This window comes from Chionomys nivalis, chromosome 17, assembly GCF_950005125.1.
Source record: "Chionomys nivalis chromosome 17, mChiNiv1.1, whole genome shotgun sequence".
Classification (NCBI taxonomy): domain Eukaryota; kingdom Metazoa; phylum Chordata; class Mammalia; order Rodentia; family Cricetidae; genus Chionomys; species Chionomys nivalis.
This window is the reverse complement of record NC_080102.1, coordinates 33,421,845-33,557,959: the sequence shown is the minus strand read 5'-3', so window position 1 is coordinate 33,557,959 and position 136,115 is coordinate 33,421,845. Positions and strand designations below refer to the sequence as shown.

Sequence of the window (136,115 nt, the reverse complement as noted above, 5' to 3'; positions counted from 1 at the left end):
CTGGTTTGGGGCCCCTAACAATGTAGCTGCTTGGGTCTTCGACCACAGCTGTTCAACTGGTCACTTCCAGTCTTCCGTGGTCTTACCCCTGCCATCTGTGTCTTATATACTTTTTCCATGCCCCACTCTGTGCCCTAAAATCACCTCCCACCTGTATAGAGCTGTATGGTGGCCCTGAAGCTGGCGCATGGGCCCTGGACGCTCTGCTGCAGGCTGGTGGTGGGCACTGCTGACCCTGTCCAGGTGCCTGCCTGCTTGTAGGCCAGAGGCCTGAGACTCTGAGCAGCAGGTCAGCAGTAGGATACCCCAGAAGACTCAGGACCAGCCCGAGGGAGGGAATAAAGAGTGACATTTTTATCAAAGCTATGGCCGGAATGCCATCTCAGCAGTAACCCTAAGGGCCATGGCTTTATAGCCTGTAGAGTCTCCCCCCAATCATGTCAAGGGGCTGAACCTGGCGCAGGCCCTCAGATAGGGCAATTCTGGAAGGAATCAGTGGGACCACCTGCCCGTTACCCTCCCTAAGTTGGTCAGGTCTATTCTACTCAATCATGTGATATCAAAGGCTCTTATCATCCACAGGATAGGCTATGCACCTGCCTTGGGCATGCTGCCCAGCCAGCCAACTTCACTCCCATTTCCCTGCCTTCCACCTTCCATACGTGGTGTAGGCATTGGTGAGGAGCCTTGAGGTAGCTGATGAGAGCACGGAGGGCTCCTGTGCACATGGGGCAGAAACCTGGGCCTACAGGAGCGGGAAATCTGGCTGAGAACTGATGGGTTGAGCTTCGAGATTGCCATGGCAAAGCCATGAAGTCTTAGATGAGTGGGAGGTGGACCAGCGGGCAGCCAGCATGCCGCTGGGCCCGTTGAAGCATCTTTAAGAACAGAGTAGAAGTGGGATCTTGATGTGTAAGGGCATGAGGTGATCTGTATCCAGAAGTACACAGAGCGGGTTGTGACTTCAGGACTGGCTGGCTCAAGCTGCAGGTATAGAGAGCCGAGAACAGCCCGGGAATCTCTCGATTCATTGGACACAGACGGTCAGAGCAGAATCCTGGTACAGGAGGATCCTGTCTTCAGTGACCAGATTCAAAGTCTGTCTGCTAAATTCCTCAATACAAATGTGTGTTGGGGAGGGGTAGGCAGGCTCCTCCCAAAGTTCATGCGAAGACCAGCCTGGATGAACTTCTGAGCAGAGAGAATGTTCCGGAAATACTGAGGCTGTGAACTAAGAAAGGACATGGTGTGCAGGCTCAGTCTGCAGGGTGGTTGGTTGTCTTCTCCCTGAGCAAGTCTGCCATCTTCTAGAGATGCCAGGTGCACTGGATTGGAGCCAGAAGGCCTCCAGGATGATCTCATCTTAGTTACGTTCGCAGAGATCCTGCTTCCAAATAAGGTTACAGTCGTGTCCTGCAGGTTAGGACTTTGAGTTGCCTTTCTGGGCAATCAATTCAGCCCAACTCCAAAGCTCCAAGTCTTGGCAGAAGCTTAGAGACCTGGAGCCAAGTGACCCAGGACACATGCAGGCATAAAGACCCAACATACGTCTTCTGAGTCTAGGGCAGGACTGGGGAGGAGGCCCCAAGTCCTATGCACTAGAAGCCTGGAGGCTTGGAGTAGAGGCCAGATGATCCACAGGGAATCCTGAGAGTAGCTGGCCTCAGGTCCCTGTGTGTTATGAGTATGGTATGCCAGAAATGTGGACAAGCATGTCTGTGTCTTTCTACAGTGTCAGAATTTATTGAATGACAGCAAGCTCACAAGGTTCAGCAGTTTCAAATGCAAAGAATTTGCCAGGTAATCCCACCGACTCCAGTAATCTGGCCAAGGTGGAGGTAGTCAAGATGCTGTGCTCTTAATTACTAAAGCAACCTCTCACCCAGCACACAGTAAACGTCTTTATACATTTCTATGTATGTGTGTGGCTTAGAGAATGAACACAACTCAAAGAGGCTGCAGCTGGATTCAAGGAGAGTCCTCGAAGTTCTGAGAGTCTATTGATAAGACGCCAAACAAGATCAGGAGGGAGCTGCTGCTGTCGGGATTTGAGAACAAAGCCATAGAGTCTGTGTGGGGAACAACCAAAGCAGGGTTCAAAACCAGGAAATGGTGGGTTCAGGTCTAAGTCCAGAGAGACAAAATGATAGAGGAGCCTGGAGTCAAGTAGGGCACATCAACAACAGAGGACAGAGTCAAGCTAAAGCTGCGACGACATTTGCGAGGTCCTCTGCTTGCCAGTTCTCGATGCACCACCAGGTGCCGGGTGGATGCAAGGCCAGGCCATCGCAGCGTTAGGCGTCCGTGACTTTATAGGATCTGGGTGAGGGAATTGTATGCTTTTCTCAGATGGGTATGTCTGATAAGTTCTCCGGCCTGGTTTTCCCTGGTAATGGCTTTAATACGCCCATGTGTACCTAGAGTCGCAGTTCACGCTGATAAATTTTTTACGGTGCCTTCCTTTCTACTCCTGGGAATAAGTCCTTTCAGCCTGTGTGGAAGTTGGTGCCTGACAGACGGCTCTGTTTGTGGACCCGCCCAGGGCCTGCAACCTACTTCCCTCAAAATGGCAAAAGCCAAATTGTAGAATGGCGTCTCCCAGGGCGAGGCGCAGCCTGGAAAGACACTGTTTCGTATAGTATGGTGTAATTTAAAGTAGGGTGCAGTCTGATTTCAAAACTGACCATACTGACTCTTGCATTGTCTGAGTTCTTTGGGCAGCTTGTCTTTGTCTTAATCCCGCTTGAAGGGACTTGCAGGTTGGGCCCTTCTCCCCCAAACAATGAGATTTGTTCATGCCCTTGGAGGTCCTTGATTATCATGAACCTCTGAGGCTGCTCAGGGGTCATCCTATCCTTACATCTGGCTGTGGATTCGGGACTCTCTCAGCTTAGATGAACCTGTATCTGACCCCATGATCCTATTTTTCCCACCTGCCAGGTCACTCAGGGTCCCTGACTGAATCTTTCTATCCCTACAGGTCACACGTGAACCTTAAGCAAGTTCTGGGCTACCAGTTGTCCGTGATGAACGGCCAACCCCCTCCTCTTGATGTCGTGGTTGCCAATGGCATTGAGCAACCCATTGTCCCTAAGATCATGAAGCACCAATTGGGACCCAGCACCAGTTCTGGGCCCCAAGCGGAGGCTGTGCCACCTACCACAGCCAGAAGTATTGCTGGAGTGTATGTGGAAGCTTCAGGGCAGACCTGGAGCTTCTACGCTGCCATGAAGCAGGGCCTCCTGCCTACTGGGCTTGGGCTGACATTGCTTGAGGCCCAGGCAGCCACTGGAGGCCTTGTTGATCTTGCCCAGGGTCAGCTTCTTCCTGTGTCTGAGGCACTAAGGCGGGATCTGGTGGGATTGGAGCTAAAGGAAAAATTGTTGGCTGCGGAGCGTGCAGTTACTGGCTATCCTGACCCCTATGGAGGAGGAAAGCTGGCCCTCTTCCAGGCCATCAGGAAGGAAGTTGTGGACAGGACCTCGGGGATGAGATGGCTGGAGGCTCAATTAGCTACTGGGGGCCTGGTAGACCCAACTCAAGGAGTGCGAGTGGCCCCAGAGGTAGCCTGCCAGCAGGGCCTTTTAGACAAGGAGACATGGCTCAGTCTGGTGGAGTCAGAGCCCGGCATGGGTGCCCCAAGTTTTTTTGACCCCAACACACTAGAACAGCTGCCATACTGCATGTTGTTGAGTAGGTGTGTGCAAGACCCCAGCTCAGGGCTGCCCCTGTTGCCCTTGAAGCCCACCTTTCGCACCCTGGGTGGTGCAGCCAGTGCGTCAGCGCTGCTGGAGGCAGGAGTACTAGATGAGGAGACAGCTCGAGGCCTGCAGGAGGGCACACTGGTGGTGTCGGACGTGGCCACACGCCCTGAGGTGCAGCGCTATCTGGAGGGCACTGGAGGGTTGGCGGGGGTTGTCCTATTGCCTGGAGGCCACAAGAAGAGCTTCTTCCAAGCTACAGTTGAACACTTGCTCTCAAAGGGCATTGCAGTGCAACTCTTAGAGGCTCAGGCAGGCACTCACACCCTCGTGCACCCAGCCACGGGCCAGCCTCTGTGGGTAGAGGAGGCGGTCAGGGAGGGTGTGGTGGGCCCAGAACTCCACGAGCAGCTCCTGGTTGCAGAGCAGGCAGTGACCGGATATCATGACCCTTTTAGCGGCTCCCGCATACCCCTTTTCCAGGCAATGAAGAAGGAGCTTGTGGACAAGCCACTGGCTCTGCGCCTCCTGGATGCCCAGCTGGCCACAGGTGGGCTTATATGCCCAGTTCGCAGGTTCCGGCTGCCCTTGGAGGCTGCCCTGCGCTTTGGCTGCCTGGATGAAGAGACTCAGCAGCATCTCTCTCAGGCTATGAGCTTTTCAGATCCCACCACACATGAGAGTCTTCACTACGAACAGCTGCTGGCCCTCTCTGTCACCGACCCAGAGACAGGGCTTGCTTTCCTGCCTCTCCCGGGAGAAGCCCATGCAAATGAGCCCCAGGGACCCGCATTTATTGATCATTGCACTCGGCAGGCCTTGAGCAAGGCCACAACCTCCATCTCTGTAGGGAGGTTCCAGGGCCGGCCGGTATCCCTCTGGGAACTGCTCTTTTCTGAGGCAGTGCCCATTAAACAGAGGGCAGTGTTTGCCCAACAGCACCAGAAGGGGGCCCTGTCAACGGAGGAGCTGGCAGCTGAGCTGAAGGCCATTGTCGAGAAGGCTGCAGCCACTGCCAAAGTCACCTTTGCTGGGTTGAGAGACACTGTGACACCGGGAGAACTGTTGAAGGCAGAAATAATCAACCAGGACCTGTTTGAGCAGCTAGAACGTGGACAGACCTCAGCCCAGGATGTGGGCAGCCTGGACTCAGTGCAGAGGTACCTGCAGGGCACAGGTTGCATTGCAGGCCTGCTGCTGCCTGACTCCCAGGAACGCCTCCGTATCTATGAGGCCCGCAGCAAGGGGCTCCTCAGGCCTGGTACTGCCCTGATTTTGCTTGAGGCCCAGGCTGCCACAGGCTTTATCATTGACCCCAAAGAGAACAAGAGATACTCTGTGGAAGAGGCACTGAGAGCTGGCGTCATTGGGCCTGATGTATATGCAAAACTGCTGTCTGCAGAACGTGCGGTCACTGGCTACACGGACCCCTACTCTGGGGAGCAGATCTCCCTCTTCCAGGCCATGCAGAGGGACCTCATTGTCAGGGACCATGGCATCCGCCTGCTGGAGGCCCAGATTGCCACTGGTGGTATCATCGATCCTGTGCACAGCCACCGTGTACCTGTGGACGTGGCCTACCAGCTTGGCTACTTTGACCAGATGCTGAACTCTATCCTGTTGGACCCATCTGATGACACCAAGGGCTTCTTTGACCCCAACACACATGAAAATCTCACCTACCTGCAGCTTCTAGAGCGCTGTGTACATGAGTCAGAGACAGGCCTGCACCTCCTGCCCCTTAGTGGTACACGACCCCAGCTGGTAGACAGCGCCACTCAGCAGGCCTTCCAGAGTCTACTGCTATCCGTGAGATATGGACGGTTTCGGGGGCAGAGAGTTTCTGCATGGGAGCTCATTAATTCAGAATACTTCAAAGAGGACCGGAGGAGGCAGCTACTGCAGCGCTTTCGGCAGCGCAAGGTCACACTGGAGCAGGTCACTCAGCTGCTGGAGAAAGAGATGATGAGGTGGGCAGACATCACAGTGCCTGCACTACAGGGCCAGGTCAGTGTCTACCAGCTCTTAGAGGCCCACATCATCAACCAGGAACTCCTAGACCAGGTGCTGACAGGGGCGGTCAGCCCAGAGTCCCTCCTTCACATGGGTGACATTCGCAGGTACCTTCGGGGCTCAGGCACCGTGGGCGGTGTGCTGTTACAGCCCTCCAATCGGCGAATCAGTCTCTACCAGGCCATGAAGCAGAAGCTGCTGGCTCCTGGTGTGGCCCTGGCCTTGCTGGAGGCCCAGGCAGCCACTGGAGCCATCACAGACCCTGACAGTACGGAGAGCCTGACAGTAGATGAGGCTGTGTGCAGGGGAGTGGTGGGAGCAGACGTGTATGGCAAGCTGAAACGAGCTGAGCACTCTGTCACTGGCTACAGAGACCCCTTTTCTGGAGAAAAGGTGTCCCTGTTCAGGGCCATGAAGAAGGGCCTTGTCCCGAAGGAGCAAGCAACCCGCCTATTAGAGGCCCAGGTGTCCACAGGAGGAGTTGTTGATCCCACAACCCACCTCCACCTCCCCATGCCCGTGGCAGTCCAGCGGGGCTGCATTGATCAAGAGATGAAGGTGGCCTTGTCCAGCTCTCCTGAGACCTTTCCCACACCTGATGGCCGGGGACACACCAGCTATGCCCAGCTTCTGGAACAATGTCTCCAGGACAAAGCCTCTGGGATTCACCTCCTGCCCCTGACAGAAGATGCTCCTGCTATCCCCACTGACACCCAGATCCAGGAGACCCTACAGGCATCAGCTGGCACTGAGGATGGCTTGTCCCTCTGGGATCTGCTCACCTCTTGTCATTTTACTGAGGAGCAGCGCAGGGGCTTCCTTGAGGAGGTGAGGGTTGGGAAGACTTCCGTGCCACAGCTACAGGACACCGTGCGCAGCTGGGTGCACGCAGCAAAGCTCCTGGCCCGGGCCCGCATCACCGTGCCAGGCCCACGGGGTGAGGTTCCTGCCATTTGGCTACGAGATGCTGGTATTATTACCCAAGAGACACTGGAAGCCTTAGCCCAGGGCGTACAATCACTGGCTGAAGTAGCCGAAGAGCCTGCTGTAAAGGCCTGTCTCTGGGGCACAGGTTGTGTGGCCGGTGTGCTTTTGCAGCCCTCGGGGACCAAGCTGAGCATTGCCCAGGCTGTAAAGGATGGCCTTCTGCCCACAGGCTTGGGCCAGCAGCTGCTGGAGGCCCAGGTGGCATCTGGATTCCTCGTCAACCCGATAACCAACCAGAGACTGTCAGTGGAGGGGGCGGTGAAGGCCGGCCTGGTGGGCAGGGAGCTGAGTGAACGGCTTCAGCAGGTGGAGAAGGCCATCACGGGGTATTCAGACCCTTACTCGGGCGGCTCCCTTTCTGTCTGGCAAGCCATGGAGAAGGGGCTTGTGCCCAAGAGTGAAGCTTTTCCTCTCCTCCAAGTCCAGCTGGCCACAGGAGGTGTTGTGGACCCTGCCCATGGAGTGCACCTGCCCCAGGCGGTGGCCTGCAAGCTTGGCCTCCTGGACGAGCAGACAAGCCAGCTGCTGACTGCCACTGAGAACGAAAACAAGCTCTTTTTTGACCCCAACTCCCGCGAAAAGGTGACATACCAGCAGCTCAAAGAACTCTGCGTGCTGGATGCCGACACTGGCCTGTGGCTGCTACCACTGCCCCAGGATACCGTGCTTGAGGTGGATGACCACACTGCGGTGGCACTGAGGGCTATGAAGGTACCCATCAGCATGGGGAGGTACAAAGGACACAGTGTGTCACTCTGGGACCTGCTACACTCTGAATACGTTGGAACTGAAAAGCGGCGGGAGCTGGTAGCACTTTGTTGTTCTGGGCGGGCTGCTGCCCTGCGGCAGGTCATCAATATGGTCACCACCTTGGTGGAGGCTGCAGAGAAGCAGCCCCCCCAGGCCACCTTCAAAGGGCTCCGGAAGCAGGTATCAGCTGGGGACTTGTTTAGGTCCCAGCTGATCAACAAGCAGACACTGGATGAACTCAATCAGGGGAAGAGGACAGTCCAGGAAGTGACAGAGATGGACAGTGTAAGGAGGTCCCTGGAAGGAGGCAACTTCATTGCTGGGGTCTTTATTCAGGGTACAAAAGAGAAGATGAGTATCCCAGAGGCCTTGAGAAGGCACATTCTGAGGCCAGGCACAGCGCTGGTGCTGATGGAGGCTCAGGCAGCAACCGGTTTCATCATTGACCCTGTGGAGAACCGGAAGCTAACTGTAGAGCAGGCCTTCCAGGCTGGGATGTTTGGCAAGGAAACCTATATGAAGCTGTTATCAGCTGAGCGTGCTGTCACCGGTTACACGGACCCCTACACTGGGGAGCAGATCTCCCTCTTTCAGGCCATGCAGAGAGACCTCATTGTCCGGGACCATGGCATCCGCCTGCTGGAGGCTCAGATTGCCACGGGGGGCATCATCGACCCTGTACACAGCCATCGCGTGCCTGTGGACGTGGCCTACCAGCGTGGCTACTTCAATGAAGAGATGAACCGCATCTTGGCTGACCCGAGTGATGACACCAAGGGTTTTTTTGACCCCAATACGCATGAGAACCTCACCTACCTGCAGCTGCTGGAACGCTGTGTGGAGGACCCTGAGACAGGCCTGTACATGCTGGAAATTGTCAAGAAGGGAGAAACCTACACGTACATTGATGAGGCCATAAGGCAAGCTCTGAGATCCAGAACTATGCAGATGTCCGTAGGCAAGTTTGCAGGCCAGACGGTGTCTGTGTGGGACCTGCTGTCTTCTCAGTACTTTACGGAAGGAAGGAAAAGAAAGCTCTTGCGGGAGTACAGAGCCCAGAACATAGGCCTAGATAAACTGCTGGAGGCCATCATCTCCACCGTGGAAGAAACAGAGAAGCAAAACCAAAACTTCAAGGTGGCAGGCATCCACGGTGACGTGACTGCAGCAGAACTGTTCAACTCTGGGATCCTTGATAAGAAGACCCTGGATGCGCTTCACAGTGGGGAGAGAGGGTGCCAGGATCTCCGCCAGCTGGAGCATGTCAACACCTACCTGGAAGGCAGCAGTTGCATTGCTGGAGTGACCGCACCCCTCACCCAGGAGGTGATGAGCTTCTACGAGGCCAGCAAAGAAGAGCTCATCCCAGCAGGGTTTGCAGCTCAGTTGCTGGAGGCACAGGCTGCTACTGGGTACCTGATGGATCCCCGTACCCATCAGAGGCTGTGTGTGGATGAGGCCGTAGCAGCTGGCCTGGTGGGTGAAGATCTGCGAGAAAGGCTTGTGAATGCAGAGAAGGCAGCAAAGGGCTACAAAGACCCAGCCACAGGCGAGACTATCCCACTGTTCCAGGCCATGGAGAAGAAGTTAGTTAGGCGGGAGGAGGCCCTGAGGCTGTTGGAGGTGCAGGTAGCCACAGGCGGGGTCATCGACCCACGGCACCACCACCGAGTTCCCTTGGAAACAGCCTGCAAGTGTGGCTGTCTGAGCGATGACACTGTTGTACTGATTGCTGATCAGAGGCACATGAGGAAAAGGTTTGTGGATCCCAATACACAAGAAAAGGTCACGTACCAGGAGCTGCAGGACAGGTGCCAGAGGGAGGAAAAGTCAGGCTGGGCACTGTTCCCAGTGGTTAAGGACAAAAAGGACATGGAGTATGTTGATGAGGCCACTAAAAGGGCCCTGGAGGCAGAGCAGGTAGAAGTGACTGTGGGGAGGTACAGAGGCCAGAGGAGGTCTGTGTGGGAACTGCTAAACTCAGAGTATGTGTCAGAGGAGAAAAAGATGGAACTGGTCAGGATATACAAAGGCGACACAGCCCGGGCACTGCAGAGAGTGGTAGAAGTTATTCTACAAATGATTGCAGACAAAGAAGGAAAAAGCAGGCAACTCTGGTTCCGAGGACTTCGAACTCAGGTCACAGCGGAGGAATTGCTCAGCTCAGCCGTCATCACCAGACAGACTCTGAAGGACCTGGAAGAAGGCAGAACCACAGTAGACCAGATAGAAAGAAACGAAGGTGTGAAAAGATACCTCAAGGGCACCAGCTGCATTGCGGGAGTCCTGGTGCCCGTCCAGGGAGAGCCTGGCCGTCAGGAGAAGATGAGCATCTATCAGGCCATGTGGAAGGGCATGCTGAGGCCCGGCACAGCCCTGGTACTGCTGGAGGCCCAGGCAGCAACAGGCTTCATCATTGACCCGGTGCACAACCGCAGACTGTCTGTGGAGGAGGCCGTGGCAGCAGGCGTGGTGGGTGGCGAGGTCCAAGAGAAGCTACTGTCCGCCGAGCGTGCGGTCACCGGCTACACGGACCCCTACACTGGGGAGCAGATCTCCCTCTTCCAGGCCATGCAGAGAGACCTCATTGTCAAGGACCATGGCATCCGCCTGCTGGAGGCCCAGATTGCTACTGGTGGCGTAATTGACCCTGTTCACAGCCACCGTGTGCCCGTGGATGTGGCCTACCAACGTGGCTACTTTGATGAGGAGATGAACAGCATCTTGGCAGACCCTGGGGATGACACGAAGGGCTTCTTTGACCCCAACACACACGAGAACCTCACTTACCTGCAGCTGCTTCGTCGCTGTGTGCGGGACCCAGAGACTGGGTTCTACATGCTGCAGCTGGCGGGAAAGGGCTCCAGTGTGCACCACCTGAGCGAGGAACTGAGACGTGCCCTCCGTGAGGCCAGAGTGACGCCAGGCACGGGCGACTACCAGGGCCAGAGCATCTCTGTCTGGGAGCTACTCTTCTACCGTGAGGTGCCCGAGAGCCTGCGCCAGGATCTGCTGCATAGGTACCAAGCTGGCGGGCTGACCGTTCAGGACGTGAGCACCACCCTCCTCTCACTGCTGGCTCAGACTGATGACAGTACTCCATATGTGAATCTAGAGAGAGTCTTGGGCAAGGCTACCATGAAAATAAAGGTTGGCCATCTCCGGGGAAACCAGGTGCCTTTGTTGGATGTAATGTTGTCCAGCTATGTTAGTGGCAGTACCAGAAAGGAGCTGATGGGTCAGTTAAGCAGTGGGACACTAACTCTGCCCAAACTGACCCAAAGACTCACCACTATTATTGAGGAGGCAGAACACACACAGGAGGCTGAACAACTGAAAGACAGTGTGTCACACCAAAGGGAAACTGAAACAGAAAGATCAGGGACCTTCCCAGACAAGAGCAAGAAGAAAGACAAGGCTGAGACAGCCAGGCAGAACCAGGAACAGGTCCTGCAAGCTGCGACCATGCGCGTACACTGTGGAAAGTTCCAGGGTCAGCCAGTTTCAGTGTGGCAAGTCCTATTCTCTTCGTACTTAAGTGAGACCCGCAGAGAGGAGCTCCTTGCCCAGCACCTGGCTGGTTCCCTGGCTCTGCAGGACCTCATCACCATTCTCACCAAGATCATAGAAGACACTGAAGAGCAACTCAGCAAGGTGTCCTTCCCTGGCCTGAGACAAACGGTGTCTGCATCTGAGCTGCACACATCTGGAATATTGGACAAAAACACCCTACAGGAACTGGCACAAGGCACGAAGACCCTGCAGGAGGTGACGGAGATGGACTCTGTCAAACGCTACCTGGAGGGCACCAGCTGCATTGCGGGAGTCCTGGTGCCCGTCCAGGGAGAGCCTGGCCGTCAGGAGAAGATGAGCATCTATCAGGCCATGTGGAAGGGCGTGCTGAGGCCCGGAACAGCCCTGGTACTGCTGGAGGCCCAGGCAGCCACGGGCTTCATCATCGATCCGGTGGGCAACCGCAGACTGTCTGTGGAGGAGGCCGTGGCAGCAGGCGTGGTGGGTGGCGAGGTCCAAGAGAAGCTGCTGTCTGCTGAGCGTGCGGTCACCGGCTACACGGACCCCTACACTGGGGAGCAGATCTCCCTCTTCCAGGCCATGCAGAAGGACCTCATTGTAAAGAATCATGGAATTCGCCTGCTGGAGGCCCAGATTGCCACGGGTGGGGTGATTGACCCAGTACACAGTCACCGTGTGCCCGTGAACGTGGCTTATCAACGTGGCTACTTTGACGAGGAGATGAACAGCATCTTGGCAGACCCTGGGGATGACACGAAGGGCTTCTTTGACCCCAACACACACGAGAACCTCACTTACCTGCAGCTGCTTCGTCGCTGTGTGCGGGACCCAGAGACTGGGTTCTACATGCTGCAGCTGGCGGGAAAGGGCTCCAGTGTGCACCACCTGAGCGAGGAACTGAGACGTGCCCTCCGTGAGGCCAGAGTGACGCCAGGCACGGGCGACTACCAGGGCCAGAGCATCTCTGTCTGGGAGCTACTCTTCTACCGTGAGGTGCCCGAGAGCCTGCGCCAGGATCTGCTGCGCAGGTACCAAGCTGGCGGGCTGACCGTTCAGGACGTGAGCACCACCCTCCTCTCAATGCTGGCCCGAGCCAAGGATGGGAGCCCACGTGGAGATCCCCAAGGAACCCTGGGTAAGGCCACCATGGAAGTCAAAGTGGGTCGTCTCCGGGGCCCAGAGGTGCCGGTTTGGGACGTTCTGTCCTCCAGCTATGTGAGCAGGGACACCCGGAAGGAGCTGCTGGCCCAGTTCAGCTCTGGCACGCTGACTCTGCCCATGCTGACCCGAAGGCTGACCACCATCATTGAGGAAGCCGAGGAGACTCAGGAGTCCAATTCAAAGCCGACTGTGGCCTCGCTTGACCGACAGGAGACCAGGGCCAGAAGCTCAGGGACCTTCCCAGACGAGGAGACAGTTGAGAACAAGGCTGACACTGCCAGGCAGAACCAGGAGCAGGCTCTGCGTGCTGTCACCATGAGCGTCCACCGTGGGCAGTTCCGGGGTGGACCGGTTTCCGTGTGGCGAGTCCTGTTCTCCTCGTACCTAAGTGAGACCCGACGGGAGGAGCTCCTCGCCCAGCACCTGGCTGGCACCCTGGTTCTGCAGGACCTCATCGCCATCCTCACCCAGATCATCGAGGAGACAGAAGAACGGCTCAGCAAGGTGTCTTTCCGTGGCCTGAGGCACCAGGTATCTGCATCTGAGCTGCACACATCTGGCATCATAGACCAAGAGACCCTGCGGGAACTGGCACAAGGGACCAAGACCCTGCAGGAGGTGACAGAGATGGACTCTGTCAAGCGCTACCTGGAGGGCACCAGCTGCATTGCGGGAGTCCTGGTGCCCGTCCAGGGAGAGCCTGGCCGTCAGGAGAAGATGAGCATCTATCAGGCCATGTGGAAGGGCGTGCTGAGGCCCGGCACAGCCCTGGTACTGCTGGAGGCCCAGGCGGCCACGGGCTTCATCATCGATCCGGTGGGCAACCGCAGACTGTCTGTGGAGGAGGCCGTGGCAGCAGGCGTGGTGGGTGGCGAGGTCCAAGAGAAGCTGCTGTCTGCTGAGCGTGCGGTCACCGGCTACACGGACCCCTACACTGGGGAGCAGATCTCCCTCTTCCAGGCCATGCAGAGAGACCTCATTGTCAAGGACCATGGCATCCGCCTGCTGGAGGCCCAGATTGCCACGGGCGGGGTCATCGATCCCACTCACAGCCACCGTGTGCCCGTGAACGTGGCTTATCAACGTGGCTACTTTGACGAGGAGATGAACAGCATCTTGGCAGACCCTGGGGATGACACGAAGGGCTTCTTTGACCCCAACACACACGAGAACCTCACTTACCTGCAGCTGCTTCGTCGCTGTGTGCGGGACCCAGAGACTGGGTTCTACATGCTGCAGCTGGCGGGAAAGGGCTCCAGTGTGCACCACCTGAGCGAGGAACTGAGACGTGCCCTCCGTGAGGCCAGAGTGACGCCAGGCACGGGCGACTACCAGGGCCAGAGCATCTCTGTCTGGGAGCTACTCTTCTACCGTGAGGTGCCCGAGAGCCTGCGCCAGGATCTGCTGCGCAGGTACCAAGCTGGCGGGCTGACCGTTCAGGACGTGAGCACCACCCTCCTCTCAATGCTGGCCCGAGCCAAGGATGGGAGCCCACGTGGAGATCCCCAAGGAACCCTGGGTAAGGCCACCATGGAAGTCAAAGTGGGTCGTCTCCGGGGCCCAGAGGTGCCGGTTTGGGACGTTCTGTCCTCCAGCTATGTGAGCAGGGACACCCGGAAGGAGCTGCTGGCCCAGTTCAGCTCTGGCACGCTGACTCTGCCCATGCTGACCCGAAGGCTGACCACCATCATTGAGGAAGCCGAGGAGACTCAGGAGTCCAATTCAAAGCCGACTGTGGCCTCGCTTGACCGACAGGAGACCAGGGCCAGAAGCTCAGGGACCTTCCCAGACGAGGAGACAGTTGAGAACAAGGCCGACACTGCCAGGCAGAACCAGGAGCAGGCTCTGCGTGCTGTCACCATGAGCGTCCACCGTGGGCAGTTCCGGGGTGGACCGGTTTCCGTGTGGCGAGTCCTGTTCTCCTCGTACCTAAGTGAGACCCGACGGGAGGAGCTCCTCGCCCAGCACCTGGCTGGCACCCTGGTTCTGCAGGACCTCATCGCCATCCTCACCCAGATCATCGAGGAGACAGAAGAACGGCTCAGCAAGGTGTCTTTCCGTGGCCTGAGGCACCAGGTATCTGCATCTGAGCTGCACACATCTGGCATCATAGACCAAGAGACCCTGCGGGAACTGGCACAAGGGACCAAGACCCTGCAGGAGGTGACAGAGATGGACTCTGTCAAGCGCTACCTGGAGGGCACCAGCTGCATTGCGGGAGTCCTGGTGCCCGTCCAGGGAGAGCCTGGCCGTCAGGAGAAGATGAGCATCTATCAGGCCATGTGGAAGGGCGTGCTGAGGCCCGGCACAGCCCTGGTACTGCTGGAGGCCCAGGCGGCCACGGGCTTCATCATCGATCCGGTGGGCAACCGCAGACTGTCTGTGGAGGAGGCCGTGGCAGCAGGCGTGGTGGGTGGCGAGGTCCAAGAGAAGCTGCTGTCTGCTGAGCGTGCGGTCACCGGCTACACGGACCCCTACACTGGGGAGCAGATCTCCCTCTTCCAGGCCATGCAGAGAGACCTCATTGTCAAGGACCATGGCATCCGCCTGCTGGAGGCCCAGATTGCCACGGGCGGGGTCATCGATCCCACTCACAGCCACCGTGTGCCCGTGAACGTGGCTTATCAACGTGGCTACTTTGACGAGGAGATGAACAGCATCTTGGCAGACCCTGGGGATGACACGAAGGGCTTCTTTGACCCCAACACACACGAGAACCTCACTTACCTGCAGCTGCTTCGTCGCTGTGTGCGGGACCCAGAGACTGGGTTCTACATGCTGCAGCTGGCGGGAAAGGGCTCCAGTGTGCACCACCTGAGCGAGGAACTGAGACGTGCCCTCCGTGAGGCCAGAGTGACGCCAGGCACGGGCGACTACCAGGGCCAGAGCATCTCTGTCTGGGAGCTACTCTTCTACCGTGAGGTGCCCGAGAGCCTGCGCCAGGATCTGCTGCGCAGGTACCAAGCTGGCGGGCTGACCGTTCAGGACGTGAGCACCACCCTCCTCTCAATGCTGGCCCGAGCCAAGGATGGGAGCCCACGTGGAGATCCCCAAGGAACCCTGGGTAAGGCCACCATGGAAGTCAAAGTGGGTCGTCTCCGGGGCCCAGAGGTGCCGGTTTGGGACGTTCTGTCCTCCAGCTATGTGAGCAGGGACACCCGGAAGGAGCTGCTGGCCCAGTTCAGCTCTGGCACGCTGACTCTGCCCATGCTGACCCGAAGGCTGACCACCATCATTGAGGAAGCCGAGGAGACTCAGGAGTCCAATTCAAAGCCGACTGTGGCCTCGCTTGACCGACAGGAGACCAGGGCCAGAAGCTCAGGGACCTTCCCAGACGAGGAGACAGTTGAGAACAAGGCCGACACTGCCAGGCAGAACCAGGAGCAGGCTCTGCGTGCTGTCACCATGAGCGTCCACCGTGGGCAGTTCCGGGGTGGACCGGTTTCCGTGTGGCGAGTCCTGTTCTCCTCGTACCTAAGTGAGACCCGACGGGAGGAGCTCCTCGCCCAGCACCTGGCTGGCACCCTGGTTCTGCAGGACCTCATCGCCATCCTCACCCAGATCATCGAGGAGACAGAAGAACGGCTCAGCAAGGTGTCTTTCCGTGGCCTGAGGCACCAGGTATCTGCATCTGAGCTGCACACATCTGGCATCATAGACCAAGAGACCCTGCGGGAACTGGCACAAGGGACCAAGACCCTGCAGGAGGTGACAGAGATGGACTCTGTCAAGCGCTACCTGGAGGGCACCAGCTGCATTGCGGGAGTCCTGGTGCCCGTCCAGGGAGAGCCTGGCCGTCAGGAGAAGATGAGCATCTATCAGGCCATGTGGAAGGGCGTGCTGAGGCCCGGCACAGCCCTGGTACTGCTGGAGGCCCAGGCGGCCACGGGCTTCATCATCGATCCGGTGGGCAACCGCAGACTGTCTGTGGAGGAGGCCGTGGCAGCAGGCGTGGTGGGTGGCGAGGTCCAAGAGAAGCTGCTGTCTGCTGAGCGTGCGGTCACCGGCTACACGGACCCCTACACTGGGGAGCAGATCTCCCTCTTTCAGGCCATGCAGAAGGAACTCATTGTCAAGAATCATGGCATCCGCCTGCTGGAGGCCCAGATTGCTACTGGTGGTGTAATTGACCCTGTTCACAGCCACCGTGTGCCCGTGGACGTGGCCTACCAACGTGGCTACTTTGACGAGGAGATGAACAGCATCCTGGCAGATCCCGGTGATGATACCAAGGGCTTCTTTGACCCCAACACACACGAGAACCTCACATACCTTCAGCTTTTGCAGAGAGCTATTCCTGACCCTGAAACTGGATTATTGTTTCTCTCCCTCTCTAAGTACTGAATGTTTCTGATTTTTTTCTCAAAAATACTGCAGTGTTTGCATAGTTCTTGGTTTGGATTGTTACTGTCTTTGTATACTTTTTTACTCTTCTGAATCATGATTTAATTTCAGGTTATTCTCATCTTTCTAGCCTCCCTGCCCCTGTTTTTGTTTGTTTGTTTGTTTTCTCATGTATGTCCTTTTTGTTTCTGTTGTTTTACCTCCACAAATTTTTTTGCTCTTTTTTTGACTCTTTCTGTTTTTGTATTGGTGGGATCATGGACTTGGGAGGAGTGGTCTAATACAGTCTCCCTGTATTCTAGGCAGTCCCGTGATCACCCACCATATCATCCACACTGCTCTCAACCCACCTGCGATCTCTTTCTTTTATCTCCTAAACTGTGGGAGTGGAGGTGGGATTGTAGGTGTAAGCCACCATGTTTGTCAAAACTCTTTCATATTTTTAATATGGGCACATAGCAAGTTACGTGTCCTGGTTTGCCTCTGTATTTAGCCCAACATTGCTTATCTCCTCTCCATGCGCCTCTGAATCATCTCAGTACTTCATTGTATTTCAGTTTTTAGTGCATACATGTCTTTTGATAATAAATGAATTTCTGACAATAAAATGTATTTTGCAGGGACTCATTTCCCCTGAGCTAAAGTCTCTCTTTCAATAGCATTGGCTGCACTACTGTCACCTGTATCTCTCCCCCATTGGGTGCTAAGTTTGTTATGCTCTTCTGCGCACGGCTCAGTCTGTGGGTCACCCCCGCCCCTGTAGTGACTAGCTAAGCAACTGCCCTGGCAGATAATTTGCCAGATATATTTATATATGACCGGAATTCTCATTATCTGGAATGATTTGAGGCTTTGATTTTGCTTTATGGAGAAAATGGTTTATTTTGACTCCAAATTTGGAAGAGTCTAAGGCAAGGTTTTCCTCTGTTCATGACTTTTCTGCTGGCAGAGTCTCAGCATGGTGCAGGATAGCCCAACAAATCGATAAGGGCTGCAGAGAAGGCTCTGAGATTGAGAGAACTTGGCTGTTCTTTCAGAGGACCTGGGTTTGGTTCACCACATGGTGACTCATAACCATCCATAGCTCCAGTTCAAATGGGTTCAATGCCCTCTTCTGACTTCCAAGGACACCAGGCTCACAGGTAGCACACATACAATCATGTAGGCAAAAGACTCATAGACATAAAGTGAGGTAAATCAGAAAAAAAGCTCTTTTTTTCTTTTAATTTTATTTATTATCATCTTTAAATTGTATGTCTTTACTTGCTTTTATTGTATGGCTATTTTGCCTTGCATTTATGTCTGTTTGCCACATGTGTCCCTGTGGTGATCAGAAGAGGATATCAGATCACCCAGAACAGGAGCTGATGGCTGTGAACCACTGTGTGGGTGCTGGGAATTGAACCTGGGTCCTCCAGTACTCTTTGCTATAGAGCCATCTCTCCAAACCCCCTCCCCCAACAAGCTCTTATTTTTATCTTAGATATTTAAGGCTTCGTTCATAAAACTTTAATCCTTAATACAGAGATTAAACAAGGGAGCCAGAAAAACTGAAATTTGACTGAGCTCTGTAGGCTGAGTTTGCTAGGACTGCCTCAGAATGCACCGTGAGTCAGGTGGTGAGGGCAGAGGTTGTACTCTGGTCCGGTCACTCATTTGGTAGTGTGGGTGCTGCAGTGACCTTGAGTGCCTCCTGTTCTGCAGAACCTCTACAGGCTGCCTGCAATGGTGTCCTCTGAGCTGATCCTATCCGAAGTGTGATGAAGTCCCTCATACCAGAAATTTATAGATTTCGTCATATTTAGGACATTTTCGGGCATTGTTGTTTCAAAGTGCTTTTCTTGTAGGCCTTTCTTCCTGCTTTCAGATCTCCAGAGCCGTGATCTTAGCTCTCTTGATGCTGTTTCACTGGGCTCTGAAGCTTTGTTTGTCTCTCTGAAGTTCTTTTCCACATCTGAGATTTGAGATTTGTGCATGTGTCCGCATGAGTGTGATCTATAAATAATATAAATTTATATCATCCTATAAATATAATAGCTTGTCTGGCAGTTGACCGGCTTTTTTTTTTTCTTGGTGACACTGAGCAATAAACCTGACCTGCTATTTTGGACTCTCTCCTGATAATTCTAGTTTCTGAACTTTCATTGCTGCCATTTGTCAGTCAGCTTCTCTCTGCGGACCCACCCACTCGTTTCAGCACTTAGAATGCAGAGCCATTTTTGTTGTTGTTTATCTTGTATATTTTCATGACCACCTGTGTCCTGTGTCCTGTGTCCATGTTGGCCTTTTGTGCAGCTGGCCCTCCTTCTGGTTAGGTTTGGTCCAGGGGTGATGTCCACCTACTGAGCTGGTGGTCTCAGTACCCATTCTCTTTTGAAGCTTTTGCTGTACTGTGGGGACACTTTCTTCATGGGTGCCCCTCAGTTTGGAAGTGATTCTGAGGCTTGGGTGAACTGTGTGAAGAGCAGAGGGCCCCTCTGCTAGCTCCAGCTAGGTTGCTTGGACCCCCAACATACTCTGGTCACCAGAGGTACTCTTGTGACCCTCCATTTAGAAGCCCACTTTTTAATTCCCTGTGCTGCCCAGCAAGTCCATATAACCATGCTCAGAGCAAAACAGCCAGAGGAAAGAAGGGCCCTGCCGCACTGCTACGGCCTACCAGGACTTGGTGCCTGAATCCCCTGTCCACAAAGGTAAAGGTTTTGGAGGCTCTTAGGTCCTTATAACGACACCCATGCCAACACCTCAGGGTGGAGAAAAATGAAGAAAATGGGGATTCCTGTTATACTCTAGATATAGTGGTTCTCAACGTTCCTAATGCTGCCCCACCATAAGATAGTTCTATCGCTGTGTTACAACTGCCATTTTGCGACTGTTATGAACCGTAATGTAAAAATGTGATGTGTGACCCCAAAGGGGTTGTGACCCCAGGTTGAGAACCTCTGGGTAAGTGCTTACAGAAGAATGAGTATGTTTCTCGTGGGACTTTAACTTGCCATTCCCACTGCCATGCTGAGACTCTACCATCCTACCATCAAGGCCGTAGAAACAACCGAAGAGTAACCGAGCAGACTCGCCACCGTACCAACTGTTCCTTGATTTGATGTTCCCATCCAGGCACCACTGTGAACATTCCAGTCCCCCAGTTCCCCCAAAGAGGTAGCTAGCTGTTCATGTTCTACCCAGAGAGATTAGCTGTGGGAGATCTGGGCTGAGGCCCATTCCTCTGTCTTGGTCAGGCATGGGGAACTCAGTGATTACTATTCTGACTTGGAAAGTAATGGCCTGCCAGGTCCAGTGACTGGCTGCAAACCTGCGAGCATCCAGTACAGGCTACATCCTCACCCAGCAAGCTCTTATCCGCCACTGCAAGGCTGTCTCTTGTTATATCCTGTTCTAGCAAATTTGTGGTCCTGAGAGGCAATCAAGCTTTGGACAGTGCATGCTAGTAGCCCACCTCTGCTGTCTGTGCCCAGTAGCTTCTGACTGTGCTAACAAGTAGGCACGAGGTGCTCTGGAACAGTCAGCGGACAGCATGCTGTGTGTCTGAAAGGGAGGAGGGGTGACTGGGGTCAGAATTCAAGAGGCGCAGCGGCCCCTCTGTGCACCTGTTAGTCTCTGCGCTTGCCTCTCTCCAAAGCAAATCTAATTCTGAGATCCCTTAAAATGTCTCCCAGCGGTAGACACCTGTGTCACAAACTAACTGTGGCTTCCAGAAACAGTGAATCCAGGCTCCACACTTCCGCTGCTGCCTTCAACTCCCAGGGCCACCTCCGACCACCACCCACCTGCTCTTTGGCCAGTTACTGATTTCTCGACATTCCAGTTTCCTTTTCCCCCTTTTTGGTTGAAGGAGAATAATAACAACACTTGGCTCCAAAGTGGCCATGTGTACAAGTCCAGGGTATCCTTGAAGGGATCCCAAAGCGTCTGCAATGATAGCGCCAAAGAACAGCTTTTAAACATGCTTGTAGCTCTTCCTGTCTTAATTTAATAGAAGGCCCCCCCAAAAAGTCAGCCCAAGGCATCCTTCTAGCTAAAAAAAAAATCAAGTTGTTGTGGAAACTATCCAAAGGCACGAATTAGTTAATAGCTTGTGTTCAAAACTGACTTTATAGTGGGCATACCTGTCATCTCAGCACCAAAAGTTGAGGTAGGAAGACCATGAGTTTGAGTACAAAACAACAATAAAACACCACACACACACACACACACACACACACACACGGGCACACAAAGAGAGGGAGGGAGGAAGGGAGGGAGGAAGATGGAGAGAGGGAAAGAGAGGAAAGGAGAAAGGGGGGAGGGGGAGAGAGATTTTCACAGAAGGCTGAAGACTGAATGCCAGGTATTCAGCGGGTTCTGCTTGCTTTATTCCCTGTAGGTCAGACGTGACTTCTTGTCCAGCTGCCAACATACCATCACACTACTTATTCATTTATTCCTTTTTCCTGGTGACATGAAGGACAGATTGGGGCAGTCCAATGCCTGGCCTCTTTCCCTCGCTCCACCCAGACCAAGCAGAGCATACCTGGGGCAAGGAGGATGTGAGAAAGAGGAGTATGCTCTCTGCTGGGTAAAGCCCTCCAGGTTCCCTTGTGTGGCGGAGGTTGGGGTAGGAGCTGATTCATCTGATGCAGGGCCTAGATGGGGACCGATGGCTTCACAGCAAAACACACGGATGACCTTCCTCCCACACCAGGGCTGAGACACTGGGGCTCAGGAGACACCTAATTCCTATGTCCCAGGGACCTCCCACAAGTCACATTTACAACAATTTTAACTGTAATGGACCCAGAAGAAGCTGGGCTTCTTAGGTATCCGATTATCTTGGAATAAGAGACCCTCCCCCATCATCTCTTTAAACCTGAGGGCTGTAAGTGGTGGCTCACACTAATAATCTCAGGACCCAGGAAGTAGAACAGGAAGTAGAAATAGGTATACCAACTCCCCCACTTAAACATACTCCCGCCACTAGTGGTCTTTAGAAAATAAGGTTTTGAGTTTAGCTCATGTGGCTCCAGACATTCCAAGTTACAAACATGTCAAGTGGTGGTGGCACGCACCTTTAATCCCAGCACTCAGGAAGCAGAGGCAGACGGATCTCTGTGAGTTCTGGCCAGCCTTGTCTACAAGAGCAAGTTCCAGGACAGGTTCCAAAGCTATAGAGAAACATGTCTCAAAAAAGCAAAACAAAACAAAACAAAAAAGTTACAAACAACTTTCTCTGGAACCCATATAGAGACAACTCCATAACCCCACACCCTCTTCTGACCTCCCTGAACACCCCATGCACACAACACATGCAGACATGCATTCAAAACCCTCTCACAACACAGTGAAATAAATACAACTTTCTCAAAAAAGAAAAAAAGTTAAGACACAGTCGCGTACAGACAGATGCATTCAAGGACACGGGGAGGAGTTTTGGCCCACATTATCAAGGGAAGAGCTTCGGGAGGGACAAGCCCTGCCCCACTGTGATCTTGGATTTCTAGCCCTGGGATATGAGAAAATTAATTTCTGCTGTTCAAGTCACCAGGTCTGTGGAATCTGTTAGGACAGCTCAAATAAACAATATAACTTCTCTCTCGCTCAAAGAAAAGGAAAATGCTACATTGTGTCACTTGTTATACAAGTTAAAATAAATAGAACTTTCCTGTGGCATCTAGTAAGTCATCTCAAGAAGAGAAATAACTTGTATCTTCCCATCAGTCTCCCTCCGTCTTCTTTAAATGCAGCTGAACGGCACTGAGCGTCTTCACTGAGCGTCTTCTGCGCTCGGAATGCTGGGACTGCCGACATTCCACAAAGAGTTCAAAGCTCCATCCACTGAGAGGTGTGCCCACCACGCGCCTTCATATTTATTTGCTTCTACTGTTCTATCAATCAAGTGCAATTTGATCTTTTCGGTAATTTTGTTTAATAAATATGCAAGCGTCCGAGTCATTCTTGAAGGCAAGTTGATGGGTATGGTGGGGTTCCATCACTGAGGGCTTTGAGACGCACTTGGCCGTAGCATCCACGGCTTCCGTTTAACACTGCTGCCTCTATTTCTTAGTAGTAATTAATGATTCAATAGATGCTTATTGTCCTGAAATCCCTTAAGACAGCTGATCATTTTTTTTCTTAGCTGGCTGCTTTCAAACACTCACTAGGAACCTTTTCCAAACTTGAGAAGTCGCAGGGAAAGTGGTTTGTCCTCACTGACCGTTATCAGGAAGTTTCCTGCCACATGGAGCTCCCCAGAGGCGCTCAGAAGATCATTGTCGGCTTCCTTGGGGCAAGAACTGAAGCCACAGTCTCACCACCCATCCCAAAGAAGACAGTCTCTCGCCACCGCTTTTTCCCTGGTCTTAGAGGCAAGTTTCCAAACTCAGTTTGGTCTTCTGGAGGATATTACCTAAGAGAACAAAGCCAGGAGGCAGGGTAAGGCAAGGAGCCTCCAGGCCTCCTCTCTGTCTACCCAGAATGCTTGGCTTCTGGGAAGACCTGTCCAAGCCCTGAGAGCCACCTGGCAGGGGGAAAGGAGCAGCCAGGAATTCTGAAACTAGATCATCTGCTTACCCTACAGTTGGGAGAGGCTCAGAGAGACCCTGCAGGGACCCATGGAGTCATAGCAGATACACAAGAGGCAGGAAAAAAAGAACTAGGCGCTAAAGCACTGGGCAAGATGTCAAGGGGTAGAGGATTTCTGAGAAGGGGTGTAAGCAGAGGTTCTCTGTCCTGATGCCTACTCCCAAATAACCAGCAGCCGTTTTCCAATAAGTGACTTGGAGACTTAATATAAAATACAAATGCTCAGCCAATAGCTCAGGCTTCTTACTAATTAGTTCTTAGAACTCAACCCATTTCTATTAATCTATGTGCTGCCCCAAGGCTCATGGCTTTTACCTCTATCCCATTTTGTGTGTCCGGCTTGTTCTCCATCTGGCTGATGGCTCCTCTGACTGCGCCGTTCTTCATCCCAGCATCCTCTTAGTCTGGTTTTCCTGCCTAACCTTCTCCTGTTCACCTATAGGCCAGTGAACTCTTTCTTAGCCAATGAGAGTAATACATATTCATAATGTACAAAGATTATTCCACAGCAAAGGGATAAACCCAGAGGACATCTGATAAATAGCAAGGACTTGGCAGAATGTGAAGAAGGACAGGAGTGGAGGCAGGGACTGGAAGGCAACTGGATCTGGGCCAGCAGTTGAGGAAGGTGACCAAGAACATACCTCCGGTTTCGGCTCCATGCCCAATGTTGGATTCCAGAGCCCTCCCTAAATCCAATGAGAGTTGTCTCAAATAATGTCACTTGCCAGGCACTAGGTTGGGTTGCACACATCTGTTTGATCTGGGACAGGTTAGAGGGCATAAAGGGGAAAGAATGTGCACTACGGTGCAGCTCAAATGTTGCCACTTCGAGGGTCTCTTGGAACCACCCACCTAACCCTTCATTCATCCTCACATTGTAGTATCCATGAGGGCCTAGGGTGTGCTGAACACTGTCCTTGGCGCCAAGAGCAGAGATTCTACCACGTTCAGATGAAGCAGGCAAACACATGCAGGTCAAGTGTCAAAGGTCATGGGGAAAGTTGTGAGGCTAGGGAGGAAAGCGGGTGTGCAAGAATGGAGCTCAGGAAAGTCTTGTCTGAGATGTGACCCCAGAGTCAAGACCGGAAGGAGGCAGACTCAGAGGATGAATAAGACACAGTCAGAGCAAGGAGCCCACAGGGATGAGCCTGCCAAGTCCTGCAAACAGTCAGAGCCCAGGGTGGGTTTGACCACCACAGAGGTAGCGAATGAAAACCAGTGGTGAAGCTGGGCATGGTGGGGCACACTTTTAATCCCAGTCCTTGGGAGGCAGAGGCAGAGGCAGGCAGATCTCTGTGAATTCAAGAGTGAGTTTTACGACAATCAGAGCTGTTACACAGAGAGACCCTGTCTCGAAAAACCAAACCAACCAAAAAAAAAAACAAAACAAACCAACCAACCAACCAACCAAACAAACAAACAAAAAACACATTGGCAGAGGTCATGTAGGAAGGAGCCTAGGGGAAGCCTGTGAGGGAATTCAGATTCCCTCTCCCCAATGGTTCTTAGACAACATGCATTTCTGCCAGCAGTGATGTATAAATGCCACTAGTCTTGGTGCTGTGGCATGTTAAGATTTATTTTATATGTATGTAATAGTGAGTGACTGCATACATGTACGTGTATCACTGTGTGTGCTTGGTATCATGGAAACCAGAAGAGGGCATCAGATCCCCTGGAGTAACAGGTAGGTCTTGTAGGTGGTAGGAATTGAACTTGGGTCCTCTGTTGGAGCAGAAGTACTCTTAACTGACGAACCTTCAATGTCGTGGGTTTTTCATTGGATCCTGTCTGCAGTCTCTGAACCCTCAAGAGACTCTGCTAACACTGTGGTACAGGACTCCTCATCATTTTCTTTCTTAGTTCAGACTCTCCGGGGTAGCTATGGCACTGGCTAATAAGATCTAAGTAGGGGAATCTAGGGATTTGGGAATTGTCTTCCAAGTGTTGGCCCTACTCTGGTTTCTGTGGCCAGCCCTGCTCAGGTTAGGCTGGGTAGGCCACCAGGGTAAGCTGTAGCATTCTGTGCAGGCGATGACAGAAGTCAGGAGCAGAGGGAGCAGAGCTGGTCAGGATCCAGCTGGAGTTTAAATCGGAGGGCAGGCAGGCTATGGTCTCCCTATGGCAAGGGGCGGTGAAGGTGGGTGGGAGGGGCTTGTGAGGGAGGAGAGGATGGATAAAGGTTTCTAGGGAATTTTGCTAGGTGTAGCAAGTGAGAAATGCTCCCTCTTCGTGGTTCCACTGCTTCAAGGGAGCCCATAGTGGAAAGGAGAGGGTCACATCTGGGGAGAGAAGAGGAACTCGCCATTATGCAAAGTGGACTTATTCACTGACAGAGAAGGCTGGAATTCTGGGCCAGGGGGGAGACAGGTGGTCAGGATTTGAAATGCATCCTGTCAGTTTTCCAGTGTGCTGATGTGCTCATCCGCCGCCTTTAGTGGTGCTCTCCTTGTGTTCCCCTGGCTACCGGAGGGGAGAGCTGTCACCGTTTCTGAAACCATATGGCCTCCTGCCACTTAAGTCCCTGCCCCCAGATGCCCTTGACCCCTGCAGCTCCATTCAGGCTCTCTACGTCGGGCCGAGTTCGGACATGTGTGATAGGAGCAGGATCGGGATTCAGTGCAAGAACTGGCTCCAACAGTTGGCCAGAGTGGTTCCGGAGGAGGCCAGCCAAGGCGCGGTGCGCATGGAGAGCACAGCTGCCTGGGGTAGCCTAGGAGAGGCCTCCGCAGGAATAGGCGGTGCCTTTGAGGGGCGCGTCTCTTCGGGGCGGAGCTTTTGGAGGAGCAGGAGTGGTCTGGGTGGATGGGGCGTGTCCGGGGCGGGGCTCTGCCGCCCTTGGTCGAGCTACACTCCAGCACCGGCCCGCAGAGGCGGCTCCGAAGGGGCGGGGTCGCTCCTCCCTCGGGTCCGCTGCGAGCCCGCACCTCCCAATTCCCGGAGCCGAGGAGGGCTAGCGGCGGCTGCCTCCGCTGGGCTCCAGGTTGGGCTGCCGGGCGCTGGGCCAGGGCGGGCGGGAGCGGGGCGACGGCTTGAGCGGAGGGCGGCGGCCTGGGCCCGCCGAGCCATGGCGGCCCCGGAGCCGGCGCCAAGGCGAGGCCGGGAGCGCGAGCGGGAGCGGGAGGACGAGAGCGAGGACGAGAGCGACATCCTGGAGGAGAGCCCGTGTGGCCGCTGGCAGAAGCGGCGGGAGCAGGTGGGCACGGGTGCGGGTGACGCCGCCGTCCCGAAGCCTAAGGCTGGAGGCCACGGGGCCCTTGGGGTCCGGGCAGCCTGACGGTCTCCCCTGACACCCTGGCCTCTGGAGGCCCTCGGAGCCCTTTGGCCCCACGCCCTGGTGAGAAACCCCCTTTCCTTGAACACCACTGTCATCCTGGGACCACCTCCACGTGCCTCTTGGATCCTCCGCTACCCCTTCGGGGATCGTCCTCAACCTTCACATCCTGGTCTACCTCTGGACACCACCCCTATCCTCCTAGAGGGTAGATCCCGAGCCTCACCCACCCGCAGCTCTCCCTCTGAGCGGGCAGGGCTGGCAGCACATTCATGGTTGGGGGAAGGTGGCAGGGACCACGTCCACACCCTGACTCTATTTGTATTGGGACACACATCCTTCCCACCTAGGTGAACCAAGGGAACATGCCGGGGATTCAGAGCACCTTTCTGGCCATGGACACCGAAGAGGGGGTAGAAGTGGTGTGGAACGAACTCCACTTCGGGGATAGGAAGGCCTTTTCGGCCCATGAGGTGAGGCCTGTTCATACCCCCTTTGCTCCATATCGTGATTGCCCCCACGACCATCCTCCTTCCCTAGGAGAAGATCCAGACCATGTTTGAGCAGCTGGCGCTGGTGGACCACCCCAACATCGTCAAGCTGCACAAGTATTGGCTGGACGCCTCTGAGACCCGCGCGAGGGTGAGCTAGGGGCGGGTGTAGGGCGGAGTGAAGCCACAGGCTGGGTGGGGCAGCATGGGGACCCACCCGCAACGGCGGAGCCCGCCTGCCCGCAGGTCATCTTCATCACAGAATACGTGTCGTCTGGCAGCCTCAAGCAGTTCCTCAAAAAGACCAAGAAGAATCACAAGGCCATGAACGCCCGGGTATGGGGAGTGGGCTAGGGACTGAAGGGAGTCCAAAAGAACTTAGGGACAGTAGTGGGGTGGGGGGTTCAGAGTGACCTCGGGACAGGAGCGGGGTAGCGGGCGGGCTCCGCAGGCTCAGCAGCCTTTCGGTGCCCACCCGACGGAGTCGTGCGTCCGCTGCCAGGCCTGGAAGCGCTGGTGTACGCAGATCCTGTCGGCACTCAGGTGAGAACCCGGACTTGCCCACGCGCGTGCCTCCTGCTCCGCACCTTTCAGGTGCCCTCTGACCCGGTTCTTCCTGCCTCCCTTCCTCTATGCTTGCAGTTTTTTGCACGCCTGCAGTCCCCCCATCATCCACGGGAATCTGACCAGCGACACCATCTTCATTCAGCACAATGGCCTCATCAAGATTGGCTCAGGTGCTGGCGAGGCTGGGCGGGACAGGGGGCAGGGTTGGGGAACCTGCGGGAACCCAGGGCAGAGATTGCCTATTGTACCAGCCTTCTGACGCCTGCTCTTTCTCTCCGTGTTGGCCATTGCAGTGTGGTACCGCATCTTCTCCAATGGTGCGTGGGGCCTCTGGGGTGTGGGGATCTTGGAGAAACTGATCTGCTCAGCCCCGCGCTCTTCCTTAGCACTTCCTGATGATCTCCGGAGCCCCATCCGCGCTGAGCGGGAGGAACTTCGAAACCTGCACTTTTTCCCACCGGAGTATGGCGGTGAGTCCTTATGGGACTCTAGGGCACCTGACCTGCTGGCTCATCAGACTGACCAACCCTGCCTTGTTCTTCCCATTTCAGAGGTCAATGATGGGACTGCAGTGGACATCTTCTCCTTTGGGATGTGTGCACTGGAGGTACTGGCCACTCTGGACATAGCCTCTTCTCCTCTGGGCTCCAACCCATCTCACCATGTTCCATCTGTCCCTCTACCCAGATGGCTGTACTGGAGATCCAAGCCAATGGGGATACCAGGGTCACCGAGGAGGCTATTGCTCGAGCCAGGCACTCACTGAGTGACCCCAACATGCGGGTGAGGAGCTTACCTTGCTCTTCTGGGATGGGCTGCAGGTGCCTCAGCTTGCCCTTGAAGTGCTCTAGACAGCTAGACATCTAGCCTAATCAGTGCGTTTGAAAGTATACCAGCTGCTGCACTAAGGCCTACCTGGAAGAAAGACTCCTGGGACTCAGATTTCACAAGGGAGACTGGAAGTAGAACATGGGTATTCGGGGCCCAAGTTTACAGCATCAGATCCTGAACTGCTAATGGGAAGCCTTCCTCTTCTCTGCATCCATACAGGAAGGCTTTGCAGCACCACTGAGGAGGGAGGATGTGGTGATTGGACCCGTGGGGTCTAGGGTCTTCAGGGACCTCTCTAGAGCAAGGATCTTCCATCCACCTCCCACCTTTCCTCTCAACCACCTAGGAATTCATCCTCTCCTGCCTGGCCCGGGACCCTGCCCGCCGGCCCTCTGCCCACAACCTCCTCTTCCACCGAGTGCTCTTCGAGGTGCATTCGCTGAAGCTGCTGGCAGCCCACTGCTTCATCCAGCATCAGTGTGAGGGGCAGAAGGGCTAGGGTGGTCCAGGAGCCTGGGGTCAGAACGTGGCAGGGTCTTTGCAGGACGCTTGGCTTGGGTCTGTCTCCCTGAGCGTTGTTTTTTTTTTTTTTTTTTTTTTTTTTTTTTTTTTGTGATTCGCAGACCTTATGCCGGAAAATGTGGTAGAGGAAAAGACCAAGGCAATGGACCTGCATGCCGTCCTGGCTGAGATGCCCCAGCCCCATGGACCCCCAATGCAGTGGCGGTGAGCAGTGACCACATAAGGCTTTCCCTACTAGCTGCCTGGCTAGCCTTTAGCCTGACACCGCTCATGTACCACCCTCTCCATTCTAGGTACTCAGAGGTCTCCTTCTTGGAGCTGGACAAATTCCTAGAGGATGTCAGGTGAGAGCTGACATGAGACATGAGACTGAGGAAAATCACTGTCAGGCCTGAGCCCCCAGCTATATACCCCCTGGTATATCTCCAGGAATGGGATCTACCCACTGATGAATTTTGCGGCTGCCCGGCCCCTGGGACTTCCCCGCGTGTTAGCTCCACCCCCGGAGGAGGCCCAGAAGGTCAAAACCCCAACGCCAGAACCCTTTGACTCAGAGACCAGGAAGGTGAGTCCTGACTTCTGTTGAACTGTGCTGTCTTTCAGAACTGTCCACAGCCAGATAATGGGTGCCTTTCTCTGGGTGGGGTGGGGGGCTCTGTCTCCCTATCCCAGTTCTCCTCCAGACTGCCAGAGACCAAACCCAAGCTGACCGCTTTATGGACACTGTAATCAAGCTGGGACACCCATTTCCCCAAGGCTTCTTGCTTTTGCAGCCCTTTCACCGTCCTGTTGCACACCCCATTCCGGAGGCTTTGGCCATGTTCATTCCTCATCGGGATCCAGAGCCATCACCCTCCTAGCTTCCTTCCTTCCACAGTGCACCCTAAGTTCAAATGCCAGTAGTCAAAGTGTCCTGGATTCTGGCTGCCCAGAGAGTGACTAGAAGGCAGTGTGAGCCCCAGCCTCCTGGCCTGCTGGCATCTTGCTTTTCTGTGCAGTCACATCCTGGGACACAGCATTTCCCCTCCCCCACCCTTTTGAAGGCATTCTGTTCACCACTCAGAACTCAAACCCAAGACCTCATCTTGGAAGCCTTCGTTGACACCTCAGTGCTGGTGCAATGAGATGAGCTTTCTGGGCGTCCCTTGGAGATGCTTAGCGGTTTTGAATCTCTGCTGATCTTTCTGGGCTCGAGTGGCTAACGTAACTTCCCTGCCCTCAGGTGGTCCAGATGCAGTGCAACTTGGAGAGAAGCGAGGACAAGGCTCGGTGGCACGTGAGCAAGGGCGCTGGGCAGGGCTATGGGGGTGGGGAGGGATCAGTGGTGGTGTGCTGGGACCACGCTGACCATGCCATGGGGGGGATGGGGAGGGACCAGTGGTGGTGTGCTGGGACCACGCTGACCGTGCCATCGCATCCACAGCTCACTCTGCTTTTGGTGCTGGAGGACCGCCTGCATAGACAGCTGACCTATGACCTGCTCCCAAGTAGGCTGACAGGGGACCAGATGGTGGCCTGGGGCTCGGGCGGGCGCTGGCTGGTGCCGCCACTCACTTGTCCTCTCTTCAGCCGACAGTGCCCAGGACCTCGCTGCTGAACTAGTGCATTACGGCTTCCTGCACGAGGTAGGCGGAGTGCACTGCAGGTTTGGAAAGGTGCAGGGTGGCACGAGCTGCCCACGACTCCCATGTCCCCCACCCATCCACTGCAGGACGACCGGACGAAGCTAGCAGCCTTCCTGGAGACCACCTTTCTCAAGTACCGTGGGACACAGGCTTGACCTTCCCAGTCCTGGCAGCCCAGCAGGGATACCAGGGCTCAGGGTTGTCCACTTGGCAAAGAGCGCCATACTGCTCAGAGCTGCCTTCTGCCTGTGTTTCCTGGAGCCAATGAACACAGGCCCTGCTAGTGAAGACACCCCCCCCCCCAGCTTTCTGCAGCAGTGTGGGTCCTGGGGTGGTGATGGAGTCCCAAGCCTAAATGGGAGTAGAGGATACAGGTCATTTAGGGGAACTTCCCCATCTGGTATTGGACAACAGCCATGCCTTCAGGTGACATAGAAACCTAGGGAAGGAGCCTGAACTCAAAAGTAATAGAGCCCCTTCAGGTGTCAAATGCAATACTGGGCATCAGGCAGACCAGACTTGGCTGGAGACTCAGAGGCTAGAGAACTTGGAGTTGGATCCTTGGTCCCACCCAGAGCAATCCCAATCCCATGCATACCTGTCCTGAGCTCCCTCTCACTGATCTTCCACACACTTGAGACCAGGACCTGTGTCCTCCCCAGAGTCCTCCAGCAGGATCAGCAGGATCTTTCTGTTCTTCATTCTTGAACTGCCTGTCTTCCAACTTCAAGTTTAAAGTCTTAAATGTTTTTTAAATGTATGTATAAATTTAATGCACTCAAGTTCCTTCTTAAACAGTTCTTCATATACGAAACCAGGAAAGATCACTACTGTATTACTAATAGTTCCACATTGCTGCTGTCACGTTTGTCACAAACCTAGTGGCTTGAGACAACACTAATACAGTTCTGTACATCAGAAGTTTGATACAGGCTCCCACTAGATTAAAACCCAGTCATCTGTGACTGAAGTCCTTTCTGGAAAAGGGGGGTAGAGTGGGGATGGGGCTCACCTCCTGCTCCTTCAAGCTATTGGTAGAATTTACTTCCTTGCCGTGGTAAGGCAGAAATTCCTACTTTTTTACAGCTTCCAACTAAGAACCCTTCTCAGCTTCTAGAAGCCACCAACTTTTCTTAATTCTCCTTCCACCTTCAAGACCAGCAGCGTCAGGTTGAATGTGTGTCATGGACTAGCTGTCTGGTTTTCCACTGCCTGGAAGGTTGGGGCCTTTTGTGAGTAGGTTGGACCCACCTAGATAATCTAGGATGATACCCCCTCAGGGCCTGTAGCTGAATCACACCTACAGAGCACCTTTTGCTACGGAGACTAATTATCCTGGGGTTTGGTGCTTAAGAGAATGGACGTGGGCACACGCAGGGTGGGGGTGTTGCTGTGTTGCCTACCATACCATCTTAACCAAAACCAAAACCTAAAATAAAGCAAATTTGTCATGGGACAGCTAATAAACTGAAAGAACACTGATTATGCATGGTCTGACATAGTTTATTTGGAAAATCCGTAACAGATTGTACACGTGATTAAATTGAACTCAAAGGCATCTGTGCTGTACTTTATCTTGTCTCTGTTCAGCTTATCTCTATCTCTAGAGATAAGATACAGTTTTGCTGCGTTGCCTGGCTTGCCTGGAACTCAGTATCCAGACCTGGCCTGTGCAGTGTTTATAGGTGTGAGCCACCGTGCCTTACTGCATATTGTTTTAGAAGTCGAATTATTGGGGACACAGGGTCAATAGTAAAAAGCAAGTACGATCTTCTGCCCTGATTTTCCACAAATTTCAGTCTCTTAGCCTCAGCCTGGAGCTCACTCCATAGACCAAGCCTGCCTCAAACTCAGAGATTCTACCTGTCTCAGACTCTCCAGTGCTGGGATTTAAAGTGTGTGCCACCATGCTATGCCACTAGCATGCTTTGGGTCCTGTTTATTGCTTTTTATATGTTAGGTGTTCCCACATGGCAACTTGTCAGGCTAGTCACCTGCCCACCCTCTGAGCCAGCATCCTAAGAGTCTGATGGGCATCAGAGCTGTCTGAGTATCAGTCTAATTAGTGCCGGTCTCAGCAAGGAACAAGGTGTCCCAAGTTAGTTTCTTTCTTGCACAACTTTTTGTTTTCTCTGAAGTTAATAATTTTCTTTTTTTTGCTTCGTTTTTTTTTAAAGCATTCATTTGGCTCTCTCTCTCTCTCTCTCTCTCTCTCTCTCTCTCTCTCTCTCTCTGTGTGTGTGTGTGTGTGTGTGTGTGTGTGTGTGTGTGTGTACCATAGCACAGAAGAAGGTCAGAGGGCAATCTGTGGGAGTTTGTTTTCTTTCCACCATGTGGGTTCAATTGAACCCACTTTATCAGGCTTGGTGCCCAGCCCCTTGCCTGCTGAACCTCTCACCAGCTCTTCCCCTTAGCCTTAGCTATGTGTTTGCCATTAATTCATCACTGGGGTCCTCTCAATATTTAGGACCAAGTACGACCAGCCAATGTTTCTCCTTTTACGGGCTCTCTGCTGTTCTCTTGTTCTGTATTGTAGTTCAGGTAGCAGCATGTGTTGCCCTGCACCAGGATTCTATGGCATGGCTCTTCTCTCTGGGCCCATGCGTTTTTCTTCCTTCATTTATAGTACCTGAAAAGAAACAGCCTTCAAATTGCCCGAGAAAAATATATGGGAAATTATGGAACCTTTGTCTGTTTGTCTTTATTCTAGTCTTATACATGACTGAAAATGTACCAGGGTACAAGAAGTTTGCTTAGCTGAAAATCCTTTCTTCTCAAGATTCAAGGGTGTCAGGTTACATTCTTCTAGTTCCAGGAATTGCGAGGCTTCTGAGTTCTGACCTTTTCTGTAAGAGCTCTTCTGTCTCTCCTGCCCTTTCTTTGCCCAGTGTTTTGGAAATTATCAGGAATTCACCACTGTAAACAAAAAAAAGAAAAAAGAAAAATGACATTTTAGCAAATTGTTTATTGATTTCTCTATTTCCTAGATAAATTATTGAGGTGTATATTTATATTCCCTATTGTTTTACATTTATTTATCATGTGTTTATGTATATACACACGGATGCATGAGCTGATCATGAAAGGGCTTAAGGGCAGAAGTGAAGACTTTTTTTTTTCAATATATCCTAACCACTGTTTCCTTTTCCCTCCTTCTAATCTCCCCAGCCCTCCAGATCCACCACTCCTCCGTTTCCCTTCAGAAAAGAGCAGGCCTCTGGGGATATCTCTGGAACACTGCATAACAAGATACAGTAAGACTAGGTACAAACCCTCATATAAGGGCTAGGCAAGGCAACCCAGTAAGAGAAAAAAGGTCCCAAGAACAGGCAAAAAGTGTCAGAGACACCCCTATTCCCACTGTTATATGAGTCCCACAAAAACACCAAGCTAATAACCATAACATATATGCAGAGGACCTAGTGCAGACCCATGCAGGTTCCGTGATGGATGCTTCAGTCTCCTTGAGCCCTTAGGAGTCCTACTTAGTTGATTCTGTGGGCCATGTTCTCCTGGTGTCCTCCACCTCCTCTGGTTCCTTCTTCTCCCTCTTCCTCAGGCATTTCCCAGATTCCAAGGGGAGGAGCCTGATGGAGATCTCCAGTCTGGGTGCTCTTTCTGTTGAGTGTCTTTGGGTTTCGGCATTGCCTCCCATCAGCTGCTAAGGAAAGCCTCTCTAATGACAATTGGAACAGGCACTGATCTGGGCTTCCGCCTGCCAGGGTGGCTTCTGGTAGAGCAGAGAGACAAGACTTATTTTCAAAAGCAATTCTGTGAAATTGTGAGGTTCAGGTATTTTACATGCGTAGGACTCAGGAGAGGGACATTCCCCATTGGCAACTCTAAGAACCTGGTCCAAGCTGGACAGTGGTTGTACACACCTTTAATCTCGGGACTTGGGAAGCAGAGGCAGGAAGAAAAGAGAGGCCAGCCTGGTCTATGGTCTATGGTCTAGTTCCATGACAGCCTGGGACGCACAGAGAAACCCAGTCTGGGAAAAAAAAAAAACAGAAAACCTAATTCAGCTACCTCTGAAACAATGGTGTTTACAGGCTGGACCACGCCATTATAAGTGAATACAGGCTCTTTGGAGTGAAAGTAAAGCAAGGACAGGAAAATCAGAGTGGGGGCAACCAGATGCTGGGCCATGTGTGGAGCAGGCATTCAGAAGCTGTTTTTGCTAAATCATTAACTCTTTGCTGACTCATAAGATAGCTGAAGCCATCAAATGCTGTCACCATGCAGTCTCCTCTGGCTAATTCTTCTAAAGAAGACAAATTCAACATCTCAGTGAATTTAGAGGTTTTAGCAGCTTGCGAAAGACCTTTTTGAAAAGTGTTGTACGTTAGTATCAATGGAAGCTACCACAAGAAGGTGGTGCCTGAGGTTCCCCCTGGTGGAACCTGGTGGAACCCCTGGTGGTTCCCTGGTGGTAAGATCCAGCCTACTCAACACCCTGGGCTGGGGGTTGCACCATTTTCAGAGGTTCTGGTAGGCCCATCTTGTTTTAAATCTTGGAAAATATTGACCAATGTGATTACAACTTTATTTTATTTTGTTTTCTTTTCTTTTCCTTTTTTTTTTTTTTTCAAGACAGGGTTTCTCTGTAGCTTTGGTGCCTGTCCCGGAACTAGCTCTTGTAGACCAGGCTGGCCTCGAACTCCCAGAGATCTGCCTGCCTCTGCCTCCCAAGTGCTGGTTTCTTTTCTTTTTCTTTTCTTTTTTTTTTTTTTTTGGTTTTTCGAGACAGTGTTTCTCTGGAGCCTGTCCTGGAACTAGCTCTTGTAGACCAGGCTGGCCTCAAACTCACAGAGATCTACCGCCTCTGCCTCCCGAGTGCTGAGATTGGAGGTGTGCGCCACCACTACCCGGCTTTATTTTGGTTTTTCAAGACAGGGTTTCTCTGTGTAAATAACCTTGGCTGTACTGGAACTAGCTCTTATAAACTAGGCTGGCCTCAAACTCACAGAGTTCCACCTGCCTCTGCATCCTAAATGCTGGAATTAAAGAGGTATGCATGCAACCACTGCCCTCACCTGGCTGAGATAGGATCTATTTAATATCTGGCTATCAGAGCTAAACAACTTGGAAAGGTAGACTAGGATGTCTAGCAGTTTACAGAGATCCGCCTTGCCCCTGCCCCGAGTCTGAGCGTTGGGACAAAGGTATGTGCCACCACATTCAGGTCAACTTTATTTTCCAATCTATTAACTTGCTTGTTTTCATATTTGCTTTTAGTTTTTCAAGACAGGGTTTCTTGACTGCCCTGAAACTCACTCTGTAGACCAGAGTGGCCTTGAATTTAGAGACCTACCTGTTTCTGCCTCCCGAGTACTGGGATTAATGTGTGTGTTGCCATCACCATTGGGCCATTTTCTTTGGAAGAAATTTCAGTCGGTGGTCTCTTTTTTGAGACTGGGTTTCTCTGTATAGCTTTGGAGCCTGTCCTGGAACTCACTCTGCAGAGTAGGAATTAAGGCATGTGACACCACCGCCCGGCTCAGTTGGTGGTCTTTATATTCTTGTTTTTAGGGATGCAACATCTTTTGGGTATCTTTGATTATACTGCTTTCTCAGGGTTTTGTTTTGTTTTGTTTTTTGTTTTTCAAGACAAGGTTTCTCTGTAACATTCCTAGCTGTCCTGGAACTAGCTCTTGTAGACCAGCAACTCAGAGATTGGCTTACCTCTGCCTCCCTCCCAAGTGCTATCATTAAAGGCGTGCACTACTACCAACTGATTTCAATTACTGTTCTTATTCTTTTGCTTCCTTTATTGCCTTGGTTCCTTCTGAGTCTTATTTCCTCACCCTTCCTTGCTTGGTGATTCTGGTTGGCTGGTTGTGCTTAAGAATGAGATGCTAAACCAGGCAGTGGTGACGCATGCCTTTAATCCCAGCACTCGGGAGGCAGAGGCAGGCGGATCTTGGAGAGTTCAAGGCTAGCCTGGTCTACAAGAGCTAGTTCCAGGACAGGATCTAAAACTAGAGCGAAACCCTGTCTTGAAGAAACCAAAAAAATAAATAAAATAAAAATAAATAAATAAATAAATAAATAATGAGATAGTAAGCTGGGTCTCAGTGCTTCTTTTCCAGAGTGAAGCTAATTTGCAGCCACTGTTGGCAGAACCAGACCTTCTGGCACCATGTGGTAGGGGCAGAAGTCTTGAGGCAACTATGTTTTTGTTTTGTTTTTTCCTATCTGCGCTTTTCCCGGAAATTCCAGACACAACCGTCATAAACCAGTCTGCAAAGGCAGCGCCCACCCTTCCCCAACTCTCCAGCAGTTCATTTCTCTGCCCTCTTAGGCTTTGTTTTCAATATAGCTCCTGTGCTATTAAAGGGACTCCGTAAGGGGAGGAAAACATTCTGCCTTATTTTGCTAGAGATCTCTATATTAAATTCTAAAATTTTCCGGGGTGGAAAGCAGAATAATGGCTATCGGGGGCAGCTAAAGGTGCTTGAGCTTATTTGGTGATGTTTTGCAGGCAGCTTTGGGACTCGGTGAAACTCAAGACAAACGTCAGAGCAGCTCCTCCGCACACAGCACAGATGAACATACAGGTTTAAACATACACAACTTAGGACTTGGGGACCAGCGTGCCCACAGGACTGTGCACACAACTGGCTGGGGAACCATCTCTTGGGTCCACCGGCATGTCATCCGTTTTAAAAGGCTACTCGTTCACAAGGAAAGAGATTGTGTTTCCAAATAAATGCAGACTCCTGACTTCAGAGACGAACAAAACAAAGATGCATCAGTTCTTTGTCTCTTGTCTCAGATATCAACGGACGGAGTCGAGAAGGGATCAGCCGCACTTTTCCGCTGCTTTCTGCGAGTGGGTTTAACCAAAATAACGGTGCTGGTAAAATAGGCAGAACTGATTCAAGAACGCTACAGGCCGAACTCCGAAGGCCTCTCCGGGCCGCCACTCCCACACTCCCGCCCGCCCCGGCCCCGCCCCGCTCCGTTCAGTTTCAGTCGGGTGCGTTAACTGCCTGCTCCGCCCCGGAAATGCGTTCCGGTCTCCGTCCACGTAGCTAGGGAAAGGTCTATCGCGAGAATTCCGCGTCCGGCGCCCAGATCGCGCGAGACTGCGGAGGGAGCTGGGGCTTGTGGCGCGCGCGGCGGCCGCGACGGACGCAAGATGGCGACGGCAACTATAGCTCTTGTAAGTGAGTCCCTCGCGGCCGGGGGCGGCAGTCAGCTGGTGGGAATGAGTCGTAGGCCGGGCCAGGACGCGGAGGCCCCCTGGGTGCGTAGCCGCTTGACCGGGCCTCACACGGACCCTCTTGTGGCCCCCGGCACGCGGGGCGGGGGCGGAGCGGGCGCGCGCCGCCGCTGCCGCGACTGTAGCTGTAGCTTCCGGCTCGAGGATTCCAGTTTCCGGCGGCTGGGCGGGGTGGGCCGACCGCAGGCGGCCCAGCTGGGTCCCCCGCAGGGCGGTCCTCGCTCTGCTGAGGTTGGGCGAAAGCTGTCTAGGCGGCCGGCGGCGTCAGGGAGCCGTGGCGCCTGCTCTGGGCCTCCGCGACTGCGCCTGTGTTGGGGACGCGGAAGGGGCGGACCCATGACATTTGCTCTGCGCCGTGGTGCCCAGAGAAGCGGGTTTCCCATTTTGTTACCCCACAATCCTCCCACATCTTTCGAGCAATCATTCTTCCCCTGGCTCTGTTGGAGAACCCGAGAGTCAGTGCCTGCCTTGGTCGCAGGTCTTGTGGGCGTCCTAAGACTCTGCTCACCCCGTGTCTTGTGCTGGCGAGCCTCCGCCTGCTCCGCTCAGCTTGCTCCCTGGTCGGTCAGGAATATTCCGGGAGTGTCTGCCACAGGTCTTCCCACTTCAACCTTAGGAACCATGTATCTCTTGGACCTAACCCCACTGCAGCCCAGCTTTTTATTCACTGCCACCCTCACCAAGAAGGATGGAGCAAGGTCTGGGAAGGGCTGCCATTGCTCGGCCCTAGCTGGGAGCTGCACCCTCATACTTGGGAAGGGGCTCTTGCCCCAGTTTGTGAGGGATAGATCTAGTGTGTGCCACTCACATCGTGGCTAACTTTAAAAAAAAAACAAAACCATACTCTACTGCTTGAAGCTACAGGAGCAAATGGGCTTTGTGGAGAGACAGATTGTTGAGTACTAGGTGACAGTCCTGTCAGATGATAGAAAGGAGAGAGACAAGGTATAAGATACTCTGAACAGCACTGGAGGAAAGTGGAGGCCTCGTTTCTGAGTAACCGCTGGCATTCATGCAGACTGAAAGGTTAGCTGGGGGGTCAGCTCTACCATAGGGCGGTGCCAGACAGGTAGTGTCATTGTCGAGATGGGCTCGAGATGGGCATGGGCAGTAAGTCTCACCATTGAAGCAGTTTGAATAGTCTTTGCCATCAGTTGACTATGAGGCCCCTGGAGTTGTCTCTCTCTCTTCCTTGTTTTGCTGCATCCACAGTGCTCAGTACAAGCCTGGCTACCCAGGAAGCAGCACTGCACCTTGTGAAGGGACCTGGACAGATGGAAGACAGCATCCTGCAGCCAGTCCCATTCTAGGGGCCTGGCACTGCTATCAATGGTACTAATAACTGCTAGAACCTATGGCTTACTTCCCAGACACTAAGGGACTTCATGAAAGGTGATTCTGTAAAATCTTCGCTGATGCCTGAGAGATAGGCCATCCCCCTGCACAAGAGGAGCTTGAGGCCTAGATTTTTAGGTGATTTGCCTCAGGTTATTTAATGTGTTTTATAATGGAAGTAATTCTTTGTTCTAAGCTGGTGAAGGGCAGAGCTTGGCTTGTGCACCAGAGACGCTCAGCAGCACTGTCCCTCGGGGGGGGGGCTCCCCCTCTCTTGATGCACCACTGCCTGGGTTGGGGAGCATTGTGACTACAAGGCCTGCTGGTTTTCCTGGGACAATTGGCTGAGATGCATATTAGTGACTAGCTGAGTTAACAAATGATAGTTTTCTCTAGGTGCTTCCGGTGACTGGTTAAAACAGAATTCTAGACTCTTGGAGAACTCTCTCCTGGGGTAAATGGGCTAAACTGGGTGGTTTTCTTTTGTAGCGTCCATAGGTAAGCTTTCCCTGGAATGCTCATATGCATTGTCTGTGGCTTTCAGCACCATCTATCCTTTTCCTGGAGAGGCAGGAAGTTATACATAGCCCCATATTCAACCTTCTCACTGGTGTCTGGCTAGTACCTGAAGCATGCTTTCTCTGTGGGTGTTGAGAAGCAGCTTCTGTTCTATGGGTGTCTGTGCCAAGGAGTCGCCCTTCCATTAGTTTTCTCTGGAATATCATTTCTAAGTCACAGTGGAGCTGAGCTAGGCAGTAGTGCACATTCATATTGGTAGCACCGGGAGCAGCTCTAGGTACAGGCTGGGTCAACCATAGTCTTTGCAGTATACTAGGCTGCCCCTTCTTTAGTAGTCTGATGACCTGAAAGGCCCATCTTGTCCAAGTTGGCCAGCCTCTGGCTTTGTCTCCAAGATTGGGCACAACCATCTCTCTGTCTTTTGATATATGAGGAACATGTTCTTGAGCTCATGGTAGTGAAAGCACTTTCTGACTTCTGTTCACACTGCAATCCCTGAGAACCTGGGGTAGCTTTTAGGGCTCTTCCATCACATCATTCTACTCCTTACCATATTGCCCACCTCTGCCAAGGTCTGTCGGGTGGCAGAGGCCACTCTTCTAGGCCATATTAAGAGTTCTATCTTCTGAGCACTGCCTTTGGATACCAGTGTTCTCTATGTCTCCTAGGGTGGGTCTTAACCAGTGTAGAGAACTAAGTTCTCAGCTGTCTTCTTAGGGCAGTTTTGCACTTCGGCTGCTGAATGAGGGAAGCCTACATTGGAGCAGAGCTTGTGGAATTACTGGAATAAAGGTTGAGCTTAGAGGCCTGGCCCAAGTGTGTATAAAGTTTGATGGAAGCAGTGCTCCTGCTGCCTGGGGAAGGATGAGAGAATACAGCCAGCTGGTCACCCTGTCATCTAATCTGGCTCAATCTGTCAGCAGAAAAGGTGGCTTTCCTTGGCCTTGGGCTGGAACACTGCTTGCTCTCTGTCCTTTTCTTTTTGTCCCTTCCCGGGAGACTGTCAATTTGGGCCTGCTCCAGCTGCTGCTCTGCTTTCTGTCAGTACCTTGGGTGGCTGCATATGTGCTGGAAAGGTAGAAGGTATAAGGGCAGTACAAGGTGTGATTGATGCTGGAAATAAACTCAGCTGACCTTAAGCCCTTGCCCAGCCTCCCTTGTTCTAGGTGGGGAAGGCAGCCTTTAGCTTTGGAAAATGAGAGGGTCTGGGTGATGGGTGTGCTTGACTCTTGGTTACATTTCCTTCCTGTCTGCAGCAGGTCAATGGCCAACAAGGAGGGGGGTCCGAGCCAGCGGCAGCAGCCGCAGCAGCAGCGGCGGCAGTGGTGGCAGCAGGAGACAAATGGAAACCTCCACAGGTATTAACCTTAAACATCGTTTCCCTCAGGCCTGCCTGACTGCCTGTGCATCCTTGGGCCTAGAGAGACCCAACTGGGGCAAATTGGACTTGTGGTGGGGGACTCCAGTGACCAGCCTCTGCCTTCTGGGCAGACAGTGTCCACAGGACTGGGGCCTTGGCCTGCTTCTGTTTTGTCTCTTGCCTGTGAGAGTCCATCTAGCCTAGGCCTGGCAGGGCCTGGCAGTTGGCTAGCCAGGCAGCAGGGGGAGGAGATGGAGATGATGGGAATAACTACAGCCCAGCCCTCAGTGATTCTGGCTTTGAGCCATTAGCATTGTGCAGAAGGATGGGTCCTCTGTTTCAGAATGGCAGTGTTGTGTCTAGAGCCAGAAATAGGGATTTTCATTTTAGCTCTTTGTTTTCATGTAAGTAAAACAACAAAATAACATGTAAGTCAAAGCACACGAGTCTTGGGGAACCCCCATCCCCCGCTTCTTTGAGCTTATGGGTGGGTGTGGATGGATTTTGTTCTCTAGTCACTGGCCCATGGGAGTAAGTCTTCTGGGATGTGAAGCTGGGCTCTGTTGTTGCTAGGTGATAGATTCTTTATTCCCACCTTTACAGAGTCCCCCAAGGTTTCAACAAGATAGTGTGGTGGCCTTTGACTAGGCCTTCCAGGCACTGGTGTTTGTGTCGGGGGGCCAGAAAGAGATGTTGGTATGCAGCCTGGATCTTGGGACGTTGTGGGGGCTGAAGCTCTCTGTCCTGACTGGCTGGCCAGTATGCCATTGGTTGGTGGGAGAAGGGCCTTTTGTTCACCAAGACAAAGACGAGATTGAAAAGTTTCTAGGGGGCCCAAGAAGAAATGGCATTTATTTCCATGGCGACAGCCTACTCTAGTGTCACAGCCTCATAGGCCTGGGGCCAGCTGAGAGGGCAGAGGACACATCTAGTATGAGCCAGACTGCAGTCCTTGGTTCCATCTCTTGAGAGACTTTGGGATCTTCTTGGGACTCTGCCCCGGGGAGGGGGGGGGGTCTTATAAGTTCCCTGCCTTTTGACCCTTGACCAGAAACTCAGCACTCTGGCATCCATGATGGGGTTCATGGGGTTTGACTCAGCCAGATCCTGCCTGCCTCTTTTGTACTTCAGTCCTTGCCTGTTACTCCTATGCTATACTGAGGGCCTTCCTCTCTGCTGTTGCTCTCAAAGGTTGTGTCTGAAAGCCTAAAAGAGTCCCCAGAGGTATTTTAAACTGGTTGGAAATGTGTGCTGGCTCTGTTTGTTACTCCCAGGGTTTGCTGGCTCTGACATTGGGCTTTCCCTGTTTACATGGTTCTTTCCCTCTCCTGCAAACAGCTTGAAAATGGCTTTGATAGGAGTAATATAAACAATTCTCGTAGCATTCGATCATGTCTACAGCAAGTCTCAAGCCCTCCCCTAGCTAGTGTCATGTGTTCTACATTCATTTGGCTAGAGTGCTGCTCTGTACCTGACTTCTGGTGTGCTGAACACATGCCATACAGTACTGTTAATGTACTGAAGTGGACTGTAGCTCCTTGTAGGGCTCATGAACTGAGGAGTAACACTCACCCTTTCTGAGAGGCCTGAAATGGGCATTATTGGAGGGAGGCCCCTTGCCTTGTTCTGGGGTGGCCTGAGGACCTGACAAGGGCTGTTGAGGAAACCAAGAGGTTAGAGTGCTAGGTAGCCTGTAAGTAATGAATCTTTGATCCTGGTTCTGCTCTCTGGGCTCTGGAGCACAGCAGAAGTCGGCTGTTCTACAGGACTTGGGACAGAGACTCTAGGGTCTCTGTCAACAAGGGGTAGGCACACTGATCTCCTGTGTTAGTTGCATAAGAAGTCCATTGTGCTGCTGGTCTTACAGGGTACCTGCCTGATTTAATGTGTCCCACCCATGAGTCATGACTGTGACAGAAGCCTAAATGGGAATAGCAGTGTCTGAAGGGAAGACCTACATCCTAACCAGGCAGGAGGTAGCTTGTACTGGGGCTTAGATCCTACATTGGCTTAAGAATCTAGGGCTAGAGGGCCTGTGGGGCTTCTAGGACATGAGAAATTTTTGGTTTACTGCTGAACAGATCCTTTGTTTCCTATTCCAGGGCGCAGATTCTATCAAGATGGAGAATGGGCAAAGCACAGGCACCAAGCTGGGGCTGCCTCCCCTGACGCCCGAGCAGCAGGAGGCCCTCCAGAAGGTGAGAGTGCACCTCTTGGGCACAACTGCTCAGCCAAGATTGGTGAGGCAGGCCATCCCCCTTCAGGCTGGACTCCCCAGTGCTCCTCACTACCATCTCTTGCAGGCCAAGAAATATGCAATGGAGCAGAGCATCAAGAGTGTACTGGTGAAACAGACCATCGCGCACCAGCAGCAGCAGCTCACCAACCTGCAGGTGAGCCCCTCCACCCTCCTGCACGCCACTGCCACTATCTTGGGGCTGGCTCTGCTGGAGGCCCTCCTGCTCAGCCTGGGCCAGGAAGTCTCCACTGCCCCTTCCCACTACCTCCACCATCTCCTCCTCTTCTCTGCCTCCTCCTGTGCCTGTGGCCGACTGCCCCCAGAAGGCGTTATCACTCTCAGACTCTCAAGATTCATTCTCTGGACCACCAGGGTCCTCTCTGAGGCATGAGTGGCCTGGCCTTTCCTCCTGTTGCTTGATAAGGCCCCTTCACCCCCTTCCCACTCCTTCTCTGTAGCTCTGCCCAGTTCTCCTTCTTGGTCTTCCCACTGGTGCCTCTGGGTCTCCATCACACCCTTGTCACCCAGGCTGTGCACAGCCATGGTGGCAGCATGTAGGTTGTGATCCTCCCTGCCCCTATGGTCAGGCCTTTATCCCTGGGCCCTCGACTGAAGGGGCAGTCTAGGGGTATGCTCCACTGGGCCCTACTCTAGGCTGGAGGCTGTGATATCTGTGGGAAGAAGCCTATGTGAAGCTGACAGGTTCCTGGGCCTTGAGCCTTCCCCACCCCCAGGTCCAGCCCTCAAATATTCATACTGGCTGTTCACTGTGCTCTGTCCATCCCTCTCCTCCCTTCCTTCTGCCCTCGCCGGTCTTGCTGCAAAGGCTGTGGGGCGGGGCACCTGGGGCTCTGAAGCCCCCCCTGGGCAGGTGCCAGTGACCAGCCAGAGTGACCAGCAGTGTGGGAAGGCAGGCGGGCCTCCCTGGCAGGGCGGGGACTCCGCGCCTTGCTGCTGTCTGCGTGAGGTGTTGACGAGAGCGGGAGACTGCTCGGCTCCAACAGACTGAACTCTGTCTTTACTGTCTTTCAGATGGCAGCAGTGACAATGGGCTTTGGAGATCCTCTCTCACCTTTGCAATCGGTCAATAGAAATGCTCACTTCTTCTGGGGCTCATGTCCTTAGTCAGGGCTAGAGGGGGGCAGTGAAGCCCACTGCTGGGGACCTTGCTCCCCTGGCCGGCCCTGCCCGCCAGCTCTGGACGAGCACAGCAGAGCGCCAGGCATGGTGGGGCCAGTGGTGTGGGCACTCACCCCGGGACCGCCCCTGGGGAGGCCTCCATCTGCTCTGAGGGCCCACCTTAAAACTAACCGGCCAGGTAACTGCGGAGGGCAGCCGCGGCAGCCAGCCAGGGAGGGTAGCTGCCAATGCCAGGCTCATATGTGCCTTGTCACCCCATGTGGGGGATGTACCTGTGGGCCTCCAGCTCCGACAGTCTCCAGGCTGCCCGGGCTCTTGGGTTGGGGTCAGGCCCCTGATAAGAGAGGGGTCCTAACTGTGGCCCCATCATACTCTGGAGGGAGGATGGATGGATGGGGTGTGGGCTGGGGACCTGAGTGAGCAAGAGAGGGAAGGACATATAACAACTTGGGTCACAGACCTAGCTCTCAGCAAGGGGTAGATGTCATGTGGCCATGGCTGCAGTAAGCAGAGAGTCTGGGAAGGAGATGGCTCTTCCTTGCCCAGAGGCAAGTTGAAGTGGCCAGGCCCTATCCTGGGGAGATCCTGTGGGAAAGACATGGCCCATTCTCTGGGGTATTCACTTGGAGGGCCATCCCTGGATGAGTTGCCCTCATATTTGAGACATACTCTGGGAAGCACCTGTCTGATAGGGAGCTGTTGACCCTCTGAGGAGTCCTGGGAGATGTGGTCAGAGAGACCTGTAGTCGGTCAGTCTCACCCTGAAGGGAAGACTTAGACTCTCTTGTCAACTGTGGCCTGAAGGACAGTTGTAGCTTCATGTCTTTGTGGGGCTTAGAGAAGGGGTGGCTCTACCCTTGCGGCCCTTCATCTGGGCAAGAGCCTGAGGTTTGTCAGGAGCCAGTTTGAGGGACTGGCCCCCAATTCAGGGAACTCCTAATGTGAGGAAAGATAGGCCCCACCTGGGTGAGTCCTGTGTTTGTGGACCTTTTAGTCCTCTCTCTCAGGAAGACTGGACTATCCTAGGCCCACTAATGTCTGAAGAAGTAAACTGGTCTCTTGCCACTGGGACCTTTGTTAGGGTGAGAGGAGCCCTTGTTTGTGTTAAGGAATAAGGCCCTGCCAGGCCTGTGGGGCCCTACTTGTGGCTCTAGAACCCCTTGCCTGGCACATCTATAAAGTGTTGGAGGGAGCCTTTCCCAGGGCACGGGGAGGTCCCTCATTACAGTGGCCCAACTCACTGCTAGTCCTGCCAGCTTCCCAGCCCCAAGGATCCCTGAGGCTTCTTCATTGGGTTCTCTGCTGCCTTGTGATGCTCTTACCTGGGCCAGCTCTTGTGGCTACAGTCATGTGCTCCAAGCAGCTCTTTTTTGTGGGAGGTGTTGGGATGGGAGAGTGTAGAGCATACTGAGTCCTCACCTATGTTTCCCTGCATGAGCAGCTTGCTCCTTGTTCTCTCCAGAGCACCCCTGTCTGAGCTCCCAAATTCCTTCCCTGGGATCTCTTCTGGGCAATGGCTGCCCTGTCTTCTGCCACCCTCTCTTCTGGCCTCCATGCCAGTAGGTGTCTCTGGCTTGGACAGCTCCTCCTTCCCTCTTCTGTCCCAATACTTGGCTGGACTAGTGGGAGGATCTCCCAACCTAGCCCAGGTACCAGGCCCCCAGACTGGAGAAATGGGCTGAATTACAGAGCTTTCAGCCTTGGCTTCTGACCACCTGTCAGCTCTGCTGCCACAGTCTGTCTGGGACCTGGGTGGGTTGGGTACTTCCATGTCCTGCTGTTGGGCCTGGCCTTCCTTGGGGTGGGGTCCTGTTGACCCCTAAACCCTGGCTGCAAGAGCCCAGCCTGCACTTCACTGCTGCGTGGGGAGCCCTTCCCACAGCAGAGCTGGGCGGGTGGGCCAGGATGGGAGAGGGCTGCTGAGTCTCCTGCCTTCCTGACAAGCCAGTGGCTCTCTCCTTCTGTCCTGCTGCAGATGGCAGCTCAGCGGCAGCGGGCACTGGCTATCATGTGCCGGGTCTATGTGGGTTCCATCTACTACGAGCTGGGGGAAGACACCATTCGCCAGGCCTTTGCTCCCTTTGGCCCCATCAAGAGCATTGATATGTCCTGGGACTCTGTTACGATGAAGCACAAGGTAAGCAGATTGGAGTTACCCCAGTGCCCTAGCTTGCCCTCCTATCTGATTTCCTGGCCTGATGGCAACTCCCTGTGTTTAGGGCTTTGCCTTTGTGGAGTATGAAGTCCCAGAAGCTGCACAGCTGGCCTTGGAGCAGATGAACTCAGTGATGCTTGGGGGCAGGAACATCAAGGTAACGACATGGTTTGGTCTTGGGCCTAGAGCTGAGAATAAATGAGTACTTGTGTGCTCACATACGACAGACCGTCACCACAGGCCTAGGCCGATGCTAGACTTTGTTCTTAACCTCTTCTATAGGTGGGCAGACCCAGCAACATAGGACAGGCTCAACCCATCATAGACCAGCTGGCTGAGGAGGCTAGGGCTTTCAATCGCATCTATGTGGCCTCTGTACATCAAGACCTCTCTGATGATGACATCAAGAGTGTATTTGAAGCCTTTGGCAAGATCAAGTCTTGTACACTGGCCCGAGACCCTACAACTGGCAAGCACAAGGGCTATGGTTTTATTGGTAAGTTTGGGGAGAGACAAGGAGAAGAGGGAGCCCACCTGGTACTGGGGCTGGCCTTCCTCACTGCTCATCCTGCCCTGCAGAATATGAGAAGGCCCAGTCGTCCCAGGATGCTGTGTCCTCCATGAACCTCTTTGATCTGGGTGGCCAGTACTTGAGGGTGGGCAAGGCCGTCACACCCCCCATGCCCCTGCTAACACCTGCCACGCCTGGAGGTCTCCCGCCTGCTGCTGCTGTGGCCGCAGCTGCAGCCACAGCCAAGATTACAGCTCAGGTGAGAGCTGGTGCAGTGATGTGGGTTTGACAGTGGGTGGATAGGCCCACTGATCCTTTGGGAACTGGCTCTTTAAATGGTTTTGGGTAGAGATAGCCAGACTAAAAAGTGACTGGTTGCCTTTTGGTTGCAGGAAGCAGTGGCTGGAGCAGCAGTGCTGGGTACTTTAGCTACACCAGGACTAGTGTCTCCAGCACTGACACTGGCCCAGCCCTTAGGGGCTCTTCCCCAGGCTGTCATGGCTGCCCAGGCTCCTGGAGTCATTACAGGTGAGTATGAGTTTCTCCACCATTCCTTACGCCTCACCTTGAGGCTGTCTTCAGCTTCCCAACTCATACTTATTTCAGTATAACCCTTTGAACCCAGGGCAGGCTGGCTATAGCTATAGCCAGCCAGGGAGGGTGTATGTGTGACTGTTGAACCTGGTTGGTTTTGCTGCAGGTGTGACCCCAGCCCGCCCACCCATTCCAGTCACCATCCCCTCTGTGGGCGTGGTGAACCCCATCCTAGCCAGCCCGCCAACGCTGGGGCTGTTAGAGCCCAAGAAGGAGAAGGAAGAGGAGGAACTGTTTCCTGAGTCGGAGCGGCCAGAGATGCTGAGTGAGCAGGAGCACATGAGCATCTCTGGCAGCAGTGCTCGCCACATGGTCATGCAGAAGCTTCTCAGAAAACAGGAGGTAGGCGGTGCAGTGCCAGTGCCTCTTTAGGGAGAGTGGGTCGAGTGTGGTCCATAGGCCACAGCATTCACTTCCCTTTCTCACAGTCCACAGTGATGGTTCTGCGCAACATGGTGGACCCCAAGGACATCGACGATGACCTGGAGGGAGAGGTGACGGAAGAATGTGGCAAATTTGGTGCTGTGAACCGGGTCATTATCTACCAAGAAAAGCAGGGCGAGGAGGAGGATGCAGAGATCATCGTCAAGATTTTTGTGGAATTTTCCATGGCCTCAGAGACTCACAAGGCCATCCAGGCCCTCAATGGGCGCTGGTTTGCTGGCCGTAAGGTGGTGGCTGAAGTGTATGACCAGGAGCGTTTTGATAACAGCGACCTCTCCGCGTGACTTTGGCCCCCTTTCCTGGACTTGCACTTCCCCCTTATTTCCTTTGGGTTCTGTAGAGTGTTAACAGTGGTGTCCTTGGGACCAGGCACTCTTCCCAGCCCACGCTGTAGTGTACATAAAGGTGCAGATATTGCTGGCCCTGAATCCCTGTCTGAAGTTGGTCCCTTGACCCAAGTCGGCTGCGTGTGGGTTGTCTATATTCACAGGGCACCAGTGACCAGGAAGGTGTTAAGCATACTGCGCAGGCGTGAACGGAAGGGCAGCGGGGGGGGGAGGGGGCTTGCTTTAGTTCCACTTGTAGGCGGTGTTGGCTTACAGTTCTCGCTCATATGAGTAGTGCTGAGAGAGGTTTAAATTGAGAGCCTTTGGATCTAGGACCAAGGGAGTTCGTGGTACGCTATCGGCCGGGATCTACGTTATTGCGGCTCTTGTGTCACGCCGGAGCGGAGCCGGAAGTCCCGACATGCTCTGCGCGGGGCGGCTACGGGTCGTCGGAGGCGCCATACCGCGGGGTCTATTGGGAATTGCAGTTTTGAGCAGTGAGGGCGGGCCTGGGCTTCCCGGCGGGCTGCGCGGCTGGGCGGTTGTCGCGGGCAGCGGCGGCGGTTCCGGCTGCGGTGTTGCGGGCGGACGAGCTGCTAGGTGAGCGGGCCGGGCGGGATGCGGAGCCGCCGCCGCGCCCCCAGCACCTGAGAAAGCGCTGACTGCTCAGGCTGCGCTGCCAGCTGGGCGCCACCGCCCGAGACTACAGCTTGTACTGAACGCGGGCCGAGCCTGGTGCCGACCCCGGCCGCAGTCCGGGTCCGGGCGTCCCGCCCCACCCCCGCGCGGGCCGTGCCGCTCTGCCTGCGCTCGGCGCTCATGCGGGCCGAGCCCCGCCCCCCGGCCCGAGCCCGCCGAGCGTCTCCCGAGCCCGCGCTCACTGCCCGCCCGCATCATGCTCAAGTGCATCCCGCTCTGGCGTTGCAACCGGCACGTGGAGTCGGTGGATAAGAGGCACTGCTCGCTGCAGTCTGTGCCGGAGGAGATCTACCGCTACAGCCGCAGCCTCGAGGAGCTGTTGCTCGACGCCAACCAGCTGCGCGAGCTACCTAAGGTGAGCGGCCGCCGCAGCACCTGCTGCCCCGTCCGCGGTCCCGCGCTCAGTTTTATGGGCAGTGTGTGACTTCTAGGGCGGCCGGCTGGAGCTAGACCTCAGCAGGCGCTGCCCGGGCTTGGTCGGTACCGCAACCTCCAGCCGGCCCTGCTGGTTCCTACTGGCCAGAGCCCCGCCCCAGCCAGCCCCACCCTCCCCCAGTCGCCTGTGTTGGCACCTGGTGGCAGCCTGTCTGGGAAACGGGTGGATACTGAGCCTAAAAGGGGAGCCAACAGAGAAACCCGTGAGAACACAGGAGGTGGATGGGACCAGGGTGCGAGGTCGACCTGGGCTAGCAACAGCTTGCTGGCCTGCTTTAGAGGTAGGGGCTTGATTTTCTTGCACCGTGTTCTGCCCCCCCCCCTTTTCCCCCTTTGGGTTCAAAGCTGAGTGGAATCTTCCTAAGATACGTGCAGTGTCGGATCTGTTCTGTCATCTCTCAGCGGTGGGCCCACTTCTCACTGCCTGTGTTCCTTCCTGTCGGTTTGTTGTTGGTTTTGTTGTTCTTAGGCCACTCCAGAAAGAAGACCAGAGGAAGCAGGTTATGAAAGGTTTACTTTTTTGAGATGGGGGACCGAGTGGTCTGATATTGTTGAGGGCTGGGTGGCATGGGGTGTGGCCCCAGCGTAGGTATATTTGTGATAGCTCTTGTTATTCACGGATCTTTATGGTATCTATGTGTGAATCCTGAAGTTTTTGTGCGTGTGTCTCTCCCAGGTGTTTTTACTACAGTTCTTTTGGTGGTCTTTGTCGAGCTCTTGCTGCTCGTTGCTGGGGTCCCTGAAGAGTTTATCTGTGGTGGAAGAAGCAGTTTAGGTAGTGGGTAGAATCCTAAGACTGACCCGCGCCCCCCCCCCAGGGCAGAGGGCAGGAGCTATCCAGTCAGGAGCTGGTGATGCTTCCGCTGGGGCATGCTGTCTGGGCAGCAGAACAGTGGTGGCGCATATGACAGATGAGCCCAGGGAGCCCAGGCGTCTAGTGGGCAGGGGTGTGTTCTGCATGTTTCTTTGCCTGGTTTTCCAGTACACTAGGTGTCACGACTAGACCTCCAGAACCTGTGTGACCTGGCACGTGCAGAAGTCCGGGGACCTGGGGGCATGATCTTCCTGGTCTAGAGACTCCTCTCCACCCTTAGAGCTGTTGCTTTGGAGCTTGTTCACCTTATCACGTCTTCTGCTATCCACAGCCCTTCTTCCGGCTACTGAACCTGCGAAAACTGGGCCTCAGTGACAACGAGATCCAGCGCCTGCCTCCTGAAGTGGCTAACTTCATGCAGCTAGTGGAGCTGGATGTGTCCCGGAACGGTGGGCAGGCAGGAGGGGGTGGTACTCTTGCTGTGTGGATGTGGGGTGAGATGGGGAGCACTCCTGGGATCTCCTGGGGCTGTAACATCCTCATGGCAACACCTCTCCACACACAGACATTCCCGAGATACCCGAGAGCATAAAGTTCTGTAAGGCTCTGGAGATTGCAGACTTCAGTGGGAACCCCCTGTCCAGGTAAGCGTCACCACATAGTGGGGCTTGGCTTTGGACTGTGGGAGGGTCTATAACCCTTCTGCGGGCATCTAAGGTCTGCTGTTTCCTCTTCTAGGCTACCAGATGGCTTCACACAGCTACGCAGCCTGGCTCACCTGGCCCTGAATGATGTATCCCTGCAGGCACTGCCTGGAGATGTGGGCAAGTGAGTATCCCCTCAGAGAGTGGGTCTGAGAGTTGGGAGTACTTGTCTTGCCCCTGCCTTCCTCAGCTTTGGCCGTTGGTCTCTTTCAGCTTGGCCAACTTGGTGACCTTGGAGCTCCGGGAAAACCTGCTTAAATCTCTCCCTGCGTAAGTTCGGGCTTCTGCTGAGGCTGTGGTAGGGCTGTGCTGGAGCTTGGATGTCAAGACTTCTTTTTCTGCAGGTCCCTGTCCTTCCTGGTCAAGCTAGAGCAGCTGGATCTGGGAGGCAATGACCTGGAAGTGCTGGTACAGTGAGGGTGTCTGGGGACAGCCAGGTGGGGGTATGGGACAGCGGCTGCTGGAGGATGTCATCGTGGTTTTTCCTATCTTTGTCCCTTCTTACAGCCTGACACTCTGGGGGCTCTACCTAACCTGCGGGAGTTGTGGCTAGACCGAAACCAATTGTCAGCATTGCCCCCGGTAAGTGAGGGTGAGACTAGCTTTATCCTCCTAGCTTTGACTGCCCTTTGACCTCTTGCCTATCCTCAGGAGCTAGGGAATCTGCGGCGGCTGGTATGCCTGGATGTGTCAGAGAACCGTCTAGAGGAGCTCCCTGTGGAGTTAGGTGGGCTGGCGCTGCTCACGGATCTGCTGCTTTCCCAGAACTTACTTCAGCGGCTGCCGGAGGGCATTGGTCAGTGTGCACAGAGGGCCCTGGGAATTGTACGCTCTTATCCATGACCTTATGAGGCGCCAAACAGAATCTTGGGTTAGGATCTGACTTTACCCTAGAACTGTTTGGAGAGGGAAGGTTCAGATAAGGCTGGGTTTGGATACCCCATTATACAGCTAGTACCTAAGAGCATGTGGCTTTACGAGGGTCATGGGTGGGGACGAGCCTTGGGGGTAAGTAAGCATAGGGAATCTTGGTGTTCTCAGAGAAATGAGTTGTCACTAGAACATGGGACTAGACTGTGGTCATTTTGAAGACCCACACATTCTCAAGAGCCCTTGACCTGGCCCAACTAGTTACCATGTCTCCTTGATGCTAGGTCAGCTGAAGCAGCTGTCCATCCTGAAGGTGGACCAGAACCGGCTGTGCGAGGTGACCGAGGCCATTGGGGACTGTGAGAACCTCTCTGAGCTGATCCTCACAGAGAACCTGTTGACGGTAGGGCAACCTTATGTACCAAGCCCTTTAGGCTGTGCTGAGTGCAGTCAGTGCTAATGTGTAGCAAGAACACAAGCATCTCATGGCAGTGGCATGTGCTGGTGGTGGCTGATCCCAAGGGACGTGCTTGCTAGGGCACCCTTGGGGTCAGGAGAAAGAGCTCACTGGCATATGAGATGGCCTAGGACCAGTGGGACCCTACAGGACTCTGCCAGTTAGTGCTCAAGCTGTGCTTTTCCAGATGTGTGGTATGGTGCCAGGGAGGACTGGAAAGAAGGCAAGGGTAAATTGGACAGGAAGAAGACTGCTGTTGAGTCTGTGTGCCCCATTGTAACCAGGGAGAACGAGAGCTGTAGCGCCCAAACCAGAGGTGTGTACAGTGATGAGCACAGCGACAGCCTGGCGTGTGGGAGTGTGGAATGTTCCTGTATGTGGAGGATCCAGAGTCACAGTAGTGAGAGGAGGCAGGGCCCTGGAAATGAAAGTGCAGTTCTGAGTAGCAGGCACCTTGGATACTGGAGGGGCCAGAGATACGTGGCCTTGGTAGGTTGAGCCAGGTGGCTATAGGACAGGGCTAGAGAAGACAGTTTGGGGTCTTAAGTGGTCTGGCAGGGTGTTAGGTGTCCTTGGTGTACAAACTGATGCCATGTCCAGCCATAATTCCCGAGGGCTGTGAGGAACCTTGGTGAACTAGGCAGTTTACCTTAAGGGGGGGCCTTTACTTTCCAAGGCCTCTCTCTTTCCTCCTACCCCAGGGGGTTTCCGTCAGCCTCAGATCCTTCCTTTTCCTGGCCAGGCCTTACCCCGCTCTCTGGGCAAGCTGACCAAACTGACTAACCTTAATGTGGACCGGAATCATCTTGAGGTGCTGCCACCTGAGATCGGAGGCTGTGTGGCCCTCAGTGTGCTCTCTTTGAGAGACAACCGCCTGGCTGTCCTCCCCGCTGAGCTTGCGCACACGGCTGAGCTGCATGTGCTTGATGTAGCTGGGAACCGGTGAGTGTCTGCGTGGCCCCTGGGGACCAGGCTGCATCCCCTATGTATGCTGACCATGCCTGCCTGGCCTCCAGGCTGCGGAGTCTGCCGTTTGCACTCACTCACCTCAACCTCAAGGCCCTGTGGCTGGCTGAGAACCAGGCACAGCCCATGCTCCGCTTCCAGACTGAGGATGATGCCCAGACTGGTGAAAAGGTGCTTACCTGCTACTTGCTGCCCCAGCAGCCCTTGCCAAGCCTCGGTAGGTTGCTGATGGCTGGGTCCTGAATGGTGGGTGGTCAGACAGAGATCCTAGCGTGGCTCCCTGACTCTGGCCTTACACAGAAGACCCCGGCCAGCAGAGCAGTCCATCCGAGAGCTGTAGTGAGGCCCCCCTGAGCCGGGTCAGTGTCATCCAGTTCGTGGAGACGCTTGAAGGTGACGAGGACGCCGAGGAAGCAGCGGCCGAGAAGCGGGTATGGAGGGGTGGGGACTCTGGGCGGTACACTTCTATCCCACCCCTGCCTGACCCCTTCCCGGCCTCTGCTCCTCATCCCTGTCCCCATGGCAGGGCCTACAGCGTAGGGCCACGCCCCACCCCAGTGAACTCAAGGTGATGAAGAGAGGTATTGAGGAGCGCCGAAACGAGGCCTTCGTCTGCAAGCCTGACCCCGGCCCACCTTCCCCTTCAGAGGAGGTAGGCACGAAGGGGTTGGGACCCTTGGATGTCCGACCATCCTGGCAGTGGAGCTGTGAGGGCAGAGGCTCCATGGAGGAGGGCCCTGGAGAGAAGCTGGTGAATAGGACTGGGGCCCCATAATCAGGCAGCAGCTGGGGGTCGGGCTGGGCAAAGGGTACAGGTGTGCTTACCTGTGGAGTCAGAATAAGGCAAGCCAGGGCTGTGGTTTCCAGGACCAAGTGCTGGGCATGCATGGTGGCACAGGATGAGGTTGGTAGGGGTCAGGCTGAAGTAGAGCTCTACTGTTTTCATTCTCCCATCTGTTCCTGGGAAGGAGGTTGGTGCTGGAGCAGGGCAGGGCCCTTGCTCATTAAGAAGCTTCTGTTGTTAGGGCTGTGGGATGATTCTCGGTACCTGGGTACAGCGGCTAGGCAGACAGGTTATATACTGGCCGTGCATGGTTACTTCCCGACTTGGGTAGCAGTAGGGCTCACCTTAGGCTGATGTCCTCTTGGGATCTTTTGTATTTGTTCTTTTGAATCTGGGAAAAGGCTTTGCTAAGGTCTGGACCATAGACCGTGACTTTGAATACCTCTGGAAGCAGTCAGGGTGTGATTGCAAGAAGTGAGCCTGCTGGGGATATGTGACCAGGGCAGCAGGAAGCCTAGCAGAGGCCTGCCACACAGTGTACCCCCAGGGTGACAAACGTTGATGCAGCCTGACCCCGTTCTCTGCAGGAGAAGAGGCTGAGTGCAGAGTCTGGCTTGAGCGGAGCTTCTGCCCCGTCAGCAAGCACAGTCTCCGAAGGCGAGCCCGAGATCCTGCTGACGGAGGAACAAGGCCTAGGCCAGCAAGACACCATGCTTGGCCAGGAGGAGGAGATAGAAGAGGACTATGACGAGGTAAGGGCAGACAGGAAGGAAGCCTGAGGCTAGAAGAAAGGCTTTCCAGGGGCGATGCTTCTCATCCACTATGTCTTCCTGAGCCAGATGTGTGATTGGGACCATGTCATATGCTGCTTAGCCACAGTGGGATCTCGCAGGGCTTCCTCTGGCAGAGTTTGCAAAACATGGTACAGGAAGATGGTCCTGAGGGTTCCAGGGTAGGGTAAAGTTCACTTTTTAGCCAAGCTCAGTACTGTCAGATTTAGCACCTATATGCTTTCCCTAGATGGTGTCCCAGGCTGTGCGTCCACCTGCTTTATCTTTACATGTTCTTAGGTTTCCACTTGCATTGCCATGTGCGTCTGGAAAGAGCAGTGTCCTCTGGTCTTAAGAGCTGCGTTTTCTGTGTACTTCTACATGCACAGTAGGGAACTGGTCAGCTTCAGGCTGTTAGCTGCAGGACTTGACCAGTCAGCCATAGCTGGGCCCTGGGAGGAGTGAGCTGGGGCCAGGATGCCACCCTCATCCTTGTACCACTTAGCCCACAGTGCACTTCGCAGAGGACACACTGATGCCCAGGGAAGATGGTGAAAGTGAAGAGGGGCAGCCTGAGCCCCCCTGGACACTGCCCAGTGGCCGGCAGAGACTCATCCGCAAAGACACCCCCCACTACAAAAAGCACTTCAAGATCTCCAAGCTCCCGCAACCCGAAGCTGTTGTAGCCCTGCTGCAGGGGGTGCAGACAGACAGGGAGGGCCCCACCGGAGGTTGGCACAATGGCCCCCATACACCTTGGGCTCCCCGAGCCCAGGAGGATGAAGAGGAGGAGGAGAACAGGGTCGAAGAAGAAGGTGAAGCCACTACAGAAGAAGACGACAAAGAAGAGGCTGTGGCTTCTGCTCCCTCTGTCAAGGTATGTCTCATTCATACCCTCCTGACCCAGGCTCCACTGGCTTAGTAGGCGGCTTTGGACCCTGGCAGGTAACAGCATGAAGTCCATCCAGCCCTAATCTGACAGGCACAGAGGTTTGTCCCTGGTTTATTGACGCCTTGGCTCTCAGGAGCAGAATAATGAATGTTATAAAATTGGTGTTGTTGTCACCTATTCCCAAGAGTCCCTGCCATTGATCTTACTTAAAGTTCTTGACAGCTCCCTCCCTGGGTCTGCCTGGTAGGGTGGGAGGTCAGGGGCGCTTGGAAGCTAAGGGCCTCTCTGTGTTCCTGTGTATTCAGGAATCTTGGACAAGGTCCTCCTCAGGAGCTGCTGGCTCTCCCAGGATCCTTCCTGCCTCAGGAAGTGACCAGCCTTGAGGCCTTACTGCTGGCCTGTGTCCAGTCCTATGGATCTGGTGGAAGCTTTTATGCCTTGTCAGGTCCTTCTGGGATCCAGGCAGGACTAGAGAGCAGTGGCATCTCTTCTTTATCCTCATGTTTGATTTTTGATAGCTCAAAAAGGACCTGTCCATCTACTGCAGACTCCTTGAGGCCAGAGGAAGCCCTAGCTACCTAAAGTGTAGTCCTTTTTGTCCCTACAGTGCTCCTGTCCTGAGAGTATGAGCTGATGATACATGATATCCGGGGCAATTTGGGGGTCAGTCAGGGACAGCCAGGAATAGACTTGCCCCTCTGGAGCCTTCATCCTAGGCAGCCAAGGCACACCATATAAGTGGTCTGCAGAGTTACTCATAATTTCACAGACGGGAGGATCTGGGGGGAAGGGGCTGACTCAGATCACAAGAGCTTTACGGGATCTTCCTTCTGTCCTGCCTACCTGTGGTGAGGGCTGGGTAAGGTGGTGGCAGTTCCCAGCGGTGGCTAACTTGCATGCCTCGCTGCTCCTGTCCTAACAGGGGGTGTCGTTTGACCAGGCCAATAACCTGCTGATAGAGCCTGCTCGCATTGAGGAGGAAGAGGTCTGTACTGCTCGCTGCTGCTCTTTGCTCTGGGCCCGGGGCTCCTGCTGACTTTTGCTTCCTGGGCTGCGGGCTCTCAACTTCTCCCCACCTCCATAGCTCAAACTCAGACCCTCTCCCAGAAGACTTCCTGACAGCTGCCACAGGGCTGGGGTTCTGGTCTCCTGGCTGGGCAAGCATGTCTCCACACTGGGGCAGCCTGCCTGGTAGGGGATGAGTGGAGACACTGGGCCATTTCTTATATCCTACTGTGAGCCTTAAGGTATCCTTATGTACAGAAGCAAGGACAGCTAGCTCTGTACTGCATGGGCTAGCTCACAGAAGCTGTGCCTACTGCAATCGCAGGAGCCTCCCTGCTTCTCTTTACTACCCAAGTGGGCACAGATACACAAGGATGAGCTGTATGGGGTCGTCTGCAACCAGCAAGCCCTTTCTGCTGCTGCAAGCTCCTGGGTATCCCAGGTCTTTTCAGATATCCATGTCCACTCTGTTTCCAGTTGACACTCACCATCGTGCGACAGACAGGGGGCCTGGGCATCAGTATCGCAGGGGGCAAAGGCTCCACCCCCTACAAAGGAGATGATGAGGTGAGCAGCTGCCTTGTCAGTAACCAGGGCCTAGTCTCCATGAGCTCTCTCTTGCCCACACCTGCTATTCTTGTCTTAAGAGACTTCCTCTTCTTTCTGGGCTGTCAGTGGTCACTCCAGATGTCCTGCTCACCATCCTTGAGGTGTGCTGCATGGGGCACCCCAGGGCACCAAACAGACCCCGGCGGGTGGTCCTGCAGGATGTCAGGAGTCTGAGAACAGCTTACATGGCAGCTGAGTTGTTCCCTCTACAGACAGGCTTTCTGTCCCCATTTTCCCATGCTGGCTCTGACTTGTATGTTCTAACTTGTGCTAGAGCCCTCCCAGTAGCTGAGTACAGCCCCTTTGACCTCGGGGACCGCTGTTCTCCCTTCATGCATTTGGGGTCCTCGCATCCTCTCCAGAGGCAGGCCAAGCTGTGTCTGGCCTATGTACCTTTCACAGCCATAAGAAGGTGCTTGTGCTCTTGTGGACCAGTCCCCACTTGTCCACTAGGGCATCTTTATCTCCCGAGTGTCTGAGGAGGGCCCTGCAGCCCGTGCTGGAGTCCGAGTGGGTGACAAACTCCTTGAGGTAAGTACTGACCCCCTTGCCTTGTAGCAAGGGACAGCTGATCCCTTCAAAGTCTGCATAGTTCTGATTATTGGGCTACTTGGCTGCTCCTGTCAGGAAGTGGGGACTCTGTCTTCCCCATCCAGAAGTCCAGGGCCCAAAGATTACTGGGTAAAGCTATTGAGACCTTAAACAGTAGGCTTAGAAGCCCTCCATGCCAAATTCCCTCTCCATCTGGGTCTGGGATATAGTCTGATGGTAGATCACTAGCCTACAATGTGTGACAATTTGGGTTTAATCCCCATACTACAAGGGGATGGGATGTGAAAACAAAGAAGCAGCCCCCAGCCTAAACAAGAGGTACCAGGCAGTTCAGAAGTAGCCTGGTAGGGTCAGACCACAGCAGTCCTGATGGGAAGTTGGTCTCTCTGGAAGCCCTAGAGGTTTCTGCCTGGGCACTTGGCCATTGGAGAACTCACAGGAAAGCATTGACCTTCCTGTGGGGACAAGGCCAAGTGAGGTAAAAGGCTCTGGGATTCCAGACCGAGAGGACTTGGGGAGAGGGGATGCTGTTACCCTCGTGCTTCCTGCTCAGCTCCAGTCCCAGTGCTGCCTAGAAGCACGTGGAGTTGGCAGCCTAATAGCCTTGCCTTGCATGCTCTCTGCTAAGCAAATGACAGTTTCTGAGTGGGGACACCAGTGTAGAATGGCCTCAGACATCTGCCTGTGTCTCATGGCTAGCCTGGATCCTGGCATGAAGACAAACAGAAAGATCATAAGCACTGGGTGGTGGTGGCACACGTCTCTAATCCCAGCACGTGAAAGGCAGAGGCAGGCAGATCTCTGAGTTCAAGGACAGCCTGGTCTACAGAGTGAGTTCTAGGACAGCCAGGAGTACACCTCACCTCCCCCCCACCACCCAAAGAAAAAGAAAGAAAAGAAAAAGACACCAGTATACCGTAGTTAGAGTGTCAGGGTGGCTATGTCTGGATGCTGATTTGTGCTACAGCTTTTGTCTTCTTTTGCCCACAGGTGAATGGTGTGGCCTTACAGGATGCAGAGCACCATGAGGCTGTGGAAGCCCTCCGGGGCGCAGGCGCTGCTGTGCAGATGCGAGTGTGGAGGGAAAGAATGGTGGAGCCTGAAAACGCAGTCACCATCACCCCCCTGCGCCCTGAGGATGACTATAGTCCCCGGGAGCGGCGGGGAGGTGGCCTGCGCCTGCCCCTGCTTCAGCCTGAGACTCCTGTACCCCTCCGCCAGCGCCATGCTGCCTGTCTTGTGCGCAGTGAAAAGGGACTGGGCTTCAGCATTGCTGGTGGAAAAGGCTCCACACCTTACCGGGCTGGCGATGGGGTGAGGCATCGATGGGGTGGCCTAGGGTGGAGGAGGGGACTGTCCCTGATGAGCAGAGACATGTTAGGTCTCCAATATAATGGCTTCAATGTGGCTTCTCTTTCCCAACAGGGTATCTTTATATCCCGCATTGCGGAGGGAGGAGCTGCCCATCGGGCAGGCACTCTACAAGTTGGTGACCGAGTCCTCTCGGTGAGTGGGGCTAATTATGTCCTGATAGTGTCTTTTGTTTGTCCTGCTTACCATCTCTGACCTAAGTGTGTCCCTGTAGATCAATGGAGTGGACATGACTGAGGCAAGGCACGACCATGCTGTCTCCCTGCTGACTGCTGCTTCCCCTACCATCTCCCTGCTCCTGGAGAGGGAGACTGGAGGGACTTACCCACCTAGCCCCCCACCACATTCCTCCCCAACCCCTACTGCTACTGTTGCTGCTACCATGACCACTGCCATCTCCGGGGAACCTATGCTACCTAGGCTGTCCCCTAGCCTGTTGGCCACTGCCTTGGAAGGACCATACCCTGTGGAGGTGAGACACCTGCTCATATCCTGCTCGGCATCCACTCAGCTCCAAGTGTAGAATAAAAGCCCACCCAGGATCCGCTAGTCATAACATGGAGCCACACAAGGCAGAAGTAGTTCACGACCTTTCTACATACGCCCGAGAAGCCAAGGTTCTCCAGTCAGCCGCCATGGTGTTTCCCCATCTGCCCTAGCATAGTCTGTCAGTAGCCTGCTCTGCTCCATGCCTATAGTCAGTGAAGATGTGTGGATGTCAGACTGTATGGCGGGGTAGCAGACTACCCCAGAGGCAAATGGGTCCGCATGGGCCTCTCCATCCTACCGACACTCCTTGCCAATCCCATTGCCAGAGTGTTAGCTTCTTTCCCCCTTGCCCTGCTCTGACTGAGGCCTACCCCTGTCCTCAGGAAATCTGCCTGCCCAGGGCTGGTGGGCCACTGGGGCTTAGCATCGTAGGAGGCTCTGATCACTCCAGCCACCCATTTGGTGTCCAGGATCCTGGTGTATTCATCTCCAAGGTAAGTAGGCCTGGCAGGCAACTCGTGCAAGAAGCACCCGCCCCAGCCAGACTACTGCATGTGGTCCTCTCCTGCAGGTGCTTCCTCGGGGCCTGGCTGCTCGCTGTGGCCTTCGGGTTGGGGACCGCATCCTCGCAGTGAATGGGCAAGATGTTCGGGAGGCCACACATCAAGAGGCGGTCAGTGCCCTTCTCAGGCCCTGCCTGGAGCTGTGTTTGCTTGTGCGGAGGGACCCACCACCTCCAGGCATGCGAGAACTCTGCATTCAAAAGGCCCCTGGGGAGAAGCTGGGCATCAGCATCCGAGGAGGTGCCAAGGGCCATGCGGGGAACCCCTGTGACCCCACCGATGAGGGCATCTTCATCTCCAAGGTGAGGGCTCTCCCTTCCTGGGGCCATGGATAGGTGCCTGGTGGCTGTCTCACACTGTTCTACCTACAGGTGAGCCCTACAGGGGCTGCCGGGCGTGACGGACGGCTGCGTGTGGGGCTCCGGCTGCTAGAAGTGAACCAGCAGAGCCTACTGGGCCTCACACACGCTGAGGCAGTACAACTCCTGCGCAGTGTGGGTGACACCCTAACTGTGCTTGTCTGTGATGGCTTTGACACCAGCACCACCACGGCCATGGAGGTTAGTGGCCTACCCTGGGGATTGGGTGCTGTCCTAGCAGTGACCTTTACAGTCAGGCAGAGTCCAGTCTCTGCTTGGGTCTGGAAAGTACTTGGCAGTTAGGAACCAGCTGTGTGGGAGTGGAGTGATGGGTCCTGTGTTCTGTATGTAGTTCCCCCTTTTTTGTTTGTTTGTTTGTTTGTTTGTTTGTTTGTTTTTCAAGACAGGGTTTCACGGTTTAGCTCTAGCTGTCCTGGAACTCGCTTTGTAGGGCAGGCTGGCCTCAAGCTCACAGAGATCCACCTTGCAGGCCCTTTTCTGAGCCCTCATCACTGTACTGTCTAGAGGCTAGTCTGGGTGGGCCTGCAGTGTGGAAGTGGTTGTGTCTATACCCATGTGATCAGGACCTGAGAAAACAGCTCTTACAGGGCTCTGGGAAGGCAGTACTTGAGGGCTCACAGCAGCTAGCAGGACAGGGAAGAGAGAAAGCACTGTTCAGAGTCCCCCGTACCCTACCCCCCATCGCAGGAAGGCAGCTTCCTGGTCCTACTGACCATTAGGGTGTCCCTCTCATAGTCCCTTGGTGGAACTTCCTCCCACCTTCTGGTTCCTGGCGTCTTTCGGTATTGCCACAGGTCAGGGCATGGACACAGGGTAGAGCTGCTTCTGTTCTCTGGCTCCCTAGAGTAGTACAAGAATGTCCAGCCATCAGAACTGGGCCTAAACCCAAGAGGCAGGCACCGTGGACAAGTCTCCCTCTAGTCTCATTGCTCCTCTCTGGGCTCATTCTTCCTCATTGTCCTGCCTTCTTGCTGTCCCTAGGACCCTCAACAGCTTCGCCTGTAGTCCAAGTGAGCCTTCAAGGGCCCTTTATGTGCACTGGCTGTCTGCTGTTCCTGGACATCCTTGCCAGTTGTGCTGGTCTCCAGGGTGCTGGTGACTGTACTCCCACTCCCTATAGCTTTTATTCCTTTAACCTAGGGACAGGCAACCATGCTAGGTTGGCCTCCTTTGGCAGTGGATCTTTGGATTGGTGACTTCCTGTTAGATGCTGGCAGAAAGATACCCTCTGGCCACAGACCTGTACTTTGTCCTAGACTAGCTGGTGAGGGTCACTGGGTGGGAAACAAGTTAGCCTTGGTGTTAGCATCTCTGGGTATTGTACTGCAGTCTGAGTGAGGTGTTACTCCCTAACGTAAGGTTGACTCTTGTCCCGCTTCTCCTCCAAGAGAGTCCTGTATCCTGGAGGAGTTTTTTGTGTGTCTTCTCCCTGGGTGGTCTAATCCCTAGAGAAGACCTGCATTTTGTTTACTCACATTCGCACGTGTGTTTAAAAGTGTGTCGCTTCATGCACACTTTAATCTTCGCGTTCAGAACAAAGCCCCCTGGAAAGAGCATCAACTTCAGCGTTTCAGGCTGATGTGGTTCTGGGTCCCCATGGCCGTGCATCTGCTCCCTGCTGTTGTGACCCGGACTATTCTTGCAATACCTGGGCGGCTCATGAGCGTAGGGAAGCCACTGTGTATCTACACATGCTTGGTCCTGCCAAAGCCTGTCTTGGCTGGGTCTTCATCTGTACTCTGTCTGGGGAGCAAGGCAGATTTCTAGCCTACCTAGTGAGACACTCTGGACAGTTGGCAGCTGACCAGGAGCCTTTGAGGAGCCTTCCCGCCCACAGCAGCTGTCTGCTTTGACCTCTGCCTCCTCAGTCCTTGTCTGCTCTCAGGCTGCCTTGGCTGCTCCTGTGCTGCAGGTAGATACCACCTTCACACAGAGTTTACTGTCTGCTCCCCACCCTCGGGGTGGGGTCTCATCCTGGGCCTTGCACATACTAGGGAGGGCTGCACTGAACTCTGGGGCCCCCTTTTGTACTTCCCAGAATGAAGCTGTTCTCCTTCTTCCACTGAGTTTTTTTTTTCTTGATGTTTCTGGCTCCAAAGTTTGTTTGAAACAAGTCTCACTGTGTAGCCGAGTTGGCAATCCCCCTGCCCTCCGAAGCTAGAGTTACATCTGTGTGTCTTGTGTTTGTTTCCCTATTAGGACAGGATCCTTTGGTTGCAAAAATTTACAAATTTTATGAGTTAAGGCTTCTTCTGTAGGGCTGTGTGTGGAATATGGTGTTTTGTTTCAAGACAGCAACTCCAGCTGTCCTGGAACTTGCTTTGTAGACCAGGCTGGCCTCAAACTCACAGAGATCGACTGCCTCTGCCTTCTCGAAAGTGCTGGGATAAAAGACATGTGCCACCAATGCTCATCAGTTGTCCCCAAGTGATTAATGAAAGTCTTACTGCTGAGGGAGCATGATGTGGCTGTGTGGTAGGTCCCATGAACTCTAGGACTTATTTCTTGACTTGGTCACAGTGAGCTGTGAAGCCTGCCGGGACAATGTGCAGGGGCAGTCACTTTATAGTGTGCTCTACTGCTGAGCTCTTACATCGTCCATTCTTGAAGTTTTGTCTGCTGTGTGTTCTCTTCTGAACAGATATGCCAGGTTCCATCACACAACTGGTTGGGACTCTGGGATCATTTTGTGAGTTTTTCTTGAGCCTCTTCAGGCTGCTCTCCTTTTCTGTGAGTGCCAGTGGCTCCTCGTTGGCTGGCTTTGTTTTATCTCCTGGCAGAAGCGCTATGGCTCACAGCCATCACACAGTGATCAGGGGGGCCTCTTCCCTAGGACTTCCCTCATTGTCTGTTTTCAGCCTGGAACTTTGGGCCACTAATGTGCTGGCCAGTGGCTTTGCCTTGTGCCAGACTTAAGCAACTGTTTGTTGTAGTTTCTGTAGGAACGTTTCCAAACTGAGGGTGTTATCTCTGCTTGTAATTGTAAAAGCAGTCATCTCTAGTGGGCACTGGGTGTCCTGAAGGGGCCTTCCATATATGCCCAGTGGGACTGGCCTGGTCCCAGAGGCTCCATGCTTGGGAGAAAAGAACATTTTTCACACATTAGTCCTCTTTACTGCAGGGTGACTCTTGGCTTCTCATAGAAGAGCTGAGGACCTGGCACTGGTAGCTGTCCCCACAAGATTGCCCATTCTGAACCCTCTAGGTGTGGAACAGCATATAGATACCCTTACTCACACTCCGCTTCAAAGAGAAGTGTATGTTCCATGGTACATACGTGGAGGTCAGAGGAGAGCTTGTGGGAGTTGGTTCTCTCTACCATGTCAGTCCTGGGGACTGAACTCAGCTCATCAGTCTTAACAGCAGTTGCCTTTCTCCCCACAAGCCATCTTGCTGACCCAGCACCTCACTTTTCTCAAACTACCCACTTGAGTCATCTGAGCTTGTTTGACCTGTGGGATCAGTTTGCCGGCTATTAGTGACTTTGACCTGCATCTTTCTACCTCCCTCAGGCTTGTGGTTGTAGTGCGGGGGAGGGTGGCCTTGCTATATCTTGCCTGCCCTGTGCTAAGGACTGGTGTTCTCGGGGTTCTTGCAGGGTTTCCATACATCTAGGCTCTTGTTACCAGACCTGCAGCTGCTGGACTTCTCAGGCTCGCCCTACAATAGCACATGTCCATCTTCTTTATCACAGTGATCCATCTTCCAATCCAGATTCAGCGCGCGCGTGTGCGCGCGCGCGCGCACACACACACACACATACACACCAGCTAGAATGACCTTTCTCTCCAATCCTCTTCCCTTCAGTCACCTGAGTGCCTGTGTTGGTACCTGAGTGAGTTCTCATACCTTGCTCTTGCACTGGCTCCCGATCATTTGCTGTAAGGACTGGGTCTTGTGCTGGCGTCTTATCCCATCTCCTTCCCTGTCACCAACACAGACCCTTCCACATATTAGTCACAGCTTTGCTTTGGTGAAGATTTATTATTTTCTGTGTATGAATGTTTTGCTTGAATGAATATATTTACAGAGTGCATGCAGGAGCCCATGAAAATCACAAGAGAGATTCCCTTAGAACTAGTGTTTTGGACAGGTGTGAGCTGCCATGGAGATGGTGGGAACTGAACCCATGTCATCGGCAATTGCTTTTACTGCTGAGCCATCTCTTTATCCCATCACACTTAGGTTAATATCAGATTGTTCCAGTATGGTCTCGTGGAAGGGGCTTGAGGCTGGGCCTGAGTCAAGTTGACACCACCCATCCGCTGTCTTCTGGACTCGTCCCACACTTTCCTGCCAAGCTGTGGGGCCGGGCATTTTCCCCTGGAGTACTGATTTTCTTTGGTGACGGTGATGTTAGAAGCCAAGGTCTAGTGCACTAGTCGGGGTATCATGGCCAGAGAGAAGGGCGGTGTGTGAATAGTTCTTATCTGGTTATTCCTGGAACCATGGGAAGCCTTGGGTCACTTGCTGGCATTGTCGATCTTTCCAGTCAACATCACAGGTCAGCCCTTCTTACTCGAGTGGACTTTTCTGACGTGGGAAACCAGGCTTCCTTATTATTGCTGTTTTTACTGTCTGCTCAGCCCCTCTGTATGGCAGTCCTTCCCACCCCGCTGAGCCTGCCTCTCGGTCCTCCCTAGTGCCTTTTTGATTGAATTACCAGAAGTGAAGAAGGTAGGCATCTTGTTTGTTGTTTGATCTAGTAATGTTGTCAGTCTGAAAAAAACAAGTTTGTCTGCCACTGTGATTATCCAGCTTTCTTATTTCTAGTGATGTTTGCTCATTTGTTTAGTGTTACAATTAGTGATCACTGTGTCCCCTGCTCCTGCTTGACACTCTTGACCTCAAGTCCATCTTGGCAGTTGTGAGCAGCTGCCCCCTGTTTGTTTTCTTGGTCTCTCGTCCTTTCAGTGGTCTCTGGGTCAGCAGCACATAGCTGGGTTTGTCTGAGGCCACACTGCATGTAGAGGGAACTCTGACGGCAACCATGTGACTGTTATCTTGCCTTCCATTCTGCTATCACCTCCCCCTCCTGTATTCCTCTGGTGGTAGAGGCCTGACCTGGTCCTTTGTGCTTTGTGGGTGGAAGGCAACTGAGGCCACTTTTCCATCATCTATATTTACCCTTCATCTAAGTACATTTTAGCCCAGGCCATGGCTCTCAGCTCCCTGCTCCCTGCTCCCTGCCCAGCACAACACACATGTGTGCACGGGCACGCGCGCGCACACACACACACATACGTGCACGCACATATTCCTTCCCAGACTTCCAGTTCCAGAGCTAGTTTAATTTCCCCTTATAGTGTTTCTGAATCCTTACTCAGCACCCAGACTACACATTTTAAATGTAGCCTATCTATCCATCTGGGAGTACTACTTTGCTCCCAAGCTCATTGCCTTTGGCTGCTCCCTTCCCAGTCCCATCTTATTAGCTATTCCTCCTTTATTCCTAGACTAGCCACAGTCAGCTTGTTTTATCCCCATGCCAAGCATTGTGGCTGAGCATGGCTGTTTCACATTCCTGTCGTGTGCAGACATGACCTACACCCACAGTGGCCCCATGAACCTAGGGTCATAACTACTCTTTGTCCCAGGAGGGTTGGAGACAGGTACACAAGAGGCATGGATGGACCAGCAGGTTGTCCACAGAGCCTCAAGTGTCCAGCTTGTCAGGATAAGGGGTCCTGGGTCCAGACCAGCTTGCTCCAGAAGTGGGACCTTACCAGCAAGCTCCTTCCTCAGCCCACTCTTCTCCTTGCAGGTGTCTCCAGGTGTCATTGCCAACCCATTTGCAGCAGGCCTTGGCCACCGGAACAGCTTGGAAAGCATTTCATCTATTGACCGGGAACTGAGTCCTGAAGGCCCAGGCAAGGTCAGGATCAAAGTGGCTGTCAGCCTGAGACTGACTTTGAGCTACTATTTCTTGATCATGTCCGCTCCTCTTACAGGAGAAAGAGTTGAGCAGTCAAACCCTACCCTGGGAGCCTGAGTCACCAGAGACTCTGGTGAGTCCCACACAGACCCAGCTTAGAGCCTGCAGTGGTGGACACAGCCCAGGAGTGCTGGGTGGGCAGTCACACTCCTGGGACATAGTCCTCTTAGCACTGAGGTGCACTCCACTCTCCAGGGTCGGAAGCTGGAGCCCCTGAAGCTGGACTACCGTGTCCTGGCTGCTGTGCCCAGTGCTGGCAGTTTGCACAGAGTGAGTAGTCCGTCTGCCTGTCCGCCTTACCTATCTGCCTGCCAGACTCCCTTGTCTTAGCTTCCTCTTTCCCTTGGGAGGCACGGCTGCCAGCTTGAGTGTCACAGTCACCATGCAGAGCACCTTGTCTTGAATCAGGAGGCTTACAGAAGTCTGAGCTGGAGCTCTGCCTCCTAGCTAGGCAGCATTTGAGATTTTTTTATTGTGCTTGTTTGGCAGTGCTAGGGATACAGGATGGAGCTTCGTGAATGCTATAACAAACACCCCACCACTGACCTACATGCCCAGCCCTTGTCTGCAAAGCTTTTGACCTTACTTTGTGGCTGTTGCTATGATCCGCTGTCATAGGTTCCAAGGGTGCCTTGAAGTCCCTGACCTCTTCCCCAGTGTCCACCCTCAGATAACTGGGTCGGGCAGAACCCTGCTGCTGCAGGCAGTCTGCTGGGAGGGGCAGCTGTCATTCCTCTCCAGCGTCTTGGGGTTTCATGGACATGGCTACCATGGAGGGGGTGGGCTGAAGCAGCTGCCGCCTGTGGAAGAAAGCCTAGTGGGTGTGGAAGGTGCAGCACTAACAGCTGGTCTGGGAGTGGCCACTCAGGGACCTAAGTAGGGGTGTGGCCTTTGAGACAGTTGTGGGCCTGGGGGCGGGCAGAAAGGACATTCAGTCCTCATTGTTCTCCAAGAGATATTTAACTATCACTCCCAGAGGATGACTGGAGACCATTGCCAGAGTGTGAGTGCTTAAGGGGTCGACTTGGGTGGGACATTGCTGAGACAGGGAGGGGTCAGGAAGGGCATTTGGATCTTGGGGTACCATTTCTCCCTGCTCCAAACAGCTCTAACAGAAGCCAACATAATTTGAGGAAGCTATAGGTTGGGGTGCTTCTCTGACTCATGCACGGTTGGGAAAGAAGCCTGGCTCGGGGACTGGAGGTGGGTAGGCTTTTTGGGTCCCAGCTGTCTGCTTTCAGTCTGTTCATCTTTTCCCAGCTTTCCTTATAGATCTTAGGGCTGCACCTTTGGCAGTAAGCTACTGATGTGACCAGGCTAAGGCCAGGTCACCTGTGTCCTTTATGGAGGACTAATGGTCATCCAAGCCTGTGTGATGGCATTACTGGGCTGTGGTCAGGTTAGGGAACAGGGCTCTCCCTGTGCTGCCAGGACACCACTCAGCCAGCTGACTCTTTCCCAACCGCTACCCTCTCTCAAGGGACCATCTGTGACCACTGGAGGGAAGATGACTGAGGCCCCCTGTTCCCCTGGCAGCCAGCAAGTGAGCATCCCAGTAACAGGTGCCCCATTGTGGGCACCTGTGCAGATGGGTTCTGGTATGCAGGGTCCCCTTGGGGTGTTGGTGTCAGATGTGTTTTTGTCCAGGGATAGCTTCCTGATTAAAGCTGGCCTTGGTGAAGGCAGGGACCTTGCTGGAGGAATTCAAGCCTTTCACAAACTGAGCATACGATCTTTTCTGTACAGTTGTTCTTCTTGTCTGTGGGTCTCTCCTAGTCCCACCTTTCCCACTGCATGGCAAGGGCATGTTTCCAGCATTCCTGACAATGCATTGCAGGGTGGGGGTGGGCACAGACTAGCTCCAAACCTCAACCCTTCCAAGACAGGGATTTGGATGAGTGTCCCCTTGTAGCCTACTCCGTCTCCATTTCTGTCTCTCTCTCCTCCTGTCCCTCCCTACTCCCACTCCGGCACCTCTGATCCTGCTCTCCTCTGCCACCACCCCCTTCCCCTTTGCAGACAAAACCGGGGATGATCCAGCCAATGGCTCAGGCCTGGCCAAGGGGCTCCCCGGCCCCCAGGGGCAGAGGTGGTCCCTGTTCTGTGAGTGTCCTGTTCCACAGTGGGTGAGGATGGTGGATGTGGGTTGGAGCAGCTGGAGGATTCTAGCTGATGGCTCTTTGGGAAGTGGCTGCACTGGACAGTGGCCCCAGCCTCACTTCCGTTTATTTCCCCAGCTGCCCTCCCCTGATGACCTACCAGCCAATGTGAAGCAGGCCTATAGGGCCTTTGCAGCTGTGCCCGCTGTACGCCCTCCTGAGGACAGTGGTGCCCAGGTATGTGCAGGGGTGCCCTGCTGCTGCCCACGCATGTTCTCTCTAGGCTGGGTACCCAGGGTGAGTGCCCCCAAGAGAAACACCAGCCAAGTCTGAGGGCCTGCTCCCCCTCTAGCCTCCAACACCTGGTCCCGCAGCCTCCCCAGAGCAGCTGTCCTTCCGCGAACGGCAAAAGTACTTTGAGCTGGAGGTACGGGTACCTCAGGCAGAGGGTCCCCCCAAGCGTGTGTCCCTGGTGGGTGCTGATGACTTGCGGAAGATGCAGGAGGAAGAAGGTGAGGAGCCTAGACTTGAGGAGAGGCCTGGGTGGGATGATGACCTGGCCTTGTGTGAAATGTCTGCCTGCCCACAGCCCGCAAGCTGCAGCAGAAGAGAGCCCAGATGCTTCGGGAAGAGGCAGTGACCTCAGGGCCTGACATGGGGCTCACCTCGGACAGGGAGTCCCCAGATGATCAGCAGGAGGCTGAGCAGTCCTGGGCTGTGCCAGGCCATGCAGGAGGGTGAGTGCGGGAGGCTGAGCCCCGCTCCCTGGCTTGTCTGCTGCATGCCCTCCCACAACATAATCTGTCCGTTTCTCCAGCCCAAGCTCATCTTCACCCCCACCCCTGGGAGGCAGTGCCCCTGTGAGGACAGCCAAAGCTGAGCGACGCCATCAGGAGCGGTTACGCATGCAGAGTCCTGAGCTTCCTGCCCCAGAGCGAGCACTGTCTCCTGCAGAACGTCGGGCTCTAGAGGCCGAGAAGCGAGCACTATGGAGGGCAGCCAGGTGAGCACCTCCCCACCCCCACCAGACCCTGCCCACTGCACATCAGGTCCATGCAGCAGCATTCTCTTCTGCTTCCACAGAATGAAGTCTCTGGAGCAAGATGCTCTCCGTGCACAGATGGTCCTCAGCAAGTCCCAGGAAGGCCGTGGCAAGCGAGGACCCCTGGAGCGGCTGGCTGAGGCCCCTTCACCTGCACCCACGCCGTCACCCACACCATTAGAGGGTATGTGTTTCCATGGGTCAGCAAAGGGCTCCTCCTGCAGTGAGCACTTCTCCCAACACTCTCTTCTTGTTCCCCAGACTTCAGCCTCCAGACCAGTGCCTCCCCTGGACGCTTGGTAAGGATCCTATGTCTCGGGCCCTTCCACACACCCCACGGCCTGACACTGCGGGGTTCTAGACTCCCCACCAGCCTCACCTCCCTTGCACTCTCTTGCCTTTCCCTTCATGCTGTCCTTTCAAGCCTCTATCTGGAAAGAAGTTTGACTATAGGGCCTTCGCAGCCCTGCCTTCTTCCAGACCTGTCTATGACATCCAGGTACTGGAGGCTACTTGGCCCTTTCAGCATGTTCCTACCGCCTCTCTGCCTGCCACTTGCCCTCCTCTATCCCTTTCTGTGTGTTTCTTGCTCTGCTTCCTGCCTGTGAGGCCTCCCCACCCAGCTTGGTCTCGGTCCAGTCTGCTTTGACCCTGTCCCAGGCTCTGTGGGCCTACCCCCAGACAGCCAAGCCTCTGTATGTAAATGCAGGCAGGCCTAGGGCCTGCCCTGACCAGCCTGTCTCCTCACCAGTCACCAGATTTCATGGAAGAGCTTAGGACTTTGGAACCGTCTTCCAGTCCTGGTGAGTTGACACCTGTCTGGGGAGAGTGCCCAGGCAGCCAGAGATCTGGCTACCCTTGGCTCATGGCTTTTCTACCCCTCTCTATCCCAGGCCCACAGGAAGAAGACGGAGAAGTGGCTCTGGTGCTCCTTGGCAGGCCCTCACCTGAAGACATGACGCTGTGCAGTAGCCGTCGGGCCATGCGGCCAGGACGCCGGGGCCTGGGCCCTGTGCCCTCCTAGGGCCAGGTTCCTCCCCAGACTTAGGGTGGGGAGCCTGCCAGCTTCATCACCTCCCTTACCCCAAGTCTTTTAGCCTTGGTGTTAGCATTTTAAAGAGACCCCCTCAGGAGTTACAGCTTCTGACTAACTGCCCCTGTAGCCGGGATCTCATGGCGAGACTGTAACTAGTGATGTTTGTACAACCAAAGACTCTATTTTGTGGTTTAAGGAGAATAAAGCTAACTACATTTTACCCTCTTGTCCTTTTATACTTCCACCTACTTGTACTGACTCCTCCTGCCCTGTTAAGTAAGTGCCAGCATGCAAGTCTGCCTTCCCACGCCCCTCTCCCTTACCCTGGCACCTGTTCTCCTGTGGAATTCCAAAGCCACTGTCCCGCTTGGGTCCAGACTGCCTGGGGATGTGGACTTGCTCACAGAAATGCCTGGGGCACATGCTTTATTGGGATATGACTAGAATCCTCCACCGGACAGCTGCACGCGTACTGGGAGCAGGATCTGCAGCTGGTCAGCTGGTGGCCACTGAACTCTGGTGACAAAGAAGAGGCGGAAGTGCTCTAGGCGTGCCTCCTGGAACTGGGAGGGGTCATACTCCGGTCCGTCAGTGGGCCGCAGCAGGGACAGATAACCTTCCTGTGCCAGCAGCCCACGACTCAACAAGGCCTGTGCCAGGCCAGGCTGCACCGCGTCCAGCTGCTGCTGCACCGCTGGGAACAGGTTCACTTCCCGCAGGTCAAACACCAGTGGTTTCCCGTACCTGTAGGTGTGTCTGGTGAGGAGGCAGGTGAGGCCCAGGGTGGGGCTGTCTGGGCCCTGAGTGCCATACCTGAGCGCCCCCAGCAGAGCCAGCCGAATCGACTCGGGTCTCAAGTGCTCCGGGTTTACTGTGTCCACATAGTTGGTGTCCTGGTATCTCAGGAAAGTGGCTGCCTGGCCAGAAGGGTCGATGACAAGAGGCCACCTGAAGGCAGCCACCTGGTCACTGCAGGCTGTGGGTACTTCTGACCTGTACCCACACCCAGCCTGGGTACTGACCGTCCATCAGCTCGGATCCGGTCACCTACGTCCTTCATCAGCACATCATGGAGCTCCGTGACCTTGCACTTCAGCCCAGGTGCTGCCGTCTCCTCCTCTGTGGAGGTGTTTGTGGAGCATGGGAAATGCTGAATCCTCTCCCTGGCATCCCCCCTCCAGGTCCCCAGCTGCCCCACCACAGCCCTGCCCACCCTCCTGGGTCTGCTCCCGTAGCTCCAGCCTGGCCATGGCCAGTGTCTCCTCAGCCTTCTGTGCCTCCTGCCGCAACCTGTCCACTTGGGCTTCTGCATCCTTGATGGCCTAGAGAAGGGGCCACATTGACCATTGCTCTTCCATCACAGAGTCACCACCTACTCCGCAGGAGGGTGGAGGAGGGGTCGGCTGCCCAGACAAGAGGTGAGGACTTCCAGGTTCTACCCATACCCCAAGGAGGTCACTGTTACTAAGTGACACCTTAGGTTTGGTAGGCAGAGATGCCTGAAAATCCCTTGGAAGGGGAACCCCCAGACCGGCGCAGGGCACCGGAGCCCCACCTGCAGCGTGAGCTCAGTCTTGCCCATGCATTTCCTCTCACACTTATCATGCTCCATGATCCTCCGATTGAGCTCGCAGTAGGCCTGTTGTAGCTGTGGGCAGACAAGGCTCGCAGACCCCAGCAACTCACCCTCACCTGACCTCCAGCTCTTAGGCCCTCCCCAGGGCCTCCTTCCTGGAGGGCGGCCTGGGTCACAGCTCACCTCCTTGTGACACCTCTGTTGCTCCTTAGCCAGCTGCTGGACCTTGAGGTTGATACTGCAATGGGAAGAAGCTGGCTGGTCAAAGTTGTCCATGTCTTTGCTCCACATCCCCTTCCTCTCCTGCCCCCCCCCCCGCAGCCCCCACATCCCCCTCGGCGCACCGGTTGGCCTCAGCCTCCTTGTGCTTCTGGGCCTCCTGGGCCCTGCGCTGCTGCTCAGCCTCCATGTTCTGGAGCATAGCCTCTGTGAGGCTCAGGTCCCACGACTGCAGCACACTGGCCACTGCGACCAGTGAGGCCACCTAATGACAGGGCATTTGGTCTTAGAGCCATGTGTCTTCTGAGGAAGGAGGCATGCACATCTTAGAGGGTTTGGAAAAGCGAGGAGGGTGCCATGGCTGAGAACCGATAGCTCATAAGCCAAGACCATAGGTCCCCTGGGCTCACCATCCACATCCAAGCAGACCCAGCTCCAGTGGCAGAGCCTCCAGGGTCACATTTGCCCTCTCCATCTGTCCACCAACCAAGTTCCTTGCAAAGTCACCAAAGCCCCTAGGCTACCCACACTATAGGTATAGACCCAGTTGTCTAGAGCCGCTTTCATCTCCTGTCGACCTGAAGATCTATCCTTCTAAGACACAGCTCCTAAGAGCCACAAAGACCTGGGTATGATGGTCTACACTTGTAATCGCTCCCTTGCCTGGCTCTGAAAAGCAGAGATGATGCTCATGGGTCACAGTAAGAACAGGGATGATGAGCCTGGCAGACTTGGCCATCATCTAGATACTGGAGGAAAGATGGAGAAGGGTCTACATGGAGGACTGGGAGGGTCGGGACATGGTTAGCCCATACAAAGTACAAAGCTGATGGCTTAAAGTCAGCCCCTTGTATCTGTTGGCCCCATCTCGTTCGTGTCATATTAGCTCAGAGCCCAGCAGAGACAATGCATAAGCTTTCATAATTCAGCTGCTTTACATGGAGCCCAAGATTACTTTTAGAAAATTAGAGGCTGCCTGCTTTTCATAGCCTACAAACCAGCACCCAGTTGCTGAAGGCCTCAGCCAAGACAGTGCCAAGGGCTGCCTGGGCCTTTCCTTGCCATCATTGCCCCCACAGCTCTGAGTTTCCTCAGTGCTGAGTGACATCAGATGGCACTGGTCCTCCTGGAGATGGTACGCCACCGCTACCTTCATCCAGTATCCTCCTTGGCCAGCTCTGTCCTTGGACATCGGGCATCCATGCCCTCACCTCCAATTCCTTCCTACATGGCAGACACTTCCTTGGAGAGATGCACCCTGGACGCCTTAAAACCACGGCTACCCACCTGTCCCCCTAGAGACACGGCCCCTCACCCTGCTCCACCACTGCACTGAGACCGTTGGCCCTTTGTTCAAAAAGCTTCCCCCAAGCGCCTAGGATGTTGCCTAGCACATTCTGTCAGTTAGTCCAATGACTGCGTGAGTCAATGAATGAACCTATTGGTGTTCATCTGAATGTGCTGACGTGAACGTGCAGATAAGAGACCAAAGGCGGCCACGTGGAAAGAGTCACTGATGAATTAATGTGTAGAGAAATGCATAGGATAGGCAGTTGGATGGGTAACTGAAGGAATTTATGAATAAATATGCGACATTTTGAGGTGTAATTATATCACTTCTCCCCTCCAAAGCCTCCCATACACCCCTCCTCGCTGTCTTTCAAATCTGTGCCCTCTTTTCCCACTGACTGTTGTTACATGTATATATACATATGTATATATGCACATATTCCTAAAATCAATCTGCTCAGTCTGTATGTTACTAAAATGTGTGTTTTCAGGGCTGACCATCTGGTATTGGATGACTAGTTGGTTTACTCTTCCCTAGGAAAGACTAGTTCTTCCATTCTCAGTGTTCTGTAGTTGCATGTAGTTCCCAGGGTAGGCTTGAGGCCTCATGGGCTTTTCCTTGTCCACATTGGCATGGCTATTGTTGTCCCTGTTCAGCTCATGGTTGGGCAGTCATGTTGTTGAGGTTGTATGGGTGTGTCTTCTGACATTCCTAGGAGACACAATCTCAGAGCAAACTTCCAGATCCTGTGGTTCTCACAGTCTTTCTGTCCCCTATCCTAAAATGTTCCCTGAGCATAGGTGACTTTGCAATTTAATTGAATTTTATGTGTATAAGTGTTTTGCCTGCATGTTTATCTGGACTCCATTTGTATACCTGGTATATGCAGAGGCACAGTGCAAAGGGACTCAAATTCCCTGGAACTGAAGTTATTATAAATGGTCGTTAGTCACGATGTGGGTGCTGGGAATTGAACCCAGGTCTTCTGGAAAAGCAGCCAGTACTCCAAACTGCTTGGCCATCTCTCTAGTCCCAATATAGGACCTTTTTGAGACAGAGTCTTTTGTAGCCATGGATAACCATGGATTTCTCATCCTCCTGCCTCCATCTCCTGAGTGCTGCTGGGATGGCAGGCATGTATCCCCATGCTTGGTATATCTGGTACTGGGGGTGAAACCCAGGGCACCATGCACACTACGCAAGAACTTTGTCAGCTAATGTCCATCACCCAACCCTGGAATATACAAGAACTTGTCAGCTAATGTCCATCACCCAACCCTGGAATATACAAGAACTTGTCAGCTAATGTCCATCACCCAACCCTGGAATATACAATTTTTTTTCAAGTCAGGGTTCCTCTGTGTAACAGTCCTAGATGTCCTGGAACAAGCTCTTGTAGACCAGGCTGACCTTGAACTCACAGAGATCTGCCTGCCTCTGCCTCCCTAGTGCTGGGATTAAAGGCATGCATCACCACTGCCCGACAAATATATAATTTTAAATGCTTATTTTTGCCCTGTTTTGCTTTGAAGCAAGATCTCTCCATGCAGCCCTGGCTGTATTGTCTGTGTAGACCAGGCTGGCCTCTAACTCACAGAGATCTGCCTGCTTCTGCTCCCAGGGCTGGTATTAAAGGTGTGCGCCACTACATCCAGCTTAGATGCTTGCTTTGGGTGGAAGTTCTAAAGATTGTATCCATAGGATAAGGTGACCCAGAATTGGGTTCTCACAAGGGCTTCAGCTGAGTTTCAAAGCCCTGAAGCTGACAGGGTGGCTCCAGACTGCTGGTATCCTGGCATATGCAGTGCTGAACCCTCAGTGGAATATGTAAGATTTTAACACAAGCAAACAAACAGGGCCCGATGTCAGAGGCGCACACCTTTCATCCCTGAACTTGGGAGGTAGAGGCAGGGAAATCTCTGTAAGTTTGAGGCTAGCCTGGTCTACAAGCAAGTTCAGGACAGGCAGGGTTATAGCCACAGGGATCTGGAGACTGGAGTTACAGCTCTGGGTAGAGTACTCACTCAGCTGAACGAAGCCCTAGGTTCAGTCTTCAGGACCTCAGAAACAACACATTCAAGGTGATGAGGACTGAATTAAGAATTTGGCTAGGTGCTGAAAGACACTATATTATATAACAAATGAAGTTTCTAGAAGTTAAAATAATCAAAATTAACAACAAAGTATGAATATTTAATGACTGACAGCAGACAGCTGGAGAGAAGACTAGTAAAATGGAAGGCATGTCAGAAGAAAACATCCAGGACCAACTGAGGAAAGTACATAGGAAAGGGTGTCAAAACTGCTAGTTAGTAGTACTGGCTGCTGTGCACGTCACTACCCCATTTTCTAGACAGGTCAAAGAATATTCTTCCTGACAACTTGTGCCAAACGACCAGGTCTGTTAGTAAACAGCAGTGGTTTGCACTGAATGTTCTGGATGCCTCTCCTCTAGGACCAAGGCAAGTGATATTCAGACAGTGGCTACTCTGTCCACGGGGCTTCCCAAAAGACTACAAAATTCCGAAGCTAATGTGATCCTTGCAGTGGACACTGAACACAAACTCATTCTGTTTTAAGCTACTGAGCAATGCCAACTGTGGACCAAGTGTTAAATCATGGACTCATGGGGACAATCAATTCTCATTCAGATCACACTAGTTGTAGTAATAATTTTAACTTGTGTTTCCCTGTTAATATTGGCGAGAAATCTGTCTTATGCGTATTGGCCATTTTGACTCTTTTTTTTTTTTTTTAAATATATAGAGCCTTGCTCTGTAAGTCTGGCTGACCTGATAGTTGCTATGTAGCTCAGGCTGATCTCAAACTCATGGCAATTCTCCTGCCTCAGCCTCCTAAGTGCTGGGATGGCAGGCGTGTACCTGGCCTAGATATCTTTTTTCAAGTGTATCTGTATCGCATTTGTTTATCATGGGGGGATGGGTGGGTGTGGTCAGAGAGCAGCTTCTAAGAGCTGGTTCTCTCCTTCCACCATATGGATCTCGGGGATCAAACTCATGGTGTCGGGTTTAGTGGTGAGCACCTTACCCGCTGACTCCACTCATCAGTCCAGAAGATGTATTTTTAAAGAAGCATTTTGAAGTGAGTTTCTACTCCTCTCTTGGATGCTCTGATTATCCCTCACTGAGGAGCAGGTATCGGCAGCTGTCTCTCACCTAAGAGTGACACACACACCTCTCGCCTTGAACTCTCACAGTTACCAGCAGCTGAAGTTGAACTTTCTCACACACAGGATGTCTCCAAGCGTTTCCCCCCTTTTAGGAAGTGCTCCTGAGATCACACCAAGCCTTGTACAGCCAGACATGAAGACTGTCCCCCACAGTCCTTTATTTTCTCCCTTTTTTGTTTGTTTGTTTATGTTTTGAGACTCTGAGTAGTCCTGGCTGTCCTGGAGCTCACTATGTAGACCAGGCTGGCCTCACACTCACAGAGATCCTCCTGCCTCCTCCTCCTGGGTATATGCCACTATGCCAAGCCCTGGGACTTCCCTCTGGGTTCGCAGTCCATTGACTTCGCTTTTAGGCATCGTTTCTGTTTGGTGATGGTCACTCATCAAGGTGTGCACTTGCTAAGCACGTTTTCCTTCCTCCATGAGTGGAGAGCTGCTGAGGCCCGGCAATGCATGCCAGGTTGAAGTCCCTGCAAGGGAGCGGAGAGTCCACTGAATGAACTGTGATGCTGAGGCCTGGGTTGCAGCGGAGACCCGAAGATGTCGGAGCTGCCAGAGCTTGAGACATCTGAAGGAGAACTGCACCTATGCAGTGGAACCAGCCCGAGAGAGGTGTACGCTGCAGCCAGCAAAGGGTGGTGGAGTCAGCCAAACCATCGAAATTAAAGTCCCAGAAAGAAGACACAGAGCTACGGGACTTTGGTTTTTCCTACTAGGTTTCAGTCTTGCTTTGGTCTGGTATTTCCTCACTAAGCTCCCATTCCTCCATGTTGGAACAGCAATGCATATTCCTTACTATTTTATAAGGGAATCGTAATTAGTTTTTTGATTTTACAGTCGATCATGTTTAGAAATGGCCTTGAGTCTCACAAGAGATTTTGAACTTCTTTTCTTTTTTCTTTTTTTCTCTTTTCTTCTTTTTTCTTTTTTTCCTTTTTTCTTCTTTTTCTTTTCTTTCTCTTCTTTTTCTCGTCTTTTTCTTTTCTTTTTTTCTTCTTTTCCCTTTTCTTTTTCTTTTCTTTTTCTCTTTTTTCTTTTCTTTTTTCTTTTCTTCTTTTTTCTCTTTTCTTTTCCTTTTTTCTCTTTCTTTTTCTTCTTTCTTCTTTTCTCTTTTTCTTTTCTTTTTTCCTTTTTTTCCCCTTCTTTAACAACAAGGTGCTTGAGTTGAAGGGAAGCTATCCAGGAACATTTTGTTCAAGAATAATTTTCCCCTACTTAAAGGCAGATTACCCTACATGTAACAGCTACATAAAGAAAGGTTACAAATTATCCTTGGTTTTGTGATAAATAAAAAACATTGACATTCTCCAACTGAAGAAGGGGTACAGGGGTTTATGTTGTTGAGTTCTTTTGTTAAAACAATGAGAGCAAAATAACTTCCTGGAGTGTATGGAGAAAAGCTGAGTGAGCATGCCACTAGTTGGGGGGGGGCTTTCATAGAGCCACTACCTTCCCAGCCCTTCTCCATCTGATGTCAACCGAAAGGGAACACGGCAGCATGCTGGTGCAATACACCAGGGGCTTTATGTTCAAGAAAGGAATAGGGACAGGGAAACCAAAGAGCAGAGAAAAGTACAGAGTGGTGGTCAGGGTGTGCGGGAACCAAACTGCAGCTTTCTAATGGAGAATGTTTCTTGGTTTATAACAAAATTCTGGGATGAAGTAGCGACCTCCCTTTTTGGTAGACATCTCCTGTCTGCTGCTGGAACACATCCATCGGATCTTCATCCTCCATTTCCAACTATGCAGGTGTGTCTGTTTCACTGTTTGCCCATCGAACTGGAACCCGATCTGCCTTATTGGCGAACTCTGTTGTTCACAGTGGGCTTTCATTAGTTCACTGAGCAGTGCCTGTTTCTTCCTTTAAAACTGCACCGTGCAGCCACCCTACCCCTAAGCAGGATGCATCAATATGCTCATTGTTCTCAGTCTTGACTCCTTCCTTGGGTTTCTCATTGGCCATGGTGAGCATGGGAGTCTCCCCAGCTGCCACTTCACAGAGATGCACCAGGTCCTCACAGCACAAGATCTGGGACTTTAGAATGGTGCTGGGACTCTGAAATACTATAGGGACTTTTGAAGTTGGAATACATGCATTTTGCATTGTGAGATGGTCAAGAGCCTCTGGGGGCAAGGGCATAATGTGTTGGTTTGAAGGAGGGTTGTCCCCTGTGGGATCATGTATTTGAACACTTGGCCCGTAGTTGATGGCACTGTTTGTGGAGGGTATGGTACCTCTAAGGAGGCTGAGCCTTGCTGGAGGAAGTATATCACTGGGGGTGGGCTTTGAGGGTTTATAGTCTCATCCCACTTCCTATTCTTTCTCTTTCCTTCCCGTGTGTGCGGATGAAAATGCAATCAGTCAGCTTCCTGCTCCCCCTACCATGACATACCTTCCCCAAGCTGGACTCTATCCCTAGAACCATAAACCAAATGAACTTTTTCTTCTTTAAGTTGCTTTTGGCCATGGTGTTTCATAACAGCAACAGGAAAGCAGCTAGCACAACAATGACATCTACCGCAAGTCTTCAAAACCTACAATGATCACAGCACGGGACTGAACTGCGCAGTGGGACTGCAAGGCACTGCTGGCAGAAGGGAACGGGCTACTACAGCCACGAAAGTGTGTGGGCATGCACAGGAGAGATGGCAAGGGCACACACAGCACACTGCAGCCACATCTGGAACGCAGTCATTGGAAATTTGCATAATGGAGTTCGCTATACTAGTGAAAGGAGATAAACTTTAGGTCTGAGCAAAAGACTGAATCTCACAGACACAGCTTGGGACCAGAGATGATGGTGGAAGAACAATGCCACACAGACTCACGTGCAGAAGATGCCAACAGCAAGACTAAGCTGCAGTGTCCAGATGTTTAGGTCTAAACATGGATAGACAGGCAACTGAACGGTGAGAGAGTGGATGGATGAACGGTGCTTTAAATGTGGAATAAACGGCAGGACAGGAGAAACAAGGAAAGTACCCCTATAAAATCCACCACACAGTTCCATGGGCAGAGAGGGTGGGGCTCTGGCAAATGGCATTCCTTACATTGTTTCTGCTGGGCCTTTCTTCCAGTGAACCACAGAGGCACACACACAACTATCATTCATTCGATGTCCAGCTTATGATCAGTATTTTATAGAATAAGGTCCAAGATGTATAATTTCCCAGAGCAGCTAGAGAAGTGGATGCGAAGGGAGAGAAGGGATGATGATCAGGTGAACGCTTGCACATGTGGACAGTCGTCTGGGTGAGCCAGCAAGTTCAGATCTTAAATAAACCATGGGTGCTTATCTGAAAGAATAGTTATTGAGAACTATGTGCCAAGATTTTGGCAAAGAACGTGATGTTAATCTCTCTCTGGTCCCACAGAGCCGAGCTGTGAGCTTCTGTGAGTGGGAACAGCTTACAAACCTGTGCGGGTTGACCTGTGGGTGAAGAGCCATAATCAACGGAAACCAAACAAGCACAAGAGGATGACGTGGTCAGCTGCTGGGTGTCACGTGAGCAGATCTGTGGTTTAATAAGCTCATGAAGTGGCAGGGTAGAGACTGAGCTAGCTGAAAGAAAGACAAAGCGTACAGTATGTGGCAGGTCACTGCAGGTAACTGAGGCCTGCGTGCAGCAAACAAGAACAAGCTGATGAGCTGGGCGGTGGTGGCGCACGCCTTTAACCCTAGCACTCGGGAGGCAGAGGCAGGCGGATCTCTGTGAGTTTAAGGACAGCCTTGTCTACAGAGTGAGTTCTAGGATAGCCAAGTCTACACAGAGAAACCCTGTCTAAAAAAAAAAAAAGAAAGAAAGAAAGAAAACCAAACAAGTTTCCGTACCCACAACCTTGAGTGCCGCTGTCCTCCCCCCTCACCACGTCCACTCCTCCTCCTCTTTTCCTTCCTGTAGAAACCACCAATCTCTCTTCCACTTTATCATTTTGCCAGTTTGAGATGGAATTGTCTGCTTAGCGCTGCAGGAGGGGCTTTTTCTCACGGTTCCCTGGAGAGTGGGAGTTGCTGCCAGTCTCTACCTCATCCTCCGTGGCTGGAAGGAGGTCTAGACTGTGGCCGTACCAGTTTTTACCATGAAAGGACATCTGTATCCGGACTGTGTCCAGTTTGGGGCTATTACCATGCAAGCTTCAGTAGACGTTAGTATGTGAGCACAGGCTCACTCTGCCGGGCTAAGTGCCCAAACATAACTGCTGAGGAGCATAGTGTGTTTAGATCTTCAGAGTCCGCAGCAGGAGGAGCCCATGTTCACGTTGGCTGCACGGCAGGAGACTCCAGCCTTGCCTTTGGCCTTGCCTTCCGCCACTTCAGCTGTCACAGTGAATGCTGACAAGGGACACCCTTGTTCTGTGCGGCTCGGCAGTCATCAGGTCCTCTTCTGGGACACTCCTCTCCTTGTCTGTCATGGCTGGACGACATGTTTGCTTGTCATTGAGATGGAATTTGCTTATATTCCCCAGGGAGGTGTCCTTGGTCAGGTATATGATTTGTGACCAGTATCTCCCATTGCTGGCCATTGCTTCCTGTCAGAGACTTATGAAGGGAAGCTTTCCTTCCCTTCTTTCCTTTCTTCTTTCTTTTTGTCCTCAGGGGAGAGTGCAAATGCAGTCCCCAACCACTGATTATGCCATCGGGTTTCCCACACTTGGGCACATCGCAGGTCAGGACAACTGGAGTACATAGAAAAGCCTCACCCTGGGAACGCCTTTTTTTTTTTTTTTTAAAGATTTATTTATTCATTTATTATGTATACAGTGTTTTGTCTGCATGTGCATCTGCAGGCCAGAAGAGGGCACCAGATCTCATTACAGATGGTTGTGAGCCACCATGTGGTTGCTGGGAATTGAACTCAGGACCTCTGGAAGAACAGCCAGTGCTCTTAACGGCTGAACCATCTCTCCAGCCCTGGGAATGCCTTTGTGATCATGGTGTCGCCCCCGCCAGGTTACTATGATTTCATCTTGGTGAAGGCCAGCTTTTCTTTCTTTTGGCTTCTCAGTGTGCTAAGAATTCTCCAACATGCCCGAGGGCCCAGAGCTATTTCCCTGTCTAAGGCCTAGAGGCTCCCTGTTAATGCTGGAACTCAGATCTGCTGAGTTGATTGTGTCAGGTGTGAAACTCAGGGCAGAACTCATTTCTTGGCTTGTGGGCTGTCAGTGGCTCTAGTACCTGGAGTTGAGATGAGTGCTCTTCCTGACAGCTAAGATTCAGACACCTCCCTGTCACCACAGCTCCCCAGTTACCAGCCCCACAGCAATGCCCACAGTCCTCCGGCCCTCTATGGCCTCCAGGCACCGGCTCTTGGGCACTCTGAGTTCCCAGACTCCAGCTATACTGTAACTTTACCTGTTAGCCCAGGAGCTTAGGCTAAGCCCAGAGAAGTGTCCCCAGGAAGCGGCGCCTGAAGCTGGGGTCCCAGGCTGGGCAAGGAATCTGATATTCCTTCAAGGGGCACAGAAGCAAGTGTTTGCCAAAAGGCCTGACACCCACACCACCATTTCTGGCAGCACCCTCAGCTTTAGGGGTGAGATATGGGGTAACTAACTTTAAATTCAGGTGACTTAAAGGAAATAAAGGTAAGGTCAGGTGTGGTACCCAGCCCCTGTAACCCCAGAACTGTAGTGGCTAAGGCAGAAGGATCAGGATTGTTCCTGGCCAACGTGTGTGTGTGTGTGTGTGTGTGTGTGTGTGTGTATGTAAAAACAAATAGAAGGTAGAGGCACTTCCTAGGCTGGTTTCTCAGAGTTGCCCCCACTGCTGAGTGAGCCTCACCAGCAACCTCCAGGACCCACATGTTCCAGTGGTCAGCATGAGGAAGACAGCACTCTCTCCTGATGGGAGGCAGTTCCACCAAGAGGGAAGAAACAGGAATAGATTGAGGGCACCTGTGATACCTGGCCAACCTCTGAGGCCAGAGAGCCTAATCTACCACAGCAGCTGTATCCTCTGGTGGCCAGAGCCCTGAAGGAGCTAGGATAACCACACAGAAGGCGTCCCCTGGCAGACAACAACCAATCATTGTTCAGAAACCTGCAGGTGTTTGGTTGGTGGGATGGAACCAAATACAAAACCTAGGAATCCCTGTATCATATCAATCGATACAACACACACACACACACACATATATTTTTTATGAGATACATATTCCTTTATATATATATTACGTATGACCCTGTCTCGTAAAGAATGTGTGTGTGTGTGTGTGTGTGTGTATTCACATATATACACACATTTATTCCTTAAGAGAAAGGGTCAATGCTCTTGCTCAGTCCTGGTATTACAGATGTGTGCCACCACATCGGAAACTTTTGGAGTAGGGAAGTGCATGCCAGGGCCACACCTGCTCCGGAGTGCTCCCATCATCGGCGTACACCCGGGGGTCTGCTCCGAGCTTCAGAAGCACCTCCACGGCTTCCAGGTGACCCCCAAAGGCTGCCCGGTAGAGCGGCGTGCGGCCGAAGGCGCCCTGTGGAAGGGGCTCCCTGAGCGCGTGCGGGGACCAGGCCACGCCGCCGCCGCGCGCACCGCGCCCACCTTGCTGTTGGGGCTGGCACCCAGCTCCGCCAGCAGCTGGATGGCCAAGGGCTGCCCGCCCGCCGCCGCCTCGGACAGAGGCGTGTTCCCGTGGCTGTCCTCGCACTCCACAGTGGCCACGCGCCTCTGCAGCCGCCGAGCCTTGCCCGCCTCGTCGTGGCCCACGCCTTCGCGCGTCAGGAGCTGATCCACCTGGGCGCAGGGCAGTGTCACCTTGGCGCCCGCCCGGCCCCGCCCACCCGCTGCTGTCGCACGGACCTCTTTAAGCACCGCACGGATCTCGCCCAGGTCCCCTTCGAAGGCAGCCTCCAGCAGGCGGCGGCGGCGCTGCAGCTCCTCCCGCCGGGCGCGCTCCGCCGCCTCCTCCTGCTCGCGCTGCCGCCGAGCCGCCTCCTGCTCCCGGCGCACCAAGGCCAGGTAGGCCTGCAAGACATGGCCCGTGGTCACCGTCCCCAGCGCCCACGCAGCTCGTGGTCACTGTGCAATCCAGACATCACGTCCACAACCTGAGGTCCCTGTCTAAATCCCAAGGTCATGATTCCCTTTCACACTCTGTCCAGACCTTCCCTCTTCCGCTGGTCCTGGCACCCAGGGTCTTGTGGGTGAACCCTACTCACCTCTCTCTGCAGCTTCTCCATTTCATCCAGGTACTCCTGGCGCTCCTGCCGACGGCGAGCCAGCTCCTTTCGTGCCAGATGTTGCCGGAAGGCACACTGGATGACAATGGCGGCTTTGTCCTCGGCGGTTGGGGCTGGGGTGAAGAGAGTTGAGATTTGAACCCCAGTCTTCCTTCCTAGCCACCATCTATGCAGTTGCTTGGGTCATACAGAGGACCCGGATGGTTCTCAGAAAGCATGAAGGCCGGATGCGGTGATCATGCCTATCTCCCAACACTCAGGAATATCACGGAGTCCATTAGTGCGAAACCAGCCCAGCCAGGGCTAAGTGGTAGACAGTGTCTCAACAGTGACAAAAATTCCTCACTAGCTGAGTCAGAATAATGCTCTCTCAGAATAACCAGGGAAGGAGAGTGAGCCAGGCTTGAGCAGAAAGTCCTCATCCCCGGGGCCAGAAAATCGCTAGAAATCTGCAGCTGGAAAGATGCCAACTGAGAGAAGTTGTAGGAAGCCCGAGGAAAGGACAGAAAAACTGCCCCTGGTCCTCAGGGCTCACCCACCAGAGCCAGAGGCCCAACACATCCTCAAAGCTTGGACGTTAAGTATAAACTGCCCCCAAAGGGGAGTGATCTCAGACCACAGCCCAGGACACTCACAAGAGCGTGAGTCTAGAACTTGGGCACAGCCGCGCACACATTCAGGCCATCTTGCAGAGGTCTAACATGCTGTCCTGGTACAGTGGCTTCCAGGAGCAGGGGACTGGCTGATCACCAATGAGTAACCTATGGGCACTACTCCACCCCACAGGCTCTCTCTGTTGGGGTGGGGGCAGCAGGGAAATCAGCAGCATTTAGCAGGAAGCTGGAGAGCTAGAAGAATACAAGCCTCAAGTAAGGTGTCCAGAGTATTCACAAAAGAGAGATGAAAATCTTATCTAACTGGGACTCCAAGACAGGCTGTGTAGACTGCCAGGACAACTGAAAGATGAGTCAGCGTGCATAAAGAAAGAAACAGAAAACAAGACTCAGATGGACAGACGTGAAGAAATTCAGCAGCAAGGACAGCGGGCAGTGTAGTGTGGCTCTGCAGAGAGGGGCGGTCCCAGGTGATGCAGAGAGGGGCGGTCCCAGGTGATGCAGTTGAGGAACAGCATAGAGCAGAAACCAGGAAGAAGATAAACAGGGTGCAGCAAATGGAGCTGACCCTTTGGCACACACCTGTAGGTCCAGGTACTCCAGGGGGTAGGGAGGTCACTTGATTCAAGGGGGTGGAGACTAACCTGGACAACGCAGTGAGAACCCTTCTCAACCATTTCCCCAGATAAAAAAAAAGGTTAGAAATTAATCTTGTGTGTGCAGGTACACATGGCTGACTGGCCGTGATCCCAGGGACCCTCCTGCCTCTGCCTCTCCGGGGCTGGAACTACATGGCTTTTGGGGATTAAACTCAGGTCCTCAAGTCCAATCTACAATCTAGTGGCTTAATGCAACATCTCCTGGTCCCGGAAATGAATCTTTGGATTCAGTCTTTGGTGGGTATAATTAGCAAGCACCCTATACTGAATTACATCTGGGCCCTATTTTATTTTGTTTTCTTTCTTTTTTGTTTTCTTTCTTTTTCTCTTTTCTTTTTTCATTGTTTTGTTGTTGTTGTTTGAGACAGGGTTTCATATTTAACATTCTTCTAAGTGTTTCATCGGGGATGCTAAGGACTTCTGAAATAGGCAACCGGAGAAAGCAGGTACGACTGAAAACAAAACGGTAGGCAGGCAGTGGTGCACGCGCTTTTAGTCCTAGCACTTGGGAGGCAGAAGCAGACAGATCACTGAGTTCCAGGCCAGCCTGGTCTACAGAGTGAGCTCCAGGACAGCCAGGGCTACACAGAGAAACCCTGTCTCGAAATACCAAAAAATTAGAAACAATGAGAGTGTTGGTAGAAAAGGCTTATGATGATCAAGAACATAAAGATGCTTGAGGAACTAAAAGTTAAAGGTAAGACTGAAAACTTTTTTTTTTTTTTTTTTTTTTTTTGGTTTTTCGAGACAGGGTTTCTCTGTGGCTTTGGAGCCTGTCCTGGAACTAGCTCTTGTAGACCAGGCTGGTCTCGAACTCACAGAGATCCGCCTGCCTCTGCCTCCCGAGTGCTGGGATTAAAGGCGTGCGCCACCACCGCCTGGCCCAAGACTGAAAACTTTTATCAGAGAACTGGAGCCAGTTATAAACTGTAGAGTGTAAACTAACAAAACTCAAACTCAGAGCTCAACTGGGGCTGGGCATGATGGCACAAGCCTTTACTCCCATTTCTCGAGAGACGGGGTAGGGGGTATCTCTGTGAGTTCCAGGACAGCCTGAGTTACACCAAGAGACCCTCTGGAAAGAACAACAATAGAGCTCAGCTGGGGCTAGGTATGGTGGTGCATGCCTTTGACCCCAGCATTTGGAGACCAGATTTAGGCAGGTGGATCTCTGAGTTCAAGGTCAGCCTGGTCTACGTAGTGAATTCCAGCCAGAAGTACGCAGTGAGAACCTACCTCAAAAAAAAAAAAATCAAATTAAGAACTCAATTAACTGTTAACTGTAACATCATAATAAAAAGAGCTAAAGGTAGAACTAGTACTAGAATAGAATATAAATAAAATATTTGGAGCCAGGCAGTGGTGACACACACCTTTAATCCCAGCACTCAGGAGGCAGAGGCAGGCGGATCTCTGTGAGGTTGAGGCCAGCTTGGTCTACAAGAGCTAGTTCTAGGACAGGCACCAAAACTACAGAGAAACCTTGTCTTGAAAAAAACCAAAAAAAATAAAAAATAAAAAATAAAATAAAATAAAATATTTGGAAAAAGACAGAGACAAAGAAAATGGTTAATGTGGGTATAACTGAAACAACATATAGATTATCAATGTTGAAAACAGTTTCTTGAGACACGGTTTCTCTGTATAACAGCCCTAGGTGTCCTGGAACTCACAGAGATCAGACAGTCCTGACTCCTGAGTGCTGAGATTAAAGGTGTTTTGTTTGGTTGGAAGAGAGTTTTGAAAGCTAACAAAAGTCATCAAGTCACAGCATTGAAATGCATTTTGAATCTCAAGAATGGCAAATACAAAAATAAGCAAGGACCCAAAACCACTGAGCTAGAGAAAATTGCTAAGGGGGAAAATATATTCAAAGAATCAATAAATTTATTAAAAAGCAAAATAAACAGCAGTAGCACATGTGTGCTTCTGTATACAAAAGGTTTCAGAATAGGGAATTATGACAATTGGACTCATGCTTCAGGAAAGAATGACATAAATAAAAGACATGTACACGGCAATAAATGCAACTACCAGGTTATATGAGAATTAAAATTAAAATTCACACACACAAAAATAGCTCATGAGAAAACACAGCATTCCAGAACATTCCACCATCTCAGGGCGCTTACGTTCTTCCTGCCCTCTCTTCTCTGATGTGCCCTGAGCCTTGCAGAGGCTGACAAAGATACTTATGGCTGAGCACTGAACAGTCACTTTCTCAGCACTTTGACCAGTTATGAGTCTCTGCAGTTAGTGCTGCCCACTGCAAAACGGCAACAAAACCTTTTCTAACTGTGGTGGTTTGAATAAGAATGGGCCCAATAGGCTCCTATATTTAGATACTTCATCACCAGCAAGTGGAACTGTTTGAAAGGATTAGAAGGATTAGAAGGATTAGGAGGTGTGGCCTTGTGAGAGGAAGTGTGTCACTGGGGGTGGGCTTTGAGGTTTTAAAAGCCCACGCCAGACCCAGTGTCTCTCAGCCTGTGAACCAGGATGTACTACTTCTCCAGCCCCATGTCTGCCAGAAGATTGCAATGCTTCCCACTATGATGATACTGTACTAACCCTCTGAAACTGTAATTCAGCCCTCGATGAAATGCTATATAGATGAATTGCTTTGGCCATGTCTCGTAACAGCAACAAATTGTGACTCAGACACTAACTGAAGCTGACAGCAGCGCTCATCTATGCACAAACATAATTAGTCACATCACACCCATTTACCAAAACAACAGCAGTGTCTTCCCCACGAGGGTCCATGACCTCACCAGCCACGGCGTTAACCAGGTGTACAGTGCTGGCTGTGCTCCCTCCACTGGAGCAGGCCTCAAACCCAGCCAGAAAGCAGTTGGCTACCCCACAGCAGACTTGCCTCTGCTGCACCAACGGACACACTGTGCCTGGAGAGTCGGCCATGTCAGAGTTAAGGTCCATGGCTGTGTTAGACCATTGATGACAACCCTCCCAAGCAGCCTGCACAGCACCTTCTAGCATAAGAGGGCAAGCCAGTGGGGAGAGAGCTTCCAGCTTGGTTCCAGCTGGACTTCTCTGTGTCCTCTGACCACAATACATGGTGTCTTCAGCAACAGGTTCTTACCATGTAATTCCAGTGGGCAGCCAACTGCAGCGGCGTTTGCCTGCATTGTTGTGGGAGCCTCAGGAATCTCCCTGACCTACACATCATCGGGTGGTGCCCCACTTCAGACACTGGAATTTTCACTTACAAATCTATATGTAGCTCCTGGGGTCAGCTTTAACCACTCAGGGACCACCATTCAAACTCTTACAAAAGGAAACGCCAGATTTCAATTAGATTACCAAGTACTAGTTTCCTTGTGGCTTTTCCATACGGCCTCAGTGTGGGCTCCTTCTCCTGTCCCCTCCCCATGTAAGTACCCCCCTTTACTTTCATATCTCATGTGATTTATTACTCTCCTCCCCATAACCTAAAGTGTCTTTTCCCCCTCTCATGGGCCCCCTTCGAGTTTCTTGGCATTAATCACAGTCATTTCCACTTAAATATGCATATATTAAAACTAGAAGGCAGGGACTCTAGAGACGGCTCTGCAGTTAAGAGCACTGGCTGCTTTTACAGAGGACACAGTTTGGTTCTGAGCACCCACAAGGTGGCCCACAACCATCTGTAACTCCAGTTCCAGGAGATGTGATGCCCTCTTTTGACCTCTACAGGCCCCATGTGGTGCACAGATACACATGAAGGGAAAGCACATATGAACACATAAATAAATCTTTAAACAAAGTTAATGAGAAGGCAGAAGAGAATATGCTTGTTTCTGAACCTGGGTTAGCTCCCTTAATGTAATATTTCCCAATTCTGTCTGTTTTCTTCCAGATTCCACTGTGTGTCTGGGCCACATTTTCATTATCTGTTCGTTACCCGATGATCCTCTAGAATGAGTTCATTTCCCAGCTGCTGGGAGCCACGGAGCAGCAGCGAACATGGACCTGCAAGTGTCACCGTGGCAGGGCGCAGGGGCGTGGCCTGAAGCGGTGCGGCTGGACAGGGGTGGGTCTATTCAGTTTCAGTTCAGTGTCTGCACTAGTTGGGACTCTCGCCAGCAATGGATGAGGGTTCCACTTTACTTAATATCCTTTCTAACATTTATCATTTCTTCCCTCCCCCCCACTCCAGACAGGGTTTTTCTTGTAGCTCTGGCTCGGCTGTTCTGGAACTCATTCTGTAGAACAGTCTAGCCTCAACCTCACAGAGATCCACCTGACTCTGTCTCCCAAGTGCTGGGATTAAAGGCAGACACCACTGTTGCCTGGCTTTTATTTCAGGTTTGTAGATTCATCAGGTATATTTGGAAACTAAAAAAAAACAACAACAACAAAAATCTAACCGGGCAATGATGGCGCACACCTTTAATCCAAGCACTCAGGAGGCAGAAACAGGCAGATTTCTGAGTTCGAGGCCAGCCTGGTCTACAGTGTAAGTTCCAGGAGAGTCAGGGATACACAGAGAAACCCTGTCTCAAATCACCCCCCCCCAAAAAAAAGCAACTAACCTGTTGTAAACTGTTAAAGATAATTAAGACATACAAGTAAATAAATGGTCAGGCACTTCATAATATCAGACTCTAACGTGCTCAGTACTATCTGCACAGTCATGCTAGTATAAATGTAATTCATTTACAAGGACAAGCATTATTTAGCCGCCTGTATATCTTTTCAAGGTTAAGCCTAAAGCAAGTAACTAAAAACAAGTCAAGTTTGTTTAAAATGAGGTATATTTAATAGATGGCCCTTAAAACCCCCAGAGATCTGCTGAATGTGGTATTTAAAGTGTTTAGTAAAAAGCTTCCCATGATAAGCAGAAACACCAGCACCTAGTGGCAGCCCTAAAGTCTCCAGAGAAGATGGTGGGGCAGAGACTACTCCACCTGGAATGTGTTAATATGAACCACTGGAGAAGAAACTGCCAAGGCCCCGCCCAAACTGTTCTCACTGTCGGGTTGACTATAGGCTTCGCCAAGGTAGGTCAGTTTTCCCAAGTTCCTCGTCCACAAGAAAATCTCTCAGACCTTCTGGGTCTCGTGACCCAAGGCTGATGCCACCCTGTGTGACAGCCAAAGACTGACAAACTGTCTCCATTGAAACCATTGAGATCACCATGAGGGAACCTAGAGTAACCGCCCAGGCAGCAGCTAAGTCTCTGCATTTTAACTGTTACAGAGACCATTGGATTATAGTTCTTGCTCTAATTTATCCTTCTCAGGTCTTGGATGAAGCTGATGGCTAACTGTAGCTTTATCATTCTGACAACAGCAAGCACCCAGCTCTCTGCCTCCCAAGGGTGCGGCTGCCTGGTCAGTCCACTTCATAGGTAAAAGTCAGACTCACAGTTTACCTGGCTGGCTGACTTCACAGGCAAAGAGATAAACTCACAAAACAGGTTTCAATGTAACTTTTTACCTAATTCCTTTATTTAAAGGAGCTTACTTTGTAATGACTGCTCTCAGTAATCAACCACTTCTGTTTCGTGGTAAATGACTGGATGAAAAAAGAGAAGGTTTGAGGTTTATGTATGTTGTGATGGTCTGAGAAAGAATTTAAGGTGTGCAACCGCAACCTGTAGAGGCCTGAGGATGCGAAAGCTTGAGTAGGTTGTGAGGGTCCAAGAGCGGCTCAAGGGCTGTGAATGTGAGCTATGAAGGTCAGAGGAAGTGACTTAAGGTTTGTGAAAAATGAGAAATCTTTCAGGTTTCTCTCCCTCCCATGCTATGGTTATATTAAGACTTCAGAAGTTCAGAGTTTTAACATTAATCGGTGGAGTTCGATAAGCTACTAATCTAGCTCTAGTGAAGTGCTATCATTATCACAGTCACAAGCTCAAAATTTTAAATTCCCTGTGGTTGTTTTCGACTGTAGCCTCAAGAGTCTTCTCCAGGGAGCTCAGTGGTTAAGAGCACTGGCTGCTTTTCCAGAAGACCTGGGTTCAGTTCTCAGCACCCACACGGCAGACTCAGATGTCTGTAACTCCAGTTCCAGAGGATCCAGAGCCCTTACACAGACATACACACAGGCAAAAAAATTCCTCTACACTGTAGGAATATCTATCACTGTGATTGGTTTAATAAAGAAGCCGACTGGCCAATAACTGGGCAGGAAGAGAATGGGCAGGAGAACCAGGCTAGGAGAATGCTGGGAGGAAGAAGGAAGGAGTCTGGAATCAGCAGCCAGACACTGAGGGAGCAAGAGATGATCATGTGGTACTGAAAGAAGGTACCGCCACATGGCAGAGTGTAAATAAGAAATACAGGTTAATTTAAAATGTAAGAGTTAACTAGTAACAATCCTGAGCTATCAGCTGAGCATTAATAAGTAACATTAAGTCTCCATGCTGGTTATTTGGGAGCTGGAGGACAGGATAGAAACTTCCACCTACACACCAATGCTCATTAAAAAAAAAAAAAAAAAAAAAAAAAAAAGAGCCAGGCATAGTAGCACAGGCCTTTAATCCCAGGAGGCAGAGGCAGGTGGATCTCTGAGTTTAAGGTCAGCCTGGTTTACAAAGTGAGGGTCTACAGCTGGGACTACACAGAGAAACCCTGTCTCAAAAAACAAAAGGCTTCTTGTCATGCTGAAAACATCTCCGTCTAGTGAGCCCTCTGGACAAAGGGAAGTGTGTTCAGACTTTTAGCCCAGAACCTTCTTTTTAGTCCCCAGGTGCCTATTAGCACACCGAAGCACATGCCGGCCTCTAGGCTCTCTCAGCATCTCAGAGTCCTTGCTGGCATCTTGGTTCTTCTCACTCCACCTCCCACTCAAAATGTCTCCAGCTCCTAGGCTTCCCTCCCCCCAGTTTTCTCATTTCTATATAACCGTGCCATTCCAGCCATGTGCTCTCTTGGCCCCCTCTCTCTTCCCCCTCTCTTGCTCTCCCTGTGTCTTTCTCCTCTAATGGCCTGGCTCACTGTGTAGGCCATGTTCAGTGTACTGCTTTCTCTCCCTGCTCTGGACACTCCCAGATGCCTGCCTCCGGCTGTACTCTCCCTAATATCTAAACAAAAACCTTTCCCTCAAATATACTACCTCAGTGCGGTCATGGCCTCAGTTTTTTACACTTTCAGCCCTTTTGGAATGGTAATGCATGTTTTATGCCATTGTATGTCAGAAGTATGTAATTTGCTTTTTATTCTTTTTTGAGACAGGGTTTTTCTGTGTAGTCCTGGCTGTCCTGGAACTCACTCTGTAGACCAGGCTGGCCTCGAACTCACAAAAGATCCATCTGCCTCTGCCTCCCAAGTGTTAGGATTAAAGGCATGAACGACCATCGACCTGACATTTCTTTTTTCATTTTTTGAGACAGGGTTTCTCTGTGTAACACCTCTGCTGTCCTGGAACTCATTCTTTAGACCAGGCTGACCCTGAACTCGCAGAGATCCTCCTGACTCTGTCTCCCAAGTGCTGTTTTTAATTATTTATTTATATTCTATGTATGAGTGCTTTGCATGTATACTTGCATGCCAGAAGAGTGTGTTGGATCCTATTACAGATGGTTGTGAGCCACCATGTGGTTGCTGGGAATTGAACTCAAGACCTCTGGAAGAGCAGTCAGTGCTCTTAACGGCTGAGCTATCTCTCCAGCCCATAATTGCCTTTTTTATTTTACAAGTGTTACAATTAAGAGATTTGCCTTGAATCTCAGAAGAGACTGGACTTTTTTTTTGATGTTGTTGCTGTTGTCTTTCTGTGTAGTCCTGACTGTTCTGGAGCTCACTATGTAGACCAGGCTGACTGCGAACTCAGGAATCTGCCTGCCTCTGCCTCTCAAGTGTTGGGATGAAAGGCTTGTACCTGGCTCTGATTTTGGACTTTTAAACTAAGAGATTATGAAAGATTATGGGGACTTTTGAAGTCAGGCTAAATGCATTTTGCCTTCTGGCATGGCCATGAGCCAGTGGGGGTTGAGTATATATTTGATTGAGAAATTCTCCCCAGACACTCACATATCTGGGTACTTAGTTCCCAGCTGCTGGTGCTGTTTGGGGGAGGTTTCTCCGATAAGTTCCCTTGTGTACGTGGCATTTTATCACAGCCACAGAGAAGTAAATCGCCCCTTTAAAGCTTATGTATCAGCTCTTCTCCTTTTTCAAATTGTCTCTATTTATTTACTTATTTTGTTTGTTTGTGACGGAGTCTCATCATGTAGCCTAGGCTCAAACTCTGATCCTCCTGCCTCAGCCTTCCAAGTACTGGCAGTACAGGCATGTGCCACCACAGCCAGAGAATTGCAGAAAATCTTGGAAAAATGTGTGTTTAGGTGGATTTATATAATTTAAACTCATGTTGTTAAAGGGTCAAATGTACTTTAACTGTAAATGGAGGGCTGGGGTATAGTTCAGTGGGACAGAATAGGTAGCCACTGCGGGGAAGGGGAATCAAACTCTCCAAGTTCTCCAGTCAAAAGACAGAATTCAGGAGCAGCCCTGGCTGCTCTTCCAGAGAACTCAGGTTCAATCCCTAGCACCTAGATAGTGCATGCAGGCAAAACACGCAAACACATAAGAAATAAAAGAGGCTGAGCGAAACATGGCAGTGTATGTATCTCCCAAACTCAGGTGACCAAGGGCAGGAAGGTCACAAGTTTGAGGCCAATATGAGCTACACAATACAACCCTTCCTGGGGAAAACTTTCCAAAGGGAGATTATCAGGATAGATAAAAGCACATGGTTCAGATTGGATACAACAGCAAGCAAAAAGGACTTTTTTTCTCTGGCTATCTGAGGGCGAACGAACAAACTCACACACAAGCTTTTCCAAATCAGCCTCTTTATTCTTCTTCTGCCTCTATTCTAATTTTTCTGCCCTCTTTCTAGTTTCTCCTAGTTTCTTATTTTTTAAAATATGATTTTTAAAATTTAATTTACTTTTATTTTATGTGCATTGGTATTTTTCCTGCATGTATGTCTGTGTGAGGGTGTCAGGTTCCCTGGAACTGGAGTCGTGAGCCACCATATGGGTGGGGAAAATCAAACTCAGGACCTCTGGAAGAGTAGCCAGTGCTCTTACCTGCTGAGCCGTCTCTCTAGCCCTTCTTCCGGCTTCTCCTCCTCTAGCCTAAAAACTCTTTCCTTACAGGAACCTTGAAGCAATAAAAAAATTACAAGAGTTACCTCTCATTGGCCAAAAGCACATTCCTAGGGTAAGCGATAGGGAACTGAGCCATTGTCACGGCAACACAAGGGTTTAAAGGTTACAGGAGTAAAACCATGATCAGACTGGGGAGGGGGGGGTGATGAGCACAGAGCCCAGTGACAAACTCTGAGACATGGGTCTACTGTTAGCAGACTGGCAAGTGAAGAACTGGCATGCTTCTCTTAGGGTGCTTTGTGTAACAACCTAGGTTGGACATCTGCAACTCCGACCTTGTGCACAGCTGTAAGGTTTTAAACTTATGATTCATTTACGAAGAGCCTTTAACCCAGTTTGAACTTGCTCTGAGGTAAAAATGAGATAATTGTATGCAGTAGTCTTAGCAAAAGGAACAAGGTAAGCTTTTAAGTGTCTACAGTCCTCATGGGACAAATAGATTTAGTTATGAAGCATGTCCTAATATATATTCTATATATCAAAATTATAAAGCCAAATGAAAAGTCATATTCCTGGGGCTGTAGAGATGGCTCAGAGGTTAAGAGCACTGGCTGTTCTTCCAGAGGTCTTGAGTTCAATTCCCAACACCCACATGGTGACTCACAATCATCTATAATGAGATCTGGTGCCCTCTTCCTGGGTACAGGCATATATACAGGCACAGCACTGTACACATAATAAATAAATTAAAAGAATAAAAGAGCCATCTTTCTGACCACCCACAGATGGTGCCCATAAGATTGGGATGCAATCATGAGATTACATATACACATCACATGAAAATGCATGGTAGTGGGGAGATATCACAGCTGTTGCTGCACAAGTGAATTACAGAGGAAAGCAACAGTTTTCAGAGTTAGTGGTCTGCAAGCCTTGCTGACAGGGTACCCATCAGGGAATACTTCCTCTGCTGGGCTGACATCTGAATCACCAATTGCTGTCAGCTGTAATTGTGCCGTGGCCCACGATGCTCATGATAAACGCTCCTGACAATATATGTCAACAAAAGACTCACTTTAGATCCAAATACACAGGTAGTTGAAAGTAAACTGATGGGAAAGGTACCACGGCCTGTGCAGCTTCGCCTCGGCTGGGGCCAGTGGGGGAATGCAGTGGGGTAGACACACACGCAGAACATCTGGGTTCTAACGAACATCTGTACTCTGATGACACTCCATCTATTGCTACTGCAACCTGGGCCTCGGCGCATTTGTTGTGTGGATTTTGTACAGCACGGCGGTGGTGGGGGGTAAGCTAGTCTCAGACTGTAAAGACCAGGAGGACGAAGCTGTGGATGCCAGTTTTAACACACTGACCAATTGTGCCTTTGTACACATACACTCATACATAGACCAAAGGAAGAAGGCTTTGCCATTCCCTAGCCTGACCCACAAGGGGATAGGTTTTGTCTGTTTCCCATTGGTCTGAGTCCTTGGTCCTTGCCATGGCTGTGCCCACGTCAACAGCACACATCCATTCAGAACTTCATTGCTCAGCGCTTCCTCCACTCCTGTAACCAAAAGGGAGTGATGGTGAGGCTGACAGTGAGCTGCCTCGGTGGGTGAGGGCGCAAGCTTGCCGCCAAGTCCAAGGACCTGAGCTCAATCCCCAATTTACAAGTACCCAAAGAGTGTAATGGGAGAACCAGTTCCCCCAAGCTGTTCTCGGACCTCCACACATGCATTGTAGAAATCGTGTGTTCGCCTACATGCACATGCACACACAAATAAGCAGAACTATTTAATGTAAGAAAACATGAGGGCCTATGTTATTAGTAGATGAAACAAACTTTAAATAAAAAAATACAGGTGGTGGAGGCTCAAGCCTTTAACCCAGCACTCAGAAGGCAGAGAGAGGCAGGCAGATCTCTGAGTTTGAGGCCTGGTCTACAGCGTGAGCTCCAAAACAGTAAAAAAAAAAACAAAAAACCAAAAACAACTTATATGATCAGTAGTAAAGAAGCTTGCCTGACAATCTGAGTTTGATCCCTGGAACCCAAATAGTAGGAGAGAACTGACTTCTTCAGGTTGTCCTCTGATGCGCGTATGTGGGCTGTGGCATGCCTCCACCCATATACATACAAATAGGATAATAAAGTAATAAAAAATTTAAAAACCTGTTGCTGAAGACACCATGTATTGTGGTCAGAGGACACAGAGAAGCCCAGCTGGAACCAAGCTGGAAGCTCTCTCTCCACTGGGTTGTCCTCTTACGCTGGAAGGTGCTGTGCAGGCTGCTGGGGAGGATTGTCACCAACGGTCTAACACAGCCGTGACCTTAACTGTGACACTGCCGACTCTCCAGTGGAGGGAGCACAGCCAGCACTGTACACCTGGTTAATGCCGTGGCTGGTGAGGTCATGGACCCTCGTGGGGAAGACACTGCTGTTGTTTTGGTAAATGGGTGTGATGTGACTAATTATGTTTGCGCATAGATGAGCGCTGCTGTCAGCTTCAGTCGGAACAGTTTTTGTTGTTGTTTTGCAGTGGGCAGCAGTAACTGCAGAGACTCGTAATTGGTCAAAGTGCTGAGGCTAAGCCATAACTAGGACATCTATGTCATCCTCTGCAAGGCTTGGGGAACATTCCAGAAGAGATGGAAGAACTAACATAATCAATGGAAAGGGTGGCCTTTTGTATATGTTGTCTTCCAGGCAGGACATGGATATTATACTTTTTTTTTTGGTTTCTTGAGACAGGGTTTCTCCGTGTAGCCTTGACTGTCCTGGAACTAACTCACTCTATAGACCAGGCTGGCCTTGAACTCAGAGATCCGCCTTTGCCTCCCAAGTGCTGAGACTAAAGGCGTGTGCCACCACCACCCAGCAAGGATATTATAATCTTAACTCATAGCAGTGATCTACACAAGACCTGCTCAAGACTGGGTCCATCAACATGCCGTGCAGTGTGGGGAGGGGACTCACAAGGCCCCATTCTGAGACCTACGATCAGTTCACGGTTGCTGGGGAAAGGAGAAATATTTTCATTGGTGTAGCCACTGATAAGGTGGATGAGGTACCCAAGCTCCCGTAAATAATCCCTCATTCACATTCCTATAAGCAACCCTAGTGAAATGGCCTCCCTCTCTCTCTCTCTCTCTCTCTCCCTTCCTCCCTCTCTCTCTCTCTCTCTCTCTCTCTCTCTCTCTCTCTCTCTCACACACACACACACACACACACACACACACTCTCTCTCTCTCTCTCTCTCTCTCTCTCTCTCTCTCACACACACACACACACACACACACATTATGAAAGTAGAAGGAGGACTGGTTGGAAGGAAGATGGGGATTAGTGAAGGTGAGAGGGGACAAAAGTTTATGTGATCAAAATCCATTACATATCTATATGAAAATGTCAGAATGTACAATTACTATACAATTAACCAATAAGTAATATATGCTGATAACAATACAAAAAGACTTAAAAGAGGAAAAACGGAACATTACATAATCAAAAGATTTAATAATTCAAGCCAGTTCTAAGTATGCATGAATGTGATGATGAACCATCAGTGTGCAGAAAAATGCCTCAGAGTCAAGGAAGAATCAACTCTACAACAGTAGCTGAAACTGCTGTGTCCCTAACACAAGCAGAACATTAGACAGAAGTAAGAGAAGAAATAGAGTTCTTGACATACGAAAGCCATGGGAGCCAGTCAGCACTGCCCAACCCCCGCACGCACACAATGCCCAAGTGCACAGGGGACGTTGTCTTGGAATGTGGGGCAGGCGGCAGAATGAGTCTCCGTGACTCCTTGGCAGATATGTGCTCTGCTACTGAGATCCACCTGTCCTCAGAGGCAGACACGAGACAGAGCATCTGCCCTGACCACAGCGGGATGACGTAGAGGCCGATGGCAGACTAGAATAAAACTGGAATGTGTGCAGAATGTGGGAGTTAAGAAATGCCTTTTTTTTCTTTTCTTGGTTTTGGCTTTGGTTTTTCAATATAAGGTTTCTCTGCATAGCCCTAACTGTCCTGAAACTCACTCTGTAGACCAGCATGGCCCCAAACTCAGAAACCTGCCTGCCTCTGCCTCCTGAGTGCTGGTATTAAAGGTGTGTAACACACTTCCAGTGCCCAGCAAGCTATGCCATCTTAAACAAGGGATCAGATACTAAATCACAAGGGAGCTTAGGAAATTCTTAGTAATCAGTGAAAACACAGCACACCAAATCTACCAGGTGAAGTAAAAGCAGTGCTGAAGGGAATCAGACATTTGATATTCCAGCATTAAACAAGACAGACCTCAAAACAGCATCCCACCTTTACGATTTACAGAACAAGAACAAGAAAACTAAATTAAACTCAAAAGATAGCAGAGGGGCCGGGCGGTGGTGGCGCACGCCTTTAATCCCAGCACTCGGGAGGCAGAGGCAGGCGGATCTCTGTGAGTTCGAGGCCAGCCTGGTCTACAAGAGCTAGATCCAGGACAGGCTCCAAAGCTACAGAGAAACCCTATCTCAAAAAACTTAAAAAAAAAGAAAAGAAAAAAAAAGATAGCAGAGGAGAGGAAAATACAGATTAGACAGAAACAAAATGGAAAAAACAAAAATCGATGAGACCAAAAGTTGGTATTTTGAAAGTATCAACAAGCTGTGTGTGGTGGTCATGCCTTTAACCCTAGTACTTGGGAAGCAGAGGCAAGCAGAGTTCAAGGCCAGCCTGAGTTCCTGGTTAACCAGTGCTATGTAGTGAGATCCTGTCTCAAAAAAAAAAAAATCAACCAACAAAATTCATAAACCATAACTATACAGACAAAGAGTAAGGTCAGAAATGAAAGTGGGTGTGGCTGGAGAGACGGCTGGGCAGCAAGAGCATTTCCTGTTTGCAGAAGACCCAGGTTTGGTTCCCGGCACCTACATTAGGCCTCTCCCAACTGCCTGTAATTCTAGCTCCAGGGGACCCATCACACATATGCATACATGTCCATAAACAAAGATCCATACACATAACTAAAAATAAAAACTAAAACCTTTTTTAATAGAAAAAATAAATCATACTACTGATTCTGCAAAAATAAAAATTACTGTAAAGGAATGGATGTAAGTCAGGATAGACTCATGAGTAGTAAAGAGACTGAATTCTCTTTCCCAGCAGGGTCAAAGAGGTTCAGTAGGTTTGGTTCTAAGCACCCATATGAAGTTCATAGCTTCCTGTACCTCCAGCCTCAGGCCTCTGTGGGCACCACTTACACACACACACACCACCCTAGATACACATAATTTTAGATAAAAAAATAAATTCTTAAAAGGTTTGGGACCACAGTTAAGAGCTATTCCCTCTCTTCCAGGGAACCCAGAGGTCCGTCCTTAGCACCCTCATCAGGTGCCTTAAAACCACTGTCCTTTCAGCTCCAGAGAATCAAATACCTTCTGGCCTCAGCAGCCACCGGTATGCACACAGTGCGCATAAATGTAGGCAGGCATACATGTAAATATATTAAATAAATAAATCTGAAGAAGAAACTATGAGGCCAGAGTTCCCTGATGCTAAAGCCAGGCAAAGAAACCACAAGAAAATCCGGATCAGCACCTCTTAGGAACACGGATACAGAATCCCTGGTCAAACGAAATGTACTTTTGAGAAAGCCCCACATGCATTCCCGAACCCCAGCAATAATGCTCCTGACCACTGAAGGTCTTCCAGGATGTGCAACCACTAGGGACAATGCGGGTGGTGCTGCAGTGTGAGGAACAGCACGGGTCCTTCTGGAGGACACTGATGATTCCTCCTGTTGGCCTCCCCGTGGTCTGAATCTCTGCTGGGGACTGCATCCCCACATATTTGTCTCTGCTTGTGTTTCAGGACTCAAGGTCCAGAGCTATACAGAGCCCAGATCAAGGCATCAGGCATAAGAAACTACGCTGGAACAACCTACAGGTCTCATGTACATCCCGTGTCCAGGACAAGGCTGTCTCCTTATCCCAGCATCCGGGGATGGAATGGAGGAGGTACACAAGTGAAAGCATTGTTCACAAGCAACACAGGTGCAGCATCTCCCAGCGTTGCACACACTGGGGCTGTGCTGAGGACCGGGAGGGAGAGGCGAAGGTGAGGCGGCAGCCAGATGAGGGCAGGCATCTGAGGCTCCGCGAGACCTGGAAACCAGGCAGGGAAAGTATCGAACACTGGGGTTGGCTGGAATGGGTCCAGTCATCAGCCACGGGGAGCATTGTGGATGGAGGGACACTGGGGTGAGTTTAGAGGAACTGGTTGATGTGCTGGCTTCAAGACACCCAGAGGGGAGTTAGGGGTAGCTGAAGTGGGGTTGAGATGCTGTTGGTGAGATCTTAACCTAATTGTTGAGTTGGGAACCTTGGGAACATCACACAGAGCCAGGGCTAGAGCCAGGAGGTGAGCAGGTTGGACAGATCCAGTCCTGCCCATAGGCACAGGACTCTAGACTCTACAATGGGGCACCTCAAACATGGTCTATGGCTGGATCATTTTACTGCCACCAGAGGGCGACACGCTCAGGACAGGAGATTCATGCTATCACTGGGAGGTGGATGGATCCACAGGCTAGCAAGGCATAGGAAGGGTACTTCTCTGAGTGCTTCTGGCCTACTGCATGGAAGATATGCACACACGCCCTTGCACATTCATGCATACACATGTGTGCATAGGTAGCTACACACATTTGTGCATACTATGCATGTTTGGCAGTCCCTTTACTGCCAGCCCACCCTTTAGCAGAGGTAGGACCCCCAGGATCTCACCTGCAGGGACCTTGGGGTTCTCAGAGTAGGACTCTCTGGCTGGCTGGCCTGTCTCCCTCTGCACCTGGCGATTCTCTTTCGGCTTCCCTGGGGGAAGGTAGTAGAAGTGTTAGGGTATGAGTTGTCCCTCATCCCATCAACTTCAGGTGGCATTTATGGAACACCAGCTGGGCTTGTTCCTAAGCTATCAGGGAAGGCCTCGTGAGGCCAGCACATGCCACAGCTTTAATGAGCAGCGTCTTCCAGCAGCAAATGCATCTTAGCCTGGTAATATTAAGAACCAATAGGCACACCTACCCCCGTACCTGGAACTGAAACCCCGGGCCTGGGCATGTAAAAACCCCTAAAAGGTGTGCCCTTCATTGTCCTGACTGCTGTCTCCCACCCAAACAATGCCTCTGCCATTCTCCATGCCCTTCAGCAAAGCCTCTGCCCAGCTCTGCTCCAGACAAGTGCTCTCTCTGTCTGCTTGCTCCTGAGGTTCCTGGGCAAGGGCAGGTGGACGGGAGTGTATGCTGAGCAGGGCTGGGCCAGGCAAACCAGTCTGGCCAGTGAAGCAGAGCTGGCTGGGATGAGGCCCTGGGCGTGGGTGTGAGTCAGCGGGCTGGGGCTGGGGAACCACTGGGGAGGATGTCAGCTGGAGCAACGCCTCGAAACAGGAGGCCTGGGAAGGAAGGCTCAGATGAGAGTTGGTCCTGGACCCCCAGCTTCGCCCCTGGGACTAACAGGTGGGCCTTGTAAGGGTCCCTTGGGTCTTGTTTTAATTCAAAGGGGGAGCTGGACTTCTAATCATGGCAGTAGTCAGGTCCCACACCCCATCCTAGGAGACAAGCTAGACTCGCTTTAGCTAGGCTTTTGAAGGCTCAGTGTCTTCACTAGCCCACGGTGTAGCCCAAGTGTCTCACGCTGGGGCTACGGCAGCCTTTCCTCTCTGGCAAGTTCCGCAGGCCAGCTCAAGTGCAGCAGGGTTCATCTGGGTAGGTTTGGGGCTCTAGTGGTCAGTTGGGTCGGGATGGTGTATGGTCAGTGAGGGTCTGGGCATTCAGGATTGGTGCATTTGAGATGCAGCTCTTGGCTCTGTGGACAGTTTGAGTTTCCCGCGACCGAGGGTGGGGTGAAGGGGGTGGGGGGCCTTGGTGACGCCCAGGCAGGACCAGGCACGTCCTTAAGCGGCAGTCTAGCTACTGAGAGCCGCCCCCAGTTTCTTAGTCTCCCTCCCAGTCTGGCCAGTGAAGTCTGTGGCCTGTGAAGTCCCGCACCCTGTGTCAGCACGTTAGTCAGCCTCCTCGACTAGGGTGAGCCACTGTGCCGCCAAAGTCCCTATAAACTCCCTGGTGTGGCCCAGTGCTACAGAGTGGGGCCTGTGGGGCCTACGGGCAGAGCCAGGGCCCGGTGCTGTGCTGCGGACACCAGGCCAAGGGGCAACGCAGTCACTTGGGACAGCAGGAACAGAGAGGGCTGAGCCTGGCTGAGAGCAAGCAGCCTACTGTGGCCTCTGGGATGTCCTCTGAGCTCCCCAACAAGGCCAGTGGATGAGCCAGGTCCCCGGGGAGCAGACACCTGGTGAAAGAAGCACTGGATCCCTGGCCATGTCTGGGAAACGAGGTCGAGCTCGAAAGCCCCGAGGCAAGAGGGTGGGCAGGGCCCAACGGGCAGCTGGGCAGCAGCGCCCTGAGGCTGAGCCCCCGCCCCCCAACACAGGGGGCCCTCAGAACCAGGTGGGGGTGGCCCTGCCAGCGCACGTGACCAGCACCCAGCCGGCTCCTCAGGGAAACTCCAGGGCCACCAGGCCAGAGCAGCTACAGGCAGCCTGGAGGCCAGTTCAGGCCACAGCTGTGGAATCCGAGCTGGTGCTGGCCCCTGAGCTCATGGAGGGCTGTGGAGCCGGGGCCCACATGCCAGCCCTGGGCCCTGAACTGCTGAGACTCCACGAAGTCCAGCTATGCTTAGCCCAGGAGCAACTCCTGCTGGAGGACCGGAGGCGGCAGGTCCAGCTGCAGATGCAGCTGTGGCAGGAGGAGCAGCTGTGGCTGCAGCAGCTGCAGGAGGAGCAGCTGTGGCTGCAGCAGCTGCAGGAGGAGCAGGCCTGGGTGCACATGGAGGGGTTGCAGCTGGCTGTGGCCCTGGAGCAGCTTCGGAGTGAGGGCCTGGAGGCACTGCAAACCCAAGGCCAGGTAAGGCCTAGAGGGCTCTGGGCAGGGGCTTGGGCAGTCTGATGGTGCAGCAGACACTCCAGATTCTTACAGATGTGTGAGGGCTGGGAGCCAGGGCGGCTGCAGAACCTCTGTGGGCCTGTAAGCCTGGAGGGGCTGATGCCCACTATGTAGAATGTTTGCCCAGACGAAGGACAACAAGCCTGACTAGACCACACATTGCTTGGCAGGCAGAGGCCATTGAGAGGGGGAGCTTGCTTGGGGATGGAGGTGTCAGGGGACCAGGGCATAAGCTACAGGAGCTGTCCAGGGCAGCATGCATAGTACCGTATGGGGTGAGGGCTGGGTGCACAGTTGACAGACAGCAACAGAAACGAGACACAGTCCCCACCCCAAGTATGCTGGACAGCTTCTTGTCCAGTCCACATGCCCTGCCCCCTGTTTACTGCAGCTTGGTGCCCAGGGCTTGAGATCACAGACACAGCACGCAATGCTGGTACCCATTATCCTCATTCCAGGAGGAAGACTGGCCTCAGACGCAGCTGGGGCTATTTTGGGCAACTAGGATTTCACCCCAGCGTGATGTGGAGTCACCACGTCCTGCCAGAGCCAAGGAATCTGGCACTGCCTGGTCTAAGATGTGGGGTCACATCCAGGTCTGGGTGGGTACCCTTGTAGCAGGCACAAACTCCCGGCAAGTCTGGGTGCAGAGCCCGAGACAGCCTGGAGGATGCTCACAGCTGTGGCAGAATGAATGGGAGCAAGAGTGAAGGGATGATAAGGGCTGAAGGACGGTAGGCACAGGGAGCAGGAGAGTATCTTTTGAGGCTCCACGAAGCCAGCCCAGTCTAGTTGTAACCTTCCAGCCTGGGAATGCTAGGAGAGGTGATCTGAAGGGGAAAGGGTGAGGTGGGACTGTGGGACAATGAGCGGACAAGCGCTTCTCACCAATATTCCTGGCTTGGATTCAAGCCCTGCTCTTTTTCAATGTTGGTTTTGTTGTTGTTGTTGTTTTCAAGAGAGAGTTTCTCTGTGTAGCCCTGGCTATCCTGGAACGCATTCTATAGACCAGGCTGGCCTCGAACTCAGAGATCCTCCTGCCTCTGCTTCCCAAGTGCTGGGATTAAAGGTGTGCACCACCACTGCCCTGCTTCAATATTGTTTTTAGATCATCTGCCCCTCCAGTCTCCTGCTGACCCCTTTCTTACCTCCAGGGGCTCTAACATTGTGCCCTGCTGAGTCCTGTGCCCACTCCCCACCCCAGCTCTAGAGGTCCAGGCTACGGTGGATGTCTGAGCTTTAAACCATCAAATCTATCGTGCCCAAGCCCAACTAAGAGATAGATCCCCTGAAGGTGACTTGGACAGAGGGTTTCTCAGAGGAGCCCTATGTTCCTAGTGGTCTCAGGTCAGTGTTGGGGCAGTGCCCTAGAGGTCAGAGGGTGCACTCACCAGCAGCAGCTCGAAGCTTGGACCCAGGGAGGGGCGCCTGCCCCTTCCCCGGTGCAGCTTTGGGCCCCCCCTTCTTACTGCTCATCCTCCTGAGGGTGGGAAGGAAAAGTCCAGGGAGGGTATGTTCAGGACGGCAGAGGGCAAGGCAGTAGACATGCTGCCCTGGCCCCGGGTGAGCATGCACGCAGCAGGAGCATGGGCTTCCAGCACATTTCCCAGCCAGTTTCTTGGTCCACCTGCCTGCCCCTGGCTATCCGAGTATATGTCCAGCAGTTTGAGCAAGGATTCCTGGCAAGAGGATGCCTCTCTTTATGCTTGTGTGCCTGTCCTCTACAATCCTGCCTCAGCCCACTCTGCTGGAATCCACAGATCTGCATTCTGGCACTAGTGTCTAAATCGCTGGGCTACCCGCTGAACAGCCTGGGCTGGGCAGGCATGGCTTCAACTGCCCCCAACCTGGGTATGCTGAACCCAAACCCCTCTCCACCCTCACACCCCATCTCCTTCTTGCCTCGGAAAACTGCTGTCTGGTTCTGGAAGCAATGCTCTTCCCCCAGTATACAAGGTGTGTGACTTCATTCATTCCCCTAGGAAGAGTCTTCTTTCCACTCCAACCTGTGTTAGAGTCCTCCAGGGCTCTAGAACCCCTCCTAGGGCCCAACGAATAGGAAACCCAGGAAGCGCAATCCATACACCTATGTTCCCACCCCGCTGGTGCCACAGGGACATTTGGGAATAAAGTTAATGAAATGTTATCCTAAAAAGAGGGCCAGAAAGTGACTGAAGGCTGTCTTAGACATTGACAACTCGGGGCAGGAGAACTGGTGGATGGGGAGCTGGCTTGGACACATTGAGTTCAGGCCAGGGCCTAAGAGGGAAAACTGGGCAGACTAGGAACGGAGGAGGAACTAAGTGCTTAGGTGTATGGGTGATGTGTGGGGTTGATATGTACATGAGGTTTCCTGTCTACAGAGGGTTGCAGTAACCTGAGTGCAGACTCTTTACACAGGTGTGAAGAAGAGACCCCTGTGCCTTCAGCTGGTGTGCGGGAAGACACGATCAGTGGGTGCCAGGACCACCGGTGGGAGGGTTCAAGGAGGGATTCTTAACGTGAGATGAGGGGTGGAGCTTGGTGTGCGGGATTCTGTGTGGCGGAGGGGCTTCTGCTTGTGGGTCATCCGAGGTCCCCTTGCGTCTGAGGGGGTCCCTTGGGTACAGAGGTGTGTGCGCGCAGGATCCCCTAAGTGGTTGGGAAAGCGCGTGGAGTTCCTATGCCGTCGGTCTCGTGTGAGAGGACGAGCCTGCAGGGAGTGAAGTGGGGAAACCAGAGGTGTGTCTGTGTGCTGTAAGGCGGTCGTCCCGCGTCTGCGGCCTCACCTGCCTCACCTGACACTCGCAACGTGGAGGCCAGAGCCCCGCCCCTCACGTCGTGCTGGCCAGTTTCCTAGCGACTAAGCCGGAACTTCCGAGTCACCCCAACTTCCGGGGCGAGGGTCAGGGGTCGGCAGTAGGGGCTTCGAACTATCCGGACTACCCGTTAAACTATGGGTTCAAGGGACTTCGGGGTCCTGAAAGAAGAAGCGCCGGCAGTACCGAGTGGCGCCGGCCAGAGCCCGGGGCGTAGTTCTGGGGCGCCACCGGAGCGCTCGGGGGTCGCGGTTGGGGCTGGGGACCGGGGGAGGCAGCGAGGCCAGACTGGGGAACTCGGGGATCGCGGCCGGGGTCCGGGCCGCGGAGGGCGCAGGAATGCGGGCGCGTCGGGGTGGGGCCGCCCCGCCCAGGTGCTGCCCGGGCAGGCAGGAGGCAGAGCGCGGGCGGGGCGGGGGCGGGCGCGTGAATCAGGACGAACGGGCGGGCGGGCCGCGGCGGGGAGTGGCTGCTGGACGGACCAGACCGCGAGGCCGCTGGGCGGCGGTGGGCTCCTGCTGCCCCTGTGCCGAGACCCCGCTCACCTGGGCAGGTAGGGCCCCTTCCCCGGCGCGGGCCGGGCACTGCGCCGCGCGCAGGACTGGAGGCCGGGACCTCCGCGCGCGCGGTACCTGGGTCTGATCTCGGGACCTGGGCCGGGCGGTGCAGTGAGAGCGTGCGTGGGGCTGGGTCGGGGACGGGGTGACTGCTCTCCGGGGTACTGGGTGAGGGGTGTCCTAGGGGCATGCCGGCAAGGAGGAGGCAGAGTGCGACACACTCGTCTTCGCGGCCTAGATGTTAACTGGGCAAGACCTGTACCTTTACCGGAGCCTCTCCCCAAGCCGCCATGAATCAGGTGTCCAGGGCTGAATCCCTGTGTGGAGGGCAGGGAAAACTGGAGTCTGCTAACTCCTGGTCCCACATCCCTGGACTAGATGGGTTGATAAAGACACCTGGCCTGGGTAGCGGCTAACTTCCTGGGGTACAGTAATACCCTTGGGGCCTTTCAGTGCCTAACCCGCAAGCTGTAACTCAGCAACTTCCGGTCTTTGAGCCCCATCCCACCAATTCCCATCTCTCAGTTTCATGTCCCCTACCGCCCACCCCTTACTTGGCCAGGGTCACCATCTTTGTGTAGTAGCCCAAGGTGCTCCCCATGCCCCCCCCCCTTCCAGATGCTGAAACACTACCTTCTGTCAGGTAGGAGGGGAGGAGACATTTTCTTGTGCTGTTAATGGTGAAGGGCCTGGAGAGTGGCTTCAGGTCAGAGGTCAGCAACAGAAGATTCCTGCTGAGTCATTGGTTTGGGTGGGATAGGCTCTTTCCTTAAGTAAGGCCCCACTTGGATAGGCAAATGTCTTCGAGCAGGCTGTTGGGGTTCATTACTGATAGGCGTGGTCACTGCCCAGTCCATAGTCAAGCGGGGAATGTGTGTCAGTGAGAGAACATAAGGGCATTTGAGGTCGTGGGTGGCCAGGTCCCACAGTGGCCAATCAGGACTAGGGTCCCTTCCCAACCATTTGTGTCTTTGATGGTTCCTGGCCAGAAGTCCACAGGCCGGACCGTTTCAGTTCTCAGTTTTCCTTATATCAGGAAGTACCCCGAGGGAGCACGCTCCAGGTAGTGTGAGCCTACTGAAGTCTGGGTGCAGTATGGGGGCTGCCGAAGCACACACGCCAGCATTCTTACCCCAGGTGGTCTGCCTTGATCTCCCCAGAAGAGTGTGCCACACCTCACACTGCAGACAGGAAGGAAAACCAACGGCCTACAGTCAGGGCAGTGAGCAGTGCCCCAAAGGGAATTTAGAGCATTCTTCTTAGGGCAAGTAGACTTCGGAGTGTCCCCGCCCCCAAGCTCGGTCATATTTGGACTTGTTAATGTGTTGCCCCCAGGGATGGCAGGCACTATAGCTCCCTGGGTCACACACAGCAGAGTCCTGGCCCCCAATGTTATCAAAATAACAGCAGCTAGTTCCCCATCCTGCCAGTATCACTGGTCCACTCCTCTTCCTGGGCAGAATTACTTTTCCTAGTCCAGACTAACATCCAGGAACCTGTGTGCTAGGCAGGGCAAGAGTCCCAAGCCGTTCCAAACCCGAGGAGCAATGGGGAATGGGGTGAGCCTGCCCTAAGGCAACTTCCAGGGCCAGAGGTACAGGATTCTGGGTGTTAGGTTGCTTTTTCTAATGCCTTCCTCAAGCACAAGCTTCTGTGTCTGCCACCGAAGAACAAGAACAGTGTGGTACTGGAGCACCCGTGGTAATGGGGCCCTGACAACTTGGCAAGCCGTGTGGTAAAGGCCCTACCTTCGTTCTTAGTGTATCGGGGAGAGGGTGTGATTCAGAGTCTTGGGAATGCCTTTATTGCCGTCAGCACAGGTGGGTCTGGGAGGGTATAGAGTAGAGACCCCACAAGGTAGGGGCTGAGATGGGACAGTAGCGAAGGCTGAAGCTTTTCGAGAGATGGAAAGTTTAGGAGTTGGGGCAAGGAGATGAGTGCAGGGGCTGTGGGAATATACGGGTGTGGGCCCAGGGAAGAGGTGTGGGTGGCGTTTAAGGCCATCAACCCCGGATGAGTCAGTCTCTACTGTGCTCACCTTGGGCCAGGTACAATGTCTTGCCACCCCTCCCAGGTGTGTACAGTGAAGGTAACAGACCAGAACACTGCCCGGGATCTTCAGGCAGTAGAGGCAGGGGCCAACAAGACTAATCGCTTGGGGTGGGAGATAATCTCACTACTGGACTACATTTGTGTCTCAACCAACAACTTATTTTAAGATCCACGAAGTAAATGGGCCATGAATCTATTGACCCCGAAGGAGGGGTAGGTGGGACCTCTTACCTGCCTAGAATGGGGCAAACACTGGCAGTCCTTGAGACCCTGCTGAGAACAAGGTCTCAGGCCCAGGAAGGGGATTTAGGGCCAATGGCCCACACTACTGTTTCTGAAACTATCTTGGTTGAGCCCTCAAAGACCTCCCAGACACAAGCCAAACCCATGATCTAGCAGCTCTGGCAACTGTGTGTGTCCACTCGTGAGGGTAAGGTAAGTGGGTCCTACTGCCACTAGTTAACGCATCTTCCTGCCCCTCCAGGCCCCTGGCCCCAACATGGCCCGTCGCTCCCAGAGCAGCTCACAGGGGGACAACCCATTGGCACCTGGGTACCTGCCACCTCACTACAAAGAGTACTACCGACTGGCCGTGGATGCACTGACTGAGGGTGGAAGAGAAGCCTACAACCGCTTCTTGGCGTCTGAGGGGGCACCTGACTTCCTGTGCCCTGAGGAAGTGGAATATGTGAGCCGCCACCTGCAGCCCCCACAATATGTGGCCCGGGAAGCTCCTGAAGGCAGCCCTCCTGATGTGGACATGGATGGTTCCTCAGGCACCTACTGGCCAGTGAACTCAGACCAGGCTGTGCCTGAGCTGGACCTGGGCTGGCCCCTGACCTTTGGCTTCCAAGGCACAGAGGTCACCACACTGGTTCAGCCACCGCCACCTGACAGCCCCAGCATCAAAGATGAAGCTCGGAGGATGATCCGCTCTGCCCAGCAGGTGCATTATGGGCTCGATGGATAATGAGGGGCAGCCTGAGCTGGATCTTGAAACATGGATAGGAGGGTGAGGGGAGAATAAAAGCTTTACTGGTGCTGGGGATGCCAGGGCTGGCCAGCCAGACCTCAGCAGGAGAGTCACTGCAGTTTGTCCATTGTCACCTGGGACTTGGTTAGTAGCCTCTATATATGTGCTTGCCCAGAATCATGACCAGTACCCAGAAACTTGGGGCCATTGGCATATTGGTCTCTTTAGACCTGGCCCAGATGAGAGTAACCCACCCCCAAAGCAGAAACAACAACAAAAACCCAGGGAGGGTGAGGCCATCCTGGACTATGTAGTAACAGTCCAGCCTATATTTAAAAAACACTGCCACAAAACCTGGGAAGATTAGGTAAGGTAGCACACCTAGCTTCTGTCCCTGCTCCAGGTTGTGACAACCCCCCCCCATCCCTCATTAAGTCTGAAGTTCTCGTGCCTGCCAGTACTTGGGATCTGAACACACTGGGCCAGGATTGCAGCCTCCACCCCCAATGCCATGAAGTACCTTAAAAGTATAGGCTGTGACCCTCTACAGGGGTCCCTTTTACTGTCCTCCCAGTTGTGGCCACTCTCCTGGGGTGGGCTAATGGTCATTTTACGGTGCTTGTGGGTGAAAGTGGCCGGAGATAGGTAGAGGGGCAAGACCCTTCCCTGTGGCTGACCTGATATCCACCTCCTCCCAGGTGGTTGCTGTGGTGATGGACATGTTCACTGATGTGGATCTGCTCAGTGAAGTCCTAGAGGCCGCTGCAAGGCGAGTCCCAGTCTACATCCTGCTGGATGAAATGAACGCTCAGCACTTCCTAGACATGGCCGACAAGTGTCGTGTCAACCTGCACCACGTGGATGTGAGTGACCAAGCCAGGGGAGTGGAGGGAAAAATACCTTTGAGGAAGACCTGACTCCCCTCTCTTCCAGTTCCTGCGTGTGCGCACAGTGGCAGGGCCTACCTATTACTGCCGCACTGGGAAGTCGTTCAAGGGACATCTGAAGGAGAAGTTCTTGCTGGTCGACTGTGCTGTAGTGATGAGCGGCAGTTATAGGTATGCCTAGTGGGTTTCCCTCAGTCCTGGCCCTCCCCCACAGAGTCCTCCTCAGTGGTCGCAGTTCTTTCCCACAAAGCCCTCCTTGCTTCAGCCCCGCACCTTACAAACCCCAATTCCCTGATTATCCAACTGATACCTTTGTGGCCCTACTTCCTCTCCCTGACTTCCGCTCTCTTGCCCACAGCTTCATGTGGTCCTTCGAGAAAATCCACCGCAGCCTGGCTCATGTGTTCCAGGGAGAGCTGGTCTCCAGCTTCGATGAAGAGTTCCGCATCCTCTTCGCACAGTCAGAGCCACTGGTGCCCTCAGCTGGGATGCTAGCCCGCATGGATGCTTATGCACTTGCTCCATACTCTGGGGCTGGGCCTCTGGTGGGCGTCCCCGGGGTTGGACAACCAACACCTTTTTCGTTCCCTAAACGGGCGCACCTCCTATTCCCACCGCCCCGGGAAGAAGGCCTGGGCTTCCCCTCTTTCCTAGACCCTGACCGCCACTTCCTATCGGCCTTCCGCCGTGAGGAGCTGCAGCGTATGCCTGGGGGTGCATTGGAGCCCCACGCAGGGCACCGGTCACTGGCGCGTCCCACTGAGGCTGGACCTATCGGAGAGCTAGCAGGACACCGGGGCTTCTTCCAGGCCCGGCACTTGGAGATGGACGCCTTCAAGCGGCACAGCTACACAGCAGCTGATGGAGCTGGAGCCATGGAGAACTTTGCGGCTGCACGGCAGGTGTCACGACAGACATTCCTCAGCCATGGTGATGACTTCCGTTTCCAGACCAGCCACTTCCAACGTGACCAACTCTACCAGCAGCATTACCAGTGGGATCCACAGTTTGCACCCACGCGCCCGCAGGGCCTCTTCGAGAAGATTCGTGCAGGCCGACCTGGCTTTGCGGACCCTGATGACTTTGCACTAGGTGCTGGGCCCCGCTTCCCAGAACTCGGTGCTGATGTGCACCAACGGCTAGAATATGTTCCATCCAGCGCTTCTCGAGAGGTACGCCACGGTTCGGATCCTGCCTTTGGAACTGGCCCTCGTGGTATGGAACCTAATGGGGCCTCACGTCCCAACCTGGGTCAGCGCTTTCCATGCCAAGTATCCACGAGGCAAGGTCTGGACACAACTCCGGAGATGGAGCCTGAGCGCAGGGGTGGACCTGAGGGACGGGCTGGACTACGTCAATGGCGCGTTGCTTCCTACCTGAGCGGCTGCCATGGTGATGGTGGGGAGGAGGGTCTGCCTATGGAGGCTGAGGCCTATGAAGATGAAGTGCTAGTTCCTGGAGGCCGAGACCTGCTCCCCTCCGCCTTCCGCACTCCTGCACCGTTCCCAGCCAAGGGACCAAAGCCAGACTCGGGAAGCGGTGGTGGCGATAGCTCCGAGAGAGAGGGCCCAGAGGAAACAAGTCTGGTTAAGCAGGACTCCTTCCGCTCACGCTTGAATCCGCTCATCCAGCGCAGCTCCAGGTTGCGCTCATCCCTCATCTTTGCCTCACAGGCTGAGGGTACTGGTGGGACCACAGCGACCAGCACAGAAAAGGTGCAGCTGCTGCACAAAGAGCAGACAGTCAGTGAGACCGTGGGGCCCAGTGGGGAGGCTGTTCGTCCCAGCGCCTCGGCGAAAGTGGCGGAGCTACTGGAGAAATACAAGGGTCCTGCCCGGGACCCTGGTGGTGCAGGTGGTCCCATCACCGCCTCCAGCCACAGCAAGGCTGTAGTGGCCCAGTCCTGGCGGGAGGAGGTGGTAGCACCAGGAGGAGCGGGAACTGAGCGCCGCAGCCTTGAGAGTTGCTTGCTTGATTTGCGGGACTCCTTCGCACAGCAATTACATCAGGAGGCAGAACGACACCCAGGAGCAGCTTCACTGACCGCTGCGCAGCTGCTCGACACGCTGGGCAGCACAGAACGCCTGCCTTCACGCTTGCTCTCTGCCCAGGGTCGCTCCTTGTCTCCACAAGGGCGAGATAGCCCTCCACTTGAAGGGCCCGGAACACACCAGCTGCCTTATTCTGAGCCAAAAGGGAGCCCCACTCCTGCTCACCCCGAGCGCAAGGGGAGCCCTACATCTGGATTCCCCACTCGGAGGGGCAGCCCGACTACAGGATTGATTGAGCAGAAGGGGAGTCCCACTTCGCCCTACCCAGACCGCAGGGGCAGCCCGGTGCCCCTACCTGAGCGCAGGACCAGTCCAGTGCCCCCAGTGCCTGAACGCAGGGGCAGTCCGGTGCCTCCTGTCCCTGAGCGTAGAGGCAGTCTCACCTTCGCTGGGGAGACTTCGAAGACAGGGCCCACGGAAGAGGTGGCTGGTGGTCCCATGGAAGTCCTGCGAAAGGGCTCCCTCCGCCTTAGGCAGTTGCTGAGCCCCAAGGGTGAACGGCGAGGGGAGGATGAGGGCAGTTTCCCAGCTCCACAGGAAAATGGGCAGCCTGAGAGTCCCCGGCGGCCCTCGCTGGGTCGGGGTGACAGCACAGAGGCTGCCACAGAAGAGAGAAGCTCAAAGGTACGCTTAGCTTCAGCTACTGCCAATGCCTTATACAGCAGCAACTTGCGAGATGACACGAAGGCCATTCTGGAGCAAATCAGTGCCCATGGCCAGAAGCACCGCGGAGTCCCTGCTCCAGGCCCAGCTCACAGCAGTCCTGAGCTAGGTCGCCCAACAACTGCAGGAGACTTGACTCCAGACATGTCCGACAAGGACAAGTGTTCAGCCATCTTCCGCTCAGACAGCATAGGGACACAAGGCCGGCTCAGCCGCACCCTGCCGGCCAGCGCAGAAGAGCGTGACAAGCTCTTGCGCCGCATGGAGAGCATGCGCAAAGAAAAACGTGTCTACAGTCGCTTCGAGGTCTTCTGCAAAAAGGAGGAAGCTGGCAATACTGGGGCAGGAGACAACCTGGCAGATGAGGACACCAGAGACAGTAAAATGGGCAAGTTTGTTCCCAAGATTCTGGGTACATTCAAAAGCAAAAAATGAGTCTTCTGGTCTCGGAGGCTAGGACTCTGCATCACTGCCATACAGTGCTCATAGCACCCATCTGGTCCCGATGGACTGGTGGCTGCCAGACTGGTGTCAAAGCCTTCCGGGACCTGGCTGACAACCGCCTGAACTGAGCTGCACTTGAATTCACCTGATAGCTGCACTGCCTCTCACTCTTGGCTTCTCCACGCTAGGAGCTCAGCCTCTCTGCTCAGTGCTTCTTCCTCGTCACCTCCCTCATCTCAGCCTCCACCATCTCCTGGACTCCGGTCCACTTTGGGGCTTAATTCACCTCAGGGATCTGTATCTCTGCCTTATTCACCAGTTTTTCATGGACTCATCACTATGCCTTTGTGCCTTTTAGGGCCTTTTATCTCAGGGTTTTTTCTCAGGGTGTCCATCTCACAGTCTCCCTCTGGAGACAGCCTCCTCCCGTCCCCTCCTCACCTCCATCTCTCTCTCTCTGGAACTCCCTGCTTCCACCTGCTTCCACTCTGTCTCCTCACTGCCTCCAAGCACTTTCTTGGCTCTGTCCTCCTGCTGTGGGGAAGGCATGGATCTGGACAGGGCGGGCCACTGGGAAGTAGCTGCCCAGTATCTACTGGGGCCCCCTTAAGTCACATCTGCCTTCTCCAGCCAGTCTCTGGGTAGCACTTGAAGAGAAGCCAGAAGTGGGGAGCACTGGACTTTGCAGTACAATAAAGCAGTCTGGACAGACTTTCTGTGACCCTGGCTTCAGTAAGTTCCTAAGCCAAAGTCTGGAAAGAGGCTGTATATAGTGTTTGGGTCTCAGCAAAAGGGAGAAGATTGAATACGGTCCAACCTGAGCCCCAGCAACCACTAAGGGACAGCAGACCCTGCCACCCCCCCACCTTGATCCATTTCTATTTGTCACCAACAAAAAGAATCTGTCCAAGGTCCCTGGTTACGTTGATCTTTTCTTACCTCCAAAGATTTTGATTTGGCACGGCACCCAATGCATAGAGTGCCCCCCCCAAACACACACACACTGCTAGGCAATGAGAAATATATTTCTGCTGTCTTCTTTCCAAATAGTTTATACCTGTGTTGTGTGTGTGCACACTCAAGTGAAATCCCAAGAGAGCAAAGACATGAAAAGAAAGCCACTAAGTAGTTCCTTCTGACTCCAGCAGCTGAAGAAGGGAGGATACTGGGATTTGGGCAGTGACTGGATTCATGCTATTACATTTCACTGTCAAAAAAATCCCCAAGTTCCTGGCCAGGTGTGCATGGTCCCCTAGGAACCGGATGAGCTGGAGTGTTTCCTAGTCTTGGCATGCTCACTGCCTAGCTTCTTAGAGCTCATGGTCTGGTGTCCTGTGCGTCACTGCTCAAGCTCAGACCTGTTGAGCTCTGCATTGCAAAAGTGGAGGCTGGTAGTCCTTCCGGGGGCTCTCTGAGACCCCTGACCGCCCCCTCACACCTTTCTGAAGCAGCATATTGTGTTCTTACATTTATAGTAAACACAATGCACACAAACTCCAGCAGAACCCAGTGCTAGGGAGGCAGAGGTAAGCTGGTCTCTTTAAGTTCTGGGGCATCCTGGCACAGCAAGTTCCAGGCCAACCAGAGCTACACAGTGAGATCCTATGAGGGGAAAAAAACCCAGCATGTCCCCAAATAGCTGTCCAATTTATATGAAGCCTTTAACCCTGTGGCCCTGTGGCCTTCCTAGGTACTTTGTGCTGAGTATAGGATTCGGATATGGAGCGCTCAGGAGAGTGGGGCTCAGGAAAGATTTAGGACCTAGGAAGGGAGCCCTTGGGTGGTAGTGGGTGAAAGATGGCTTAACTGGGCTGGGGAAAAAACATGACTTCCTAGGTTCCTTTTTGGAAAACCATGATTTCTGGTGGGGAACTCTTAATCCTCCATGCCGGCACAAACAAGTCTCCCATCCCTGCAAACCCCATACAAACCCCTGGCTCTTTGGGCCATCATGTAGGCCATCATCTGGTTCTCCAGCCTTCAAGCCCAGCAGACACTTCTCAACGTTTATCTTGCAGCTCCTGGCCCCAATAGCCAGGTCTTGGCTTGCAGGCACGCTGATTTCTGGTGTTCACCCTCAGACTCCTTTGCTCTGTTTGTCATCAACTTGGAGCTATGCCTCAGCCTCTTGAAACCATGCACTGACCACATTGGCAGTCGGCCACTTCAGGAGACAAACCTTTTGGCTCCAGTTCTGATTGGCTCTCCGCCATGTTGGAATCATACCCACCCTCTCCTATACCCAATCATTTGCTTCCTGCCTCTGTCTCATCTAGCCCAGTATCACTGCTATGCAGGTTCCAACTCTGCCCAGCTTCCCCTACCTTTGTTCCTTTTGTCGTTTGCCCTACTGTGGCCAACAGATTTAGACAGCTTCCCTAGTCAGGTGGGGAAACGGCTTTCCTGCGTTCTGCTCCAGCCCAGTTTCTGAGGCTGTGTGGGGTACTTGATTGCCAACACAAATCTGGTCTGAACTCACACCAAGCCCTTTGAACAGTAGTGTCCCCTCAAGATTTTGGTTTTTTTTTTTTTCTCAAGATTTTCCTCTTCAAGTGCTTCCTGTCCTTTTATCAAGACCTGGAGACAAGCCTGTCACTGTGTGGTTAGGTCACAGGCTGCAGTCACCAACAAATGGTAGCAAGGGGCCAAGAGAAGTGCTGCACCCTCTCTCCTTTTCTCTATGTGGCTCCAGTCTTAAGTAGTCATTGCTAACCTGCACCTGGGTGGGGAATGGTGCCACAATCCTTGGCCCAGAGGACTAGGCTGAGTGGGCAAAAGCCTCAGAGAGCAGACATGGTACTTTGTGCTGAGTATAGGATTCGGATATGGAGCGCTCAGGAGAGTGGGGCTCAGGAAAGATTTAGGACCTAGGAAGGGAGCCCTTGGGTGGTAGTGGGTGAAAGATGGCTTAACTGGGCTGGGGGAAAAACATGACTTTATTGGGAAAAAATTGTTGGGGTGGAGTGTAAACTACCATCTACTCCCCCTTAGGGGAGAGAGGCTTGGGGAACCCTCCCAGAACTCGAATGCAGAGTGACAAAGGAGGGAGATGCGCTGGGGGCTGGGGAACTGCGCCAGGTTGCTGCAAGGAGACGGGTGGGCGACTCAAGCACGCGGTCCGGGGAGTAGAGGCAGACGGCCCAGCGCTGAGCGGCACACGGTCCCGTAGGCCTGGGAGTAGCCGCCAAGCGCAGCTCTGGCTGCGCCCTGGGCCCCCTGCGAGGCCGAGATGCCAAACATCCTTCGACCGGGTCGGGGTTCCGGGGCCTCCCGGGACAGGCGGGAAGGGACCTGCACGCAGGCGAGGGTCTTGTTCAGGAGGGAGAGGAGTGGAGCAGGGCTCTGGGGGGTACGAACCGCACTGGAGGGAGCTGGGAAGGGCCAGGGCCGGGCTCACCCGTCGCGCGCCGGCCGCCCTCGGCCCACCGCCCCGGGCCGGGTCACTGCGGATCAGGGCCTGATTGGCCGCCTGAGCCGCGGCCTGTGAAGTCAGGGAGGGTGCCACCACCCTAACGTTTGTCTTCACCTGGAAGGGGTGCGCCACAGGGTCACGGAAAGGTACCGCAGAGGCTCTTCCGTGCCCACCCAACCTCGACTTACCCCTGAGGGTGCCGAGGGTGACTCCGCTGTGGCCCCTGTTGGCCTTTCCCCCCTGCCTGGCGGCGGAAATTGGAACAGAGGATCTGAGCTCTGCTTGGGGACTTCTGTGGGGTCATAAGAGCAACCCCCGGAGTTAGGTTCCCGCTGCGCACGTTGGTGGTCCTACAGAGAAGGGGCTAGGGGTGCGTGGGAGGCAGGCAAGGCTCACCCATGTGCTCGGGGTTATGAGCAGGGTTACTCTGAGGTCTGGGTCCGCGTTTTCGCGCAGGCGTCTCCGCGGGGACCTGGGGGAGGACTCCGGGCTTGAGCGATTGAGCCCGGGCGGGGGAAGCCCTGAGCTCTACCCGCGAGGCCGCACCCCACAGGCCTTCCTCTCGAGGGCTGCGGCTGTTCCCCCTCCGCTCCAGGATCATCTGCGGGATGGGAGGGGCGCTCAGAGGGGGCCGGATGGCACTGAGGTCGCTGCAGTAAGAGGCTTCGAGGGTACCCGTGGAAGCGGACGATGCGAGTCCGCAGTCCCAGCACCTGGTACAGGCGGTTGCGATACTCTGGTGCAGAGAGCTGGTCTCCTTCGTGCACCGGGAGCCGCACGTCGGATCCCCGTGTCCACTCGCGGTCGGGGCAATGGAATCTACCAGACCAGAAAGATGGATCCAGGCGTGACGAGACCCAACTTGCAGGAGAGCAAGCCACTGAGGCTCCCACCCCTGTCCGCTCTCTTCGAGTCTCACCTTTGCACGTACGGGTGTTGCAGCGCCTGCTCCGCGCTAAGCCGCTTATTCGGAGCAAACGCCAAGAGTCGCTTGAGGAGGTCCAGGGCTTCTGGGGGGGTGTCTGGCGGCAGGAGGGCGTCCAGCGTCTGCCGTGGCCTGCGGGCAGCCGCCTGTCGTCTCCTCTCTAGGGCCCTACCCGTGGCACCTTCTGTCTGTGGCCTGACCTCCGCTGTTCTGCTTGTGTAAATCCCACTCTTCTAGTCCCCTTCCCGAGGTTGTCACCTCTTCATCCCCTCCTCCCAGCTCAGAGGGACGCTCTCCTCTTCTGTACGGCTGGGTGTTCTCATTTCTGGGGGTTGGGTCTTGTTTTTCTTTTCTTTCTTTCTTGTCAGTCTCCTGGATTTTGTCTTTTTTCTTTTTTCTTTTTTTTCCCTCGTAACTAAAGCTTTAAGAGCCAGAGAATGAGCGCTGCAGCTCTGGGCTGGTACAAACTGGTTCATGTGCCAGCTGCAACATGGCGGCCCCCTCCTGCGACCTGTCACCCCTCCCCCACACCTAAAAGTTCCACTCACTTGGACCCAAGATTCTGCAGAATCAAAGCACTGTAGTCTGAGCCAAGGCCCTGGAGCTCTGTGGATGGGTGGAAGACGGGCATGAGCAGGCAGGCTTGGGAGGGGGTGGGCAGCCATTCCTTCTGACCACATAGATAATAAATAACCTCTCACAGAGTCTGTGGTCTAGAAGGTCCAGGTGAGTGCCCATAGCTATGCCTTACTTGGAAATCACACACTCTCAACATGTTCACATAGAGGATGCTGGGGTCACACCTCCCTTTGGTCCTACCCAAAAAGTAGGAACTCTCTAAGAGTACAAAGGCACCCAGCCGGCCTTGAGAGGTGTCTCCCTCTCGCCATGCCCCTCTGCGAACCGCTGCTCTCAGCAGCCAGCACAGACACGGCACTCTTGTTCCCCTGACCCTCTGCACTATCAGCCCCTTTCTGTCACTGTTGGTGTGCACTGTCCTGTGCCCAATTCTGCTGCTCTGTACCAGGCTCCAGAGCTGCTCCTGGGCCCTCCATCCACGGGACCCTTTTCAGTGTTCCCGGTTCAAATGACTCTCTCCTCTGCACAGTACCGGGGACCCTTCCACAGTTGTGCCCTTGGGCTCTCATCATCCCATGCCTAGGGACAGGCTGCTGAGGTTGGGACCTCAGTGTGTACATGCTCACCCTCCATGGAGGGCAACGGGATGGTCTCCAGGATCAGCTCCAGCTGGTGGAAAGTAGATGTGCCAGGAAACAGTGGCTGCCCCCGAAGCATCTCTCCCAATATGCAGCCCAGGCTCCACATGTCCACCCCAGGGGTGTACCTGGGGCAGGAAGAGATGTGTGCAAGGGCAGGGAGCAGAGGCAGAATGGGAGCGCAGGGAAAGAGCAGTGAGTATTCAGGTGGGCCCAGCAGGACCAGGATGCAGGGTACTCTATGGGACCTGAAGGGACAAGGTAGACTGGGTCTCCAGCTGTTACCATCGGCAGGAGAGAAGAACCTCTGGAGCACGGTACCAGCGTGTGGCCACATACTCCGTCAGGGCCTGGCCCTCAGGTCCCTCAGGGAGGTCACTCAGGGAGCGTGCCAGGCCAAAGTCACAGAGTTTCACCCGGCAAGCGGCATCCAGTAGAACGTTGGCTGGCTGGAGAGAAGAACGGGCTTGAGACCCACTGGGGCCCGGGGCACGGTGGGGCCAGGGACCTGTGGGCACAGTGTGGACCCAACCTTCTGGTCCCGGTGGATGACACGCCCTGAGTGGATAAACTTGGTGGCCCTCAGGAGCTGGTAAAAGATGCACCGCTTGTGGATATCCTCCAGTAGTCTGCCCTTCTGGATGACCGCGTTCAGGTCGGTGTCTGGGAAGGGGCAGGAGCCGGGGAAGGATACGCAGGTCAGTCTGGAGGGTGAAGAGTGCAGGTCTGTACCACTTTGAGCCTGCACCAGCCCTCGGCCCATCCTGGGCTCTCTCTGCCTGGCTACCCGGCTACCGAATCTGTCGTCACTGTCAGTGCAACCAGAATGGTCTACGGAATTATTTTCATCCTATTCCATGTTCTTGTTTTACAAACTGAGTGGGGAAAAGGAGAACACAGCAAATGAGGGCAGAGCAAGAGTCCAGTGCAGAAGGGACAAAATGGGGAGCCACCACCAGGCCAGTGCAGGCAGGGTCAGGGGAGGGGTCAGTGCTAATCTTTGAGAGTCAAACCTCACCAGCTTTATGCTCAGGTTCAGGGGACAGATGGAAGTGACAGATACAGCGTGGGCCAGGAGCCATAGGAATATAAGAAAGGAGCCAGGCTGCTTAAGCAGGGCTGGGGTCTGACCAAGGCCTCACTCACCCATGGACTCAAACACCAGGTAAATATCCTTGTCATTCTCTGCTGGGATCACGTCAAGCAGGCGGATGATGTTAGGATGGTCCCCAAACTCCTAGGAAGACAGATTGTTGCTGCTGCGGGGCCAAGACTGTGCTCAGGGCCAGTAGGGCCAGCTTCTCCCTTGTCTGTGGGGACTTGCACCCAGGGAAGGGAAGCGGCAGGATAGCCTGGGCCTCTTACCTGGAGAAGCGTGACTTCCCTGAAGGTTCTCTGTAAGAAAGAGAAATGCCAGGAAACCTGCGGTGCTGGGCCCCTCCTACAGCTCACCACACCTCCCCAGAGACCCTCCCTGCTCACTTACCTGAGCATCTGTCTGGTCCCTAAAGGCATCAAAGATTTTCTTGATGGCCACTACATCACCAGTCCTCCGATCCACTGCCTTCCACACAATGCCATAGGCCTGGGGAACACAGTCAGCTTGCTGAACATAGGCGTACACACACACACACACACACACACACACACACACCGCCCAGCCCTGGATTCTGGAAGGGGTTAAAGTGTGACAAGACCTGGAGCGGCAAAACCTACAACAGCAGCATCTTCTAGAGTGGGGGAGGGGAGGGAGGATGAGAACTGGAGAGGTTCCTACCAGGACATGAAGCCATAGTGGGTACTACTGGGCTGTCTCTGGAATGACCTTTGACCCCTCCACCTCCCCACACATTCGCACTATCTTTCTCTACACTCCCACGCCATCTGCTTAGCAAATCCTATCAACTTGACCTGCAGAGCGTATCCGGGGCCTGACGGGGCCATTCCCTCCCTGCTCTGCTGTGCACTGCGCACACTTCCAACATCTCCTGTGGGTTGGCTGTCTACTCTCCCTGCTGCTCCCACCCATCACTGCCACCGAGCCTCGCCAGAGTAGACAGGGGAGCTTTGTAAAGTGAATGTTAAGAGCAGCTGCTACAGCTCGTCAAGCGAAGCCAACGTCTTGGAGGTGCCCCGGATCCCTTCCACACCACGGGGGCCATCACTGTTGCTCTCTCCCATCTCCGCCTGGTTCCACGCATAAAAATGTAGTGTATCTCCACCAGCCAAGCAGAGCTTTGCCTAGGGGCCTTTGCAATTGCTGTTTGCTTATTCCCCTCCACGATACACAGAACACACCCCCACAATCACACACATTCCCGCATACAGCGCCATCTGCTCAGACCCAATTACAATCACGAATACACCCGAATTCACACACAGCTCCTACTCTCATTCTGTGAACCCATACTCAGACTTCCTGAACCTGGCTACGTGCTTCTGAGCCATGCTGGGAGAAGCCCTTCACCCTCAGGAACTGGAAAAGGCCAGGCTTACCCAGAGCAGCCTATGGGAATCCAGAAAGGTAGGGAATGTGGGTGGAGCACCAATACAACTCCTCCTGCGACCTGGGGACCCTGGCAGTCACCTGCATTCCTGGGCGAGGTCCCTGAGTGTTACCCAGTTTCCTTATGGAAACGTGGGTCCAGGAGCCTCGGAGGAGGCAGGACGCGAGCCTAGAAGCCAGCATCCCGTGTCAGAAGAACTAGACCTTGAGGGGGCCGACCAAACCCCCAGGTGACTGCAGTGCCCCTCGGGTGACGGAGCGTCCCTGCGCTCACCCCCTTCCCAAGCCTTCGCTTGATCAGGTATCTCTGGGCTACGTGGCGGTCCACCTCGGCAGCACACATGGAGAGAGGCAGGCGAAGGCTCTTGGCGTTCACAGACTCCTTTTCGGTGCTGGACCTGTTGATCCGTTGGCTTGGGAACGGCGGCCGCGGTGTGCCTCCCTGCGCTTGCGCCAATGGGCGGGGTTTGTAGCCAGCTCCACCTGTCCGCTTGGGTGCCCCGGTCAGTGCTGCTCGCGGGGTGGGGGTTGGGGTGGGAAGGCTATCCCCGAATTCCCTGGGCACAGTAGCATCGCCCGCTGCCAGCCACTGAGTTGGGCACGTCTTAGGATGCAGAGGAAGCTGAACGTCGGGCATTCAGAGCCTGGCTCTCTCAGGAACGAAGTTGTTGGGCACAAGAGTGGACGAAAAGACAAGGTCAGGGTGTGGCGGGTGCCCTGGACCCGGTAGAAGAGCACTAGAGTTGGTGACTGGGAAAGGCGCCAAGTGGGAGTGAGTCCAATGTGTTTGAGGTTCCAGGCCTGCTTGTCAAGGGAGTTGGATGGAGACCAAAGGTTTGGGCCACCCAGAGGACCAAAGCACTGGGCCATTGTTGTGAGGGAGGAGGTTGCAAGAGGCAAGGAGGTCGCGATTATGCTGGGCTGGGGACACCACACAAGAGCAGGAAACACTGCATGAAAGTGAATCAGGGCTGCTGGAGTCTTAGTCTGGATGTGGGAAGGGTGGCGGGCCTTGGCTGATCAGAGAGACCTAGAATGCAGGGTGTGTGGCTCAGTGGCAGAGCCTTTACCCAGCAGGCAGGAATCCCAGAGTTCCATCCCCAATATCCCAAAAGAACAAAAACTGGAAGATGCCTATTATGCCTCCCCCAAGCTACTATGCCTCATTTTCCTTAAGGAAACCAGGTAACACCCACAAACCTCATACCCAAAGGCTGGTAACCACCAGGGCCCCCAGCAGCCACAGGGACAATGATTCCGATGTTTCGCTCACCTATCAATCACCTACTTCCAGGGCCCTTCTCTTGTTTCTACCAGATGCTCTAGGGAAGCCTGGTCTGCTCCAGTCCCTTACAGGGAAGGATTGTTTTTAGCATGGCTCAGGGTCACATGAGCAGGGCTCAGGGTCACATGAGCAGGGCCCATCAAGAGCTGAGCTGTACACAGAGTAAGGGCAGGAACTGTGTATGAGCCTGGGTGAATACCAGCTAATCTGCGTGCATTAGATCTTAGACGTTGGAGGGACCAGGTGACACCGAGGTACTGGGCTAGCGCCACTTGAGGAACAGCGGAGAATCAGGAGCGCTCTGAGCTCTTCCATTCGCTGGCAGATTGTCAGTGTGCCAGGGACCAGCATTTTTAGCAAGCTTTAAATCAGTTGTAGATCGATAATTGTGTGAAATACAGTGAAAGTGAATTACTAGAAAAATTAAAACCTCAAAGACACAAAAGAAACCATCATTGTCATCATTTATTTACTGGACTGGGGAGTTAAGTGACCATGTGCCACAGCTTTTGAGAGAGATTCTCAGGGCTGGGAAGATGGTTCCGTGGTGAAGAACATCTGGCTGCTCTTCCAGAGGATCCAGGTTCAGTTCCCAGCACTCACATGACTGCTCACAACTGTCTGCAACTCCACTTCCAATTCCAGGGGATCCGACACCCTCACACAGACATACGGGCAGGCAAAACACAAAAAATTTTTAAATTATAATAAAGAATTTTTCAGATTTTCCTGTCCTTTCCACCTTGATTCACGGAATACCTGCCATCAACAGCGACAGCAGACAGCTCGGGCCTGTGGCAACCAATGGCCAAAGAATAATGACTATCCGGCAGTACTGTGAGGTCTGACCACGCAATTGCTGGGATGTCTGCCATAACCACTGACCCCTGGCAGGGACAGTGTGCTCCTCCTGCATTCTAGGGAGGAATAATGCCGCTACCGGGGCTAGAGAGGTAGATAGCTCAGTAGGCAAAGTGGCTGTGATGAAGGAAGTGATGTTATGAAGAACTTTTCAAAAGTAGAATTTAGCTAAGGAGCACTGCCTTCAATAGGCCTGGAAGATAAGTGGTGTTCTAGTCAGACTTCTTAGGTATTACAGAAAGATAAGAAACCCAGAGTTTAGGCTGGGCCGTGGTGGTGCACACCTTTAATCCCAAAACTTGGAAGGCAGAGGTAGAAGGATCTCTGGGTTCGAGGCCAGCCTGGTCTCAGATTGAGGTCCAGGACTACACAGAGAGACAATGTCGAAAGAAAGAAAGAAAGAAAGAAAGAAAGAAAGAAAGAAAGAAAGAAAGAAAGAAAGAAAGAAAGGAAGGAAGGAAGGAAGGAAGGAAGGAAGGAAGGAAGGAAGGAAGGAAGAAAGAAAGGAAGGAAGGAAGGAAAGAGCTCTGCTCTAATACTCAGAGTCGAGGGTTACTGAGGGTCTATTCTTATTAACACTTGTTCACCAAGACTGTCCATTAGGATCTATTTCCATATCAAAAGGAGTGTAATTCTGCCAGGCAGGCAGGCAGACCCTGGTTAATGATAACCTAAAAACAACGCTGGCCTACCTATTTCCAAATAACTTCGAACTATCTTTGCTGTGCCAACCTCCCATCTGTCCGCAGTGGCCAAGCTTGCAGTTTCTGTAAGACGTGTTTAAATAGCACAAAGTGCAACTTGGAGCTGGAGCGCTAAAGAGATTTACAGACAACCTACACTAGCTGCAGAGAATTTCTGTTCGAGGCCAGTTTCTCTTTGGACTTAAGCCAGAACTGGACGCACACAGTTGTGAAAGAGTTTTTATTCGTCATTATTTGCCAGCGTTTGAAGAAGAATCTCACGTACCGCCTCAGTCACCGTGCAGTCCTGAGTACCAAAGGACCTGAATTCAATCCCCAGCACCATATAAAAAACTGGGCATGAAAAAAAAAAAAAGACAAGGAAAAAAAAAGGAGGGCACGGTGGTGCTGGTTTGCAGTCCCATTGCCTATAGGTGGAGACAGGTGGGTCTCTGGAGCTGGCTGGCCAACCTACCCAGCCTAATTAGCTCCAGGTCTCACAAAAATTCTACTATGGGGAGGAGACGGGGAGACCGAGAGCACGACTGTATTGGGATTGCTGAGTCTGTCAGGCAGAACACAGGAAACAATGCGTTCAGAGAAAATTAGGGGAATAGTTCTAAAGTAACCTTCTTTACTTAAAATATAAGAACTTAAAAAATATTTTTTTTCTGGGTGTGGTGGCACATGCTTTTAATCTTGGCACTGGGGAGGCAGAGGCAGGAGAATCTCTGTGAGTTTAAATCCAGCCTGATCCTGCAGAGTGAATTCCAGGACAGCCAGGACTCAAGAGAGGGACACCAATGGGTTTGTTGTTTGGTTTTTTATAGAGTTGTTTTTATTTTATTGTGTGTGTATAAGGGTTTTGTGTGAATGTTTGTATGTGTACTGCATGTGTTCCTGGTACCTGTGAACGCCAGAGTGGGGCACTGGAGTCACTAGAACTAATTGCAGGTGACTGTCATCACTTGGGTCTGGAAACTGAACTTGGGTCTTCTAGAACAGCAAGTGTTCTGAACTACTGACCCATCTCTCTGGCCTAGAGAAACAAACAAACAAAAAATTGAGGGTAGATTTGACTCCTTCTTCAATTTGTGGGTGATGTTTTCTAATTCAGAAAAATATTTACGGGGTTAGAGAGGCAGCTCAGTAGTGAAGAACATCCATGCTCTCCCAGAGAACCTGAGTTAGGTTTTTAGCATCCACATCGGTGCCTCGCGCCCAGCTCCATGGGCCCAACACACTCTTCTGGCTTCCGTGGGACCCATACATACATGTACACTTACACACAGAGACACACAGAAGTAACATTTAAATAATTCTTAAGCCAAACCTATCTCAGAGTTAACCGAATTTGGGGGTCTGCCATCTTGTCTGTCATGAGCATCGTGCTGGCTCATTCCCTGCGTTTTCATGTGTCTGCTTTCACAAACAGCTGTTGCTGGTTCGTATATTGTGATTTACTTCAAAGCATGCCGCAGACGTCCCCGGAACTTCCCATGTGTGTGAGGGATGACATGATTGCAATGGTTATGAGCTACTTTGAGTCGAGGTTAGCCAAACAATACATAAAAGATGTATTTATGTACTGCGTTCTAGCAAATACATAATCCAGGTAATGCAGCCTCACTCAAGGTACCAAACGCCATCACCTCCAGGAAGTGTGCTTATGCCTCTTCCTATTGAATTGGTGCCTTCATTCCCGAAGAGGCAAACGTTATTTTCTACATTGTGCCACACGGAATACTGTTTTCTAATCTTCATAGAATAATTCTCTTTGGGGTTGGGAGATGACTCAGTCACTAAAGTGCTTGCTTGCAAGCATGAGGACCTGAGTTCAATCCTCAGGACCTACATAGTCCTCCCACCCTCAGGTGTGATGCATGCATGCAATCCCAGCCCCGGAGAGGTGGAGACTGGTGGATCCTAAAGCTTGCTGGCCAGCAAGCCTTGCCTACTTAGCAATTTCTAAGTCAGACTAGTGAGAAAAGAAAAGGAAAGAGACAATGTCTGTACTGTAGACACAAAAAGCCCCAAACCAGAGCAGGCATGCCTACACTTTAATAGTCAGAGCCTGACTACCTGGAATCTGACCCAAGTGACTTGGACTGTTTTATGCCAGCATTCGGGGCCTAAAGCCTAATGGCCCAGAGTGCCTGACCCAAATGCTGGCCTTAAGAAAGACAACTGTAAACTTTACTACTTAATGTGAGAGCAGGCTGCCTGCTTGTCTGCCCGGATGTGGAGCCCACACAGAAGGCAGACAGGGGAGACCAGAAACGTTCCTTAAATGTATATATCAGTGGTTCTCAGTCTTCCTAATTCTGTGACCCTTTAATGGGGTTCCTTATGTTGCAGTGACCCCCCAACCATGAAACTATTTTCACTGCTACTTCATAACTTTGCTACTGTTAGAATCATAAGGTAAATATTTGTGTTTTCTGATGGTGTAGGTGATCCCTGTGAAAGGGTTGATTGACTCCCACAAAGGGGGTGTGACCATGAGCTGGGAACCACTGTTGTAAAAGAACTCCCCAGCTCGCTCAGGAGGCTTCACTGTGCTGGTACACCTGCTGGTACACACTGACTCTTCTTACAGTCTGTTTTCTTTCTTTTTTATTTGTATTATTTTTAATCATGTGTAGGTATGTGTGTGCATAAGGTATGTGTATGTAAATGCTTGTGTCCTTAGAGGCCAGAGGCATTAGATCCCCTGGAGCTGGAGTTACAGATGGTTTTAAGCCATCTCATGGGTTCTTGGAAGCAAACTCAAGCCCTTTGGTAAAACAGCAAGTACTCTTTTGTTCTTTCTTTCTTTCTTTCTTTCTTTCTTTCTTTCTTTCTTTCTTTCGTTTTTGGAAATAAGCATCTCTGTGTATATTAGTTTATTTATTTTTGGAAATAGGCATTCTCTGTGTATAGTAGTCTTGGTTGCCCTGGAACTCACTTTGTAGACCAGGCTGACCTCAGAGATCTGCAGAGGGGCTTGGGTAACCTGGAGAGGGGACTCTCACTATGAATGAGCAGTGGGACTTGAGTAACCTTGGCAGGGCCACTTGTTACAGAATCTTGTAACTTTCAGATTTCTGGAACCTGTAAGTGTTGTTTATTTCATGAGTGTGGTAGTTTGAGTGGAATTGGACCTCGTAACATCATGGAGAGTAGCATTATTAAGAGGTGGCTTTGACAAGGATGTGTGCTCAACTATGTTCACAGCAGCACTGTTTGTCATAGCCGGAACCTGGAAGCAACCTAAATGTTCCTCAACAGAAGAATGGATAAGGAAAATGTGGTACATTTACACAATGCAGTACTTACTACACAGCAGAAAAAATAATGGCATCTTGAAGTTTGTAGGCAAATGGATGAATCTAGAAAACATCATTTTGAGTAAGGCAACCCAGACCCAGAAAGACAGTTATCACATGGCCAAAAATGGACCTAATAATTTGCAGACAGAGTTTTTCGTCAGGACATTCAGCCAGCTCTGTCCCTCTGGCCAGCTCCCAAATAACCACACTGAGAATTATTATTAATTATAAATGCTCAACTGATAGCTTAGGGCTTAGGTTTACTACTAACTAGCTCTTATATCTTAAATTAACCCATATATATATATATATATATATATATATATATATATATATATATATATATATTGATTTTCGAGACAGGGTTTCTCCGTAGCTTTTTGGTTCCTGTCCTGGAAGTAGCTCTTGTAGACCAGGCTGGCCTCGAACTCACAGAGATCCGCCTGCCTCTGCCTCCCGAGTGCTGGGATTAAAGGCGTGCGCCACCACCGCCCGGCTAACCCATATTTCTTATCTACATGGCGGTACCTTTTTTTCAGCACAGCATGATCATCTCCTGCTTCCTCTGCATCTGACTGGCAACCCACCCTCCATCTTCCCTGAGCTGTCTTTTGTCCACAAGTCTCACCTACCCTTTCTACCTATCTGGGTATTGGCCATTAGCTCTTTATTAATCCAATTAGAAAGTGGTTTGAAAAAGACACATCTTCACGGTGTGCAAAAAGATTATTCCATAACAATTCTGAATGTGAGGAGCATTAAGAACTCATTCATGAATCACTGACAAGCAGGAGGTACTAGGCTCCTGTCTTCCCTAGCTATCAGCTGGTACCTTCTTACCTGGGTCCTTTTTGTTTGTCCCGTTTGTTTGGCCTGTGTAAAGGAAAAGGGGAGGGGATCTTGAGTCCCAGAAGAATGGGAAATTTGGGATGGGAATTATGCTAGACAAGAAGAAAAAAAAAATCTACTTCCCTGAAGAACAAAGTCAATAAGGAATTAAGGGGGGTGTGTCAGGAAAATATGATTAGGTGAAGGGACTCTGGACAGCTCGTGTGTGGTGAGCGTGGCTCTGGCAGACCTTGCCCTTCTCCCATTTCCTCTTCCTTGCTAAACTGCTAGATTGCATTCCTAAAGCTAGCCCCCAAGGTCTATTCCTTCATTTGACCTCTTCCTCCTGAGACTGACTACCAAGGTCCAGCTAGCAAAGTATTAAAGTTCAGCAGTCATAAACCCCCCTTTGGGGTAACGTGCCAGATTGAAATTAAGCACCTCATCCTAACACTGGGTTTCCCATTTTACCTTTATAAACCACCATTTGCCTATGGGCCATGTCTGTCTCCTCTGCATCCAGAGGCAGTCCTTGTCCTGCAGGACAAATACCCCTTCCCTGTCTCCCTTGTTCCCTTCCCCTTCTCACTTTCCTTTATCTCCTGTCCTTGCCTCTTATTCCTTGCCCTCTGTCCCCTTGCGCTGAGAACTTGTAGGGTAAAAGGGCCAACCAAAGAAACACACCCTGGCCCTGAAACCAGAGTCAAAACATTAAAAAAAAAGGCCAGTGAAAGAAACACACTTTGACCCTGCTGAACTCTGTTGATCGAGGCTTCTGTCCCGCCCAACTGTTGTTCAGCCCCAAAGAAATCACACAGAGATTGACATTAATTATAAACTGATTGGCATAGTATCTCAGGCTTCTTATTAACTCTTTTAACTTACATTAGCCCCAGATGCAAAGGAAATTGACTGGGCAGGACAGAAACCTTGGTCAACAGAATGGCACCCATGTGGACAACTGCATCCACATAAAGCCTGAGAGAGCTTGGGAAGTGATTCTAGACATAAAATAATAGAGTTGAGCATGGCTTATTGATAGCAGTACTTTCTCAGGTGGGCTCTGCTTGCTAGAGGCAAGTGCTCTCATTTAAGAGAGGCTTCCTGACTCAGCTTTGGCTGCAAAACCTTGCAACTCTTTAAAGAGGTCCTGCCATGAAACACTTAAATGGTGTTGATGAAAAGCTGACTACATGCTTTCTGGTGGTGGCAAGGGACCTTGAAATGCCATAGAGCTGTGGCAATTAACATGGCTCCAGCTAGTACCTCTGCCATGAGACTAGACTCTCAGAAAAAAGCTAAAAAATGGGTTGAATCCAGCCATCAAAGCCACGGCTTTAATCCTACCCATATTGCTTAGCGAATTAAAGATTCATGTAGTCAGAAAAAGAAAGATATACAGTAAAGATCAATTCAAAGATGAAAAAAACCTCTAAATGGGGTTGTGTGTTTAAAAATATAAGTAGGCTTGGGGAAAAAAAGGATAAAGTTCTTAAAATAAAATAAAAAAAAGAGTAGTTGGGTGTGGTAGCATACACCTTTAATCCCAACACTTTGGAGGCAGAAGCAGCAGGTGAATCACTGTGTGTTCAAGGACAACCTGGTCTAAAGAGTGAATTCCAGGACAGCGAAAGATACACAGAAAAACCCTGTCTCAAAAAGCAAAAATTAAAAATATAATAGAGTTTAAAATAAAGCCACGTAAAGATGAAAAATACACAGAGTCTGGATACTGTTTTTAAATTGATGGCTGAGGAAGGAACAAAAGCTGCTAAAAGATACTTTATTATAAATGCTGCTGGATTAATCCAACATATATATTTTGAAAATGCCTTGACTTCAAAATTTAAATCAAAAGGTATGTTACTTTGGAGAAGAGGTTTTGTTTTTGTTTCTGCAGGAAATGAGAAGCTGTGGATTCAATCTGAGTTAAGAAAAATCAGGTTTGATCAAGAAAGACGACCTGAGAAATCTCTGGTAGGAGTGGATGGCCCAGATGTCTGAGTTCTGCATCCAGAAAAGATTCAAGACTGCTGCCTGAGATGATCAAGCCTCACAGGATCCTCCAGTCACGATTTGATCATTTTCTTTCAGTCCCCATAAGATTATTAGCACCCCCAATCATCAGGAAGTAGCCTGGAAAACTATGCCCACATTACCAAAAAATGGACTACAGATATTTTCCTTTGCTTAGAATGTTAGTTACAAGTTGTTATGGAGCCAGGCGATGGTGGCGCATGCCTTTAATCCCAGCACTCGGGAGGCAGAGGCAGGCGGATCTCTGTGAGTTCGAGACCAGCCTGGTCTACAAGAGCTAGTTCCAGGACAGGAACCAAAGCCACAGAGAAACCCTGTCTCGAAAAACCAAAAAAAAAAAAAAAAAAAAAAAACAAAAAAAAACAAACAAAAAAAAAAAAAACAAGTTGTTATGGATAATGGTCAGGAGAAAAAAAAACTAAACAAAGGATATTAGATTCAGAGTTCTTGTTTTTTTTAAAAAAAGGGGAAGTGCTGTGGGACAATGGTCTTTTATCCTGTCACTTGTATTTTTAATAAAATGGTGAGTGACCAGTTACCAGGCAGGAAATAGAGGCAGTGCGACCAGGCAGGAAGTAGAGGCGGGGCAATGAGAATTCTGGGAAGAGAGAAGTTTCAGTCTTCAGTCATCACCCAGAGAGGAAGCCAGACACAGAGCGAGCAAGATGTGACTGCCTCACTGAAAAAGGTACCAAACCATGTGGCTAACACAGACAAGAGTTATGGGCTAATATAAGTTATAAGAGTTAATTAAAAAAAAAAAAACCTGAGATACTAAGGCTAATCAGCGTTTTATTAAAAGTAATATAAGTGACAGGATAAAAGGCAATTGTCCCACAGCAGAATTCAATACAAAAACAAACCATCCCCTGAGCAGGAAAACCAACCAACCCCTGACCATGAAACCCAGCCACTCTCTGAGCTTGTCCAAGCTTGGGGACTGAAATCTGACCAACTCCCACCCTGAAAACCTTCATCCTTGCCGGGCGGTGGTGGCGCACGCCTTTAATCCCAGCACTTGGGAGGCAGAGGCAGGCGGATCTCTATGAGTTCGAGGTCAGCCTGGTCTACAAGAGCTAGTTCCAGGACAGGCTCCAAAACCATAGAGAAACCCTGTCTCGAAACACCAAAAAAAAAAAAAAAAAAAAAAGAAAACCTTCATCCTGGGAAAACTCCACCCCTAAGAAACGCTATATAAGTCCTGTGCAGTTCAGTGTGCTGGTGGCACCGTGGCAGAGGCAGGTCCCCCCTCCTGAACTCCTCCCTCTTAATAAATCTTTTGAATGAAGTTTGGATGATGCCCCTCTTTCTCCAGAGTGGAGCAGAGCAGAGCAGAGAAATAACTTTTCACTGGAGCCTGAGTGCCGAACGGAGTAGAGTTGCTCCACTCCAGGGGACCTGAGCAGAGTGAGGAAACTCTCCCCTGCCAAAGCAGAGCTGTTACATTGGGAAAACCTTTCCTTGGAGCAGGGCTGTTAACTGCTAAACTTAAGGTGACTTTGTGGTATTCCTTGGCTCCTGACTTCCAGGATCCCTTTCCATCTGAGCTGTAATGCTTACAACGTGGCCCTTGGGGGTCCTAAGCCAGTACTTTTCCTTTCATTAGGAATATAAAAAACACTGTTTTAAGCCAAATTTATAGGTCAGTCATTTTTGTCATATATATATATATGATGTGGAGATTTTGCAAGGTTGTGAAGTAAAATTTCACTTTTGCTACTGAGTCTCCAGTACTCAGATGATGAAGTGAGGATCAATGTTTATCATGCACTGTACCTCCCAGTAGTCCCATTCTGCCAAGGCCTCAGATACCAAGAGTCCCCTTAGAAATGCTGTGTGGACAGGCTTCATACTGAGAGCAGGTAGACTTCATAAGGACAGGTGGGCAAGTGCTCGCTGGAAGCTGGATGGAGGGAGCGTGGGAAAGAGTCCCTGGTGGAATGACAGTAAGAGCACAAAGACCCTGGTGAGTGGAGGATGGGGACTTGGAAGTTAGTTCAATGTCTTGAAACTGAACGTTTGCCTGACTACGACTATATCCCTGCAGTCATGCAAGGATATAAGAAACAGCAGGGAATGAAAGATTGAATCAAGCTGTTGCCAGAGCAACGGAATGGGGTGGGTGGGGGACAGCGACCAAGTTCTGTCTCCATAGAGGTTGCGCAGGCTGGACATCAACATTCCTAGACGTACACGCCAGGATGCGACAGACGATGTCTGGAGGGAGCCCTCAGGTACAGGTTGGACACGATGTTTTCTGATCCCTAATCCTGCCTGCTCTAAATCTTATGATCTGAAGACGCATCCCTGAACCTAGGGTGTAGTTCTCTAGAATTTTAGGGGTAAGGAAGGGGGCTAGCTAAGCTGAGGGGGCCGGTGGGGCACGGTGCTCTCATGAGTCCAGCTGGCCCCAGCTTCAAGCCATGGCGCCCAAGAAGAAGCGCGGACCAACCACTGGGCGCAAGCAGACGGGCGAGAACGCTGAGGTCCCACTCTCCGAGCGCGCACAGTACCTGCAGCGAGAGTACTCGCTGCTCTCAGAGAAACTGGTGTCCTGTGAGCAGCGGGTGGACGAGGTGCTACAGAACAATAAGTTCCTGGACAGCGAGGCGCTGCGCTTGCGCGAAGAAAACCGGCTTTATGCCAGTTATGTGAACGCGCACGCGCAGCGCTGCGCCAACACCATCGTGCGCCTCGAGGACCAGAACCGCGTGGACCTGGCACAGATCCGGTGGCAACGAGCCGAGCTGGCGTCGCTTTACCAAGGGCGAGAGAACGGGGTACGTGCACAGCTGCTGGAAATGAAGACGCGCGCGGAAAACATGACACAGCAGGTGCTGGAGCTGCAGCCCTACAAGGCCAGTGAGCGCGCCCCCGCGGACCGGGCTGGGTCGAGAGGGATGGGCGCGCTCCACTGGTCCGCTCATCCCGAGTCCCCCGCTACAGGAACTGCAGCTGGAGCAGCTGGCACGAATCAGGACCCTGGAGCGCGAGCTGCTGCACATGCGTGTGGAGCACACGCAGCTCCTCCACCGGGTGAAGCGACGCTTCCTGGATGACAAGGCTGCTTTTGAGCGCGAGGCACGCCTGCACGTGCACTCCCTGACGCGCCGCTCAGAGCGGGAGGCGGCGCGTGCCCTCATTGCTCACACACAGGCCATTAAGATGGACAATGGGCGTCTCCGACTTGAACTCCTGAGGCTTCTCCACCGGGCCCAGTTACTGCAGGATCTGAGACAACAGCTGCTAGAGCAGCGGGAGCAGCTGCACAGGGATCACGAGAACATGCGGAACCTGCAGCGTGTGCATGGCTGGCTGCACAGGGGCCCCGGGGGGCCTCCACTCTGGCATCCGTCCCAAACCCACCATCCTGACTTGCTTATCGGGTCACCTGACTCCACGTTGGAATCATCCCTTACAACTTTAAGTGCCCAGGCTATTGGCCAATCACGTGCGGCCTCCCGCACCCCATCGGTGGCGCAGTCACACCGAGCCTCCAAGACTTCTTCTGTAATGTCCTATGATTTTTCTCTGGTCCCGTCTCTGAGGGTTGGGTCTCTGATTGCTCCCGTGGGTTCATCACATCCGGGATCCCGAGTCCCATCACTGAGTCTCTCGCAACGGGGCTCGCAGATCTCGTCTCTGACCCAGTCAGGAAAGAACTCAAGGGTTGCATCCATGGCTGTATCATCCGCTACTTCTGTCTTTCAGCCGCGATCACGCGAGAACTCCAGGATCTCTCCACAGCCCTCCTTTCGTGAATCCTCTCAAGACACTGACACCTCTGCAAAGTCTGGCTCCAGGCTTCTCTCCAATCTGTCCCAGGATCGGGTTCCTCTCAGCCCACCACTGGAAGAAACAGCAAACACCTATGATGACACAAAAGTACTGGAGCAAACCTGAACCCACGATGGGAGGAGGCCAGTAGGACCGTGGGGTGGGAAAGACATACCCTGAAAGCTTTCCTGGTACATACATAAAGATGTTAATAAAGTGTAAAATAAACTTTATGATGCTCTGGCACCTGCCTGGTTCACCGCCCCTATATTTCAGGTGTTCAGAGTGTAATGCAAGTTACAAGGGAGCTTGATGTCTCCTTGTCTGCTGGATTCCGATGTCCTTCCACCAACAGCCAACCTGGGTAGGGAGCCAGCAAGGCTGGCTTGGGCTGTGCTCAGGGGAAGTAGGGTAATGTGATTTTAAGGGAATTTCTGCAGAAGAGAGCGGATTATGTCGTCATCACCACAGGAGAACCTACCAGGGCTTTCCCAATCATTTAAAAAAAATTATTTTCCAATTTAGGGAAGACTGCAAGAATTATCTGGGAATTCCAGTTGCCACACATCTGGATGAATAGGGATACGTGTTATGTTTGGTACCTTGAGTCATCCAGGATTCTACTAGAGACAGTTATGCCCCTTATTTTAAACACATCCCTGTGTGTTTACTGGATAGAACTTTGACCCGTTTCTTCTGGTAGTGGGGTTGAACCAGGGTCATATGCATGATAAACAAACCTGAGCTACATTGTCAGTCTTGTCCAATATTTCTTCAAAACACAATCACAGCTGGGTGGTGGTGGCGCACACCTTTAATCCCAGCACTTGGGAGGCAGAGGCCGGCAGGTCTCTGTGAGTGTGAGGCCAGCCTGCTCTATAAGAGCTAGTTCCAGGACAACTAGGGCTGTTACACAGAGGAACCCTTGCCTCGAAAAAACAAAACAAAACAAACAACAACAAAAAAAACCCCAATAACAAAAACACAATCACCTTGGAGAAAATACTATCAGCAAAATCATACTGGCCAATTAGATTTTGTCACTCGTCCCAAAGGTGTCTGTAGCTAGCTATGTCCCTTTCCTAGAGCACATCTTGCAACCCATTGTCCTGTCTTTAGCAGTCTGGAAGTCTAACTCCCAGGCCACTACCCAGGTAACTCAGAGAAACACTTCTTAGGAGCGAGGATTGCAAGATGTCTATAATAACTTCACACAGGATTTGAGGGCCATTTTCTTTTATTCTTATTTGATTCTAATTCTCTTGTCCTAATTGTCTATCATTTCTTAGCTCTAACTCCTTAGTTCCAATTCTATAGTTCTAAATCTTTTTCTAATTCTGTCTCGATTCTCCTT

At 52.5% G+C, this 136,115-nt stretch overlaps 8 protein-coding genes and 1 pseudogene across 22 annotated transcripts; 6 read left to right on the top strand and 3 right to left on the bottom strand.

Moving 5' to 3' along the window:
• Positions 1 to 2,998: 2,998 nt before the first annotated feature.
• On the top strand, positions 2,999 to 16,740 carry Eppk1 (epiplakin 1). Its single transcript, XM_057791237.1, has one exon. The coding sequence runs from the start codon at positions 3,027 to 3,029 to the stop codon at positions 16,488 to 16,490; it is 13,464 nt and encodes a 4,487-aa protein (XP_057647220.1). The 5' UTR covers positions 2,999 to 3,026; the 3' UTR covers positions 16,491 to 16,740.
• A 9,217-nt stretch (positions 16,741 to 25,957) lies between these two features.
• Nrbp2 (nuclear receptor binding protein 2) lies at positions 25,958 to 31,934 on the top strand. 2 transcript variants are annotated; one of them, XM_057792304.1, is made up of 18 exons: positions 25,958 to 26,268; positions 26,697 to 26,819; positions 26,887 to 26,988; positions 27,084 to 27,173; positions 27,340 to 27,380; positions 27,480 to 27,574; positions 27,698 to 27,721; positions 27,791 to 27,874; positions 27,956 to 28,011; positions 28,092 to 28,187; positions 28,455 to 28,665; positions 28,859 to 28,961; positions 29,051 to 29,101; positions 29,187 to 29,322; positions 29,980 to 30,033; positions 30,181 to 30,244; positions 30,327 to 30,382; positions 30,469 to 31,934. In XM_057792304.1, exons 1-18 carry the CDS (start codon positions 26,140 to 26,142, stop codon positions 30,535 to 30,537), a joined length of 1,584 nt encoding a protein of 527 aa, XP_057648287.1. In that variant the 5' UTR covers positions 25,958 to 26,139; the 3' UTR covers positions 30,538 to 31,934. The 2 variants fall into 2 exon arrangements, with proteins under 2 accessions (XP_057648287.1, XP_057648288.1); XM_057792305.1 differs by having other exon boundaries at positions 25,964 to 26,268; positions 28,582 to 28,714.
• Positions 31,935 to 37,463: 5,529 nt separating this feature from the next.
• On the top strand, positions 37,464 to 48,335 carry Puf60 (poly(U) binding splicing factor 60). 5 transcript variants are annotated; one of them, XM_057792289.1, is made up of 13 exons: positions 37,485 to 37,550; positions 38,823 to 38,942; positions 40,721 to 40,822; positions 42,927 to 43,022; positions 43,128 to 43,217; positions 44,096 to 44,146; positions 46,179 to 46,340; positions 46,423 to 46,515; positions 46,641 to 46,854; positions 46,938 to 47,128; positions 47,262 to 47,397; positions 47,570 to 47,805; positions 47,892 to 48,335. In XM_057792289.1, exons 2-13 carry the CDS (start codon positions 38,940 to 38,942, stop codon positions 48,189 to 48,191), a joined length of 1,674 nt encoding a protein of 557 aa, XP_057648272.1. In that variant the 5' UTR covers positions 37,485 to 37,550; positions 38,823 to 38,939; the 3' UTR covers positions 48,192 to 48,335. The 5 variants fall into 5 exon arrangements, with proteins under 5 accessions (XP_057648270.1, XP_057648273.1, XP_057648271.1 ...); XM_057792287.1 differs by lacking the exon at positions 38,823 to 38,942 and having other exon boundaries at positions 37,464 to 37,550; XM_057792288.1 differs by lacking the exon at positions 38,823 to 38,942 and having other exon boundaries at positions 37,468 to 37,550; positions 40,724 to 40,822.
• A 439-nt stretch (positions 48,336 to 48,774) lies between these two features.
• On the top strand, positions 48,775 to 70,919 carry Scrib (scribble planar cell polarity protein). 7 transcript variants are annotated; one of them, XM_057791603.1, is made up of 38 exons: positions 48,775 to 49,287; positions 50,513 to 50,630; positions 50,747 to 50,825; positions 50,920 to 51,009; positions 51,099 to 51,155; positions 51,230 to 51,293; positions 51,393 to 51,467; positions 51,537 to 51,681; positions 52,040 to 52,158; positions 52,955 to 53,154; positions 53,229 to 53,395; positions 53,482 to 53,609; positions 53,705 to 53,830; positions 54,550 to 54,714; positions 55,238 to 55,609; positions 56,547 to 56,609; positions 57,107 to 57,196; positions 57,692 to 57,769; positions 58,781 to 59,104; positions 59,216 to 59,296; positions 59,376 to 59,633; positions 60,034 to 60,144; positions 60,222 to 60,515; positions 60,585 to 60,773; positions 66,358 to 66,468; positions 66,545 to 66,601; positions 66,724 to 66,798; positions 68,009 to 68,071; positions 68,548 to 68,631; positions 68,766 to 68,864; positions 68,980 to 69,139; positions 69,217 to 69,364; positions 69,445 to 69,630; positions 69,711 to 69,853; positions 69,931 to 69,968; positions 70,094 to 70,168; positions 70,421 to 70,472; positions 70,563 to 70,919. In XM_057791603.1, the coding sequence occupies exons 1-38, from the start codon at positions 49,129 to 49,131 to the stop codon at positions 70,691 to 70,693; spliced, it is 4,974 nt and encodes a 1,657-aa protein (XP_057647586.1). In that variant the 5' UTR covers positions 48,775 to 49,128; the 3' UTR covers positions 70,694 to 70,919. The 7 variants fall into 7 exon arrangements, with proteins under 7 accessions (XP_057647586.1, XP_057647585.1, XP_057647587.1 ...); XM_057791602.1 differs by having other exon boundaries at positions 53,479 to 53,609; XM_057791604.1 differs by lacking the exon at positions 56,547 to 56,609 and having other exon boundaries at positions 53,479 to 53,609.
• A 226-nt stretch (positions 70,920 to 71,145) lies between these two features.
• Positions 71,146 to 106,311, bottom strand: Iqank1 (IQ motif and ankyrin repeat containing 1). Its single transcript, XM_057792519.1, has 14 exons — positions 106,272 to 106,311; positions 104,886 to 104,974; positions 101,282 to 101,368; positions 84,141 to 84,274; positions 83,782 to 83,946; positions 83,524 to 83,715; positions 83,330 to 83,455; positions 72,626 to 72,765; positions 72,465 to 72,519; positions 72,261 to 72,353; positions 71,919 to 72,027; positions 71,728 to 71,824; positions 71,519 to 71,653; positions 71,146 to 71,449 (listed from the first exon to the last, which is right to left on the bottom strand). Exons 2-14 carry the CDS (start codon positions 104,968 to 104,970, stop codon positions 71,146 to 71,148), a joined length of 1,722 nt encoding a protein of 573 aa, XP_057648502.1. The 5' UTR covers positions 104,971 to 104,974; positions 106,272 to 106,311.
• Positions 78,621 to 78,944, bottom strand: LOC130888794 (small ubiquitin-related modifier 2-like; annotated as a pseudogene).
• A 425-nt stretch (positions 106,312 to 106,736) lies between the features above and the next one.
• On the top strand, positions 106,737 to 114,624 carry Fam83h (family with sequence similarity 83 member H). The gene is made up of 5 exons (XM_057792711.1): positions 106,737 to 106,845; positions 109,386 to 109,847; positions 110,573 to 110,737; positions 110,808 to 110,932; positions 111,120 to 114,624. The coding sequence occupies exons 2-5, from the start codon at positions 109,401 to 109,403 to the stop codon at positions 113,908 to 113,910; spliced, it is 3,528 nt and encodes a 1,175-aa protein (XP_057648694.1). The 5' UTR covers positions 106,737 to 106,845; positions 109,386 to 109,400; the 3' UTR covers positions 113,911 to 114,624.
• A 2,241-nt stretch (positions 114,625 to 116,865) lies between these two features.
• Mapk15 (mitogen-activated protein kinase 15) lies at positions 116,866 to 122,382 on the bottom strand. Of its 4 annotated transcripts, none has more exons than XM_057791940.1 (14): positions 122,254 to 122,350; positions 121,970 to 122,148; positions 120,960 to 121,058; positions 120,839 to 120,868; positions 120,620 to 120,710; positions 120,006 to 120,136; positions 119,759 to 119,922; positions 119,462 to 119,601; positions 118,805 to 118,862; positions 118,251 to 118,466; positions 118,045 to 118,150; positions 117,728 to 117,932; positions 117,520 to 117,623; positions 116,866 to 117,445 (listed from the first exon to the last, which is right to left on the bottom strand). In XM_057791940.1, exons 5-14 carry the CDS (start codon positions 120,621 to 120,623, stop codon positions 116,897 to 116,899), a joined length of 1,677 nt encoding a protein of 558 aa, XP_057647923.1. In that variant the 5' UTR covers positions 120,624 to 120,710; positions 120,839 to 120,868; positions 120,960 to 121,058; positions 121,970 to 122,148; positions 122,254 to 122,350; the 3' UTR covers positions 116,866 to 116,896. The 4 variants fall into 4 exon arrangements, with proteins under 4 accessions (XP_057647923.1, XP_057647921.1, XP_057647922.1 ...); XM_057791941.1 differs by lacking the exon at positions 121,970 to 122,148 and having other exon boundaries at positions 116,888 to 117,210; positions 117,317 to 117,445; positions 118,251 to 118,388; positions 122,254 to 122,382; XM_057791938.1 differs by lacking the exon at positions 121,970 to 122,148 and having other exon boundaries at positions 118,251 to 118,388; positions 122,254 to 122,382.
• An 11,025-nt stretch (positions 122,383 to 133,407) lies between these two features.
• Positions 133,408 to 134,944, top strand: Ccdc166 (coiled-coil domain containing 166). The gene is made up of 2 exons (XM_057792638.1): positions 133,408 to 133,842; positions 133,931 to 134,944. Exons 1-2 carry the CDS (start codon positions 133,408 to 133,410, stop codon positions 134,885 to 134,887), a joined length of 1,392 nt encoding a protein of 463 aa, XP_057648621.1. The 3' UTR covers positions 134,888 to 134,944.
• The last annotated feature ends 1,171 nt before the right edge of the window (positions 134,945 to 136,115 follow it).

Bases quoted from the DNA above. Each gene is read 5' to 3' on its own strand.
- Nrbp2 (XM_057792304.1), top strand. From the start codon at position 26,140: ATGGCGGCCCCGGAGCCGGCGCCAAGGCGAGGCCGGGAGCGCGAGCGG. The intron at 26,269-26,696 runs GTGGGCACGGGT...CTTCCCACCTAG, and splicing joins GGCAGAAGCGGCGGGAGCAG to GTGAACCAAGGGAACATGCC. The intron at 27,381-27,479 runs GTGAGAACCCGG...CTATGCTTGCAG, and splicing joins CAGATCCTGTCGGCACTCAG to TTTTTTGCACGCCTGCAGTC.
- Eppk1 (XM_057791237.1), top strand. From the start codon at position 3,027: ATGAACGGCCAACCCCCTCCTCTTGATGTCGTGGTTGCCAATGGCATT.
- Scrib (XM_057791602.1), top strand. From the start codon at position 49,129: ATGCTCAAGTGCATCCCGCTCTGGCGTTGCAACCGGCACGTGGAGTCG. The intron at 68,632-68,765 runs GTGAGTGTCCTG...TTATTTCCCCAG, and splicing joins GCAGAGGTGGTCCCTGTTCT to CTGCCCTCCCCTGATGACCT. The intron at 69,365-69,444 runs GTGAGTGCGGGA...CCGTTTCTCCAG, and splicing joins GTGCCAGGCCATGCAGGAGG to CCCAAGCTCATCTTCACCCC.
- Mapk15 (XM_057791938.1), bottom strand. From the start codon at position 122,322: ATGTGTGCTGCCGAGGTGGACCGCCACGTAGCCCAGAGATACCTGATC. The intron at 120,711-120,838 runs GTAAGAGGCCCA...CTGTCTTCCTAG, and splicing joins GGGAAGTCACGCTTCTCCAG to GAGTTTGGGGACCATCCTAA. The intron at 119,602-119,758 runs GTAACAGCTGGA...TTCCTGCCCCAG, and splicing joins GTTCTTCTCTCCTGCCGATG to GTACACCCCTGGGGTGGACA.
- Fam83h (XM_057792711.1), top strand. From the start codon at position 109,401: ATGGCCCGTCGCTCCCAGAGCAGCTCACAGGGGGACAACCCATTGGCA. The intron at 109,848-110,572 runs GTGCATTATGGG...ACCTCCTCCCAG, and splicing joins TGATCCGCTCTGCCCAGCAG to GTGGTTGCTGTGGTGATGGA. The intron at 110,738-110,807 runs GTGAGTGACCAA...CCTCTCTTCCAG, and splicing joins TCAACCTGCACCACGTGGAT to TTCCTGCGTGTGCGCACAGT.
- Iqank1 (XM_057792519.1), bottom strand. From the start codon at position 104,970: ATGAGCAGTAAGAAGGGGGGGCCCAAAGCTGCACCGGGGAAGGGGCAG. The intron at 71,825-71,918 runs GTGGGCAGGGCT...ACACCTCCACAG, and splicing joins ACGGGAGCAGACCCAGGAGG to AGGAGGAGACGGCAGCACCT. The intron at 71,450-71,518 runs GTATGGCACTCA...ACACACCTACAG, and splicing joins GCTCTGCTGGGGGCGCTCAG to GTACGGGAAACCACTGGTGT.
- Puf60 (XM_057792287.1), top strand. From the start codon at position 37,527: ATGGCGACGGCAACTATAGCTCTT. The intron at 43,023-43,127 runs GTGAGAGTGCAC...CATCTCTTGCAG, and splicing joins AGCAGGAGGCCCTCCAGAAG to GCCAAGAAATATGCAATGGA. The intron at 43,218-44,095 runs GTGAGCCCCTCC...ACTGTCTTTCAG, and splicing joins AGCAGCTCACCAACCTGCAG to ATGGCAGCAGTGACAATGGG.
- Ccdc166 (XM_057792638.1), top strand. From the start codon at position 133,408: ATGGCGCCCAAGAAGAAGCGCGGACCAACCACTGGGCGCAAGCAGACG. The intron at 133,843-133,930 runs GCCAGTGAGCGC...CCCCCGCTACAG, and splicing joins TGGAGCTGCAGCCCTACAAG to GAACTGCAGCTGGAGCAGCT.